The sequence below is a fragment of the Acanthaster planci genome, linkage group LG05, assembly GCF_054643075.1.
Source record: "Acanthaster planci isolate LZ-2023a linkage group LG05, COTS_SCS, whole genome shotgun sequence".
Taxonomy (NCBI): Eukaryota; Metazoa; Echinodermata; class Asteroidea; order Valvatida; family Acanthasteridae; genus Acanthaster; species Acanthaster planci.
In genome coordinates, this window is record NC_141781.1 from 12,057,309 (window position 1) to 12,201,487 (window position 144,179).

A 144,179-nucleotide genomic window follows, 5' to 3' on the forward strand; every position below is an offset into this window, starting at 1 on the left:
ACTAGAAAAACACCTGTCATGCTAGACGTTCCTCCTCCACGAACATATGCCAACAAGGGTTGTTTTTATTTACTTTTTCTTTGTTCTATAATTATTATTTCTGTCATTTTTACAGGTTCCTTTGTCGTGCACAGTCCAGTTGCCATATTCTACGTTCTGGAGAATGATAAATGTTTTATGAAGATGGGACAGAATGGGAGAGACGCCAGGTTCTACTACTTGGGCTCGTTTCTCTCAATGTACGTGATCCCCTTAGTCGTCATCCTCATGTGCTACGCTAAGATTCTTGTTATTGTGTGGCGGAAAACATCAGCAGGCACCGAAAGCGCCCAGGCCCACGAGCGGTCCATCCGCCAGAAGCGTAAGATCACACGCATGGTGTTCATCGTGGTTCTCCTGTTTGCAGTCTGCTGGGCGCCCATCCACTGCATGATACTCTGGGAGAAGTTCCAGGAGCCCTTCGATCTCAGTATGCCAACTCGAATGGCTGTGACCGTCTTACGGTTCTTTGCGTTTTGCCTGTCCTATGCCAACAGTCTAACCAACCCCTTTATATATGCTTTCACGACGGCCAGTTTTAAGAAACACTTCAAACGGGTACTGTCCTGCTCAGCCCCCAACGAATGCACGGACACAAAAAGCATGGGTCCATCCACCACATACAAGAAGATTGGCAAGTACGTCAATGAATATTCGTCCGTGAACACTTGTGATACTAAAGTGTGACTATACCAATCCCGTATCCTCTTGAGTTCTAACGCCTTTAAAAGCATCAATGTAGACAACCACGACGCATCAACGCAGGCTTTGTTTTTGGTAGGAAATATATGTACATTTACAATTTGGAATTCTATTAAGAGTGACCGATCAGTCTCTTTTTTGTTGGCACCGAGATCTCTCAGTGGTCCTAGGGCAGTAACCTCTTACAATTGGGTCTTCTTGTTAAAATGACGAAGACACTCGCAGACTGGAATGCCCATCGTCGTCGGAAATTGATTGGAAGAAATCGACCCGCTCTGCACTGGACTAGACGTACTTTTGACTTACCTCATCGAGTATGACACGGCTAATGGATTCCTTTATCGGCATTACTGTTTGCAGATTTCTGGTCGAGTCCCCAACAAGTTTCAAAACAAGACAGCCTGCTCAGGACGTGTAGCTGCGTCGACCATGGCGGCGCCACGTGAGCGCTTTGCAGATTTAAATTTGCCGCGTTCCCAAACGCTTTGACAGTACGTGATTGTGTATGTGCTTGTCCACACAATGTGTTACAATTAATCATAACATTTGCCTAAAATTCTAAAGATCACAAGTGCGATTTTACTACATTGCAGATTGTTGCATTGTCATGAGGCTTGAAATGAATTAAATGAGGTTGCAACAAATGTACGATTTTGTAGAGATAAGGATTTTCTTTTAGGCTGAGTGTTTTCCTTACATTTGAAATATTTCAAATAAGGAAAAAGATGCAGTTTGTGCAAGAGTAACACATCTTTGGACAGCTCTCAAGATGTACATCTTTATCTCTACCGCTACTGACTATTATGTGTATTCCAACAGCTATGGCGTTTTATTGTTAATGTTCATAAGCAGTGCCTGTGATTGTACCTGTTTTCTTAAACCCCAAAAAAAACAAACAAAAAACAAAAAAAAACACGGAAGAAGAAAAATCTTTCAGGCTATCAATTGTTTTTATCTGCCGAATATTTCTATTGTCTGTGTGATCTGCAGCATATTCACATTTTTTTTCTTTGCTGCAAATTGTCGTTTTAGTGAATTTGAAAGAATTTGCCTGAAAGAGAAAATGTCGGATATTATGCCTGTACCTTCGAAATCATTGGAAATCGATATCATTAATTCTGTATATAGTACATAGAATTATACGTCCCAGGCACGGGTACTTTTTGTTTTCATTTTATACTATTTTTAACCATTTTCTTTTAATGTAGATACTTACATATATTCCACATTATCTTGAAGGAACAACAGTAACTATGACAGTAGTTGTCTAAATATCTTGCGTTTGAGTGTTTACCTAGCTTCTCGTTAGTACAAATAATCAGTTTTGTAGCGTAATCTTGCAACTGTACATTTGCCATTGAGTTGTCACAAAGACACCTCAACTGAAGCAACGAAAAAGAACTCCAATTTTCCATGAACAAATAAATATCATTACAAGACTAAATTACATAATCCTTGAAAACTGCGCACATTTTGCGTTCTTGTAAAGTTCTTGGAGAATTGGACCATATTTGTTGCTGAATCAAGGCAAAATATCTATCTCAAAATAAGACCTTATTAATTTTTCTTTGCCTGATCTATAGTTTATGTATATATTTCTTTATTTTATTGATAGATCTGAAACAATGAAGTTGTTCAGGGGTTGTCAAGGAAAAAACTAAAGTTATAAAAAGTCCAACACTGAAAAAGATAAGAATGAACGCTTGTTCAAACCACACAAAATCATGAACACAAAAAGGACAATCACAACAATTCAACATATGAAAATATTCAAGACACTAGGCATAACGGAGAAAAAGCCAACAAAATGGCACTTTGAAAACAATAAACGAAAGTAGAAAATATTACACACAGGATAAAAAAAGAAAAATACTTGTACAATTAATTTTTAAAGAACTATGTTCAATTTGACGAAAGCTTTGTAAATATAAAAAAAAATGTCTTTTTTCAGCGTAAATAATTTCTCCCTCTGGTGTTTTTCATCTCAAAACGGTAACGTGATTACACATTTTAGATTAGGCCAACAAGGCATGGATAAGGATGTAGAAATAAAAACAAATCACTTAAGTGTCCTGCGTCAGTTACATTATATGATTTCAGTTACAATATATGATGGTTTATATATATATGAGTGTCCTGCGTCAGTTACATTATATGATTTCAGTTTACAATATATGATGGTTTATATATATATGAGTGTCCTGCGTCAGTTACATTATATGATTTCAGTTACAATATATGATGGTTTTCGAGACCATCGGTGGGGGGGGGACAAAATATGGAGCCAGTGAAGAAGACAACGCAATGTCTGGAGACCGATTGTTGTCTTGATCAGTCCTTGAGCTTGATTCCTACATGCCCCCATCCGGTGTAGTGAAGCTTGACTTTATTGTCAAAATCAGTCCCTATATTTGTACTAGTCATACGAGAGAGGAAGTCTCGGTTAATGACTCCATCAACTCAGCTGTAGCGGACAGGTTTCTTTGATGAAGTCTATTTGATGGGTTTAATCAGACTTAATGAAAAATGTCGGTCAGTTAAACTGCAGCTTGCCGTTAGCCGAGAGTCGAGGAAATGTAGGAATTTGATTTGACATTACCTCGAGGCTAATACCTGCATCAATATTTCGGCTTCTTGTCAAAGATGAGATGTCTGAGACACGAAGCCCATTTCCTACCGTCATATATTCCCAACGTTGCCTGCGTCCTCATTGGTGACCGACTTTGGTGACGCATTCTGTCTCGTGGTACTTCAGGGAAGAGAGAAACTTCCCACGTTCTCTTTTTTACATGACACTGACATGTCATCAGCATGGGATGATCAATATAATCTCAACTACCGTCAAGTAGGGACACTAGACATGGTAATATTCGCAATGACAGCGTTAAATATAGACAGATGACTAGGAGCAAAACCATTTGCAAATTGAGCACCACCAATTACCTTTGCATATGCCTTTAGGGAGTTAGTACTGTTTCAGGGTTAACCCGAGTCCACTTTCAGAAGAATGAAAATCGTTTAATTGTGAAGAATTATCCATAAGCAACAGCAGAATGAAAGAAAATATACACATACTGTTCAGACAGACGAAAAACTAACGGACGGATATTGTAACGCTGACTCTCATGTTTTGGGTTTCCCTTTTTTCTTTTTTAAATTAGTGAAACAGATACATGCGACTGAACTAACCGACAATAACGAAGACGATGTTTTGCCCCACTACGTTCAACAACTACTATAGTGAATATTATCCGTTGCTGTTTGTCATTTTTTGACGTTTGACCAGAAGGTTTGATCTTGGGACCTTTAAATACCCTAGGTCAACTGGCCTTCCTTTGATCATACACACAGAGTGCTAAATATCGACAGCCTCGTTTGCAGTTTCTCTTTGGAGATTTAAAGGTTGTCGATATGGCTGTTTAGGCACCTGTTTCTGGGCTGGTAATGGTTGATATATTATAAGAAATGAGGCACGGAATTTTTTTTCCACGGGGAACATTACCGTCTTAATCAGAGTGATTCATTCCGACAGGAATTTTCCTTTATCCCGGTCTGTTTCTTTCTTATTGTCTCTTTTTGTCATTGTATTGTTTTGTCAATGTCATTGTTTTTTCATTGTTTCTGAATTTTTTCAGTCTTGGGAGAAACTGTGAATACAATTTTCTGACTGGAACACAAACTGTAAAAACAGTTTGAACGCGTGGTGGGCCATTTAAAAGAAATTTATCGTTTGCTTGGTACCAGCCGATAGATTTTTGTTTTGTCTGTTCGCTTGTTTCTTGTCCTTGAAACATAGGTAGAACAGGGTCACTCCTCTAGACTTGGTGTGTATGATATTGTAATGAATCTTGAACATGAGTCGACCTTTGACCCCCAAATGCATCTAAGAAATAATGCCACTGTCCTATAGTAGCAACAAAGTATGTAGTTGACCCAGAAAAGGAATGACCAATTATCTGCGCATTTTCTTGTTGAAGTCAATATTGTGTATTACAGATGAAACTGGACATATATAATCAAGGGTGCTGGCAATGTGGAAAAAAGCCTAGATTTGTAGACACTTTTGTCTCACTGATCGTTCTTCATAATTCGGTTTTAGGTACTTATTATCCACGAATTTCAATGCATTAAGCCACCTTCCACAAAATGGGCTGGTAACTGATAATTTGGCGTTTTAAATAAAGGTTTCGTTGTCATTGTTATTGAGAATAAGAAGAAACAAGTCTGACAACTTTTAATGCTTGACGCTGTTGATTATTAGAAACCAGATAGAAATATTTTATGTTGACTATGTAATTATGTGCAGAATGCAAATGGTAATTTAATGACGCGCCAGTTATCAAGTCTAAGTGGATGAAAATGTGAATAACACACGATTGTTTAAATGATAACATTTCCCACAGTCTATGCGTTGTAACTGTGAACAGGTATTTGGAATTTGGACTCAATACAATTTAAGGATCTAAAATTAAAACGGTGGGAAAAACTGTCAAGATGGCTTTCCTATTAACTCAGCTTTTGTCTGAACGTTAGAGTCACATGTATTAGGCTGGAGATCTTACCTGTAGGAAAGGATGAACTATTCCGTTTAAGAATATCCTTTATACCAAAAGTGGTTGAAATATTTCAGTGGCACTGAATGGAATGGTTTGTACTGCGAAGGGCAATTTTCTCCCATAGTAGCAATTTCACCTAAAATCCCAAACATCCCATAAACATGCAGGTGACGCTAACAGGTTATTAGTACAAGTAGGACTATTTATGGCTTTAAATGGCACTGTGATGATGAAATATTTTTAAAAATGTGTGGCTTGTTTGGCGACTCAATTGGTTAATCCAATTGTGATATTGGGTAGGCCTACAAACTGCGTTTCTTCTAATGATGTTTATGACCGTTTTTCGAAGTCCTTTGGTTGAGATATCAACAACTACAATAATTTATCAATTACTTTACTCTTGATATAGGCATTCTGATTTCTCATCAGTTTGGTAAATGTATATGCTATGGCGCAGTTTAATCTTACCAATTTATTGTCCAGTTGTGTTTGATATAATTTTAGGTAATAAATAATTAAGGTTGTCACAGCCATGATTAAACTGAAATGGTGAACTATATTGCTAATTTTTCTTGACACCAATCCACTTTGCGAGTTTCATAATTTTCGACAGAAATTCGACACTATATTGAAACCGCACGCCCATATGAATTTACTAATGCTAGTTGATAACTCGTTCCAGTTAATGGGCAAAAGTTTACGATACGTTGATTAACCCTGATGCCACTTTTGTTTTGTTGCGTGGCGAGAAGTGAACAGAGCCCTACATATAAATAAACATGGATCGATATGTTACCAGGCTAGCAACAAAGTGGAAAAAAAATCTCGTTCAATAGAGCACCCATGGGCTCCTACAGGCAGGAAATTTTGCAAGGCAGTATCCTTTATCGGCTGAAAATCAAGTCATTTGTTTTCAATCTAAGACGATCTTGAAACTCTTCTTATAGGGAATGCAGTTTACCGAGTTTGATATTTTACATCACGTGCGGTCGCTCCCTAATCGCAAACCAAGTGCCCATCCGTCCTTTGTACTGCTTATCTCTTAAATGTAGATCGAAATTTTGCCAACCTAGTTTCCATGTTTTTCTCATTTTTAACATGGACACAATTAGTACCAATCAGAATCGATCACTGCAGCTCACAAGATAGACAAGAACAATTAGTGCACCTGTATGCCTGGGAGACAGACAGTTGTGATTGTACATCCTGGAAATTCATTTCCTCACCAGCGCTACCTGCCAGATTGGTGTTACATTATAGATACATGACAGAGAGTGGTTCGGCGCGGCTCCCCGATGGCAAAAGGGTGCATCTCCTAAAATTGATTTCTGAAAAAAAAATCCGCATAATTCCACAGAAAAAAACACTGAAGAAAAGCTAAACCCATTTGCCACAAAAATATCACTCGCAATTTTGACAATATTTTCTTGGAGGTAAAGTGATATATCTATTGTAAAATTAATCAATGTGGCAAAAGGGTGTATCTCGAGATAGCACTTGTTGTCGTATATACTTAAAAGGGCTCAGTTTATACAAAGACTCGTAATGAGGCAACAGGGTGTGTCTTGAGATGTATCATACTCACTCTAAAACTCTACTGTTAGAAAATAGTATATTTTCATACTAAACACATGTATTGCAAGAAAGTCGTCTTACTTAAAAACACACACACACTAATTTATGCAGTGTATCTAGTAAATACACACTTCTGTCTAAGAAATCAACAATGAAGAGTAAAAAAGTGTTGAACATAACACCTGCCATCTCCAGAAAGATACACTCGTATGAGCTCAGGATCTTTCCTCAATGAAACAAGCGCCCTCAGCGTCCCAGAAATTATCTTACCACAGAAATTGAAACATAGAACAAGAGAAAAAAAGACACACACCCTTTTTCCTTGAGAGGGCCGAGCATAACAACTGTATGCATATAAAGGGCATATTCGAGCAGAGTTTAGTTCAAAGTCGTGTGTATAGCACTGTAAATTTGTGGAACGATGCTGGTTTACTCACTGACAAAGGTTTTTAATCATCTTGCCGTTACTCATTTAACCAGCGGGCCCTAGACAAAACAAGTACTAGGAATGACGTGAGTGTTGTAAAAATGAGACTGAATTAAACATTTCTAAAATGTATTCATCAATATAAATTGCTTACTGGTGTATGAAAGTCGTATAGCGTGTATAAATACCAATATACCTAATAAATGTCAAGTAAAAAACCCTTTTGGAAATTGTTGTGCGTGTCACTGTAAATCTTTTGAACGTGTAATTCCCTGCAAGTTGTTTTTCCCTTACTGTATATGTATGCCAATCTGACATTGTAAGAGACATTTAGGATATTTACTGAAGCTGTAAAACTGACGTACGTGAAAAAAGACAAGAGTAATCTCAGCCCCAGCCCTCAACTGTGCACTATTTTCCTAACAGTTCCTACACCACTGTACTCGTTCAATACTAAAGATCTCACGAAATAAGTGCGAGAGTACGACAGACCTGCACGCAAAAATCCGAGGGAAGCCTTGTGACAAAACTGTCGTCTTCTTTATTTAACAACCCACCAAATTTAAGGCTAAATAAGACACGTTAAAATGCAAAGATTGTTTTGCTTACTAGTTTTTCGCTCTGCAAAAACATGAGATACACGGGTGGGCTTTTCCTCTATGTCGGGTGTTGTGAATCCAAAGGTTTAGCAAAAGTTCAGGAGGACCTTAGATATCTATCGACGAATGCCCGTTGATTCAAGTACTGCAACCCTCAATGCCCTACCCGGAAGGCACCTGATGGAAATACTGACGAATCCAGGCTTTGGATGCGTTCCATTAGGTTTCACAAGTTGATCCTAGTTTAATTTCGTCCCTACCGTCTCGCATGGTTGACACGGCACATGCGGCCATCTCCAGGTCAGGGCTGCTGGTTACAAGCTAATTGAACGCACGTAATGTAATATTTAAGAACAGTGGGCAGTGAGTTGATGGCTAGTCGTTACCTCTGGCGTTATAGTGGGCTCTTTACTCAAGAATATGTATGGTATTTATCCTTTACCGAAGTGTACTGAGCAACATTGTTTTATAGAAAGACATGAGTTTTGACACGTGAGTATGTACAGTAGTCGTTTCTATGTAAGCACATTACGAAAAGCAGCGTTTATTCGTAATTGAAATGCTTTGTCACTATGCGTAACACAAAGTCTGTCGCAGGACAGTACTAGACGTGATTTTAGGGCCCAATACAACAAACATTATAAGAAAAGTTATAAGGTTAAACTTATCAGCTTACAATTTTTGACATAATAGCGGGTAAGCTAATAATTACAGCGTCACCTGTCCTCCAGGTAACAGAAACTAGCAGATTACTAGAATGAGCAAAAGTAGCCATCTTAATAAGCCATTAATTATCGTCGAAAATGAATAAAAGGCTCATTCCAGAATAATAATTCCCAAATCATCGTTCGGTTTCTGCAAGAGGTTACATATAAAAGCAATGATTCTCTTCATGATAGTATTTTTTTAGTTCAAAGACCGAGGAAATACAAATTTTATTGTCACATTTATTTCAAATTTTCTTAAACTTTGTTTTTAATGGAAAGACCTATGTGAAAAGGTGTTTCCCAGAAAAACTTACTCCATTAAATTTACCACTGTTTACTAATTGAGGATACCTCTCCATTGTTTAAGTGTTTGATTTGCTTTGTTGTCGGCCCCATTATTTTGTTACAAATTGGTTTCAAATGTTTAAAACATCGCCGCCAACGTAGTTAAGAGATGTCTCCAAAGCTTCACCTGTTCAAAGACAGTGGCAGTTAAATGAACTTTATGGAACCCAAGCAAGAAAACAATTCGGTTTGATGCTCCGCCATTGTCGTTGTGGGATGTTTAATCTATCTGCCATCAACAATTTGGCTCAAGAAAACATTTTCAGAATGTATTAAGAGGTATTAACCGGGCCGGTCTGCCCGCAGGACGCCCACATGCACTTCCTACACGGTGCTTATGATCTCGAATGCATTGTTACTTGAGTCTGAGCTGGGGACAAGCTTCATTCCCCGTATAATGGTACCTGGTGGCAAACATGCATGGGTAATATAACTTGATGGATATGTTTAAGTCTTTCCCATTTGGCATCATTTACGTAAAGTGAACTAAGTAATACACGGTAAGAAGCCGCATGTCGGTATGGCTACTGTTGCGTTCAGTCCCCGCAAAAGAGTTGAAGTTGTCCTTTATTAAACAGTTTACATCAGTCACAAAAGCTAAAACCAACACTGAAAATGCATGGAAAACAGATCTTGTTTCCCAACACGGTGCATGCCCTGGCTCTTAAATCCGTGATAAATGACGGTCGCCACCTTTGGCCCCGTCTCGTAGTATAACAGGCATGCCTTGCATACCGGTACCAGATTTAAGAACGATGAATTTCTCACTAATGGCGGCAAAAGATAAAATGCACAGTTACAAAGACGATAGGGATTTTTCTCCCCAGGTTGGGGCGACTGGAGTAATTTGTATTCCAAGGAGCATTTTGTCGATACATTAAAACTGAGTTATCCCCCTGTATGGAGGGTCTGACGGATACTTTCAGAGTGGAAATTCAGCTCCGAAAAACACGTTAGCAATCCCCGCTCAATGTTGAATCTAGGATTCGTCCATATGTCAAGTGCTACCATACCATCTGAACGGTGTTAGCCTATAGTAAACCATTTGCGGAACTCATATACGCTCGTACTTTTAGTGTCTGTTGAATTGCTGCATAGTCTCTCCAAGTTGTAATGATTTATTTCCACTGCAGGCCTAAATAATGAATCCGTTTGTCTATTTAGTTTTGAACACATGCACTTCCTGCTTGCTGTCATTAATGCTCTTATGGGAACAGAGTAAACACTTTTCAACCAAAGAGACTGGAAACAACAGCTAGGTTGGTCGATCAATCAATCTGATTGACACGTAGCATTACGGAAATCTGTGCCTCAGGCAAATTGATATTTCTAATCTTTTCACCAAAATATGTGTTAGGCGTTAAAGCACGAGTGCCTCAAGCTGAACTTGCCCAAAGTCAAGCTTTTGCTTGCCTGGTTTGATTTCTATTAGGTTGATATGTCCTCACCACCTGGAAATTTTGACTTCTCAGCCAGCGTCAATCATTGATTTATCTCCCACGAGGGCGCCTCTGCAAACACTGCAGAAGGACAAAGAAACAAGCAAGTCACTTTTCGTGTTTGTCTTGGTTACAAATGTGGTAAGTTCAGGAAAGTGAAAAGGGCAAGATTGTTTATAGTCCAGACTACACTCAGGCCTTATGTTTCAGACGGCATACTGCACTGTATGCTGCCTTACCACTTACTTGGAACCCAATTTTTCTCTCATCAAGTTGGCAAATGACACTAAGACAGTACATAGAGTATATTACTAACCATCACGTGTCCAATATTTTATTATTTCTCCTTCGTCGGATGCATGCACGCGTTGACTTGTTGAAACATTTGGTAAGTCAGTTTTAAAATGGAGACAGAGCGTGCTTTGCTTTCCAAGGGACCGCCATGGAATTTTCGTTCTTAAATAATATCATGCAAGTGATTGAACGCTGCAGCTGTATTCCTTTACAGATTCATGCATGCTAAAAAGCGGTTTAATTACGTTGAAAATAAAAAAATAATGACATTGACAGTTGAAGATTGGAAAGCATACCAACACTTCCACGGCTATTTTTCTTCGTTACGCATAAAATTTGTCCTGAATCAGTGTACAAAGTAACTTTAATTTATTAAAATATTTCGCTGCGCTTCAAATTCCACAGATGAATCTTTCAGGATTCAAACTGTCCCACACATAAGCACGTGTTGGTAACACGTGAATTATGGTCTTAAGAAAGGCTACGGCAACCCAAAATGGCATAAGCTATGATTAATTTAATGAATTTAAAAAATTACGTTCATGTATGAGTAAACTTACCTGTTTCTTGGATCTTTACAAAACAAGATGCATATTTGTTCAGATGTCAGTGTCAACAAAACCAATATAAATAATTTTCTCATTGTAACTCAATCTGGTTCCTTTGACAAATTTGTTTTTGTTTCCAAGGTATGATATCATCACCGGTTAACAGGTTAACATTTTGTATTTAGGGAAGCACTAAGCTCCCTCTTTTGTAGTTGTGCTTCTAAAATTGCCTGGTGCAATTGCTATGGGGACAGAGGAGTTGCCGCCCATTATTACTCGGCCGAACCACACCTGGTGCCTTATTGCTAAAGACTTGCGTTTGTTAATAGAAAAGATATGCAACTATTAAAGTGAATAATTATCGTGAAGCCAAGGGCATTCTTGCAGCATGTGAAACGAGAGCTCACCATCAGACTTTCCAACAGGCACAATAAGAGAGATCCTCTTAAGGTCAGATGCAGAACGGTACAGCTCAGCTTGACGCCATTCATCGATGTCACTGCCAAGGAAGCTCGTGGATAGGAAGCACAATGTGCGGCTGGTAAGGCCTGCCAAGAGGAAGTGGTTCTTGCCTGTCAACTGCAACGTCGACCATCATTGGCAAATACTGACAAGCCTCAGAGAAAAACCAACGAACTATTTATATAGACTGTTTTATCCACGTAAAGAGAAGCAGTACATAGACATTTCCAGCAGAGGACTTCTGATATCTTCCTAATCATGTCATTGATGACTTCGATAATGGCCCTACATTTGTATACTTCTTGCTATGAAGTAGGGAATGCATGTTTACTCATTAATTGACCTCGTTTAGAGTTGTAGCGAGTAAATGACCTTTGTGACTCGCGTCAAGCCGAGTTTACTCATTTTAACTTAGTGACTGGAGTCGGGTTGAGTCATTAGGGAAAATTTTTAACTAGTCAATCCAAGTCACCACTAAAAGAACTCAATAAGGTAACTAAAAACAGAGAGAAAGTCATTTCTTAGGCATTTGTAACTTGACCTCTTTGTTTCTACATAGGGACTCACCACAAACCTTTGATGATAATAAAGTTTGAACATTTTAAACCGTCAGTGTAAGTCACTGCATTTTTTCGCAAAGAAGTTTCTTTTTAAATACCACATATAATTACATGTATGTGCCCACTGTAAAAAAAAAATCTACATTTTAACTTAGGTTAACATTAACAAAATAGACTCTTCAAATCCATACGTTACGGGTTGCCATGGAAATAGCTCATTTTGTGCTTCTTTTGCAATGAAGTATGGTCGTTTTTGAAACGAGTGGATTCGGCTTAAATAAACTGTAAAAAATTCTGTAAATTTGCAGAAAAAGACATGTCAAATGAGTTAAGCCAATTGCAGGTACTTTGTTTTTGCGTTTACAAACGTGTTCAATTTGTGTAATTTAGCAAGACAAATGTAATCCTGAAAATAGTTTCCTATTCCAAATTACAATGTGTCTGTGTTGCTATTTCTATGTGATGTTGATTATTTCATTAACAGACAGTGTTTGTTCAATAAAATGCAATGCAATATGTTTTCCTTAAAAACATTAAATCTTAAATAATTGCCTTGCCTGTATTAATGCTTTTTATTCCATCAGACACAGAAATTCTCGAAAATCGACTGTCTGTCAAATAACAGCCATGTATGTACTGCTGTTTACTTTCCATGCCAGTTCTTTCATTTAACGGCGATTTTTTTTTTAAATAACTATTTGTGATTTCATCAATCTTTGTCGGTCATTTGCTTGAAGGGAATTTAGACATTTTAACATAATGTCGGTAAAATTAAACGACACCAACACTGAACTGTTTTCAGCTTCCAAAATATAAGCTTTGTTCTCTGCAACACGGCAATTTACAGGAATGTAACTATTTTTAGAAAACGTTCCAAGCCAAAAGCATATGCCAAACATCAACTGGCTAAAGCTGAAACCAACTATAAAATAAAACTTTATATACACCTTCTGCCATGTGTGCCAGTGAAAGCCTACAATCGGGAAGTTCTGTGTTTTTTATATAATATTAGCAAATGAAAACATGCAAATCCTCTGCTCATGTATTCGAGATATAGGAATGTTTTCTGAAACACACTGTCTTAAACTAAAAACAAAATAAAAATCTGTCATGTACATCTATATTTGCTTAAATTTATGACAAAAAAATTTAATATCATGGCATACATTTTGTGTCTTGAACTCTTAAAAAATAAATCTTATGTGTACAGTTGCTCATTTTTACTGAAGAAATTAATTTATTCAACACACTTTGCGACTTCAAAGAAAAAATTAACAAATAAATCGGACATGTACCTTTGCATTTGCTGACTTAAGAAAATAATTTCTCTGCACACACTTGGTGTCAAAAATTCAAAACCAAAAATGTGCTCATGTTAACCCGCAATAATTATTTCTTTAGCACACACTTGGTTTCTGAAATAAAAAAAATAATAAAAACAAAATTATGTAACATATAACTTTGGGCATATTTACTACAGAAAATAATAAATTTTAGATTGGGTGTTTATACTCAAAAGAGAGCTCCGACATGTAACCTTTAACGTTTGGTGTCTTAAATTCAAATGAAACATGCCCTTTGCTCATATTTACTAAATGTAAATTCCCTGTATACACTTGGTGTCTTAAAACCTCAAACAAGAAATATGAAGAACCTTAATGTACGTTAAGCAATGAGTTTGTGAAGCCATATTTTTTCTGACATACCCTGATATAAAACTAAACAAATATCAACACCTGTTGTACTTTTGCTCATAATTTTTCCTTAAATTATTAATTTTTTCAAGCTCCCCCTTACCCGCTTTGTGGGTGCTTAAGATGAGCCGAAGTTAATCTCATTTAAACTGACCAGTCTGACTCAAAATGCTTCAGCCCATTGATGAATGTCAGCACTTTACTGATTGCACTTTGAAGGTTCTTCCTGTGTCCCTTCTCTCTGTGTTTTGAATACTCTTCTCAGGGTTGATCCCCAGGAGACAGCTGAAGAAGACATTGGTTACAACCCACAAAAGTGAACAATAATGTCACAAATTTGTAGCAAGGTTTAACAGGACACTGCGTGCTACAGCCTATAGAGTTATGTTAGTCTGGAAATGTCGGTTCAATGTACCTACAAAAATAGTTATTGCTGAAAAACCAAGATAAAATTACCGGTAAGTCCTCATAAATGCGGACCCCAACAGTTAGCAAGACCCAATTATTCTGGACCTAAAATTTGCACTTTCCCTCATACAAGTGCCCTTTTAGACAAAGTAAATGAGAAAGACAGATTTGCAAATACACCTTGTGGGATTTATTGCTTTTATTTATTGCTTTTGGAGAAACCTGCTGTTCTCAGAAGACACCATGAGTGCGGACTCCTGCGGATTCTCTTACTGTCCTCGGGAAAGACGTCCATGTGAGACTCAAAATTTTTAATGTGGAATTCAGTGGAGAAGTTTCACCACTTTTGTAGTAGGCCTATAGGAAACTGGATTATCTGCAACTGGTTCCAAAACATCTAGAGAGATCTAGCAGCTGTCCCTTGTACGAGTAATTGCAAAGCAGTGGCCGACAATGCACGTATTTGTCAAGCTTTTCTTAAGTGCTAATCAACAAGTCCCCAACCCTTTAAACGTGTATTACATAGAATGGCTTCCACACTGCAAACATGGCATGGTGGTACACTATTATGAATCACCCATTATTAGCACCAAAAAGTAAATTACACATACCGCCGTACAAGCTCAAGAGTATTCCATTTCGGTTGGGTGCTGCACATTGAAATTAAAGAAAGCCGCAATGAGCATACAGATTTTCAACAGACGAAAGTTCACTCCGGCTTCTGAAGTTGGACATCACCTGTAACTTGTAGGCTGTGTGCATACATGTACGTACACACGGCATGTTATGCACGGAGGATCTAAAAAACACGTATACGGCCGCCCTTTTACTTCACGCGCGCTCCCAGCATGCACGCGTACCGTAGGGTACGCGTACGCGTACCTTATTTGGTGAGACGACTTGGCAAGATAACTTGTGTCATCAAGACTGCTTTTTCGCGATGTCAACTCGGCGAGATAATTAATGTTGTCAAGTGAACTTTACAATTGTGGGAAGAAGACTTGGCGAGAAACTTTATGTATTCAATCCAACTTCCTAATTCTGGTAGGTCGACTTGAAAAGATAATCTATGTCAGTGAGTCTGCTTGTGAAATTCACTGTGTGGACTTGGCAATATAAATTATGATGCAAGTTGACTTCATAATTCTAGTAAGTCAACTTGGCAAGATAATCCACATTCGACATGGTGAATTCTGAGAGTAGACTTGATGACAAGAATTGTGTCGCAAAGTCGACTTACATGTACTAGAATTAGGAATTCGACTTGAGTATTTAACTTATCTCGCTAACTTGACAAGCAAAATCCGGAAGTAGACTTGACAACAAAAACATTTCTCCGAGACGACATACTGAGTTCTGGAAGTAGAATTGATGACATAAATTATCTCGCCAAGTCGACTTACTTGACGCATGTATAACACTCAGGATTTTGAGCGCCATCACTAAGCCAGAGTCCGAATAGTGCCATTTCTAGGCCTTATTTAAATAGGAGAAACTGTTAAAGTAGATCCGGACACGTCAACTAATTGAACAGTAAACCAACGACCAAACTCAAAGCTGGGCCATACGACTTCATAGCTGTAGGGTACAGTCTGAACAAATTTTATGACTTCGGCTATGTGCAGTAACAAAATTAATAGAAGGAGGAAATTAAGACAGGATATAAATGCATGCAAAACTTGTGAAAAGCTCTTGATTTATTCGTTGTTTGCAGACAACTTGTTGAAAAAATGTAAACAGATTCCGTAAAGAACACAGCAGGACCGTAACTCAGCTCTGCTTTAACAAATAGAACTATAAATTAACAGAGAAGTGTAAGTATTGTAAATAATCAGGACACGGAAACAGTCATAGGTTTATTGTAAATGTAAAATCAAATAACACATCCATATTCTGACAAAAACACAGGTACTTCTTGAAGTTTATGAAGATGTTGCCAAAAGAGGTTTATATTTATGTGAAACAAGGAATACTAATAAAAACAAAACAAAACAAATTGTATTGTAATTTTACATATTTTTAGACAATTTAAAAAAGCGGATTTGCATTGAAAATAGTGTAAAAAACAAAATGTTTTACAGAATGTACATTTTGAAAACGAATTTCCTGTTAATTCACTGCATTTCTGTTAAACAAAGAAGCGATTAAAAACAGACAATTGTGCACTATTCAGTTCATTTACAGTAACTTGAAATGTAAAATCATTTAACAGGCACAAAATCGCTGTAAAAAAACTTTTTTACAGTGGACATCGGTTTCGCTGGTTCTAGTCAGAGCTTTAACATGTGGTTTTGAACGTTGTTTCAAAAATGGCTGGACCCAGCGAAAGTAAAATCTAAACCGAATCCACTCGTTTCGAAAACGCTTTATGTTTTTAGAACTTGCAAAATTAACCTTTTACGCTATATTTGCCCATCAAAACGTCAACTCGCCAGAGGTCTGAAAATACTTTCGTTTTGGTTGCGATTAGGTCCAACACTGGTCTGTTCATATGTGGTGAGAAAATCTTGGGCAATTGTATTCTGTTGTGACAGCTAGTATTGCTTCAAAGGCACATATGGTCATTTAAAAAAAAAATCAGTTTTCCTCAGATTGAATCAATAATACATGCTGTCACTATTTTTTTTATTTCTGTTCTGCAATTTTCTATTTTCTGATGACTCTTAATAAATTTTACTCGAGTTGGGTGTCGTGATGAGGAACTCAAGTAAATTGGAGTCATTAACCGTTGGAAATCGAGTCGAGTCCAGTAGGCCTTGGGTAGAGCCATTGACTAGAGTCATTTGGACTCTGGTCCCGGTTGCTATGGGTTCCTACAGAACAATGGAAAATTATACGTGTTCATAAAATTCACTTTACATTTTTTCTTTCATTTTGAAACGTGATGATACTATTTTTTTTTTCGTTTATTTGCCGATTTAATGCCAGCGTTGGAAAAGAATAGGGCCTATATGTATGCCCATGTCAAACTATTTCCTTCTGTTTACAATCTCAAACATGTAGTTTAGTCAGCCTGTTAGACTCTAGGCAAAACATATTCTTGTACACAATACTTTTCTATTCCGTAATTTTATTTGAAGAGTAAATTTTCAGTTTTGACAGTGTTTTTCTGTTTTCATTTGATCGCCTCTTTGCATTCCGGCATTGTGCATTTTGTTGAGAACATGTAAATTTTGAATACTACTCATATTTTAAATATGATATTAGCCCAATATGGCCAATAAGATTTCTCTTCATGTAAACCACAATGTACACATAAATAAAACGTTCCCAACAATATTTTTTAATGATAACTAGAACTGTTTTCTATTTTGTAACAGCCAACGGGATCGGTGAGAGAACTCGATGCGGGGTTTTATGTTTTTCTTCGCAATGAGCCAGCTTTGACGTAAGCACTGATATATAATACCTTCCTGTGGAGAATGGGTCGTCACGTATCTCTTATGTGATGTTGAGACTTCCGCCGCCATGCTATACAACAGTTGAAAAATAATGCCATTAAGCCATGACACGTTTGAGAGCTTTCAAGGTATAAGTGCAAGAGTTAAATGGTCGAGGGGTGGTTTCGGCAGTTAACGTGACTATGTAATGTAAAACGATACACCTTGCAGGAAACCCTTTCCCCCCTCAAAATCAAGGTACTACATTTTCGGCGAAATACTTTACCAACGACGTTGTTTTATAATTGCCAAATGCTGACCGCTGATTCAAGAAGGGTTCACTTGCCTCTTTTGAAGGCGACATGTTGAACAGATATTGGCAGGGAAAAGGAAGGCACTCACAAGGCAAAAAACCAAAAACAAACAGAAAAAATCCAAACAAAAACCTGAGAACAAGGACAGAAATCAACAGGACCCAACCCACCTTGAACTGAAGATAACACGAGACGATACAACGACACGACACGTCTACTGGCGACACGACACGATACACAAGACAACACAAGACAGCACAGCAAGACCGACACACCACAACACAATTCAACACAACACAATACAGCTGCAACTGTCGTGAGACATTATTGCCACTTCAAATATCTGATTCATCAGACGCATAGATTCGGCAATTAAAAAAATTGTTCAGTGTCTTAAGTAGCAAACCCGAGTATGATTACCAGATTTAGCTGTCGTCGCTGCAACGGAGCAAAAACGACGAAACTTATTGATTTAGAGAACGCCTTCCAGCCCACTATATCACCCAGAGAGACGAAGAAAAAAAATATGTTCCGATATTTCAATGGTGTTTGTTTCTTCTGTTTCCCCCGTGGAAATAGGCCAAATGTTGGCCCACGAGACCTAACAGCGACGGGTTAACAGACAGCCTGCCGAGCCAAGGGCAAACCTGCGGGCCTAAAAAGATTAACTTCTGCACAATTCACTCACCTTTTTTGTGTTCTGTCCATCTACATGCTATCGACGATGTGGAAACATGCACAGGAACAGTTGATCTTCTCTTTGGTTTCTGTCTTCCGACGCCACTACTTATTAAAACGTAAGACAGACTGCTCGTTCTGGGACTCAGCAACGCCTCACTAAGTTTTTGGACATGGCATAATAGAAGGTTATTGCATTTTCTGCTTAAAATACTCTGTACACCAGCCTGTAATTACGTCCAGTGACATTGTGCTTGACGTGGTGAGTGAAAGGGCACTTTAAAATATTTCGGTGAAAGTTTATTTCTGTATTCCTGCCTGAAAGGTCGCCACTTAATGAATTTTATTACAAAGCATACAGACCCAACAAAGCACGGTATCCCAAAGGCACCTCTTGCAGAGAAGTATAGATGTGTATTCTTAAAATAGGATTCGTGAACCACTTTGCTTCCATTAGCGAGGTACAACTAAGGCGATTCAGGGATTTCTCAACGCGCGCGGCAGAGTGTGTTAAGTCGACACAGGGGTTACTAAGGTCTTAATCAATGAAGTGTGATCCAAATTCGCAAAATGAGAAGTGTTTTAGACATATAATACCTCCTACGAACACGGTCTCTGAGGAATACAAGCGGCATGGAAATATTTACTCCAAGGTTTCTATACCTCTGGGAGAAAAGTTGGCATTTAATCAAAAATAGGGATATCTCTTTTATTACTGTAGAAATATCTCCGTGAATAATATTTTATTTCCTGCTCGGGGTGCCCGATGACCACTGAGGTCAGTATGATGAATTAATTTACCGAAATGCGATTTTTCCTGTTAGGAGGTCGTTATTGTTATGTATACCTACCTACATTGGGAATAACGAAACACATAGCTGCCTACAAAAGCTGCAGTGAAGCGCAACCCACTGGGAACACAATTTGATTTGTATTTTATGGTATTCATCAGTCTGCCTGGTGTAGTTTGGCAAAAGTTGAAGGACACTGTTCCTATAACAAAAAGGAACATCATAAGCAAGAAATGAACTCTAGAAAGAAATCAAATATTCATATAATACCAAGAGCGAACCATCTTGAGAGTTTGGCAGCGGATTTGAAGTTTCACTTGCGTATGCATTATAGGGTCCATTTCACACGTTTCGGGCATGTTGTTACACAGGTCAATGATACAGGATTTCTCAACCCATGACGATGCTTCACGTTTGCAATTGAAAGTAATACGCGGAGCTAAACTTTCATATGCACCTGGTACACTTTCATGCATGATACTTTGAATCAGTGAAGGCCTTAAAGTCACTGATGGTGGCTCATCCCAACAACAAACACAGCAAAACGAATTTCCCCCTCCCCCTCAAAAAATGAAATACTAACAAAGTGGGTTAGTCTGTCTCGATCTCGGTTAATTAGTTAAGAATCACCAAGACAAAAGTTCAAAGAAACGCCTTGGTGGTTCGCTTTAGACTGACAGAGGAGAACTACTGAAAAGTGTTACCCACAGCATTTTAGACATCGCATTTCACATATCACAAAATCCAACAGTTATCACTCAGCAGGTCTAATTCACCGGGCATGTGCACAGTTAGTGTATAGGCCATCCTATGGCAGCGATCTGACATCAAATTTTAATTGCAGGTGAGACTCAGTCAGCTGCCTGCGTAATATATGGCGTGATATGCTTCTCTTCATGATTCGGCCCCAACACACGGAGGTCAATTTGCCTTTTTGTCAGCGCGGAAGCCGTGCGAAAGAGCACATTATTGCGCATTATCTATATATGTAAGACGAAACGAAACTTGATATCTTTGCTGCAGCATTAACAATAGCAATAAAAAAGGGCGGTTACACGACTTCAGTGGGCATTTTCAGAATGAGGTGTAAACTTAGCCACTTGTAATTAATCAAGAAGAGGGTGAAGTCTATTTTGAGATACCTAACCATTATTCCTGGTCATAAGGTAGTGCACACCATTATATTGGTAAAATCCTCTAAATCGGACTAAAGTATGATTTGAAATATCTTACTTGAAAGAAATTACTTAACAACCTCAAACAGTCTGTAAATGTTCCCGCCCAGGATGCTATAGTTTTCGAAAAAAAACAACAGAGTGTTAGTTCTCTTCTTTTATGATGGTCGGCCGACCATCATATAAGAGTTAATTTCTCTTCGCACTTCACTTTAGCAGACGCCAATTTCTAGTGTTTAGTGTTCGCAGATGTTGTGGGAGTCTCCATTAAAGAACGGGTAAACCTAAAAGCAGCTAAAATATACCGACAGAAATTCAAGAAAAGGAAACTATAGGAACCCGGGTGTGATGTGTGGAACAGGAAATAAACCCCTAGAGCATAATGGTATGATCCAAACATGGTGGTTGCTTCCGAGCAGCCTGGTGAAAAGGATATGCGTCAACAAAATGTAGGATTTCGACTCATGACCTCCCGCGTTTGAATTTCTTCTTTGCTTATACATGTAATTATTACTGAGTCGACTAAGTTTGGAGTTTTTAGACTTTCACTGACGTGTAAACTGACTTGAAAGTGTGGCCATTAAGCACGGCAGCACGCACATGCATCATCAATGTAGGCCTACTTGTTTCATTGTGACGGACAGGAGTCGACTGCGTTCCTGGATGAAGTTTTTTCATGATTCCGCAATGCTACATTGTCAAGGAGGCGCATTGCTCTCAGGTAAATTGGAAAATGCTCCTTTAAGGGAATGAGAACCTGTCATGCCTGTTTCCCACCATGACCCCGCGGATGTTGTTCCGCGCTTCGAACGCCCTGTAACCAATAGATTTTACGCAAGATGAATAACAAAATCTTCGATTTAAAAATTCTTAGGGGTGCACCCACATAAATAGGTCAGAAATATGTCAGCCGAGCTTATTAATAAAAGTTATGCGATCAAACTATTCTATATTAGAGGGTCCTGAGAGCCGTGGAATTTAGGAATTGAAGAAATATATGGCACTGAACCTCTGGCCCAGACTCAGGGTTTCCGATTCTGAGAAATTTGGATGCAATCAGGTCCGAAAGTGTCACTAGCCGTTTTGCAGAAGGATCCATTTTCAATTTGGCTACTTTTCCGGGCAGTGAAATGTAGAGGTGGTCGGCTTTGGGTGAGAATCTCTCAAAAACACAACGGCCACCCCAGTAAAAATTGAAAGGAAAATGAAAGTGGACATTTTGAACATTGTTTTCTGTGCAGCCTGAATACCTGTTAGAATTGTGAGTATTTTAAAAATATTTGTGAAGTACATTTATCACTGCTGTCTAATGGAAATTATTTGCTGTGGTGCACCCTTAGATCAGGCATCACCCACGGTAATGAATAGATATGACGCAAGGGTCAGGGGTCACAAGTTGAGAGCCCAGGTGTTTTCAATTTCATCAGTGGCAACTCCTCAAAAGTGAGGCTTTCCCATCTCCAGTGGGCAATACTGAATGTGTATCCCCTTTGAGAGCATGTGTCCAGGCACAAAGCACGCATTGGTCTTAGAAAGGGAAATGGCAAATCGGACGTAGGGAGAAGGGCAAATCAACTAATTATTGATGATATTCGAATTTAATGGATGTAGCCAGACGGCAAATGCAGCTTCTGAAAATGAGATGATGGGGACTAGGATGTAGTTAAAAGAAAGTCTGAGGAAACATGCCAAAAGACGTCAATAAATACGTGCAGGAACAGTGACAATGCAAAATGTACCCAGGCGCTTCAGCTGAACCACGTATGCTCAAACAACAAAATAAAAAATAAGACAACAAAATAAAACATGCTCTAAACTTGCTTGCAAACTGTAGACATAGAAATGATTGTAAGAGTTATTATAATTTACATGCTTCAAAGTGCTTTCAAAAGTGCAAAACTTCACAGATTAGAAAATTTGAATTTACTTGGAAGGATATTTTGATTAACGGGCAGAATATCCATGGGAAATACTTACCAGACACAAACCACAATAAAATTGCCCCACACATGAGAAAAGAACCTAAATACTAGGCCTAATGGTTGGAATACTTTGCACGTGCCACACAATTCAGTGACTGTTTCGCACAAAGAAGCTACCGTGTTATCTTGAGCTATACCGCATAGGCTTAAAGCAACAAATTCTAACACTTCGAGTAATTACCCAGTCCCTGTGAGTACGGTTATGAAATATTAAATAAATCAAGCAAATTATTTACAAGTCATTTAGGTGCCCAATGTATATCTAGGATTCGCGCAGGTAACGAGAATACAGGTCGATATATACATGAATTAAACTTAGTGCTGACCAAATGAATCAGACTACTTTAGAGATATGTTTGATTTAAAGCCGCCATAGCCACGTGACCAAACGTTAATAAGAATAATCTTATATATAACAGGTTTTGCCCTTACCCAACGTATATCAATAAGCACTGTATGCTCAGTGCTTGTCCGAGAGTTTGCGAAATAACCTCAAAAGCTTACTCGGGTGGGACTCGAACCCACGACCTCCTGCTTACTAGTGCAGATGTCTTGACCACTCGACCACCGAGCTTGCCGGGGTCGGCTGGCCGGTCCGAGTCAAATGAAGCAGCGGGTACCGCGAACTATTTTTCAAGATGTGATTTGATAGATAGATGAATTGTCTTGTTCCCGTGCAGGTGCAGTCCTTTAAAAACTGCTGTTGATGGACCTGTATAAATTGGTTGTCGTTGCAGATATCTCCAACGGGAATAATAGTTCGAAAAAGGTTCCTCGTGCATCATATAGTTTATTTCTATCATTTGAATCCCTCCTTTTGCAAAACTGTTATGGTGTCAACTATAAAAAGAGAGAAGTTAAAAAAAATAATTAATAAGGATGAAAAATAAAAACTAAATGTAGAATGGTCATTCCAGATATTGAATCTCTGTTTTCGTGGAAGATGGCTACGTGTTGTAGTATAATTGCTCCTTCAGAGATAAAAATAGCACTCTGTGTAGGTCTGATAAGTCACTGACAGATTTTAAATAAGATCCAAGTGTGCAAAGGCATTACACCACTCTCATTGTCATTTTGAAATGCCTGTTGCAATGACGTCATACTTTAACAGTCGAAAACATACCACATGGTTGTAATGATAAACTGAATTAATGAATGAATCGGAAGGAATTGTTTATTTAATTTTTTTTCAAACTATGCGATCTAATGAGCTAAACAGTCTGATAAAACTTGCACGTCCATTGAAGCCCTTACTTTGTTTTATTGATTACTTTGGCAGACAAACTGGAGACGATTCAAATGACCCAAACAATGATTTGTGGTTGAAAAGTCAGAGACGCTTCACACTTCCCGGTACTGAAATGTTAAATTCTTAATAATTTAATAATTTCCACGTCTTTCCGGACAGCTTAGGGTGCTGTTGTCATGGTAACTATTTGTTCAATTTCAAAACTTTGAGTCCAAAATTCGTTTATCGAACACATTTTCACTTATTGACTAACTGACATGTACTTACACAGTTAATTATCAACGAGATTAAAATTTACAACAAAATATTAAAAAGTTGTAGGGAAATAGCTTTGATGGAGAGGGCTCTGCTCAGAATGACAACCCAAGTTTGCTCATGAATAAAATTATGGAAATTTGGTCAGCACGTAAAAACCACAAGGGCTCCAAAATAAGGTTAAATTAGGTGCTTGACCACGAGTTGCATTAAAACAACTCTCCATTGGTTCTTCAACTTAGAAGCATGTTGGTCATTTACACTCCTGCTTCCGGATTTCGTCTACGCAGCAAGACAAAGTTGTCAAACAGCGGGGGCAAAACTCCACATTTTCAGGAACTCGTGACAAGGCAACTTTTCCCTTTAAGCTAGGTGAAAACACCAAGTTCCACTCGCCAGTATAAGCCGCATTTCTGTCACTTGTCCGTCCACAATCCTCTTATAAACGCCCGCGTGTAAAAGTTGAGGTTCTTCAAGGAAATTCAGGTTAAATGATACAACGAAAACAGTAACACATGCCAAGCGGAACTGAGGAGTCGCAAAGAACAAAAGGACAGCAATCTTCCGATAAATCTCATGACAGCATAAGTAGGAATAATGCTCTTGAATTATGCGCTGATGCTGAAGCCTCACGCTCAACTTACCAAGCACGCTCCCTCGACCATTTCACTGCAACAGTACCAGCAAATGTCGTCCCGGAGCTAAACAAGGACTGTACTGGATGGAGATGGAACAAATATTTCCCAAAGATGCATCTGTCCGAAAGGAAGGGAATGTTTACGCAACTATATCGGCAATGAAACAAAAACGAATACCAATATATATTGAAAAAAAGTGACTAAAAAAAGCTAATACGATTAATGGTTGGTTTCATTGCCTTCTCATCAACACATTCATGTCTCATTTAGATACCGGAGACTAGCAAGGGAGAATATACGTTTCTGAAGTTTTCTCTTCCAGGGACTGTAAATCTTGCTTAGCTGAACCACAGAGAGCTACAAACCAGAAAGTGAGCATATAATCCCTACCTCAGTAATATATCTATTCACTGAATTTACGTAGCGTTGATATGAGGATCGCTGTTTGCATGTAGAATCTTCCTAAATTTCATTGCGCGCAAAGTCGCAGATGTAAATTCACTTAAGTCTTATGTAAAACAGGGTAAGCTCCATCAATGCACAGCATTCCATAGAGGCCCTCAATTATAATCAATTATAATACAAGTAAAAATTATTATAGAAACCATTATACATAAAAAGCATAGCAAAAAAGTTTTACTCACAGTGAAGTTACATCTAACATTAATACGGGAAAGAGTGAAACTTGTAAATAAATCAAACTTAAATTACAAACGTCAATAAATAACTACACATAAAAATGAGCTCATTGGCAGACCTTTAGAACACATGGTGTTGGGATCACACAATATTATTATTCATAAGATGACATGATGTGATTAATCGGTTCAACGACATAGTTTGGCAAATAATTCATACTGTCTGTTAATTATCTGAATTTGTATTTGCCTGGATTTGCTTTTAAAAACTGACGATCGTAGGCAAGGTTTTCATGGCAGATGGAAGGTCATTCCATGACCTGGCTTTAAAGAATTTCAAGGAACATCTATCAATCTCTGCTCTTACAGCTGGCAAAGAAAATATTATTGAATCTTGTGTTGTAAGCATGATTACTAATTTCAGATCGTATTCAGATGATAAGTACTCAGGGGACATTCCATGAATGCACTTGTACATGAGAATATTTCTAAAATACTCAGCCCACTGCCGAACCTGCATCCACTTCAATTCATTATATAAATCATTAATATGTGCATCTCTAACCCTGTAGCCAAGTGCTAGTCTTACTGCCTGGTTTGGATAACCTGAATTCTATTTACATGTTTAATGACTGCTTGAGTCTAGATCTAGACTGTACAACAATCCGCTCCGAGAGGAACAAATGAGGGCGTGCTTTTTTTCTAGAAGGTACTCACCGTATAGCTGCGCGTTTATAATGGTGATCAATGGTGCGTTTGACGCAGAACACGGTGAGTGCGTGTGCATACACGCAGAACGCGTGCAAGAACCCGCTAGGAAAACTTACTTCCATCTGTCGTTCTTTTGCCGCTTGGGGGGTGCCCTTCAACTCGGGGTGGATGGTCAATGTGAGGCAGAACGAGAACATTATACAAAGTATAACGGGTGTGCTGGTCCACATACCAACTCAATCGTTTCATCACTCTAAGTCTCTGAGAGAGTTTAACAGCACTTTTATCAATAAGAGTATCCCATCTAAGATACTGGTCAAACCATACACCAAGATAGTTGAACTAAGTCACTTTCTCCCGAATTCTCCGATTCCAACATTCAGATTATCTTTGATTTTATTGAGATGTAGCAAAAGCCATGACCTTGGTTTTCGAAGCATTAAGAGTCAGTTTATTGTTTTACATCCAATCAGAGACAATTCGTAATTCTTCATTCAAGACGCGGTTAACATCAAGCTTCACTTCAAGCCAGTGAGGTGCAAGCAAGTAGGCCAGACGATATAGCTACGGATATGAATCCAATTTTGTCTGATGCTATTTACCAAGTCGAAACTTTCTCACTGTACTCTTTGAGTAGTAACCATTAAAATGGCATGGATAAAAATGTTGGCGATTCACAAGAGTTTGCTACTTGTTGGCCAATCGTAACACGCGAAATTTGTCAATCTTTTCCAAACGCGCACTGGGTCGACAAATTTCGCGCATTGTGATTGGCCAACGCGTTGCAGACTCTTTTTGGCGCACTACTGTGAAACGGCCGTATTGCGTTTGGGACTGAGAAAAATTAGTTTCACGTATATATTATATTATCGTTTTGTGGAGTTATTTCAAGAAAGAATGAAGAGGTTGATGTAATGTTCATAATTTTTGTAATCAACCAGGCCCGCACCAGCACCATTAATAGACCCTATTGTTTTTAATAATTCCTCAACATTACATCGAATTGTTTGATACGAAGAAAAGGAATGTTGTTGTCAATTGTTCATAAACGTGCTTGGCTGTTTCATGTTTCGTTGTTATAGGGGAAAATGAGATAGGATTTCGTATCCCTCTTCGCTGTTGGGCAAAGTAGCGATATTCGAGGAGCTACCTCTGATAATTACCGATCGTCTGACAACTCCAGAGATCCAAACTATGTGATGCAGCACGTGCAGGTATTGGGTCCCGGCGATCAACTTTTAATCCCCAAATCACATCTCGATTCATCGGGGACGGCTTCAACCAATTTTATTCTGCTCATACAATGGGAAATTCTTTTTGGCACGTGCAATATTCAGCATCTTGCGAGTCGACCCCAATGATCATTTCTTGTTCTACTGCAAAAACAAGTCATTGACCTAAAGATAAAGATTTGACAATTTGCTGGAGCAAATTATTAGTTTGAAGTCTTACACAACACATCTAATGACACAAACACAATCATAGACAAACAAATTAGAAAGATAAAAAGCAAAAAAATGAAGGTAAATTTCTACCATTCCTTATGCGGGAGCATGGCCGTACAGGGCTGAGTCTGCACTGCATGTGATTCATTTTCACGGCTTGTGTAAAATCAGGTTTTGCTCTGGATAAAAGCTCAGCTGGGGCGGCAGTGCTTTAAAACAAAACCCCGTGACAGTGCAAACAACGCAGTATGAACCCAGGTACAAGTTGTTTGCTTTCCCGGGCTTCACTCAGACGACAAACGCGTTTGTCGCTGCTTCCAAATTCCCCACGATTGTTTGAATAGGTCCGTCGTCATCTTGTTGACATTAAAAAACCAAAAAACAAAACACGATTGCAAGAGGGCGCTCGTTACCATTTCAGACACTATAGGTGTAATCCATTCACAGTGTAAATTCAGCGTGCACAGGGTCCAGTAACATGCATACCAACATCCCCGGGTAATCTGAAACACATTTTAAATTATTTGATGGTCCTTAGTCTTTCCCTTTCATTTCAGTCTCCTGTGCGTTAACCGATGACCTTTTGAGTTATTCCCACAAAACAAAATTACCCCCCCCCCAAAAAAAAGGGATTTTGTTTTCGAAGTCTGCCTGCAGCCTGACTGTACCACCCCTGGATCTGTTACTTCAGAACTCTAACCAGTGACTAGAATATGCTGCTGCTGTTATAATGAGATAACTTAGAAGAAATGAAACCCGAACACGGTTGGGATCCTTTTTGGTATCGAAAATGTAAGAAATGAAGGTTACAAATCAAGTATATCAGCATCGGTCCTTTAGCTCACTGTATTCAAACCTAGAAAAAATGCCTTGTTGGTTCTGCGTGGAGGGGAAATGAAAAAAAAATGTGGTGAGGGAAAAATCCAAAAGTTATGCAGTGTTGACCAAGCATTCAGGCGCACGGACTCCTGAAATTCGCAAGGAATCGCAGTTACCGGCTTCCATATAGGACTCTTCTGGGGTCTCGGGGTTCCCGGCCCACCGCACTTCCTCCCTGCCCATCCATTTAACCCTAAAAAGGATTCGAGCGACCATGCAAGGGAGGAAACGAGACAGGCCCCTAAGCCCTGGCCGCCGAGTCGGCCATACGTCTCGAACCTGTACTAAGGTGCTCACCTGGACTTCGCGGACAGTCCCAACAGAAGAGCTTACCCGTTAGGCTAAGGTACTGATCGTATTTGACGGGGTGATTTTAACGTCTCTTATAGCTACTGACTGACAGCAAGCGTTGGGAAAATGAAAAAGCTACCGCTGGGATTCGAACCCAGCGACTAGCGATCTGAAAACCGTGACCTTAACCACTTGGCCATTTCAAAGAAGCTGATTTTCGCTGTTCCTATTACGGATATAACAAAACAACCAACCTTACTCTACAGAATGCTTCTGTGTAAAGAGTGAGTGACCAAAACGCTACAAATATTGCATCACGTAGCAAAACAACACCTTATCTTATGTGGTGGATCTGATCTTTGATGTAGTTCTTCAGACACGTTGCCATGTCCTATGAATGGTGCCTCTATACAGTCAATTCCTTCTCTTTAAGGAAAGTGAGCACTTTTCCTCCCATGTTGTAATTCATTTTGAACATTGTGGACCTTAAGTTGTCGTATTTTCAGTTGTGTGAAGTTTAAATGTGAATATATCAGTGCGCTTCTTCCTATCAATACTCTCTTGCGTTGAGGCTTTCTCCCAGGGTAGCATCACAGTTGTGCCCATGAATATACTCGTAGTATGAAAATCGTGAAACAAAGTTGAAAGCAAGGTTAACTGAGACAGAAAGGTGCTCTTTGAAGATTTGCATTCAATTGATTGTCGCTATCCTTTAATCAGCTTGCCAAAATATAACTTGATGCAAGATAAATTGTCACTGAATATTCAAATTTTATAAATCACACGATCACGTCATCGTTCATGCCATTTCACATTATGAGCACAAGCCAGGGTGGGAGCAATAGGTTTTGATTTTCAAGGCCAAGACTCTGACCCACAAGCCTTACGCCCAAGACTGGACCCTGAAGGTCATGGCCCTGCAGAGTAAAGTTACTAAAATGACGTCTACAAAACATGTCACATCATATCATGACATACGTATCGTTGGATTGGCAGGTGTTCTCAAGGCCAGCCTAATTTGTTATTTTATCACAGTGATATAAAATCGTCGCTTGCCCCGATGCTATGTTGCTGTCATGCAGTACATGTTCCGTCGTTTCGTGCCGTTGCATCGTATTATCTGCCGTCCTGTGGCACCTTCGGTTCCGATTGAGCCTTGCGTAATGCTGTCTTGTTTGCACATTGTGCTATTGCGTTGTGCCGTCGCAATGCAAGTTTGCGTCGTGCCGGCGAGCCGTCGCGTCGTGCCATTGCAGCCGTCGAGTCCTTGTCCTGCTGTCGCCTCAGACTTGTGCAAAATAGACGCACTTGGCCTTACGGTACAGGCGTATCTCACAGACGTTGGCCTATTCCCACAGACTCGTTAGAAATTTCTACAGACTGTCAATAGAGGGCGCAAGAGCGTAGTCTCTATTGTCAAGTTCTGGCGGCCTGTTCTTGACACGCGTTTCTTGTTCTCGCGCTCGAACGGCGTGAACTCGACTGAAGAACACTGTTTTCGATATACCAGGCAAGATATGGGACGGAGGGGTACCCCCCCTTACCTGTCAAATCCCTATACACACTTTAAACTATTCTTACCTAACACTTCCCCCCTAGAAATCTGTAAAGAATTCTGAGATTCCGATCAAATTCCGTCCCATATCTTGCTTCAAATGGTTCTCGACACAGGATCACACACCACCTCCTCGTCAGGGTTTTACAGGAACACACGATAACCCTCGTGAGATTTTGATTTTGATCAGCTGCAAAAAGTAGAGAGATGGCTTCTAAAGCCACAGACACAGAATTATTTTCGATTGCACAGAAATGAATGTTCAAAAATGAATGTTTAAAAAAAGAATTCAGCCAATCCAAACATTACTTCTAGAATAACGCACATGGCCACCACCATGCTGCATGTTGCTTGCCACTAACTACCAGCTCCGGCGTTCGACCAGCAGACCCACGAACAACAAATCGATTTCTTCGTGAACATACGAGAACAAGCCGCGCAAACTCAGCCTATCGGGCTGGGGGCGATATTTCTGATTCCCTCTAAAAGGGAGGCTGTAAGCCAAACTTAAAAAATCTATTTGTTTAATTTTAAAGTGATAATTATCCTGTGACCGCAGAAAATACATTAAATAAATCTAAAATTCTTGATTGCTGTGTTTGAATTTTTTCAGGTTAGATTTATCGCTATAAATTCTTACTTTTTGATGTTGTAGGCAGAACAGTTTCATGCTCTCTGTCATGCATAGCACGGGGGTCACTTTCAAACAATCTGTCAATCACAGTTCGCTATTAAACAGTTAATCATGTGTTCCCTATTAAGTTCACTTGTATCCTGAGCACACAAAACACGCATTTTAATCCGACCTGCGGCACTGTTTGTACTTTGAACAGAGGGGGGTCTTGTATTTGTGGTCCAACACGGCAACACTGAACCAGTTGATCGGCTTCTGGAACAAGTAGTTTTGTGCAGCCCCAAAACGGCTGCTAGCTGTGAGGAGACAGGCTTGCAAATAATCTTTTTTGCGCTTATAGCACGCGATTCCTGCTTCAACAGCCGATGTTAGGGCACAAGAGGGCGCACTGATTAAACGCCAGTCAGGGAGTAAGAGTGTTCCTTGGCCATTGAAAGTGAACATAAAAATTGAAAGTGAACATAAAATTACTGCTCATCAAATTTCTGTCCAGGGCTTCAAAATTTGCCTGTTATGTGGCACAAAGCCCATATGCTTACCTTACCTATCCTATTTGGACCCAGTGGTTGATAAGGTTGTTGTTGTGTCTCTGTCTGTGACTACAAGCTTGGCTTTACTCCATGACTGCTACCCCATTTCTTTGTTTCTTTCTCCTTTGTTGGTTTTTATATTGTCTGTAGGTGACCAACTTCCCATCTACTATGTGGAATACAGTTATACAATTGTTATCAATTTGGCATGTCAAATTCATGTCAATCTCCAGCTTTCCAAACACACAAACTGAGACGCGTCGCCGTATACATTGCTACTTTCGACGCTTGTTGTTAGCAATTTTTTGTCGGATGACTCTACCGAGATGCCACCATCAGGGCAAACTCGTGCATGTAGCAGAAAGTTAACTACATATCACAATTTAGGATAATCCAAATTAGCTTTATAAATTAACTTTACAGTCAACAAAACCTCGACACTTTTTCAACCAATCCGCTGCAAACTTCCCAAAGTGTCTGTCACGTACGTTCACCCAGCACTGCCGGAGTATCAGTTTAGTTAACACAAAACAAAGTCCCCCCCCCCCCGAAAAGGGATTTTTTGGAAGTCTGCCTGCAGCCTGACTGTGCCACCCCTGGATCTGTTACTTCAGAACCCTAACCAATGACTAGAATACGCTACTGCTGTTACATTGAGATCACTTAGAAGAAATGAAACCCGAACACGGTTGGGATCCTTTTTGGTATCGAAAATGTAGGAAATGAAGGTTACAAATCAAGTATATCAGCATCGGTCCTTTAGCTCACTGTATTCAAACCTAGAAAAAATGCCTTGTTGGTTCTGCGTGGAGGGGAAATGAAAAAAAAATGTGGTGAGGGAAAAATCCAAAAGTTATGCAGTGTTGACCAAGCATTCAGGCGCACGGACTCCTGAAATTCGCAAGGAATCGCAGTTACCGGCTTCCATATAGGACTCTTCTGGGGTCTCGGGGTTCCCGGCCCACCGCACTTCCTTCCTGCCCATCCATTTAACCCTAAAAAGGATTCGAGCGACCATGCAAGGGAGGAAACGAGACAGGCCCCTAAGCCCTGGCCGCCGAGTCGGCCATACGTCTCGAACCTGTACTAAGGTGCTCACCTGGACTTCGCGGACAGTCCCAACAGAAGAGCTTACCCGTTAGGCTAAGGTACTGATGGTATTTGACGGGGTGATTTTAACGTCTCTTATAGCTACTGACTGACAGCAAGCGTTGGGAAAATGAAAAAGCTACCGGTGGGATTCGAACCCAGCGACTAACGATCTGAAAACCGTGATCTTAACCACTTGGCCATTTCAAAGAAGCTGATTTTCGCTGTTTCTATTACGGATATAACAAAACAACCAACCTTACTCTACAGAATGCTTCTGTGTAAAGAGTGAGTGACCAAAACGCTACATATATTGCATCACGTAGCAAAACAACACCTTATCTTATGTGGTGGATCTGATCTGTGATGTAGTTCTTCAGACACGTTGCCATGTCCTATGAATGGTGCCTCTATACAGTCAATTCCTTCTCTTTAAGGAAAGTGAGCACTTTTCCTCCCATGTTGTAATTCATTTTGAACATTGTGGACCTTAAGTTGTCGTATTTTCAGTTGTGTGAAGTGTAAATGTGAATACATCAGTGCGCTTCTTCCTATCAATACTCTCTTGCGTTGAGGCTTTCTCCCAGGGTAGCATCACAGTTTTGCCCATGAATATACTCGTAGTATGAAAATCGTGAAACAAAGTTGAAAGCAAGGTTAACTGAGACAGAAAGGTGCTCTTTGAAGATTTGCATTCAATTGATTGTCGCTATCCTTTAATCAGCTTGCCAAAATATAACTTGATGCAAGATAAATTGTCACTGAATATTCAAATTTTATAAATCACACGATCACGTCATCGTTCATGCCATTTCACATTATGAGCACAAGCCAGGGTGGGAGCAATAGGTTTTGATTTCAAGGCCAAGACTCTGACCCACAAGCCTTACGCCCAAGACTGGACCCTGAAGGGTCATGGCCTGCAGAGTAAAGTTACTAAAATGACGTCTACAAAACATGTCACATCATATCATGACATACGTATCGTTGGATTGGCAGGTGTTCTCAAGGCCAGCCTAATTTGTTATTTTATCACAGTGATATAAAATCGTCGCTTGCCCCGATGCTATGTTGCTGTCATGCAGTACATGTTCCGTCGTTTCGTGCCGTTGCATCGTATTATCTGCCGTCCTGTGGCACCTTCGGTTCCGATTGAGGCTTGCGTAATGCTGTCTTGTTTGCACATTGTGCTATTGCGTTGTGCCGTCGCAATGCAAGTTTGCGTCGTGCCGGCGAGCCGTCGCGTCGTGCCATTGCAGCCGTCGAGTCCTTGTCCTGCTGTCGCCTCAGACTTGTGCAAAATAGACGCACTTGGCCTTACGGTACAGGCGTATCTCACAGACGTTGGCCTATTCCCACAGACTCGTTAGAAATTTCTACAGACTGTCAATAGAGGGCGCAAGAGCGTAGTCTCTATTGTCAAGTTCTGGCGGCCTGTTCTTGACACGCGTTTCTTGTTCTCGCGCTCGAACGGCGTGAACACGACTGAAGAACACTGTTTTCGATATACCAGGCAAGATATGGGACGGAGGGGTACCCCCCCTTACCTGTCAAATCTCTATACACACTTTAAACTATTCTTACCTAACACTTCCCCCCTAGAAATCTGTAAAGAATTCTGAGATTCCGATCAAATTCCGTCCCATATCTGCTTCAAATGGTCTCGACACAGGATCACACACCACCTCCTCGTCAGGGTTTTACAGGAACACACGATAACCCTCGTGAGATTTTGATTTTGATCAGCTGCAAAAAGTAGAGAGATGGCTTCTAAAACCACAGACACAGAATTATTTTCGATTGCACAGAAATGAATGTTCAAAAATGAATGTTTAAAAAAAGAATTCAGCCAATCCAAACATTACTTCTAGAATAACGCACATGGCCACCACCATGCTGCATGTTGCTTGCCACTAACTACCAGCTCCGGCGTTCGACCAGCAGACCCACGAACAACAAATCGATTTCTTCGTGAACATACGAGAACAAGCCGCGCGAACTCAGCCTATCGGGCTGGGGGCGATATTTCTGATTCCCTCTAAAAGGGAGGCTGTAAGCCAAACTTAAAAAATCTATTTGTTTAATTTTAAAGTGATAATTATCCTGTGACCGCAGAAAATACATTAAATAAACCTAAAATTCTGATTGCTGTGTTTGAATTTTTTCAGGTTAGATTTATCGCTATAAATTCTTACTTTTTGATGTTGTAGGCAGAACAGTTTCATGCTCTCTGTCATGCATAGCACGGGGGTCACTTTCAAACAATCTGTCAATCACAGTTCGCTATTAAACAGTTAATCATGTGTTCCCTATTAAGTTCACTTGTATCCTGAGCACACAAAACACGCATTTTAATCCGACCTGCGGCACTGTTTGTACTTTGAACAGAGGGGGGTCTTGTATTTGTGGTCCAACACGGCAACACTGAACCAGTTGATCGGCTTCTGGAACAAGTAGTTTTGTGCAGCCCCAAAACGGCTGCTAGCTGTGAGGAGACAGGCTTGCAAATAATCTTTTTTGCGCTTATAGCACGCGATTCCTGCTTCAACAGCCGATATTAGGGCACAAGAGGGCGCACTGATTAAACGCCAGTCAGGGAGTAAGAGTGTTCCTTGGCCATTGAAAGTGAACATAAAATTACTGCTCATCAAATTTCTGTCCAGGGCTTCAAAATTTGCCTGTTATGTGGCACAAAGCCCATATGCTTACCTTACCTATCCTATTTGGACCCAGTGGTTGATAAGGTTGTTGTTGTGTCTCTGTCTGTGACTACAAGCTTGGCTTTACTCCATGACTGCTACCCCATTTCTTTGTTTCTTTCTCCTTTGTTGGTTTTTATATTGTCTGTAGGTGACCAACTTCCCATCTACTATGTGGAATACAGTTATACAATTGTCATCAATTTGGCATGTCAAATTCATGTCAATCTCCAGCTTTCCAAACACACAAACTGAGACGCGTCGCCGTATACATTGCTACTTTCGACGCTTGTTGTTAGCAATTTTTTGTCGGATGACTCTACCGAGATGCCACCATCAGGGCAAACTCGTGCATGTAGCAGAAAGTTAACTACATATCACAATTTAGGATAATCCAAATTAGCTTTATAAATTAACTTTACAGTCAACAAAACCTCGACACTTTTTCAACCAATCCGCTGCAAACTTCCCAAAGTGTCTGTCACGTACGTTCACCCAGCACTGCCGGAGTATCAGTTTAGTTAACACAAAACAAAGTCCCCCCCCCCGAAAAGGGATTTTTTGGAAGTCTGCCTGCAGCCTGACTGTGCCACCCCTGGATCTGTTACTTCAGAACCCTAACCAATGACTAGAATACGCTACTGCTGTTACATTGAGATCACTTAGAAGAAATGAAACCCGAACACGGTTGGGATCCTTTTTGGTATCGAAAATGTAGGAAATGAAGGTTACAAATCAAGTATATCAGCATCGGTCCTTTAGCTCACTGTATTCAAACCTAGAAAAAATGCCTTGTTGGTTCTGCGTGGAGGGGAAATGAAAAAAAAATGTGGTGAGGGAAAAATCCAAAAGTTATGCAGTGTTGACCAAGCATTCAGGCGCACGGACTCCTGAAATTCGCAAGGAATCGCAGTTACCGGCTTCCATATAGGACTCTTCTGGGGTCTCGGGGTTCCCGGCCCACCGCACTTCCTCCCTGCCCATCCATTTAACCCTAAAAAGGATTCGAGCGACCATGCAAGGGAGGAAACGAGACAGGCCCCTAAGCCCTGGCCGCCGAGTCGGCCATACGTCTCGAACCTGTACTAAGGTGCTCACCTGGACTTCGCGGACAGTCCCAACAGAAGAGCTTACCCGTTAGGCTAAGGTACTGATGGTATTTGACGGGGTGATTTTAACGTCTCTTATAGCTACTGACTGACAGCAAGCGTTGGGAAAATGAAAAAGCTACCGGTGGGATTCGAACCCAGCGACTAACGATCTGAAAACCGTGATCTTAACCACTTGGCCATTTCAAAGAAGCTGATTTTCGCTGTTCCTATTACGGATATAACAAAACAACCAACCTTACTCTACAGAATGCTTCTGTGTAAAGAGTGAGTGACCAAAACGCTACATATATTGCATCACGTAGCAAAACAACACCTTATCTTATGTGGTGGATCTGATCTGTGATGTAGTTCTTCAGACACGTTGCCATGTCCTATGAATGGTGCCTCTATACAGTCAATTCCTTCTCTTTAAGGAAAGTGAGCACTTTTCCTCCCATGTTGTAATTCATTTTGAACATTGTGGACCTTAAGTTGTCGTATTTTCAGTTGTGTGAAGTGTAAATGTGAATATATCAGTGCGCTTCTTCCTATCAACACTCTCTTGCGTTGAGGCTTTCTCCCAGGGTAGCATCACAGTTGTGCCCATGAATATACTCGTAGTATGAAAATCGTGAAACAAAGTTGAAAGCAAGGTTAACTGAGACAGAAAGGTGCTCTTTGAAGATTTGCATTCAATTGATTGTCGCTATCCTTTAATCAGCTTGCCAAAATATAACTTGATGCAAGATAAATTGTCACTGAATATTCAAATTTTATAAATCACACGATCACGTCATCGTTCATGCCATTTCACATTATGAGCACAAGCCAGGGTGGGAGCAATAGGTTTTGATTTTCAAGGCCAAGACTCTGACCCACAAGCCTTACGCCCAAGACTGGACCCTGAAGGTCATGGCCCTGCAGAGTAAAGTTACTAAAATGACGTCTACAAAACATGTCACATCATATCATGACATACGTATCGGAGGATTGGCAGGTGTTCTCAAGGCCAGCCTAATTTGTTATTTTATCACAGTGATATAAAATCGTCGCTTGCCCCGATGCTATGTTGCTGTCATGCAGTACATGTTCCGTCGTTTCGTGCCGTTGCATCGTATTACATGCCGTCCTGTGGCACCTTCGGTTCCGATTGAGCCTTGCGTAATGCTGTCTTGTTTGCACATTGTGCTATTGCGTTGTGCCGTCGCAATGCAAGTTTGCGTCGTGCCGGCGAGCCGTCGCGTCGTGCCATTGCAGCCGTCGAGTCCTTGTCCTGCTGTCGCCTCAGACTTGTGCAAAATAGACGCACTTGGCCTTACGGTACAGGCGTATCTCACAGACGTTGGCCTATTCCCACAGACTCGTTAGAAATTTCTACAGACTGTCAATAGAGGGCGCAAGAGCGTAGTCTCTATTGTCAAGTTCTGGCGGCCTGTTCTTGACACGCGTTTCTTGTTCTCGCGCTCGAACGGCGTGAACACGACTGAAGAACACTGTTTTCGATATACCAGGCAAGATATGGGACGGAGGGGTACCCCCCCTTACCTGTCAAATCTCTATACACACTTTAAACTATTCTTACCTAACACTTCCCCCCTAGAAATCTGTAAAGAATTCTGAGATTCCGATCAAATTCCGTCCCATATCTTGCTTCAAATGGTTCTCGACACAGAATCACACACCACCTCCTCGTCAGGGTTTTACAGGAACACACGATAACCCTCGTGAGATTTTGATTTTGATCAGCTGCAAAAAGTAGAGAGATGGCTTCTAAAACCACAGACACAGAATTATTTTCGATTGCACAGAAATGAATGTTCAAAAATGAATGTTTAAAAAAAGAATTCAGCCAATCCAAACATTACTTCTAGAATAACGCACATGGCCACCACCATGCTGCATGTTGCTTGCCACTAACTACCAGCTCCGGCGTTCGACCAGCAGACCCACGAACAACAAATCGATTTCTTCGTGAACATACGAGAACAAGCCGCGCGAACTCAGCCTATCGGGCTGGGGGCGATATTTCTGATTCCCTCTAAAAGGGAGGCTGTAAGCCAAACTTAAAAAATCTATTTGTTTAATTTTAAAGTGATAATTATCCTGTGACCGCAGAAAATACATTAAATAAATCTAAAATTCTTGATTGCTGTGTTTGAATTTTTTCAGGTTAGATTTATCGCTATAAATTCTTACTTTTTGATGTTGTAGGCAGAACAGTTTCATGCTCTCTGTCATGCATAGCACGGGGGTCACTTTCAAACAATCTGTCAATCACAGTTCGCTATTAAACAGTTAATCATGTGTTCCCTATTAAGTTCACTTGTATCCTGAGCACACAAAACACGCATTTTAATCCGACCTGCGGCACTGTTTGTACTTTGAACAGAGGGGGGTCTTGTATTTGTGGTCCAACACGGCAACACTGAACCAGTTGATCGGCTTCTGGAACAAGTAGTTTTGTGCAGCCCCAAAACGGCTGCTAGCTGTGAGGAGACAGGCTTGCAAATAATCTTTTTTGCGCTTATAGCACGCGATTCCTGCTTCAACAGCCGATGTTAGGGCACAAGAGGGCGCACTGATTAAACGCCAGTCAGGGAGTAAGAGTGTTCCTTGGCCATTGAAAGTGAACATAAAATTACTGCTCATCAAATTTCTGTCCAGGGCTTCAAAATTTGCCTGTTATGTGGCACAAAGCCCATATGCTTACCTTACCTATCCTATTTGGACCCAGTGGTTGATAAGGTTGTTGTTGTGTCTCTGTCTGTGACTACAAGCTTGGCTTTACTCCATGACTGCTACCCCATTTCTTTGTTTCTTTCTCCTTTGTTGGTTTTTATATTGTCTGTAGGTGACCAACTTCCCATCTACTATGTGGAATACAGTTATACAATTGTCATCAATTTGGCATGTCAAATTCATGTCAATCTCCATGCTTTCCAAACACACAAACTGAGACGCGTCGCCGTATACATTGCTACTTTCGACGCTTGTTGTTAGCAATTTTTTGTCGGATGACTCTACCGAGATGCCACCATCAGGGCAAACTCGTGCATGTAGCAGAAAGTTAACTACATATCACAATTTAGGATAATCCAAATTAGCTTTATAAATTAACTTTACAGTCAACAAAACCTCGACACTTTTTCAACCAATCCGCTGCAAACTTCCCAAAGTGTCTGTCACGTACGTTCACCCAGCACTGCCGGAGTATCAGTTTAGTTAACACAAAACAAAGTCCCCCCCCCCCCCGAAAAGGGATTTTTTGGAAGTCTGCCTGCAGCCTGACTGTGCCACCCCTGGATCTGTTACTTCAGAACCCTAACCAATGACTAGAATACGCTACTGCTGTTACATTGAGATCACTTAGAAGAAATGAAACCCCCAACACGGTTGGGATCCTTTTTGGTATCGAAAATGTAGGAAATGAAGGTTACAAATCAAGTATATCAGCATCGGTCCTTTAGCTCACTGTATTCAAACCTAGAAAAAATGCCTTGTTGGTTCTGCGTGGAGGGGAAATGAAAAAAAAATGTGGTGAGGGAAAAATCCAAAAGTTATGCAGTGTTGACCAAGCATTCAGGCGCACGGACTCCTGAAATTCGCAAGGAATCGCAGTTACCGGCTTCCATATAGGACTCTTCTGGGGTCTCGGGGTTCCCGGCCCACCGCACTTCCTCCCTGCCCATCCATTTAACCCTAAAAAGGATTCGAGCGACCATGCAAGGGAGGAAACGAGACAGGCCCCTAAGCCCTGGCCGCCGAGTCGGCCATACGTCTCGAACCTGTACTAAGGTGCTCACCTGGACTTCGCGGACAGTCCCAACGGAAGAGCTTACCCATTAGGCTAAGGTACTGATGGTATTTGACGGGGTGATTTTAACGTCTCTTATAGCTACTGACTGACAGCAAGCGTTGGGAAAATGAAAAAGCTACCGGTGGGATTCGAACCCAGCAACTAACGATCTGAAAACTGTGACCTTAACCACTTGCCAATTTCAAAGAAGCTGCTTTTTGCTGTTCCTATTAAGGATATAACAAAAAAACTAACCCTACTGTACAGAATGCTTCTGTGTATTAGAGTGAGTGACCAAACGCTACAAATATTGCATCACGTAGCAAAACACGTTATCTTATGTGGTGGATCTGATCTGTGATGTGGTTCTTCAGACACATTGCCATGTCCTATGAATGGTGCCTCTATACAGTAAATTCCTTCTCTTTAAGGAAAGTGAGCACTTTTCCTCCCATGTTGTAATTCATTTTGAACATTGTGGACCAGCTGTCGTATTTTCAGTTGTGTGAAGTGTTAATGTGAATACATCAGTGCGCTTCTTCCTATCAATACTATCTTGCATTGAGGCTTTCTCTGCCACGTATCAGTGTTCACCCAGCACTGCCGGAGTATCAGTTTAGTTAATACATGGGATTGCATGGGGCCGTCGCCAGTGTTCGATACGTGTGAATGCAGTCTCACTTCGAGACGCCGCACCGCGTGTTGCCAACATAGAGTGCAACATAAACTGTGGAAAATACTTCTTGTTTGGGTTTTCCTGAAGATATACCACACATATACATTTTCAATTGACGTTTGCAATGACGTGCAAAATAAAACCAAAAGTACAAATTTTTTTTAAAAAGATATTGAGATATAGATATTTCATGCAACATCGTCATTAGAAGCGCGTATTGACCCTTGACATATCATAAAAGGATTTTTATCGACCCCATTAAACCTATTAAATTTCTACTCTATTCGAGTATCAACTGGACTTTCGTTTAGGCAATGAATTGCTGTGACAGAATGAAATCACAGTGAACCTGATATTTAAGATTGTGAATCTGGCATGCAAGCTAATGACCATCAGGATGGCCTTTTGTTCAACGCTGGCTTCATATTGATGTGTTTCACATTCGTGTGAAAACCCCGGTTCCAAGAATATCATGATTGTTTATCACAAGGAGAGGAAATAAACGAATTTCCACTACTCGAAAAAGGCCACTGCATATCTGATTCTGTAAGATCACCGACTAACAAAATAATACATCAGACGTCTCGTTTTAATCACAAAAGCTCACTGGCGTTCCATTTTACAACCCTAAACAATAAGCAAAATTAAGTCGAGGAAGGAAACATAGGTGCTGCCGCCAAATAATGGAGCGACCTCCGCCGGTCGCCTATAAAGAACACCTGCTTATCTGCAACAGCGCCCTCGATGACCTTCAGCTATATCCGTATGCGTGTACATTTATCACTTTCGGCAATATCGTACTAACTGAGCTAGCAGTTGAATGTTACATTCCAGTCCTGCACTTGAAATTAAAAGTTAAAAAATGGAGCCTTAAAAAAACGAAGAGTCTGGTTTTTAACAATTTTTCAAGTTCGGTAGGACCTACACCAAGTATCCTGCCGACATTTGTATACACATCGAGCGATAAAAACTTTATCACCCTACATTAAAAAATATAAAACGGAATTTCTTTTGGACTGCATTTCTCATTTTATCTTGAAAACATCAAGCTTTTTCGAGCCGTGGTTTTTAATTTGTATTACTTCTTTTGTTTGAAGCTATTTTTCTTTTCTCATTGGGAACGACAAGACAAAACAATAAGGTCAAATGTTACACCAAGAAATCAAGACTAATATATGTGCAGCTTAAAAAATTGAGGGTCCCATTCTTGGGCAAATTTATCATGTAAAGTGCATTTTATATCCAACCTTAATGGACATGGCTTTCTCAGATGGCTACTTGCTGTCCACGTAATGGCCCTTCTGGGAGTTTGTTGTCGACAGAGCGAAACTGCTTGCGCACTCTGTCTTTTCTGTCTGCCCACAGTTGAAGCTATTTGCCTGAAAAATTACCACAAAGGGTGGTGTTCTTTGAATTCTCAATTACCCGGAAATCACCACTCAGCATTTGGATGATGATGTATTACCAAGTCAGTAAACCACTACATGAAATCTACGCCAGAACCACCTCAGGCGTTGCGGGAGCAATGTACTTGCATTGTTTTCATTTGCTCAGAGCCACTTCGTTTGGACAGTATAACTGCATAGGGTAGTGATAACAATTTTATTTGTAATGAAATACATTTTCTTTTAAGCAATTGCGTTGAATGTGTGATCCACGCCAATGTCGTTGACGGCTTGATCCTTATGCCGGTGTTTCAAACTAACACAGAAGGAGCATCACATATAATTACGCCGAATGGTGACTACTTAGAATATGAATTTGAGAAACTTCAGCCCATTCCTCACTTTTGATGTTTTCTTTTCCAGGCAAAAAAAAATCGTAGGGTTCATCACGAATGATTCAAACCTTATTTTCTTTTGAAATAGATTTGTACACCTTGACTAGTATAATGTTCTCGGATCAAGTTTTTTTTCTCATAAAAATAATAAGAGCGAAATAAATCCTAAATTACATGTGCGTCTTTCATTCCCTAAAATTTCATTGGACAGGTACTCATTTCATCTTTCACTGGGTAGTAAGATGTAAAATGTGAGCAGTGTATACCATATGAAGATCAGAAATGAAATATGCTTTTTTTCGGGGGGGGGGGTAATATCATCCCATTTCAAATTTGTTGGGATGGAGGTATGATTTTAAGGCAGCAATTTCAAATGGCACATGTTACAGTTTCAAATACTGATTGGTGGTTTTGCAATTGGTTCATGCTGTGGTTGTCCAATTTAGTTAAAGTGATGCGCAGGAACATCAAGCGAGTATTGGACGTTTGTAGTCAATCAATTACTGTGACATACCCTAGACATTCATTTTTAGTCGTGGGTAATGGGTCCAGTCCTATAATTCGTCTCTGAATTATCAAGAAAAATACAATGTTTAGCTGTTGTTTCACATTACCGCGGGCCTCCATTTTCCCGCCAACATTGTTTCGTTTTCTAATCAAATTTTCGGTAACAATCAACCACGGTAAAAACTCACTGGTCCATTGAAGTTGCATGGGGCTTCCAAAATATGCATACATTTTTCCCCTCAAGTAAATGCCTTCAATAATTTATTTGGAAAAGACATTAATAGAGATCGTCGACTTTGAAGCGCAGGAAATTATAAAACAGACCCAGCTTTATGCATAGGATTGTTTATTGTTCGTTTTAATAAACAGTCTCCCTGCTTTCCTCGTTTCAACCGGGAAAAGATGGCCCTTTGGTCCCAGTGGGGATTGAGGCAAGGACGCGGTGGATAGGATTCGGATGAATTGGCGTAACCCGAGAGAGAAAGAGCGAGAGAGAGAGAAGGAGCGGGAAGCGATCCTCTAAATTGTTTTCCTTTAGAATCAAGCCGACCAGAGACTCATGGGCGGGAAACCGAAGTCACCTTTAATGTTTCCTGGTTGCATGTGATTGCTTGTTTTTCCACGTTTTTCCCCTTGAAACCAAACCAGCCAGCTGAGTGTTCTTTGAGTAGGAATGCAGAGGCGTAAATGTATGCACTCTGGTGCTCAATTTAGAGACATAACGCCTGGGGAAACTACAAACACGTTTTCTTGAACTTAATTGCCCCAAACAAAATGCCAAACGCTGAAAGGCATTTAAGCAATTAGTTCTGTAATATTCATCGAAAATACTCTCTATTTATTGAAATACGACACTCTGCTGTAAACAAGTTGTTTGTCCAAGTTGATCATGCTGAAGGCTCGATATGCTTGCCACTTCCAACTGAGACGCGAAGATGGATTTAATTACAATTAGCATGATCGTTCTCCTAGCCAGCACAATCCAACCCAAACAACCCAACCCAACCCATCAAATCCAAGCTAAACTGAATCCAACAAAATCGATTCGAATCAAGCAAGTCCGAGTAAATCCAATTGAATTAGATCAAAACAATCCAATTCAGTCTCATCCCATCGAATTGGATCGTATCCGATCCAGCCTGGCCTTTCCAGTCCAATAAATATCATTAGAGCAAAAATATCGGTTTCACTGTTCATGTTGCTAGGTTTGACGTTTTATAAACCGATGTTAATTTTGAAAGAAGAGCAACGTGGAAGTAGACCAGAAACAGGGTAAGTCGTTCGTTCTTGAAGTGAAAGGAACCAGTTACACTTTCATATAAGAAAGTCATCTACTTGAACCGTCTCTCGACTATATGAATTGTTAATTTGACTGAACAAAAGAGTAGCCAGTTTAGCATGTCAAGAACCATTCATGTTTTGTATTTGAATATGTAGAAGTGTGAATAAAAATATGAAAAGAAAATCAATAAAATTAGGACAAACCAAAAACTTAGGCAAACAGCCTGCACAATTTCTTTCTGGGAATGCAAGTGCGTCAGTTACTTGGTGGCAGAAACTCAAATGCATGTGTTCGGTGAAGAAATTAATTTTCCCTAAAGCACCCACAGGGTTTGAATCAATTATTTATCCGTCTCTGCAAACCTGGCCACATCACCAGCAAAGCTAATTACAAACTGTTGATACAGGCCGGTTTGGTTCCGCTTAAATTGACAACTGTAAATTACCCGCAGCAAATACTGGCGTGGGGTATGCTAAGGGCAGACGCATTGATGAAGAAAATTCCCAGGGCATTAACCCACGGTAACTAGACTAGACCGCTGTAAAGAAAAAAAAATAAAAATCTTGACATTTAGCGTTGCCGCTTGTCAAATAGGTGACTTGTCTAGTTTCATGTTATCTTCCGCTATTTTGAATGACACCATATTGATTCTGAGCGCTGAGCCAGCGATTCGTTTAAGACACATCAAACATGAGGCACATCACACAATCACAGTCAGCTCAAAGAAACGCATTGAATTTAAAATTACATCATTTTAATTTCAACACTGATGCCTACATTTGGAATAGAAAAAAATCAAAGTTGCTCCGAGCAAATCTCAGTCTTCCTGCTTGTGATTCTATTCCTTACTGATTAAATCTTCTTTTTATTTTGGGAGTTCTGGACGAAAATGCCCCACAACTGCTTTATATATGGTATCAGACATCAAAGATACACTTTTTTCGACCTGCAATCTTTGATTTGCTAAGTAACCTTTCCCCAGAAATAAAGGGGATAAAAAAAACACTCCTATCAATTCTCGATGCCGAATTATTGTTCTTTTTGGTTGGACTTATTTATTCCATTCTAACGTTTATTTTAGAAGGGCTCCTGTGGGATTCGTATTTTCAAATTTGAGTACTCTCAGCCAATCAAGGACTTACAGTCTTCCACTATCCAATGCCAAAACTTGAATTTAGTAACAATTTCCAAGATGCAGATGCGCATGTTTCGCGCAGCTCATTAAGGCCATGCTTTTCTTCCAGAAGGCCTAAAGTTTTTCGACAACAAAAGGGGTAGGTTACTTTCTCGAGTCTTGAGGATAGAATAAAGCCAGAATGTTTTCCTCTGTATGAATAACTACCCAACTTATATGACTAAATCCGGTGCATATTTCCGTCATCGGAAAGGGTTAATTAATTAACGATCACTCCCCTGTTAAGCTGGACGTCAAGAGATAAGTTAGGCGCATCCCTTGATTTTAATGCAAAAATGCGATAATAATGAGAGTGGGGATATTCACAGTAGTATACCCCAAGATTTGATAGAATGTGTGTTCAAATGGGGGAACAGGCCTTTGTATGTGGGAGGACTTATTTCAAAAATAGAGAAAATTTTCGTGAAAATCAAAACATGACGAATGCGTTTAAAATTTTCGTGAACATTACCGGCACGAATGATTTGCTTCTCCGTCATTTCTATTCGCTTAAAGAGAGAGAAACTCCATTAGATATACATTATATATAAAGTAATTTTATGAATTACCCCAAAATTTGTTGGAAACGATGGACACTTTTGAAAAGTGTGCTTGCTTTTACGCCGGAAATTTCTGAGAGAGCTTAAAGTGTCATCGTCGAAGGGGATGTGGACATGAGTGAAATGCCTCAAGATGCATAGTTACGAGTTAGACAGGTTATGCAACAAGTCAGCTTTTAACAGCGCCTCCACAGGAATATTATTATCAGCTTTATTTTGACAAGACAGTCTTGTTAATCCAAGGAGCCTCATTAAACATGAATGAGTTAATTTGAAAGACATAACAAATAAAAACAATAAAGGCATAAAACGTGAATGACCGGGAAATATTGAAAATTATACACAAATATAAACCAAACAATTATTGCACAGAGTTAAAGACATGAGAAAAGGAAAAGAGAAAGAGAAAAACTCCTGAAACACAACAGAATACCAGAATACCAGAAAAAGAAAATATGACAAACACGGAACTAAGAAACATTGAATAAAAAGTATCAAATTTCAAATGGCATGACCTACAACGAACCAATCAAGCAAATATTTAGTATGAAACAGGAAAATAAACTCCAACAACTCGATTGAAATCATTACAACAATCGGTATATGCATTTTTTTCTAAATATTAAAATAAAAAAAATATTTTGAAAACAACTCCAATGGTTTTGATCATCGTTCGATACTTTTCAGTGGTCTAAAACGGGTTGCGTGACCAGGAAGAGAGCACCTGTACCTTGTTTCCCTTTCAGCCCGGATGTTGAGTGCTGTTCTGAAATCTATCTCTTTCCCAATACAGTCACATTTGATTTCTTTGCAGCAATCAAAGGTACCTCATTAGCTCGTTTTGAAATAAATCCAATTGTGAGATATCGTACACTTTAATAGTGATGGAGAGATGTAATTTTAGGGTTGTTTTCAAAGATGCCTGCCTATATAGCCGGGCATGCGTGTGCAGATATGACATGGGGAGGGAAAGGCGTCTTTTAGATTTTGCGAAACTACGCAATACATTCACAAATTGAATAATTATTCACCAGATATGGCTTTTGTTTTCGCTAGCAATTCTGTATTTATTTTTATCTATAATTTTTTTTATTCCTGTTATCAACGAAAATTAAGGTTCCTGAAAGCAGAGGCACATGACAGAGAAACTATTTTCATGCAACTGCAAGCAGTGAAGTAAAAATAAATTTTGACACCATTGATTATTTCATATAGAGGACCGTGTTAAACGGCCCGAGATGGCATGAGCAGACGTAAATTACTCCAAACCATTTGTGGATTTAGAGGAGTTACTGAAACAGATAATTGGCGTATGTTTATTGCGATGAACACATACAGGTGGGTAAGAAGTACTTCTATGTAAAATTTATTTTAATCATGACAGTAAATTATCTTTCATTTGAAGCCAAATGTTTTGACTCGACCAATAACATGCAGATTGATGTACAAAACCACCAACCAAGCTAGCTAGCCCGCAGAATTCTTATTTTTTCAAACGGTTGTAATAAATGTTGCCATCCTGTGATTGGTCTATAATATGCATATCTAAGGCATTGTTTTTGGCTACACTAGTCAAATTTAGGCTTTTAGCGGGGTTAGGGTGTTCTTTCTCGCTTGATATTCGCATCATGAGCTAAAAAGAAGCAAAAATGACACTGTGGATTCGAAGCTTGATCTTGAAAATTACGAGTCAGGACTACTTCTGACCAGTTCACAAGCTCTCTATCACGAATTGGTGATTTTAACACTGCGGTGCCTTGTTGTATTGTTTTAATGGCGCTTTCCAGCAACTGAGGCCATTTGTTACAGGCAAGAGGAAACCAGAGTACCCGGAGAAAACCGACGTGAGCGAGCATGGACTGGAAACCAAATGCACTTTAACCCTAGCCCAAGCCGAGATTCAAACCTGGGCCTCACTGGTGCAAAGCAAGGAAAGAACCGCTACGAAATCCAGCTAACCCCCTTCCTTATCCTGTAACTACTCCTTAAGTTAAGAGACACATTTATGAATAATAAATTACCGAAAAGGCACCCTCTTTCGAAGCTATCGAATCGCGTTTGGGGGAAAAACCATAGGATGCATTGCACGGCAAGCGTCCCTCTCGCTAGAACACGGACCCCCCATAGCAATTCCTGGTTGAGCTAATGCACTGGTACTTGTTTGAGTATTGAACAATGCAATGGACCATGCTTACCTCATCGTTTGCTCCACTGTTTGAATCCACTGTACATTAGCACGTCGAGTGATATAAAGTTAAACTACACAATTCATGTTAATGGAAACCCTCAAGTACATGATATTTAGCCGTTCTTCATGTGGCGGTTAGGTGTTAGAATATGGATAGGTAGTCATCATGCCAGAGTCACTCACGAATTAGGCCTTCGGGCGCAAGATTAGGTCCAGAGTGGGGGGGGGGGTATAATAGAAGTCATTTGCTGAAGTGAATCTCACTATTGCTGGAATTAAAAAAACACACGCCAGTCTAGGTTCGTTTTCATTCTATTTATTTCCACTCTCCACTGCCAGTTAAAAAAATACACAATAGAAAACACACATTGCTAAAAGTAATTCTCAAAACGTTTACAGTTACAGCCTACAAAATAAAACACTTTAAGAAGTGGATCTAAATCCGTAAATCTAAAGAACAAACAAATGAGTGACAAGACTTAAACAGGTATCCAGCACTTTTACTGTGATTTTTTGCTTCATTGTTTGATAATATCTAATCAGCAAAAAAAAAAAAAAAAAAGGAATGGGTAATAATTAAAGCAAAAGGAACACTGGCTCAACAACAAAGAACGCCGGGACATGTCCAAACAAGTATACGATGAAGTGAACGCCTCGAAGGTTCAAGGAGTGATGACAAGCCTGGTGGATTAAGACGCAGATTAGACAAGGTGGAATTTATGATAATGCCAGGTGAAGAAGGCCTCAAATGCCACTGAAGCTTGAACAGGATTCTGCCATATTTTGGCGAGTCTGGCTGCAGCGAAACATGAGAGCCTGGGGAACGTCAGCAAAACGTGCCCTGACGTCTTCAATGTCCAATATTATACGTTGAGCACACGTGCAACGAGAGCGGATTGTAACGTCAGCAAGGAGACATAACGAGTGTGCCGGCCTGTTGTGATTGCTCTTCAAAGTGTTTGTCCAACTTTTCCTTGGGAAATGCTTGAGAGGTAGTGGCCCCGCTTTCACCGCTCATGTGTTGCTGGCTTTGGTCAACAAGAGCCTAGGCTTCATAGATGTGGGTACATTTGCATTTTATTTTTTGGTATATTTGGAAAAGCACGTGGTATTAAAGATGCAGTGGCTTTTGTTACCCATTTAAAAGGATTTATCAATTAATGAAGGAAGTTCTAGGAGTAATTATTTAAGGCACATTATCTCTTTCTAAAGATATCCATCTATTTTTACCTGTCCCAAATACCATTTTGCTTTCCATAAAATGCCACAAATATTACTGAGTGCCTTAATTGGGTCGACTTTTTATGAGGGGCATTAGATTGGGTCTGGAGGTTAGGATGGACAAGTGGCTGTGACACGAGACCTGTTCACCTTAAATAACAACGGAAATAAAGCCCAACAATGTGATCTAGCATTGGAGTAGAAATTTAAGTGTCTTTACTCGAGATTGCAGATGTAACCTTAAATTGGCCTTGGACCTTTCAGGAGCGACATCAGCAAATTCGAACAAGTTCAGAGTCTTGAGAAATTTATACCTAACATAATTATTCCCGTTGACATGCAGCAAATTTCCCTGAAGAAAGAATGTCGGTTTGTCATACATCTCTTCTTCAGATGGATTTCACCTATACATATTCAACTAAGATAGTGAGTAGTCCTGTCAATTAAACAGCCTTTGATATCGGTTCCTATTCCTGCGCCGAGTAAATAGTAAACTCCCGATGATCGCGATAGCCTCCACGAAGTGTGATGTGTACTACAGCAGTCAAGGCGAAGAGAGAGACGGAGACAAGAGTCCACTGATGCCTGGTTATGTACCGAAGCATCTAATGGCACACCTTGCTAAGTCAGCTATATTAATTCGAATTTTCGATTGCCTAAGCAGAGCTCAATAACACAAAGGGGGGGGGGGTTTCCTCAGTTTCTTTAGGCAGGGGCGATAAAAGTACATACAGCTGCTGTAGAGCTTTACCATTCAGAGAACTGAACTTCCCTAACTCTGATGGAACGCACGCTACATGACAAGTCTTGTGCTCAAATCAGGACCGACTTATCTAAGATGATCGCATGACTCCTTATCAATGGCAGCACGTCAAGCTAGTTTCCTGCAGTATCCCTGAACTAAGATTACAGCACGCAGCCGGAAATAATGAAACAGGATTTCCCTCTTTTTAGATGCAGCGCACACGAATCCCAGTTTTGAGGAGCGATATCTGAGTTAAAGATCAAACTCAAAGCTGTACAGTTTCACCGTGTAACAAGAAATAAAAGTACACTTTTAAATCTGTGTTTCACTTATTCAAATGAACAATTCTGATGCGTTGTTCACGGAGGTCTTGTGGGTACGTGCATTTCCAACCTCTCAAGCCACTTTCAAACCAGGTTGGGTCATGGTGTTTACCACAATCCCGATTGTTCATACAGTTTTTGAACCTGTAATACAAAGAAAGCAGGAACCCATAATTAACTGTAAATTGATAGATGATGCCTTAGATAAGAGGGCAAACATTTTAGCTACTTACATGTATATAATTATGAGAAATAAAAAAAACTTTTTCATGCATTAAAAAGCGTCGTCGTCAGTTAGAAACATTAAGGATACAATTATAAAAAAGCGCAAGGGCAAGGCATGGTTGGTCTAAATAAACCATTTTCTAGACCCTTGTTCTTGATTCCACTAATGCTATCGAATATCGCACCACTCCAAGGTGCCTTCAGGCATTCAGTAGAGGGATCTTAACGTACTTTGGCCCGTTTCTGAAACGGCCAGCGCGTCTTTGCGTATAATGCCAGTTACGGGTTTTGCTCAATGTAAACGTGCACAGCGCGATTTGCATATTGGAGTATAAGGGAATCCGCCAAATCGGAGAGCAACTTTGAAGGCACACAGCAACATATCAATTTTAGGAAGGCTGATCGATACAATCGTTTTCCCACTTCGACTGTAGGTCAAACTTGCCCCTGGCCGACTCATCCCTTACTGACCCGCCCCATATACCATTTTGCCCCTTGCCAACTCTCCCCTTGACCGGTTTGCTCCTCATAAACTCGACCCCTGCTTGCCAAACCTTGTTGTCAAACCAGACTGATACTAACACCTGCGCTACGGTTAACCGCGGCACTAGTGTGTGAACCGGAATTGGGCCAGTTTTTGCCCGCAGGCTCAACACACGTGTGCATGGGCAGTCCTCCAAAGTTTGCGATAGACCGGGGGAAATATTTTATAATAAAAAAAACACAAGTTCACAAAAATTGGACAATTTCACGTTAAAAATCTGAAATAAATGGAATGAGATTCATGAAACATTTATTCATAGCTACACATGGCCGTTTCCGGGCAGTTGTTCTGTCCGGTGTCGAAAAAACTTTATAATGTATTTCAAAAAGAAAGTACAATTAAAAGTAGTAGGGCCTATAATATTTGGATTTAAAAACATATGTAAATCAAGCTAACACAAACTTGATGAGGACTAGCTAATGTTGCTAGGCTTGATATTGAATAAATAGCCAGGGGGTAAGTGGGCCAGAGGCAAGTCAGCCAGAGGGGAATTTGTAAGCGACTAGTTGTCTGGAATGAGTTCACCTAAACCCTGTCAAAGGGATCAGCCCATCTCAGATTTCTCTGAAGACAGTGGGGACAAGCAAATTCTGAATTCCACCCTCAGTCAAACTAGAAGCTCCTGGGATAGTTACTCCCTAGCATTAGAGTTGTTGACCGCACCACGAACTCATGGATCTGTGAGCAGGGGTGTAACTGCTGTACATTTTGCAAGGGCCCTCATTTTCTAGAAGGGGGAAACTCAATTGGTTCGATCACAGATTTAATTTCACAGACTAATTTCTAAGGGGGGGGGGATGCTCCCTCGCCCGTCTGTGTTTTGTATCTTAACTTTCATTTTGTTTAAGATTTAACTACGCTGGCTAGGTGTTCGTAAGCAGAAAATTGGAAAATTCGTTTTTTGATTCAAAAAAGGTTCAGTCTGATGTATCACCTTCGAAGTCACGTTCAAAGATCAAAATTATTTGTAACAATCCGCCCTATTGTAAGCGTATCAGACCATGTTCAGGACTCATCAGGGTTTGGGATACACAAACGATCAGGATTTCTTAGGGTATCACTGAAAGTAACCGTGACAAGTTTACGTGGTCGTGTCCAACTTAGTTAGCTACGGCTTGAAAGTATACACGTATCGATGGGTAGGGTCTTGATCCAGCATCGTATGCCTTTTTATGTGCATTCATAGTTTCTGCACTCGGAGAAGTGTTAATTTATTCATCCGACTACACATCAAAAGACACCATTAAACCAGTCTTGTGACGTCACCCTATTCATTAAAGTGTCGATTATTCTTAAGACTGTAAAGTTTTTAAGAATGTATAGTGTGGACATTCTTCAAAAGCGACTTCATACAGGGAGTAAAAGCACTTGCGACATTAAATTACAACGTCAAACACAGTAAGAAATGCTCTCAACAGCAAAGCAGATTGTTCCAGACTTTCAACACGGTAAACACTCAAATGGACGCGGTAACGTTTCTTATTGAGATAGCCGATAACCGCTACTTACGTTGCACTCTATAATGTTTTTAATGTGTCTCCTTCACTTTTACATACTTTTTGATTTTTATTTTCATTTTTACATGTCCCTTCCATTTTAGTTTTATTTCATCTTTTTTCATTTTGACTTAGATTTATATTCTAATAGTTATGTATAATTTCCATTATTTTTATAATGTTTCTTTGTGTATTTCTTTTAAAATTCACATTTAGCCACTTTACCGTCGGTTAAACCTCAGTTTTCGCTCCTTCTCTGTTATTAAACAACTTTTTAAAACATTTTTAGCAATCACAATTCATGTAAAAATTTGCAAAACACATTAATCGCTTAGAAACTTACGTATAATACTCCCAGATGAATGAGATGATATTCCAAATGCATTGTATTTTCCAAACGGAAGAATTTCCTTTGGTGAATGTACTTTCAAGGTTGTAAAACGTAATCTTCATTCAAAGAGACGGAAAACTGTAGTTCTCAAATCAGTCACTCGGGAAACTTGCTTGTTGGTGATGTAAAAGGTCCCCAGCTCCGTACAGTCATATCGATAGCCTGTGCTAACTTAAATTTAGTGTATTTCTGCAACTAGCACATAGATATAAATCCATGTGGACCGTGTGATACAATGATGGTATCGACTGCATGTCTGTGTGTAACTTCGTGCAAAGCATTTGAATGTGACAGGTGAATGAAAAAATAGTTGTGCACCCAGCTGAGGAGTTACTCAATGGCTTAATTGGGACAGAAATAAAGCTTTTTCGTCGTTTCTCCTTCACAGAAAACGTGTATATTGGCAACAGTATATTGGCAGCATGCGTTCAGGAGATGAAAATACGTGTATGATAAATGCACCATGCAGGAATTACATAACAATGGTGTATTTGGCAGAGCTGCAAGGACATTGCTCACGTCAGGCCTTAAATAATGTGCAAAAACATTTATTATTTTCCACAACTTGTACAAAGATAAATATATTTTAATCCACAACTAACAATCAAGAGAACAGTCTTAAAAATCAACGTTTACCTTTCATGAATGTCCTAATTGATACTGAATTCATTTTTGAAAGCCGTGGAAGGTTCACTTGTTTCAAAGAAAATTCAAGTAAATTGGCATTCACCATTTAATTTTGATTAAAATTCTCCAGTGATGCTGTTCTATTACTTTGAACGTCTCCCCATTCATTACAGAATTGATAAAACAGATTCCACCTTTTTAAATAAATGCAGGCTGTTCTTGCTTTACACGAATATGTATGCTAATCGATTGCTAGTGTATTCATTTAAAGAGGTACTCTTTTCGTTTTTTTAGATTTGTCAAGGGAATTCGAAGAGCCCCTTAACTATTGAGACAGCAATTCTTTCAAAGCCGAGGTTTTCAAAGTTACATATACACAAATTTAAATTGTACTTATTACATCAAAGCATTCTTCACATATCGTTTTTTCCAAGTACACAGAGATCACTCTTTAAGGATTAAATGGTTAAAGCCCCAGAACTCACGAAGTCAATAAGTTTTAAATAAAATAAACCATATCAGGGTTCGGATTATAAACTTGGGACAACTAAGTCGGTTGTCATGAAAAAAAAATAAATCACAGCAAGCCGCGGAGTTGGCTTTTCTGATCCTCAGGATATCGGCAAACTATCGCTCAGCCTTATTCCTTGACCATCTTGAACCCCGTGCCAAGTTTGCCATAAAATCGATTCGACACAGTAAGGTCGTTGATAATTCCAGCGCGGATGCCGTCATAGCAGCGCTGCTTTGGGGAGCAGAGGTACTGACACGACAGGGCACGTCGCCTTCAACTATGGTTTTAAAACAGTCCCATCTTCCATTAAAGCGTGTTTCGTGTATATAAGGAAAGGCAGACTACATTTACTTCAACCAAACCATTTTTTTAGCAGAGACTACTCACCATATACACCAGCTTTCTTATACTTATACACTGGGATTAATTAAGGAGAATGGGTTACATATGATGAAAGTATATATTTAATACCCGAACAACTAAAACTGAACGACAGTACCAAAAAAATACAAACAAACTAAAAGGCAATTAATGAAGTCAGTAACCATCATAGCTACAGCTAGTGATGCTAATACAAGGCTATAAGACAACATAGTGTAGCTGATGGCATTTCAATGATACAGCCAAATATGCAAGAAAGTAATTTTTATGCACATTCTACAGATATAGGTACTTCTGCTTTCGACCTGTTTTCAAATCGACAGATTCTCAATTTGTAAGCAGATTGGAAATCGTACAAATAATGCAAATAATTTTGGAATCTGACTGTCCTTTTCAGGTTCGTTCACCACTTCACAGGGGAATGTCAGACCTTTGATGATGACAAATATACTGGTCTCTTCTGACCGGTCCTCAGTTGTTTTGCCTCACGTTTTGGATGATATACACAAAGTCAAAATCACTGACACAAATGTAGGCTCGTCATGTAGGTAGGCTTGCCACCATGAGGCGTCTCGAAAGCCCCCGTCCCCCAATCCATGGGCACCCTTTACATTGCACATATGATTAGAGCGACCGCTTTTTATTCTATTCTCTTATTTTATTCTGGACCCCCAGGCCTAAGCAATTTCAGAGGCCTTCACGGCTAGAGGTTTTACCTGCACCGACCGCTGTCAGTTTTCTGCACCTGTGGCAGGTGGGTGGTGTGTCGAGTTACCGCGCATGTCCGCTTCTTGTCAAAACCTAAACTGACAGACAAGACAGGTTCCGTTATGATACAGGAAATTTGTTGGCGAGTTATTTTCTAACCAAGCGAGTTTCCTGGGGAGTGGAATATATTTTCTCATCAGTTATTTCAGGCTACGCGGAGATTGTTGTCAAGGTGAGATGGTGAATTGTATTTCCTTGAGCAACCCCTAACAAAAGAAGTTAAAATCGATCTAAGAGTGTCAGCTATATATACCTGGTTTTGGGCTTTTCACAACATTCATGGTCACCCCGCAATATGTCTAAAATAGCCTGAAATGGGGAGTTACAGGAAAAGTGCGGCAATGAATGGCAAGTTTTTCGATTTACCGCCGAATTGCTTATGTTGTATCTTCAGTATCCACCGGAAAAAAATGCTCATTCAAAAGGAAGATTTCGAAAAGCAATGCAGTAGAAATTAATGTGTTGTGAAGGTTTTGAGTGATAGGGAACAAAGAAAAGTTGGTTCGACAACTAACAAAATGAAACATGTTTAGTCTTTCAATCACACAGTATCACATAAAACACTTATTGGTACCCATCACCGCTTACAACGTGAAATTTGAGACAAATCCACAGATTCACTGATATTTTGCGAGTCTGTATCAGTCCACGGTACTAGTCATTTTGGCTCGTCGTTATGTTCCGTCTGTCCCGTCAGAGTGACTCAATTTCACAGCAATTCCACAACAGGTGCTAGATTAAGTGTTGATTTCCCATTACACGGCAACACATCATGCGAAGCTCCGTAGCTAGAGATAGCGGCGGTGTTAGTGTACAATCTTAATATATAACCTCAGCATTAGACAACAATAAAAAAAAAAGAAAGTTTACTCTCTACTCCCCTCAGTCAATTCGATGATGCAATGATTGTGACATACAGGCCGACACGAGGGCACTACCGCTGCGGCTACTGCTCATGACATTGTGTTGATAGGAACACCCATGAAAACGTGATTATACTGGAATATGCCAGAAAATTATATATTTATATACATATTTCAGAAAATTGTGTGGAGATCGTATTGTCGACGCCTCCTGTATCATTTTGTGCCACTCAGGTTACCTGTGATTCCCTTGGGGGCCTCAGTTTTCCAACACATAAATAAAAAAAACATAACGTACCGGTACCGTGGTAGTTTCGCTAGTGGTCATACGCTTAAATGAGCACTCCTTGACAAACCAAAATGAACTGAAACCTCACTGTAACCTGTCTTCACTATTATACCTATTTCTCATTCACTGCAGTAATATAGTGGCCGTTCTAACGAGGACTCGACTTCCCGCGCGTTGGGATTGTGGTCTGAGGGGTATGCATCTTTCTCAGTACGTACCTCGACTGCATTGATACCGATCTTACTGCGTGGTAGTTGTGTAAAATAAGTTGTCATTCAAGCAGAGACGCAGTCCAAACCTTGCGTATACATTGCTATATTCTCTGTTTCATGATAAATATTGGAGACCAAACACTGACGATCATCTATCTTGAGAGCACGAGTTCGCTGACGCAACCAAGACATGACCTGCATTAGTTCTTCAGTGGGTGGGTATGTGTTGCGATAACCAACTTCAGAGGTGAGGCAATTTAATTTGCATTATGTCCTATAGCCACGGTTCAAAATGGTGGACGCAGAATAGTGGACTGGTATTTTTTCTAGCAAAATCATTTCCACCAATCAGTATAGCTTAATGTTTGACCGTAACAGTAACGGTCTGCCCTACACGATGGAATATAACATATATTAGATACATGGTTACACCCCCAAAATGTTTTTTTTTGTATTAAGTTAGGAAGATATCGGTTCAAAACGAACACTTCATTTAAATCCGATGATGTGCTGCGGAGATGTTTTTATTTGCGTATCACACTTCATTTTTCCTGTAAAATTGAAGTTTATACAATTAATTTCACAGTAGACTCAATCAATAAATTCAAATCCTGAATTACCATACAACTGTTTTGACAAACCTCTTTCAAATCTTATTCTAGCCCTGAACTTGGCAAACCTGATACTTATTTCAGAAGACAATGGGGGTTAATTACTGGTGCAGTTTCAGAGTTTAATGAGTTTGTTTTCCAGGAAGCAACTTCAGCCACACCTTTGGAATTTACCACAAGTCAATTTGTAAGACGTAAGTTACAATTACTTTGTATAAGAAACTACTCTGAACCGTTTCAGGTCAGGATCCTATTCGTTTGTTAGTGGAATAAAAAATGAGATTTTGAAATAACAGAACCCAGTTCAATTAGGCATCCTCTTTTTCTAGGTATTTCTAATGATGCCACTGTGTCAAAGGGTATTAGTCAATTATTATTATTTGATTACAAAATTCTGATTGCTGTGGTAAATCGCATTGGGCAGAACAAATCAGCACTTATATTACGTAGTCGCAATGATCTCCCCAACACATCAACATTGAAACGAAGTCTTCAAAATAAATTAGAAATTTAGACAAGATAACACCTCATGCTTTAATTTGGTACAATAAGCAATAATTCATTTTGGCAGACAATAAATACCGGTATTGGTTTTGAGTCGTGTTTTTTTGGGGGGGGTGGGGGTCACCTTGTATATGGAGGGAACAACTAACGTTCGGCTTGTAGCGTTCGAGTCAGTCGTTAGACCTTACTTTCTAATTAGCCGCCAGCATGCGTGGCAGGTCTTAGCATTAGGTTCTTTTAGAGTGGATATCCTTACGGCATCTGTCGGCGGGTTTTGTTTAATGGAAACTTTACGTGCCAAGTACGACTAGGGACGCATTCAGTGTCATGCGACGCTGAATGTAAGGTGCAAATTCATCAGTAAATTGAGACTTTGGCTTCCAGCCATGTATCCAAACGACAGATTATGTTGGATAGGCCAAGGCAGGGAAACCACCAGAGACAGGCAGCGGATAAAATGCATTTTTCACCAACAACGATAGCACTCTACTTCTAAGGCTTTCCTCTCTCTGATATGCCTCATTCCGAGCAACCTATCGGAGGGTAATATGATATTACCAAACTCAAAAAAGATTAAATTGTTTTGGCACCTTTAAATGCAGAATGAAATATCCAAATGCCATAGATAATGCTAAAACTAATCGTGATGTTCAATCATGAAATGCCGTCTCCAGGCTTACTCCAAACTGCATGGACATACCACATCCTCCGTGGACTTGACTGACTCGGTTTAGATCCCTATTTTTACACTAATTTTTCCTTCCTTGTGTCAACAGTTATATTTATTCTTCCTGACTCAGGCCTTCCTTGATATAGGTGGCCATAGTGCGCTTTGTAAGTAGGCCTATGCATTATTACGCTTCTAATTACGAAACGGTCGCGTACGAGAGCATCAAGGCTGAACAATAAACGCCGACGATATTAAACAGCTAAAAAGTGCCCAAAAGCGTCCATTCACTCGGTGTCCATAGACTGGAAGTTCGATAGAAACAACCCACCCCTTCTGTATAGGATTATATATGTTTTCTCTGGTAACAATGATAACTACGGAAGCGTATTGCTGCCAATTATCAATACCTTTGTGTCGTTTAAACTAAACTGTTAATATCTCGTTTTCAAGCAATTTCAAGGACGACCCCTGAGAAAAATTTCACAGTAATGACACAGTGATAATATTTTATATGAACGCTTTCAAAGGCTACGTAAACAGTGCCACGTACAAACACTAGCCATGGCCACTCTGTGTTCTCTCTATGCGCAAGGTTGTGAACACAGTTAAACCCAGTGTCCCCATAAGGATTTTCTGGTGTCGACACTGACATACCAATATTTATGTTCCAACAACGTGACAGAGAAATAAACCCAGCCACGTCAAGTTAGGTTGCACTGAAGTACCAAAAATTATCAAAAACTAGCATTTTTGGTCTTTTCAACCAGATATAGCTAGGTCGTTTACACGTAATGTAGATTTACTATACAGTTTAAAGAGGATAATTAATAATTTTAACGAGACATTAGTTCCATTACACGAGAGAGTAGGTCATTTAAACAAGGCGGCTGATTTATTTAAAGAAAATAAGTCGTGCGCTTGAGATAGTGAATCATTTGAATAAGACAGTAGGTTGTTAAAAATAGTGCTAACCTATAAGCGCAAGTCAAACCTTCGAACTCCACCCTTCTCTCTCAGTTAACTTTTTCAAAATGTGTGCTTCACTATTAAAAAGGGTTTTTTTGGCTGTCTTTTGTTTTGTTATGCTAGTAATTATTTCAATAATCGGAAGCAACATTATGATGTCCTCTCAGGAAGAAATCTGCAGCGCTGGTTTATGCACAAAACTGTTGCATTTGGGGAAAAATAAGCTTCTCTAAATTTCTATTTCTTTGGTATTCATTGTATTATGAATTAATAAAATTAAGCCAGCAAGCAGCAAGCAAGCAAGCCTCGTTAAGAAACTTTAACAGGAAAACTTATTTCCTGACCAATTTCATCCTTAGATGACATCACGGCAACCGCGCCCTCAGTTGTCTCGGAGGAAATCTTGTATGCTTGAAAACAGAACTTTTTAATGCATCTCATCAAAACCAAATTTAAAATATTTTTCACACATTGAAGAGATAAAATTATACAGAAAAAGAATTTAAGAAACAAAATGTTGCAGCTACACTTTAAACAAGTGGATCATTTCCTCGACTTCTTAGTTGTTTCGGTTTTCTTGTTTTGTTTTGTTTTGTTTTTAAACACACTGGCGCTATACGTTTCCTTTAATAACAAAACTGTAAGCGCATAGATTTACCCTATATTGGACGTGACCATGCGCTTGCTGTGTTCGTTCATGAACTTATATATGCCCAGCATGGTCCAGAGTACATGGGATAGCAGAGAAATAAATAGGATGTACATGGGAAATTACGCAAGCCTTGTAGTGCCATCAAGTGCATTATTTCAAAAAGTGAAGCACATTTTAATACGTTTTAGGATATATGTTTGGTCCAACTTAGTTTTTTACAAGATTTACTTTCCCAAAATGTGTTTGTTCCAAGACATATATTTTCCAGTTCGTTATGAGATATATATTTAGAAATCTTGTTTCTATTTTTGGTAACAAATCATTTTCTCGAGATTTATTTTTGATTGAGTTATTTTTTGAAATGTGTTTTTGTATTAGTTATTAGTTAGAATGTAGTTATTATTCAGAAAAATAATTATGCAGTTATATTGTCAGATTTTATTTGTTTTTCAAATTTCTCACAAAACAAACTAAAAAAATAATAAAAATTAATGTAAAAATCTCCTACACACGAGCCTGGAAAAGTATATCTTGTTAAACGATTTGTTTCCAGAAGTAGTAAAAACACTTTTACTTATATATCTCAAAAAATATGCCTATAGTTAACAAACGAGCTTGGTAAAATATATCTTGTTAAAACGAAGTTTCAAAAATACACTTCATAATAACAATCTTCAAAAAAAATATTATTTGAAAATATATACTTGACGGCACTCACAGCTTTCGTAGAAGATGATTGTTTCGACAAGCTATACCTTAGTGGCTGGCCAAGAAGTTGAACTTATGACCATTATGAGGAAGACGCTGGGGCTAACAATCCATTTTTATTGATTCGATGAAACATTAGCAATGCCGTGTTTTATATTTTCTAAAGGCAAGAATGGCAAATTCATGAGACGACAGTGTACGTTGCCTTCGAATAAAGGTACCAAAGCCTTCAGTGGAATCGGGCTAGTGACATACCGTCATTTCTCTGAATTTCAAACGTTTTCTGTAATGGTAATAATGACTTTCAACGAAGAAGTAAAATGAGCACTGTGCCAGCAAATACCACTACACAAACCGTGCTATAGACAGCAAAGGTAAGTATTAACACCGATTAACGATATGATTACAAATTAAATTGATGTTAATTGTTAACACAACTTCCTACTCGTGATAGCTAAACGTGCAGACACCTTTATATTTCAAATATACTGCACAGCATCTGAACTCTGCTTTCTATCAGTGATTTGTATTTTGTGTTAATGTTCTCTTCGGCCCGTCTGATTTTGTTTAAAGTCATCATTACTCTAATTACACTTTATTCTGACAAGAAACATCATTTTTGAACCCTTAGGCAGGTATTGGTCCTTTGTTTAAATCAATTATCATTTGTATAAAATCGACGACATTACTTTTAGCTATTATAACATAATAACCCACCAACAATATACCCATCAAGGTATGGGACGGAGGGGTACCACCCTACATGTCCAATATCTATACACACCCTAGATTATTATTACCTAACAAATCCGCCAGATGTCTGTAAAGAATTCCTGAGATTCCGATCAAACAGTGACCAACATAAAGGTGTTTGTGTTGGGGTGCCCTTCGTCCAATATCTTCAATTGACCTAGAAGCTACGTTAAACGACACTGAGAAGTTGGGTTTGTAGCTGCCACTCTCTATTCATTCACACTGTCGCTCAGCAATGGACACCAATCGTAAAAGTAGAACACATTACATCATTCACAAAATCTGCATTGTTGGTGGCCTCTTTTTTGTTTGTCTGTCAGTCCCGCTCTTCTTTTTTTTTACAAAGTTAGAGAAAACCCTTCGGGAATTAATATTTACAAGCATGAGAGTGAACCTTTTTCCAACAAGCGATGAAGACAATAACCAGAGACTTGAACCACAAAATCAACGGTGTTATTTACACTGTGCTTATATTTAAGTCCGTATAGATTACACCAACCTTAAGTTCATATTCACAAAATATGAGAATAACAGTCAAGAACACTTCTTGGTAATTTGTTTTTAAATGAGTAACCTGAAAAGTACACATACAGTATATTACGCCAATTGATTGTGTCCAATTTCTACAGCATTACACACTGAAATACTTTCACTTCCCAATTTGTTTCATATGCTATGCCCTTGTGCTATTTAATTATACAAAATCTCACTTTTCCTCCCTTCATTTTCTTAGAGTTAGAAACAGAAAGAACAGAAAAAAACTTTCAGACAAAATCAGAAACACAAACAAGGAGCAAAATACAACGAAAGGAAACGGAGCAAACGAAACAAAACAAAAGAAACTTAAACAAACAAAAAGCTGAATCCACCAATCGTAACCAAAACATTACCCAATTTACTGTCATAATTAATTAATTTTGGACGAAATGTACTTTACCACTTTACCTTAAAAAGACACTGTATACCGGTACGTGTAGGTATAATACACATTGTCATTATCACAGAAGATAACCCATGATGCCCGGTAGTTTTACACAATAATTTACTCCACTCACGTACGTCATGCATTCGACTGATGCAATCAAAAGAACGTACGTGCATGCTTGTGAACTGAATAAGAGAAAAGACTCAAGAGTATAGACACTGACAGCTTCGAAGTTCGGCTGACTTGTCTCTGAACACTTCTTTAACAATAAAAATGCTCTGAGACTTGACTTCTGATGTCGAAAAAACTCTTCTCTAGAAAGTACTCTTACTCTTTGATCAATGACACCAGTACTACGCTCATACATATTTAAAATTATATACAATATTAGACGTGTGTTTGACCAAATTTAGCACACTCAACTAGATCCGCGCTTCATGTAGGGAAAGTAGGCATTAGTGATAGAGCGCATAAAGCGCACATTTAAAACGCCATTCATTTAAACAGAGGCAGGTTGAACTCTGAAAGATTTCGAAAATACAGGTTGACCGTGTGCAGCCTGAACACGACTGCCTGATGACTCGTAGAGTTCTACCTCAGATGAACACTTTCACTGGGTTGCAGTACCCTCTCTGGTGTTAATTTGCCAGTTTGCAAATACTTTTTTTTATTTATAAATAATGTGAGCAGATCCTGTTTGCCTAACACTGATTAGTCTTGGTGGTCCTATGTCAAGATGCAGTATATAAGCTGGCACCAGCTGCCGACAGATAGGTTCTTAAATTGACGAGTCCTCCTCTCCCGGTGGAAGTCGCTCCGTTTTAGTGGTCATACTGATGCTAATACTCGTGCGCTCTTTATACGGGCTCCTGCAACAGGTCGCAAACATTTTTCGGAAGTACTTCCTGAAACTCGTCGTTGTGAAGGCATAGACGAAGGGGTTAACACAGCTATTGGCGTACGCTATGCACACGAATGACACTTTCAAATTCTGGACAACCGTAAGGTCTTTGCTTTCATCGGAGTCGGATAGGCTGAATCTTGACCAGACGGTGAATATTTGAATTGGTGCCCAGCAGAAGGCAAACAATACCACGACGATGAACACCATGCGGGTAATTTTCCTCTTTCTTCGGAGTGCTCGCGTGTGGGCCTGCGCACTTTCAGTCCCACCCGAGGTCTTCCGCCAGATCTGAATCAGGATTTGTGTGTAGCAGAACATTATACAAATCAGTGGCACGATGTACATTCCGAGGAAGGAGAACAGACCGTAGACTTTGTCACTGACCTGGGCATTCGGGAAATCACTCTTGCACGTGCCATCCTCGGTTAGGTGAACATAGATAAATGATGCAAGGTGGATCAAGGATGAGACTGCCAAAGAAACAGAAAGAGACACGAGAAAACAGTTACAAAAGAGAATGTTTCCTTTCAGCGGCTCACTGTCTCCACATGCATGCAGCTAACTACATTACAGATTCCTCTTTTCCAGATGTTAACCGGCCGACGTTTGTTTTAATAGCAGAACTATTACTTTTCCCATGCAGTTTGCTGCACCGAGGTCGAAGAACATGTCTAAAGCGCTTGCGGAAAGTCGTGGTAGTGAAAGCATAAACGAATGGGTTGACGCAACTGTTAAGGTACGCAATGCACAAAAAGGACCCCTTCAGGTTTTCAACGAGTACTGTTGGTTCAACCGTAGTGTTAGTGAGTAGCCACGCGGTGAGGGTGTGAATGGGAGCCCAGCACAGGGCGAAAAGCATCACCACGATGAACACCATTTTAGTGACTTTGCGTTTCCTGGTGAGGGTGCGGCATTGAGCCCCCTTGGTTAACTGTGTGGTACCCGGCTGTTGCCATGTTTGAAGAAGGATTTTTGTGTAGCAAAACAGGATGACGAGGAGCGGTAAGGCGTACATCACCACAAACACGAAGACAGCATATATATTGGCACTTGTCTGTCCCTGGGGGAAGAGTCTGGAGCACTCTTCCTTCTCATTGAGTTGTATGAACACAACTGAGGGCAAGTGTATCAGCGCCGAGACTATTAAAATAAAAATAAAAGAGCAGCAACATTAAAGTGGGCTGGGTGTGACTCTGTGTACCTGAAGTTAGTACTATTATAAAAATAGATTCACATCTGTTTCGTGCTTAGCTGTGTCCACTCTTTCGATGAAGGCGTTGTATGTAATCTCTGCGAGGTTTGGTTAAAAGACGTACATTGATTGGCAAATATGATGGATCAGCAATATTCTTAAAGTTGCCAAAAATTAAACAAAGGACAATGGGACCAATACTAGTCACCGTCCAAATAATTAATTACAGGGGCCGGTCGCCTGTACTTCTGATGGGTCGTTGTGTGCGCACTCATACACGCATTTGCAGGCGTGGCATACATTTTGTGCAGAGGTCCACACGTGTGGACCTCTGCACAAAAGAAGTCCACATAATATAGGTGCAATGGCGTTGGGTGGACTCGCACACGTCCGCACAATGATTTTCCCTTTCTGAAAAACAGTTTCAGAGGCATTTTGGGGTCAAGGTTGTTAAGGTGGCAAAATGAAGAGGAACAGTCCAGGAAATCCTCATAAAAAATCCAGCTCAAAGGAGTTATCCTAGTTGGAGAAAAGGGAGCATTTTCCTCTAGATTCCTTAACCATAGGAGAACAAAGGAATGTCCACACTTTGTATGTAAAACAGCTGGTACGTGTGTTTACAGAGAATACAAACATAACATGGCTATATGGTTATGTTAGCTCCCTGAGGTAGTAGAAGATGACAAGCCAGTTTCCAAAGCAAAGTCGAGGGAATTAGTTGCAACAACTTTTGATACCTGTGGGCTAGCATGCACTATATCCACCTGAAGAAAACATTTCTCTCACTAAACCCCACTCTTAAGTCGCATTATAACTTATAGGTCATTTAAAACGCCGAATGAACCCCAAGCTGGACCAATAGAGAGCACAATTTTCCTTGTAACAGAGGCTCCTTTGGTGGGAACTACGCTTTGCTGGTTCACAAACGACTATAAAGTGTACGCGTTGATGTCGCCACGCTACCAACAAATTGAAACTCCCTACCAACATTGCTCTTATCGACCGAGGAGGAGGTGCTTCAGCTCTAGGCAGATAATGTGTCCGCGTGCTGCCATCTGAATACTTCTGCTCGACAGTTCCCCGATAGCTTCATGAAGCGCATGCGCTAGCCGGGGAGCGATTTCTTTCTTTCTTTTATTTTTTTACACGCACGCTGGGGAAATCTGACTTGAATAAAAGGTTACAACGTGGCTCTTGATTTTTTTTTCAACGAGAAGGAAAGTTGGACGCTTCAACAAAGAAAGCTTCCACGAGGCTATTATACTAGTCCCTTTTAATAAGACTGACAACAAGTTTTCCCTCAGAACAGTATACGTGGTGTTATCCCCATAAGACGTGTAATAGAAGTAACGCACCAGGGGAACAGATTGATAGCTTGTGTATTTTGACTTGTACTTAGATCCTCCTGTGTACGATTGGTAAACAGAAGAGATTCTGACAGGCAAGTGATGGTGAATATAGCATTGGGAATTCTGCTTTTGATTGTGAAAATGTATGTGGTCTGTTAAATTTGAATGTTATATCTGCACATGCCGTACCAGAGAAAAAACCAGCATCACACGTCATGAATGACTATTTAAAGTTCAGGACATGACAGCTCCGTGTTTAGTCCCACATTGACGTAATGTCTTTTCGCATCAAATGTTTCCAATCAAGTCTTATAGCGCCTAAATTAATAAATATCACAAGTAATTCTCTCGCTCATTTGTATGAGGAATGTAGGATAAACTTGATTTAATATGTAAATGGGAAATGGCTAAACGCTTGACTTCATGCATTCTTTGGAGGGCATCTTTATGCTAATTTTCTATTCCACATAAACTCGTCAGAATTCCGTCTGAAATTATTCCGCGCTACAAGTCCCTTACATTCCGTGTAAAGGATCATGCGGGAACTGGGAACCAGTCTAGATGGGATCTCTTTGGGGGGTCACATAAATGTGGTTCTTGTTACTCCACTTATTTGTTAAGCTATTGTATTCCATCAGGACTATAATAGCTCGTTATTTTTTTATTTTTTTTTATCATTCTCTATAGTAGAATTTAAAGTTCAGTACGATACAACAGCTCCTTATTTTTGGTGCTTTCAAGTCCGAGATCTCCACACAGCATTTGTTATTTTCAATTGTCGGGAGGGTGGTGCGTCTGCTTGTCTGTTGTTTCTCTTCACTCCGGTACTTGAGCAACCTAAGGCTATGTCACGCCAACAAACAAGAGACCAAATGCTAGGCATTGTATAAAAGCGACCGCACTGCTTGGGATCGATTTCGAGGAAACGTGCGGACTCGCAGGGGACACGCACGTTGAGGAGCGGGGGAAAGCAAACTGCCGACGAAAGTCGGTCACAAAGGTAATGAGGTGGAAAGACCTTAGGGAAACCATTGCCAAAAGGAACTTTCATTTACAAGGTTAGTGTTTCCTTTAAATTAGCACAGTTTTTCGTTGCTTTAATTTGTCTTCGTTCTGGGGGGATGCCAGAATTCGAAAATGGACCCAAAATTTTAAGTGTTGGACATACTGTCACGAATTCAGTGTTAATTATTCACCCCTTTAGTTGAGAATGGACATGTCCTAACGTTTAGTCGCACGATCTTGGGTTTTTTTTCTACACTGGACAGCAAAAGAAAGTTGCCACTTCTGTTAAAGGCCCCACATAAAAATACACTCAACAGAAATAAACAATGTTTGTACACAGGTATACTGCAATACCCCTTACTAATCACATGCCCAAAAGCAAGTGCACAGCAACCATTTACTGGGCCAGGGGTTCATGCTGACGATGGCTGTATCTACCAGCAGTGTTTTTACGTCGTCGGGCCGATGACTCTACGGACTTTATGTGGCATATTCGTTCGGCTGGCAGCCGCATCTATAAACGGTTTCTACGGCTGTGGTGCTGGTTTCATCACCTTTCTGGTTATGGTGCTGGTTTCACCAACTTTCCGAATTTTTGGCGGGCTCGATGCTCGTCTCGTATGAGACTTTTATAGTCTGAACTTTCGTTTCATGTCGGCAGGCCGACTTCTTCCACTCCTTTGGACCCGATGCTGTTGGTCAGATATCCCAGGACCTTCGTGTACCACTTCTGGTCAGGCAAGATGCAATGTTATTTATGATTATATATAATCATAGTAAGGTTTGCCCTTACCCAACGTATATTTATAAGCACTGTGTGCTCAGTGCTTGTCCGAGAGCTTGCGAAAAAAAAACCTCACAAGCTTACTCGGGTAGGACTCGAACCCAAGACCTCCTGCTTACTAGTGCAGATGTCTTAACCACTCGACCACCGAGCTTGCCGGGGTCGGCTGGCCGGTCCGAGTCAGGTGAAGCAGCAGGTACCGCGAACTATTATCAAGATGTATTTTTTTTTGTTATTATGATTGCATTAAGCTGATTTTGATGTGAAAATGAATGTAATCTGTGTATCGTGTTGTTTGGCATTTTGATGCTCTGTGGTCGTGAATAGTCAGAATTTCTAGACTTGCACTTTTGAAATCTGTTTTTTGTGTCTGATTTATTTTGTCTGTCAATATGCAACAATACTCATGATTGTCATGACACGTTTAAGTTCATATACCATTGCGTCGAAAACGACACAGCTTTCTGTGTTTAAAAAATCCCCCAGGTATTCTTGGTATATTTCCATAACACCTGTTGTCACCCTTAAAACGTAACCTCTCCTATTTAACTTAAAGGGCCGATATTATATCTTTTAAATCGAAACATGGGTATCCTTTTGACGGGGGAAAATCTAAGTTCTAATATTAGAATTTGGGGGGCACATAGGGGCAGCGGATGCACGATTGCATTGCGTCGTACCTAGAGCTCACCATGGAGTTTTGTTTTGTGCTTGTTTTTTAACAGTGAAAACAGTGCTTAAAAACAGTGAAGTGACCGGCTCGGTTCAAATCCGATTGGACTCGGCAACTGAAACTGAAAATTCTTCGGGGGAGGGGCTATTTTGGCGGGTGCAATTTGATGGGTGACATGAATAAATGAAGGTTTATTGATGGACTTTCCAAAGTGTGAGACTAAAGTTAAGGGTGTTGTGGAGGAAGGGAAATTAAATCATCCCCATAAACAGCCCTGCCTTTCAGGGGTGGGGCTCCCTCATCCTGAATCTACCAATCTCCTTGTGTGGTACTTGTGTGTAACCATAAATAAGAGAAATGCAGAACGAAATGGGCAAGTATCAACTGTGGATTAGACACCTCGCTGCTTCTTAGGAGAACGCTTGGTGGACCACTGCACAGTGAATTACCCATGTAATCACTTCCACCACTCACCTATCCAAATAAAAACGTTGATAATCACAGCTTTCGTCACTGTTCTCGTGTTGCGGGACCTCACGGCATGCACAATCAGATAGTAACGGTCCACTGTCATGGCTGTCAGTGTGAAACATGTGGCCTGCACAGTGACCTGTGGGAGAGAAAAACAAAGAGTTATATGGAGTTAGTTCGCGAGCATATCAAGAATAAAATATTGGACCGGGAAGTAAACATTACAACTTAAAGCAGTGTATAAAGTTTTTAATCTAGGAAAGTGTGCGTGGGAGGAAAAAAACGATATCACATGGTCTGAGGCTGTCCTGTTAATAAAGACATGAGGCCAGCTATGTATGGTCCACATACCAATTTTTAGCGCAATCCGGTCACGTGGGTGAAAAAGGTCTAAAGGCTTAACTGCATATTGTGGCTAAAATAGTTACTTCGTGACATTTGAAGGAAAAGATTTATATTGTAGATGTTAAATTGCTGCACAAGTTTCACTGCACGAAAACGGGCCTCTGTAAAAAGCGTGATTCAAACGATTCGCAATGGAACCAGAGCAGTGATTTGCATCCATCCACATTAACTTATTTTGCAAATGCATTTTAAACAAAAAAACCCTTGTTGGCCACGGGATCTGTAACTCGAGTTCTGTTTTTAATGAAAAACAACCCGCTCAAAGTGCCAGATTCATTTTCAAGCATTTGAACACTAATACAATATCATGACTATCACGTTTGTTGCACATTCGATGTTTTCTGTTTACCCAAATATGTTGATAAAGCTTTAAAAATAAAAAAAATTAAATCAAATTAAAGGTTTCATTTCCTGTTTTTTTGTAACCTTAAAGGGTATTAAATGGTATTATATGAATGACCAAACAAGACCTATAGACTCTGACACGGTTGCTCAATGCAGTTACTTTATTGAATTCAAACATTTGGATTCTGAACAATTAGCTGACTGTATGGGTCAAAACTACTACAAAACGTGCTTGGTGTAGAAAGGGTAATCGAACATCTCCCCCTCCATCCACCCAAGCGGGAATGACTTTTGTATGTCTTTGTCAAGTTCTAAATTTGTTCTTTTTGTCAAGTGGTCGACATATACTAAAGACCTGGAGGGTGTTACTTGTTCATTGTTAGCTGTACCAAAAAATCGTATTGTACAAAGGTCGACAGAATGTGCACTTTCCAGGTAGATTGTTCCATCAATGGCTATGGTTTACAGATAGGCCTAAATGTATCCAAGATAATTTGAGCACAATACCTTCATTATCAAAAATGACTATCAGCAAAGGCTAAAAAGCATACAAATAAATAATAAATAAAATCAATTCAGCCAGGCAAGCGATTGGTTATTTCTTCAACGCGCACAACTAGCGTTGTGCTAGTGGTGAGATCACGGGCGGGAGCAGAAAGGATGTCGTGCACGTCTGTGTAGGCTCCGTATCTGGGACTGCACTCTATCACGACCGCCCGGCCTGAAGGCTACATCGATGGGATTTCCGGATTTCTTTCGCTGGGCGGGTCTTGCAACAGCCTGCTTAAAAAGGTGAACAAACGCACAGTTCGGAAAAGTTCGATGCAATCAATACCCTCACATCGTTTTTTGTGTGCATTCATCAGAAGAGGTGCCCCTGCCGGAATAAAGCCTCTGAGAGCACAGGCAAAAACTTCGTCCTTGAAGGGAAACCTCTAAGGTTCAAAGACATTTTTCTCAAACCGCTTGTGTTGATGTTACATTTGAACCATTTCATTACTGTAATGACAATTAGCATGAGTTTACAGATGTGGTTAATTAACACTATTTGGCTTTGTAGAATAGAGACGCAAACGAAATATGGCATCCTTTCCAAATTAAGCTTCTGATATGCAAATGAAAAGAACAGAAGAAAAGCTATCACCGATAATTACGAAATATGCCAGCCTGATAGTTAATTATTAGCAGGAACTATATCACATTATACATACACCGAACGTTCCCTTTTTAAATCGTTAAATCAAAATGAGATTGGTGTTTGTTTTGATACATTTCTGCTCTGCTGTGGGTTTGACTCCCATGTCACTAACTAGCTAGGCTGTGTTGTTGATCACAGCGCATACCCGCCAAATCACACCTCCCGGTCCAATAAAAGCATTTTTCCCACACGGGCGGAGACGCTCGTTCCTGATACGTGTGATCCACCATCCAATTACAGTTTTGACAAAAATTGTTTAGTTTTGTGACATTCTGATGCTCATTCAGCTGGATCCAAGGAAACGTAACCGCTCATGAAAGCCGTAATAGAGCAAACGTCATGGTCCTGTCACTTGCTTCTCCCAGTAGAGGAAGGGCACAGAAGGAGTTTGAACTGCCCGGGCTGTAACATCTGGTCAATTACCGCTTTCTGGTATGTCCATAACCAGCGAGCAGCGAACGCTTGCTACGCAACATCTGTCTCATAATCACGTATGCCCTTGGTACCGTATGATCGCCGCCGCAATTTGTCGCGGGTAACCTACATCCTTAAAGCTTTGTGCACCGAGGTATACGATATTGAATATTCATTAATTTGTTGGTGCTTGGTACGATCTCATGACAAAATCAAATTTAATGCTTGCGCAGTTGCTTGCTTCACTTTGTGTGCCCTAAATCTTTATGTGCAGTAAATGCCCTACATGAACTCTTTCTTCTGGAGTTATTTTGGGAATTAATAGCCCGGTCGTTTACAAGATCTTGTGTTTTGTTTGAATCATTTTTATCATGACATTTGTACAAAAGCGTATTTTATGAGATTTCACGATCACTCTCTGCGATGAAATGGCGCATTTTGTTCCCAATGAAATAAGCTTTCCAGTAGTAGTGAACATTTTGTTGGCCATTCTTAGCCAAATTCGTACCAAGTCTTTGAACACTGACGTATTTGAGGGAGGAGAATAAAATTACAAACTTTGCATGGATAATGGAACAGTGTATCATAATTTTAAAACTTTATTTACGATGGCAAAAGTAGGTCTAATTGCAGGAATGTTTCTCTCTCTCTTTTTCCTGGTCACATCTGCAATTTGTATTTAATTGCAATCAAAAACTATGAGTTGCAATTCCTTCTATGTCCTTCCTCTATGCTTCTCCAGACCATTTTAAATTAAACGTGTGCACACAAAATGTGCTGAAAGAGCAGGCTCCTTGAGGCTTTTCCATTTTCTTCATTTCCCAGTATAATTCCTACCTTCTTTTTCTTTACCATCTGCGCTTTTGCTTTGGACGTCATAAGCATTTTTTTTTGGACAAAAGGATGTCACACGTTGGTCCCTCCCCATGAAACGTCGCTCTTGGAACCTGCCGGTTCAATACGAGCTGCGAGCGTTCGTATTTCTTCCTGAGCCAAGAGGTCCTACTTCGTAGTTTCTCATGAACGATTTGGAAAAAAGGATTATATGCGTTATAATCCAACTTAAAGTAACAATATATTTCACCTACTTTAGCCTTTGGTGAATAAACATTTCCGTATCTATATTTACACTTGAAAACTTAAAAAGAAATCCCCCTCGTTATAATGGTTGCTCCCGTGTTTCACAAGCGTGGATTTCACTGGAAACGCATTGCGCATGTAGGGAAATGACGCACAAATAAATTTGGCCATTTAAAATCAGTTTTTAGATTCACATTACTCAGAATAGAACAATATCAGTCGAGAAGGGAATTTCTATGTTATAATTTATGAATTTGACCCCAAATCCATAGTGACCTGAAGGCTGTAACGTCTAATATATGGTACTGTCATATCATATTAACCCGTCATAGTTCCCGACTATTAGCATAATAAATAAGTCAAGAGCCACACACCAAGGCTGTTTGTGTGAAATCAACGTGTCTGTGCCAACTAATTTGGTGAGAAAAGAAAAAAACATATCTCTTCAGGTTTGAAAATCAGGCTGGGCGATGATGTGAATCGAAAAAAAAATTAAATGGCCTAACGAAAAGACATCCATTTTGTCGAGTGGTATGGGCACGTTGATCGAAGCCAGTGATTGAAATGAAATGTATTATCAAACACTGCACTGGCTATGTTTTGTCCTAGCCGACTGACAAAACAAGATTATCTAAAGACTTCTTGTCAAGTCTAGCTCCGTTGACTATCTGATAGACAATTCGAGTGCAATGCCTGATAAGAATATAGGACACAGACAAACGAGTTTTCACGCCCCCATCCCCTGGGCTCGTCAACGAACTCGTTATTTGACGGCTTATAAACAAAATGCTTTTCACGAAATACCTCTCTTCGCCCGAGGCCTCAAAATACGGAATCTCTACAAGTCTCTACACATTTTCCTTCCTCTATGTTTGCATCTCCTGATCTTATCTTCACGAGAGGTCTGAGCACCAGCAGCAGTGTTACACTTTCACACCCCCTTCCTGCTTAACTCTCTTGCCAAGGATTCAAATGAATTAGACTTCCGTGCCTCGGATCTGTCGGTTTTGTTTAGGGTAAGGCTATCCCACTCGATCTTCCCGAGAATTCAAGATGCTATGATAGACGGCAAGGCGTTAAGTCCGTTCCATCCGACAATGATGCAGCAGTAGCGACTTCAAACGTCCCTGAATGTGTGCTTGCGGCTTTATGGGACATTTAATGCGTCAGTGTGTGACTTTGTATTTGTGTGCTTCATAAATTCCCACAGAAGCACGATTTACATTATTTTAAAACAAGAATTTCTTACTAAGTTAAAGTAATTAATTGACAGGGAAAATTAAAGGTTGTTGTTGCAAATAGCAATGGTTCTTTTGGTCTGCATGCTATTCTGTCACAATTTTAAGCATAGTTTCGTATTGCATTGTGTAAACATGGCGCCATGCCTATAACGCAAAGTTGGTTGATCCTGCCAAGACATTTTTTGCATTGTTAGTTCGTTAAGCTAGACCGTTGCAATCAGGTGCAAAGTCGCCATCGAAATGGTTTGCCGGACAGGAAAAGAACTGTTTCTCATATGCTTTCTGGCCCTATGTTTGAACGGGACGCCCGGATGAAGCCGACTGAAGGCCTCTTGCCACCGAGGACCTCAATGTTTGATGGTCAGATTAGCAATCTACCGTCCCCAGCCTATTAAGACTAGGGCTTTTTTAATCAGAAAAAAAACCCAAAAGGCATTCTTGACTCTCCCCTAAAAAAGAAATATCACTAGAAGTTGGAAACTTCGGAATTTGGATGCAAAAAAGTATTACTAAATTTTGTTTTGATGGAGAGAACAGCAAGAGTTTCCCCATACACATTTCCCACGTGCAAATATCTAAAAAGGAAAAGGAAATAAAAATGAAATGAAATTAAGATGAAAGGAAAAATAAAGGAAAATGAAATGAAAATAAAATGAAATGAAATGATGTGAAACGAAATAATTAAATGAAGTAAAAAATGAAATGGAGTGAATTGAGTGAAAGCGAGATGAGATGGATGATTTTTTAATTAAGTAAAACAAATCATCTTTTGTGCTGTCAAATGGAGGTTTATCTTGCAGTCACTGACCTCAAATTTTAAATTATCAAACAACTAAAACTTTTAATGAAAGCGAGCTCATATGAGAGGAAAATGATTCTTATATTATTATTGTTTCATAGTTTTAAGAGCTTGTTTTAAAGAAAACATCCTTAGCTGGACCTAAGTAATTTACCTCAGTCAAACTGTAACAAGGTATTACCGGTACTTCAGTGACAATTAATTGCGTTGAACTATTTCAGGATCCTCTTTGTTTGTTAGTGGAAACTAGAAGGTTCAAACATAACAGACCCTGTTTGGTTAGGTTTCCTAAATTTGTAGGCCTTTCCAGTGATCCTGTTATATTCTGAGCTTTAAGACTGCATTTTGATTGCCGTGGTAAATCCCATTAGACAAGACAAGAAACCAACTCGTCTAATCCTAATGTAATCAAAATTATCTCTGCACAACACATATCAAATTCTAAATTAATGAAGTCTTAATTTTTGAATTGATAACATGAAACAATGGCATCCCAAGCTTCAATTTGATAACAAAACCCCAACAATTGCTTGAAATACATATGTGGAGAAATATAAATATTAATTTTGGGTTGGTTTTTTATCCCCCGCCCCTTTGGGGGGGGTTACCTATACGTGCAGCGCCCTCTATAACTGTGGACGCTGGGTATCAGCAAATAACAGCGTTAGGGACGCAAGGGCGAAACGACATGCTCAAATGCTCATGCACGCAGCCTTCGTAGCTGTCAAATCTTGTCCTTGCATTAGTGACGCAGACATGGGCCTGGGAGGCTAACACTTCACCGGCTACCTCCTCAACTGAGTTTTGAACCGAAGCATAAACTACTACTGCGGATGAGCGACTTGCGTGGAATGCATGGGCGAGTGCGAGAGCAAGCTGAAGGCGACGACAGGGAGCTGTCTGGTTATACTCTCCACTTCAGAATTTAAGTCTGTCGCGAGGCAAACAAATCAAAGGCCATTCCGCACTGAGGCTGACATGTTCACATATTCCAGACCTTGCGGTTGAATGTAATTTTTTTTTTTTATCGGGGGCCCATGTTTAATACTCCCAATCCCTTATTGTGTGTAAAATATAAAACAACTTTTGACATTTATTTACAAGTTTGATAAGAAACCCGTCTCAGCATTTAGTGACAGCATTTCAAATTCATGATTTCAACTGATGGATAGGAAGAGGACTATCGCGTATGGATATCACGTTCAATTTGCTGCAACGGGGATCCCTTTCCTTACACAACGAGCCGGGCACTTTACATTCCCGCTTGTCTCACACACTCAACCAATTGAGTGAGAGGGAAGAGAAAGATAAAACCTTGGCCCACTTGGCCCGATCAAAATGTTCAAATTACCGTATTCGATCTTACTCAGTCGTGGTTACTGGCGATTCGCTCAGAAGACGGAGAGGTGCCCAAATATTTGCCAAGTGTTTTTGCGCAGGGCCTGTCCGGTCTGTCTTAGAACTCAAGAGCTTTGTCGAAGGCATGTACGTACGGAGTTCCCGCAGTGCATAATGTCCCCTACAGTTGAAGTTAACCCCTGCGAGAAAACTGTATTCTGTATGTTTCTCCTTTTTTAAAAGAGGGAAAGGGAACTTTTGCTTTCACCGTAAATTGATTAGATCAATTTACATTCTGTAAAACCCACGTCATTCGAACCAAACGCAGCGCTATCAGCAGTGAATTCCATGCCTCTCCATATGGAAACCAAAGTTAAGGCACCCTTCAAACATTCTCCAAGCATGAATTGAGTATCATTTTGTTAGTTTTAAAATCACATGGCGGGCTATAGACCCATGGAATGGAAGCGTACACCACCCTAAAACCCATGCACAAACAAACATCATCATCAACAAAATAAATCTTCCAGGCTTGTCTTGTGCCGTGGATGATCCCAACCGTGTACAGTTCGAACAGGGCAAAATTACAGGCACGTGTCACATATTTGTCGAGGACTTCGGTTCAAAGCCGTTTAGCAAGATTGGGGGTTTGTTGAATTGATTACATGTTTGGCGTGGGAGACGTTGATGCATAAAACACATGACTGTCATGCAGAGATGTGCCTTGATGCCAGATGTGGCGTTTCGGAATATGATATGCCGTCATCCTGTCACGTTTCACAATCTCAAGAGAGCCGAGCCAGCTCGGCACTACGGTAGAAAGGGACAACTTCGAAACGCGTTTTCGAGAATGCAATCGGCAGATGGATCACTCTGAGGGAAAAAAATCTTTGCAATACAGCATTTGGCTCAGACACGAAAGCAAGAATACTCAGCGACAACCATTCCATATTCCATTTCTTTCCCGCCCTCCCGCAGATGATTTCGTGGAGGACTAGGGTTATTCTTCATTATTGGAGGATTACCATCTGGATGTGATGTTCTGTACCCATCATCAGGGCACAGAGATTCAGTCAAAGTCGGGCAGGTCGAAAAATTGATCCACAGCCAGAAACCCTCCAAGGAAATGAGCGGCTTTTGTGATTCCCTTTGATAATACCTTGTCGGGCAATCGTGTAACTGGTAGGTTACAGAATCGGCTAAGAGGTTTTCCTCTTAAAAGAGGAGGTTTATTAAAAAAATGGAATGAATCAAGTGAAGCACAAAGGAACATCTTTCACCCCATTGTGCATCCAACTTTGAAAGCCCTACACATCTCTAGACATTTTAAAAACAATTGTAAATAAATCATATTTAATGAAAAATCACAATATTACTTTGTTACTTTGAAGTACGTAGTGAGTTTTAATACTTAATAACGGGTGTAACCAAATATATTTGGTAGGATGTAGTTTTGGTTGATATTGGAATTTTTTATTCTGTAACAGAACCTTCAGTTATGCTCCAAGGCATGGTCAATTATTGACCTACAACTTGAGATACCCGAATGTGGAGTTCGAGTTAATAACTAATTCTCATCAGCAGGTACGTTAGTTGCAAACACATTAACCAGAGTTTTTCAGTATCAGATGCATCAACCTAGAAAAAAAAGTAGAAGTTCCCGAAATCCCTCACGCATCCCAGTTAAAAGCAACTGAGCTAGGCCTATATTAGCGTCAGTTTGGAACTGACTTCCCTACTTGCCAGGAGCAAACAGCTGCTGTTCAAATCAGCTGCAGCGGCATCGTTGCAATAACCAGTTTTAACATTTTTCTTAAACTTGAGTTTTTCTTCACAGTTTCATAGAGGGAGAGCGGGGTAGAAGTGCTCGGATAATATTCCCCAAGCACAATCTCGCGACGACAAAACATGCCTAGACGTTCCTTTTCGCGTTTTCCTTGCAGGGCGATTCTTGTGCCGCGGCTTTCTAATAAAATCAGGTCGTAGCCGGCGATGACGCAGGCTTTGCAATTGCCTGAGATTATAGATGCTTTCTCTAGAATGGCTTGTTTTGTTCGACATTGTGTTGAGGAGTTTGTCTCCGGCTCGCGTGGGGATCAGCAGGCTAAACCACAATGAAAATACTGTCCAGGCAACATGTGTATATTTTGCATCGTGCCTGGCCGTCAAAATCAACACTTTTATGTCCTCTTGTCAACATCCGGGCCCTTTGGAATTCTTTATAGTTGTATACGTTTTTCCCTTCGGCTTACGCGCAGTCCTCACGAAATCACAGGATGATATTTCAATTTCGGACTGAAGCTTTGTTTTTAATTAAATGGGTAAATCTATAATCTAATTATTAGATTTTCTCCAAAGCCATTTTTGCTAAAAGAGATCTTTAACCTTCCCCTACCCCATTGACATTGCTATGAATTTAATTGTTTAATTAATACATAGGTCTCGCGTAAGGTGAAAAACATTAATTAATGCATAGGCCCTAATATCTAAGTTTCCGAAAGAAATAGCTATCTGAACTTTGGCGCAGGATTTGCGCAGCAAGGCCCATAGGCTTCAGTGAACTTCTGCACTGACGTTTGGTAATACCGGGTGCGCGAACCGTCTTACATGTTTAATGCTGACGATCAGAAGGACTTGTTCAGGTAAAACGTTCTATATAATCCATCCGTATTCCCAAAGCAGAGGTTATGGAGCGCTCGTCTTTTGTGGAGTCGGCATGCTTTTCACCCGGTCAGCAATAACAGTCGATGTCTTCAATAATTCATAAGTTTGAATGACTTTTTGCTAGAAGAAGGTGAAAACAGCACTAGGCATATAACCTTCAGGACTTACACGAGATGGTGCAGAGGATGAATATATCATTGATTTATATAGAGTGTTGATGCCGTCATAAAGTTGAGCACCAGGCAGAAGAGAAAATTACGCACTCAACATGGAAAATCTAAATACTATTCGCCCCGAGTTGAAGTGCACCCCATGCGGCAAAAGAAAGACAGCTGGTAGTAAATATTCCAAGTGGGTTCTTGCACGCGTTCCGCGTGTACGCAAAACCATCCGGTTCGTATTAACTGTGACGTCACTTCAATTTAAACCACGCCCACTGCACACGCGCACTGCACACAGGGTTACATGCATTGATCACCGTTTACATGGAACCATGGAACCGGAATTTAACGCGCACCTTCAGCGATTGTCCAATTAGAGCCTGAAAATTGTGGCACGTTTGCCTTTGTGACGAAGTCACTTACGGACTGGATACATTCTCGAATAAAGAAATATGGAAGGGCTGCGTAGAACCGTGATCAGAATAGAGTACCGAAGTGAATACGTCACGCGCACATTTAGTGGGGATTTTTTGTGACAACTGCGCTAATCGGGGTACATGGCTCCATTCAACTAACTTGAAACCTCAGCTTATCATGGTCTGCAGGCTTTCAGCTTTAGTTATTCTTTTAAGTTGACCTAAGGTCCACTGCGGAATGTTGAACTCGATAACGGGACTGATTTATGCTACTGTAAAAATATCGATCATTGTTTGCTTAGGTATAACAAGCCAGGCAAGATTATGGATTTTCTCTCATGAAACGGACATATTGCATACGCAGCTGCCCATCTCGACGGAAAGGAGTAAGACAATATAGGTTTTTAAATATAAAATTACCAATCGATTCATTTGTAAAAGGAGAAAAATATACAAGGGTTTATGGCAGCATGACTTGACGCATTTAAACGTATGTTCAACAGTTTCTTGTGTGCGGCTCGAAGTCAAAAGTAAGTGCTCTCATCGATATTCAGATCAGATATTTCTGGGAAATATATAACGGGATCAGTTTATAAAGTACTGACTAATTTCCATCATTTTTGTTAATAACTGATCGAATCAGTTGGATACCTAGTCTTAACGGAAGTGGGGACAGAAATCAACCACCTCGATTTTTTTTCGATATTGTTGAAGTGAATTTTTTAAGGAACGTTAAGGACTTGTAGGTAACTGTTGTCATTTGCAGGAAAGTCTGACATACTATTTTTGCGCAGCGCCCAGGACTCTATAATTTTTCACTTCCCATGCCTAATCTAAATGGGCTGGCAAGCGTGTGGCCTTGAACTTCATAATGACCCAAACAATTAAATCATTGTACCAATAATGGGTGTTTTTATGCATGCCAGGTTAAAAACTATCAGATATGGGACAGCTCTGACAAAGTTCGGCTCTATAATGACATGATCTACAATGATGAACCTAACGCCCACTTTACACCATTTTAACAATAATGACTATACCAGATAGATGAAAACGGGGCTCTTGTGGAACACAATATAAGCACGCAATTCTGGCCAAATATCACTAAAAAATCACGAACGGGTTGTTTTGTAAAGGACTGATCGAGAACATGTTAATGACCCTCTCCAACCCTAATACACACCATGCCATGTCACGTCACGCCATGTCACGCCACACAGAAATCGACAGTGGTTTCTCAAAAGTGCCTGTCTAAATACTTTTTGAAATTTTTATTAGTAATATTCTGCTAGCCGTTTTGGCAAAACATCAATGGCAAACTGCACGTGGTCAGTTCATCTCATTAGCCAATAGCTATTGTTGACACTGACACCAATATAGCAAAGTTGCATATTTAAAGCGTGCTCGTCTTATTTTACAGTTGATACGTTCTTGTCTTATTTTAAAGTTGATATGTGATGAGATTGCCGATCAGTTGTAACTATTATGTACTTTACATCATATATCCTTATCGATCTGTTTTTGGATGTGTTGAATAGCGTTTCTATTTACGGGAGCCCTGTACAGCTGTTGTTATAACATATTGCCAGCGGTACAATGGTCATGGTACTGACAGTAGGAAGAACAAATCGCGGTAAGCTAATGCTATGGAATTGTAAGGGCATGTTGGTAGATTTTCCTACGAATGTATTCAGAATTTTTTTAATTTGGTTAATGCTCCCAACATATGCCATGCCTCTTTAGACAAAGAACGCCAGCACCACTAATAATCATCAGCAGCTGACTTGTAATGTAGACCCATTTGTGGAATGCTTGTAGGCTGGACAAGCATGTAGTGTTGGAACAACTAAACACATGCACAACATTTCCAATACTTTTTGATGTGGTTGACATCATAAAAGTAAACCATAAAGCTCTCCTCGTTTTAATCTCTTTGGAAATAACATGCAGTGAACTGAAAAAAATGTCAAAGTAAGCAATTTTACTTCTAAAATTTTCTAATTCTCTAAAAAAAAAACTCTTCTAAAATTGTGCTTGTGTTCATCCGAAATATAAAAAATACGACTGCATCAACGAATCCATTGGTTTAAAAAGACGTCATTGAGGAATTTAATGCCAGGAAGATTTTAGGTTGGTCGTTGTGTTAGACAGGAAAGGTAATGTCAGTTCAGACCTTTATTGAGAATCAGAGCCCTCGAAGTTGTCTTACATTTTATTTAATAGAACGACACTGAATACCAGCTGCAGCTAGAAGTACCTTGGACATCAGCAGACGCTGACGTACCTCAGCAGACGCCGAGATCATGAAGAAGAAGAATCATGAAGTGCATGGCGAAACATCCTTGTGCTCAGGCTGATCAGCCATCAATTGAGGCAACTCTTAGAGCTGTCGTCCCCTTCCTTGTTTCTTTTTTGAAAATGTAATTCGCTGAAAAAGACGAGTGACTTGTTAGGGGTGAAAAAACTAAGGTATTTGCTCTGCACGAGTACAGGCTTTTGAGATTCACCCGCCGGAAGAATTTATACTCCAATAAAGAGTACAAGATGGGAAGAGAATTGGAATCAAATTTGTCGAAGCTTTCATGTCATTTCTTCTCTTTGCATGCTATTACCATACCATGGACTAAAATAGAGATATCTTAAGGAAATTTTGCAAACGCTCTTCAGCTGAATGTTTTTATGGCCCGAACTTTTTGCATTGATTCATATTCAATCCCTTCTTATCAAATTTGCCTCAGTACATTGAGAGCACTCATGTCGAAAAGGTGGCTAAAGGGTATTTCAGGAAGCTTTTACATATACCATGCTGAAAGCCTTTTAAGAAATCGAGGCACTATTTAATGCATATAGTGTGAGAGAATGCTACAAACATACGCATTTTCTCGCCTGTTTCCAATTTACTAAAAACACCGTATAATTCCCTGGATTTTAATGTGCATTCTTCATTTAGCTATTGATCTGGCACCTGCCTGAACTTGCCACGCATTTAAAACACGCCCAAGTTTAAGCTTATTCAAACAAAACCTTTTTGCTTTTAATTGTGGTCATCATTCATACACACCAAAGTCAGTGAATTAATTGAAACCTACTTCCTGCGCAACGTTTAAAAAGGAACTTTCGTCATGTATATGTAATATCATATTTATGTTTATATTTAATATCAAAGATAAGTTAATTTGTCAGAATAGCACGCTTCAATTTTACAGAATTGGTTGAAAAACGCCTGCAAGACACAATACACTGATTACGCTCACTAGGTAACGTTGCCAATACATAGAGTAGGAACCCATGATCTGAGTAACTCATCTTCTCGTACTTTTTCTGTTTTTGCAGATGACACAATCTTCTATTGTAATCCAAATTTTCAATCGTTGATTCATATTCTTAATACAGAACTTATAAAAGTTTTTTCCTGGTTCAAAGCCAACACACTGTCTCTTAATACCAGCAAGATCGTATATCAAACATCAACAAACACGGCGTCCCCTACAGCAGAGTGAGTTTTAAGCTTGTTTACCAAAATACAGCACATTTGTAGCCTGAGTACCATACCGGATTTTTCTTTTGGTAAGTGACACCTATGACAGACTTTGCTATGAGAGGACGTCATGTTTGTTGATGTTTGCTACCCACTGTATGTCATGTGACTTAGTGGGCGCAAATGGTCTATTCAATAAACGCAAACGTTTACTGGCACAATCATTGTGAAAGACTTTTTTCGGAACGAGTGTTTGCTTGGAACTCCTGATATAAAGTTACGCTTCTGCATCAAAGCTGTATACAACGTCCTAATGGGCTATCACAGTGAAGTTGATGGGTTAAGGTGGCAGCAGCAACATGACGTTTTAACATGGGCCTATTGAACTAGATTTTGGTAAGGTTGAAAGCTCGAGCAGCCACGCCCACAAAGTAAGACTTTTGTCACCGGTCATGCCTGAACCTGTACGACTATATTATGGTGGCTAATACATCTCTCGGATTCCCTCTCAATCTACATTTCATTTTGCTGCTGCAGAAGTACAAGAATACCAGTCAAAACCCAAACAGCCACGACGAGTCAGCGCATGACTGTAAATAATGAGATACAGTTCCTGATAGCAATTATGGGTTCCTGGGGTGATCAATCTTTCAAGACTCTTTACTCTGCGGTGGTTGGGGTCTAGCCAATGGGAGTCTACAGGCTTGTGATGTACGCCTGGGTTGAAGACTACATGGAATCTTTGCCAAGTTGGCCTGTTGGGAAAAAAATCTATGACCACATTTGGTGATTTGGTGTTGAACCTCAAAAGCCCTGAAGCTGTCTACATTTTCATCTAGCAAGAGATTCCATTCTGGAATCATTCTGGGGCAAAGGGAGTACTTGAAAACAATCTTTCTTTAAAGAGGTCTCATGAGTGGATACTGGCCAGACAGCCTAAGGGATTGGCGAGAACTGTTGTACCCAAACTACATTTTGCTTAATTTCAACCCATGTGACTCCTTGTAAATCATGGTGAGTCTGGCTTCGGTTTGTCTTTCTCAAGTGCGTCCCATTCCTAATTCAGAACCAACAAGGATGTGCTAGTTTCATGGCTTAAGCGCAGGCACCCACAGAATGTTAGCACATCAACGACAGAGTTGTCCGGTCCCCCCCCCTTTTAACCAGAATAACTGTTCGAGCGGCCATCGTAAAAGGGCACCTACGAATGCGCTGTTATTCTAAAGTATCCTGTATTATTATCCTGCGAAAAAAAAGGACTTTACTATCTCCTCCTTCACATGGAATCAAGCATCATTAATCATCAAGCATGGAAGACACGTTTTCGTACTCGTGAGCACACTACAACAGCACTAAACAACTCAAGGTTCTGTTGGTCACGCAACTTTCTGTCATGCATTGACAGTCTATGCCCCCCAAGGATTCGACATTTATGTGATTGCCTTGCGTCCCGAATGACATGGAGATATCGGAAATCTATGAGCCAGTCGCATGCTGTTTCAATCATAATCCTACACATGTTGTGCTCCGCTTTGCTCAGTGGAAGACCTTCGTCCGCTTTGTGACCCTCATATCGAAAGTACAACAGTGTTAAGTATGCACGTGATGCGAGGCAAGTCCGCATGTTTGTCGTCCTATTTTGAGTTCATTACTCATTAACTCCAATGGTCCGCGCCGGTTTCACTTTTTGCAAAAAATTGGGTAAATATACTGAAGTGCATTTACCCGTACAAGGCTTACGGATCTTTACAGTGTGTAAATTATGCAAATGGTGAGCTTCTTCATTATAAAGCGGCACACCCATAAATGTGAAGTAACTGAGCAACAGGATTTTTATATAAAAAGTTCTAAAACTGGTAATGAAGATGTTATTTTCACGTGGAACGATAAAGCCATGCATAGGCTAAGTGAAACTTGTTCCAGTAAAACCGTTGTAAATGTAGAAAAGCACAGAAACAGAGCCTCTTGGCTTTACTCTCTGTTCATAATGATAATGAAAACTTGTATGCTGTTATTTGTCACTCTGTACAGAAGAGGGAGTTTGGATCCTATCCCTTACATCTTTACTCAGAAATGGGCAATGGCGGTTCCAGAACCAAATTTTTGGCGGGGATGGATTTTGGAAATTTCTGTATGAACCTCAAGAGGTGTGGTCAAGCAGACTCATCTTTTTTAATGCTTTGGAAACTGACAGCAGGGCCACCATAATGGAGCATTTGGCGACCAATGATGTCTAGGACGATGTGAAATCCTTACTCGTTATCCTCATGAACATTTTGGTCAGATTTACAGCTTAAAATCCGCACTGCAGTTTCAAGGTGAATAAATGATATCATTTCCTGGTCATGAGTTCTAATAGCGCTTTGTGATATGTTGTTTGTGTCTCCAGCCAGAAGTCAAGATGCAATGTCAAGAGGACTTAATGGTATCATTTCCTAGTAATAGCATTCTGTGTCATATTTGAGATAGTTTTAACGTCGGGTTTTATTACCCTACTTTCACAAGGCATTTCCATCAGAAGGTCCTTTAGTATTCCCGTAGGTATGCGGAATTGTATTCTGGATTCCGTGTTATCCTGTCAACCTTACGTGCTTTAAGGCATGCGTTTTAATCCATTGACGTTGATGATTTTTGCTTTCAATGCGTTCGTTTTGAGTCAATCTTACGATTGACTTCTTGCTTTCATACTGATAAAATGTGCATATTTCAGTAGATAAACTCTGACGTTTAGTCGCCAAATTAAACAACGAATAAAGACTTGGGGTCCCTCAACATTAACAACAGGATCATGATTTCCATTTATCGTATTTAGTATGCAATGAAACATTATTTTTTTATGGGTGTAGCTTATCAAAGAGGCTAATTTTGTACATTCATTTATCAACGACTCAAAAGAGTTACTCCTTGTTCGGATTTCATGTAACAATGGGTTGTCTTTGGCTTCATCACCTAGACGACCTAAATCAAATCTCATAAAATTTAAGACATAGGCCTACACATATAGTTTTCATTTTGATGTAAATGGTTTCAGTCATCTTAAAAACCCCGGAATACATTTATCTCTCTGCTTGTTGGAACAGTGGGGGTATAATTATTGTTCACGTTTTATAAAACGCTGTGCAACGTTTGAAGCCGTTATCACTGTATGCATGGGAGTTATAGCGTTGAGCAATATACCCCCCACAACCTGGTTACACCAACTTAGAATGGGTTTTTTTTTCAAACGAACGTTTCAACATTTAATTTATTGACGGTGCACACATGAGACCATATGTTTCTGCTATTTAGCGGCAACAACCAGTTTTGTTTAAAGGGTTATTATGCATTGAATGTTTTTCACATGTAAAATTGGTGTTGTAAAACTCCCTATAGATCAAGTCATCCAATAAGTGGGGAAAAAATTAGGTTAGTTGGTATGGCAGCTCCGAGGTAAAATCATCCGGGTATTTTTACAGCTGTGGAAAGACATTAATATCCTGCACGAGATTGACTTAGGTAAACACACAGGGAGAAAAGAAAAAAAAATCGTATGAGAAAAAAATTCCTCCCGTTAGGATGTCCACGTCTTGCATACGTCTTGTGACCTTTCCCTCGCGCTCATAATGGATATCGCTCGGGACGCTTATCGTTTGGTGGGAGGCCCGTTCGAGTAGATGGTTGACAGCAAAACCTATGGACCGTGCGCCTGCATGCAGATTGTGATGAACGAGAAGGTGACTTAATGAAAGCAGAGCCAGAAGCAACCGACCGCCTGATGACAGTCACCATTGCTGAGAGTTGGCCAACTTCAGAAAAAAACCAAACCAAAAACAAAAAACAAACAAACAAAAAACACGCACCCCTCTCTCTTCCCACACCTCGATCACCCCCTGCCCCCTTAATAAATAATGAAAGACCAAGGAGCCCATTTGTTTCACACCTGGGGTTTTATGTGTATAAATATGTGTATAAATTTCAACTGGTCACTAGTTCGCCAAGCTCTGCTTACACAGTAACTCAACCCAGCCAATTATGGATAGGTAGTGGGGCGTGGATGTTTAATGTTGGTTTATTTAAGCGGTAAAACGAGGGCACAAAACTAAATAGAATTTAACCCCAAATAAAAAAGTGACAGATAACTGCTTACAAAAGAATAAAAGCAAAACAAGATAAACAAACACAAGAAAACACAAACACAAGCAACTTTTCCGAGACGATAGTGTCTATTGTTTGCACTCTGCACGCTTGGCATCCATATCTTCAGCGCCGGACCTTTAATCATCACCCTGCAGCTGTCGATGAAAGGATATTTGAAAAATCCTAAGGATTCATACAATAGTACTGGCTGCAATCTTACCCTGAGAAGTTCCAACCCCCTCAGGCTATTTCAACTTAATATTGGCGATGAATCCGTCTTTTGACTGTGACCTCTTTTTATCGTCTTTCATATTAGTTGCCTGTAGCTTACCTGCATCATACCGGGAAAACAGTTTCTATACATCTTCAAACTTTCTGATCCAACCTCTCCATATAATATATATACACACTATGGCCCGTTTACCGAACATTTCTTTGCGCAATGTGTAGCCGCGAGTTCATTAAGAGGGGTTACTCCATCTCTTTAACAATCATAACCCGGCGGGTCCCAGAGCCAACTGTGTTGGATATGCTGTCGCACCTAGTTATACATGCATGAAACCTGACCTACAAAGAAATACTTCACTGTAAATTGGAATGCGTTTTGGGTGATTATAAAGGTACGTCCATACACCGTTTTAGTGGCATATCATGGAGGTAAGTGTAGAGTGTACGATCATGAAAGTACGAGCACGTCTCTGATTTCACAACGTTGATACCTTATTTGATCCGCGAACAATGTCCGATTCATGTGGGTTCAGCAGGATCTCCGGACAGTTCAACAATATTTAATGATTAAGTAAAGGGTCGGGTTTCAAAGAAAAAAGTATCCCAGCCTGATCCAGTTTGGCCGAGTGTCTAGGTGTGACATCCACAAAGCTTTGGATTTCGTTTTCGTCCCACAGTGTAGGCTGCTCAGTCAAACGGAATTCTTGAAAAAGACCTGGAATAATGCAGAGCCAAGCTGTTATTTTCACGCTTTCAAAACTTTCCTGTCGCAACCATTGTAATCTGCTGGTTTGCTTGAAATGGAAAGGCTTGTCATGCATGCACATCAACGATAACCACAATTAAACTACTACAAAGGACCACTTTAACATAAATTTCCGTATCAGAGAACAAGAAATTCAAATGTAGCCTTATGGCTGCAAATCCAAATTAATTTACATAAACAAATGTACACTAAAATAAATTCAAATCACGTCTTCAAATAAATTTCACTTATCTTCTCGGTACACAGGTCGGTCTAGATATTATGAAGACATACGTGTTCAAGCTTGGCTCTGTAAAGTCATCAGCAATTTTGAAGATGTGGAAAAAAATAATGTTTTTACGCTCAACGAATCCGTTCCAAAAATATTCACAATAGCACACAATAACATGAAGACACAGAAGTTCCGTGTCTTTGAAGGTTCACAACAAGCATACGAACATGGCAGATACAGCCCAATGACATTGTCAAGGACATGTTAGAATTGGATCGAAGTAACCTGCGACAATTGCTCAATGAAGGACAGCGCATTGAAAAGTCAGGCAAGAATTATGCGACGATTTTCCGCTCCTTTGTGAAAAATTGCGCATGGATTTTTCCTTCTATCTATTCATATTTTATTTAAATAGCAAGAAACAAGAATTGTGCTCACAGAGGGACTTGTTTAGATATTGATGACTATCATTGGATTAAATTTGGGGCAAGGGAAACTGCAGTGCCTTTGTTCTGATTCGTATGCCACTGCCCCTCTGAAAGAATGATAATCAAACTGTCGTGTTTTCTTAATGTGCATGGGTATTTCAGTTCGCCTTTACACATTTGCCATACTATATAGGCCTGTGTTTGAATGGTACGAAGCAAGCAATATAATGCAGAAATGTTTTTTGCCATTATTCTTTGAAATACATTTTGCGCCAAGGCAAAGATTAAGGGTTTTTGTATTTTTATGTACGCGCCACTTTTTAGGCTACACATTATTAGTACAGGATAACTATAGTTTTCGATTTGTAGCAACAACAGGAAAACACAGAAACTTTAACACGAGCACAGTGCATGTCGTGAACATACTCTATATTGCTCGGGGAACGAAGGCTGTTATTATGTCGTATACTGGGGGCAAACTGTAGGTCTACGTGTAAGCAAAAGATGTTGCTACTTGTAAGTCTACACGCCTTCTCATCAATGAGTTGTGGCTGTAATCAGGTCACGTAATTGGCAAGACTACCCCGAATGTTCGACACGATCAATTCCCTTCCATGGTTCAAAATTCTCTAAGGATCCCGCAATAACTTTCATGAGCCCGTATCATATTGCCGGATCTCGCCGGGACGGCATTCTGTCGGAGAGTTTTTAATTACATGCTTAATTGGTGCAGAGCGTGATTGGTCTCCCATTGACCTGAAAACGACAACGAAATGGTTAACTGCAAATGCCAAAAATATACAACAGGTACAAAACTAAGGGAGGTAAATATAAATGATCGTCAGGGAGCATCTGAGGTCCCAATCACGTTGTTTCTTGTAATGAGTTCCACATGTTAGACACCAAGAGACCAAAAGAGGAGTGTATCCATTGAATTTCTTCTCAGACTGAAATGACACATTGGAACGTAATGGAAACCGGGTTATATCAAAATAAGATGTACGGTAGAACTTCAGGAGGTTAAGTGTGGGTGGTTAAAAATGTCACGGTCCCAGTACGTACAAGGTGGCCCCAAGGCAGAGTTCGTTCATGTAAGCCTAGGAACAACATACTCAGAAAAGTAGAAATGCCCCGAACGCACGATGCACTGCAAATAGCAAGTCGTAGGGTCAATGTATTCAATCTTACATTGATATTGATGTCGCATAAACAAGCGATGTAATCATGCTTATCAGTCGTCATGGGTTAATCGTGCTATTGGCTCGACTGTAAGTCTGTCCAAAACTTTAACAGTGTCCAAACTGTGGTACAATTTTATCAGGCTACAAGACAAATACAGCTATGACAATAGGATAAAGATATATCTTATACTACAACATTATTTTAATTTTCAAAAGTCCGTGTTTTTGTAACCGTATCGTTCACCAGTGTAGCCTACCCTAGCGGCCGTTAATTCGTACGGCAATATAAATTTCGCGAAATCTTCAGACAGATACGGGCACTAGCATTAGCGATGCACGAAAAAAAAATGAGAGAAGGACGAAAGCGATTGTGTTTCTGGACACGTGTGCGAGTATGTACCAAGCACTAGAGAGCAATAACAACTCTTATATCCAGGCTGGAGCACGCTGAGCAGGTTCTCTGGCGCAGTTTGTCTCTACCCTGCTTGATCTCAGCTTAAAAGGCCCCCTCTCTTAAACCATTTGTATAACCCTTGAAAGCCTTATTAGACTCTGTGGCGGCTGGGATCGTAGTCACCCGATACGCAAGATAGCCAGGGAATCTCTGGAGACGTTTTATAATCTACAGATGCATATAACGAAACATTTATTACCTACTGTCTGAAATTGATATATATAGGAGCACTCTTGATTGGAACGATTTTTCTTCAGACTTAAGGTCTGTTCATAAAATAAGGTAAGAATTTATCATGGCCATGGCTTACAAATTTTCTTCAAAAAGAAATAAATTGCAGAGTTACACGTACAGGTATAATAGAGTTCCTTGCCGAATTTCCCTACTGTTGTTATTATCTTTAAAATCCTTCATTGAATTAGATGAATCAAGGGGGGGGGGGTAAAATCAATTACAAAGGCGGTTGTCCATGAAAACCAAGGTAATTGCACTTTGATTTGTATGAAATTATTTTTCCTTAAAAATGCTTATCACATCCCACTGTAGCCTGAAATTGATTTATTGCTCTCGTGTAAACTGCATTTGTTCCAATACTAAATCTACCTTCCATTTGAAAGAACAGTAATCAATACCATAAGTCGTGGCAATCGTATGAACGAAAATTGTCATTCAATCACTCACAGGTACAAATATTTTCCCCACTGATGCAGATGTGAACACAAACGTAATTTTTTTTTTCAAATTGACAACCTGAAACCAATCGATTAAATGCAAGGTTATTGATATTCAACATAAGGAAGAAAATAACTTTTTATTGATAGGAAATGAGGAAAGGTGGTCTTTCGGGCTGGGCGTTCACTAAAACAAAGAATTTTCCACCTGCACTCCCGTTCACTCGAAGATTTTGATTTATCCCGTCTGTTTAATTGCGTTCTGTTTATATGCATGCGGCCAGTTGTATAATCAAACAAATCGTAAAAAAACCTCCATATTATTTCCCCATTACCATAAGGGGAATTCTCTACTGTTGTCAACCCCACCTATATTCAGCAGTTTTCGCGCTCTGGTTTTGCTGGGGAAATATCGATCACCACCTACTGTGCCGACTCCATAATGGAAGGGCGTGTTGCTCAAGTTGGCGGGAAGCAGTCGATCGACACGCACGCCCTGGTTGCTATAGAGCTTATAACATCCACGGGCTTACCAACTTGCAAAGACCATAATGAAGAGGATAAGTCGTATCACCGATCAATACAAAAGAATTGAAGCGATCCAATGAAGCCAAAAAAAAAAAAGCACAACGAAGCCTACAGCCAAACATGTCGTTACTTTAGGGTGAGCAAGACGACAAGTAATTCGCCAACAACGCGAGGAAGCCCATTTATCAAGTCTTCCGCAAATACATCATGAGGTCGAGTAATCAAGTGCCAACGGAAAGTAGTGGCACTTTGCTTCGGGAAAGTCTAAAAACGCAAACTCGAGCTGTGTAAAAGCGATAGTATACTGAATTGCAAATCATACCGCGGTTAAACAGCTAGTGGTTTATTCAAACCTTGCGGTTATTATCAATGTCAACGTCTGCTGTTCTTGGTTTTTTATCCTCGGCATTGTTTAGTATGTACATGTAAAAGCCCCTTGTTGAACGTCGACAAGAAAGAAAAATTGTGGTAAGTATTTTTCTCTATATGAAAAATTTATTCAGAAAATTGTTTCAGGAGATTTGTCTCGAGGCAATCTGTGTTTTAAAAGGGTTACGGGGATCCTGTGTAAGCCTGGACCAATAACGGGATCTACGGCAAAGAGCGAGTGATGTCGCACAGGGAAATGGATTAAAGCGATGGATAGCTTAATATTGTGACTGTGTATCTTTGCACAGAAACCCTGAGACGGAAACACGGAGGAGTGGTTGATACCATCCAACGGAAGAACTAATCACCAGCTTTTTCGTCTAATTTCCTTGCTAAACCGACCTGCCCTTGCCTGGACATTTCGCTCATTTGTCAGTGCCGAGAAGAGCGGATGTTTATGTTTGGCTTCAACGCAGTTGCCCGCGAATGCTCCTCCGGACAAAATGGAAAATGGACAGTCCAATTAGGAGGCCTGTCACACTACTCTGCTTGCTGTGTTGGCTTAGGGATGATTCATGGTATACCAATTTCTATTTCAAAAAAGGCTGACAGCAAAGCCAACTGATTTCATTCAACTGTTTATTTTCAAGCCAACAGCTTTGCGTCATAGTGTTACCAAATACATCGCCCAAAGGCCGTTTGGTTGCATACTGGCTGGTAAGTCCTGTTTTTAAAAAGCATGTAATTCTTTAATTTAAAAAAAAAACCAAGAGTTCACTTAAGTTGCGTGGAGGTGACCTCGTTTTGAATTACGTTTCCACTATCCTGAAGTATTGCTTACATGACTATAAAACAATTTATACAGCCGAGGTGCATAGTGCGATAGAGGGTGAAGTACTGGGGTGAAATCAACACTTGGCTTGGGGGGAACGTTGACAGGGTTTGTGTGTGATGGAGAAAAATGAAACACAGCGGGGAAAAGGTAGAGGCTGCACGGGCCATTAATGGTGACAGGACGGCGCATTTATCACGCTACCGCAGGGTAATGTGAGTGCGATTTCGTGTTGCCACTACTGTGAATCAAGATCATTAATGTGATGGTCACTCGATGTGTCTCCTTTACTGTCGTAAATCTTCTGCTGTAGTTGACAAGGGCCGGGCTGATCTCCACGCGTTGACCCTACTAGTGGCAGCATTTCTGTATGGAATTCCCTTAAAGGCGGGGCTGTCCTCACCAGCGGCTACGTGACCTGCTTGACAGTCGTTGTAGGAACTTGCCACTTGGGAAACTCTAGGGAGACACGCGAGCTCACACAAACTGAAGCCAATTTACATACTGCCGTATACAGACCCCTTTACCAACTTTTAAATCTGGGATGAAACAGAATGAAAACTTACATTTAAACCAGAACTTGATTAAGTCTGGTCTCTCCCATTCTGTATGAAGACGCTATGGACAGATGCAACTCAGTATTAATGGACAAATAGAGAGCAAGATGCCAAATAAGGCTGCTTTGAGGAGAGCCTTTCAAACAGTGAAATTGGAATTTTTTTTTCTCAATGGGAACTTTCATTTCAACGGGGCATTTCATGTTAACACGACAAATTACACAATTATTATTAGAAATATCCACGATAGCAAGAATATGCTGGCGAAAACGAGAGAAAAAAAAACACCGAAATGTCAAACTGTCCAGTATGGGATTCAACATGAAATAAACTGCCTGTCGTGCGTGGGTCGTAAAGCATTATTTGCCGTTGCTGAACGGAGCCCCCAAACGTATTCACACCCGAACGTGGGATTGGTAACTATCTTACCCTTACGTTTCGTTGCTTTTTGGAGAGAAAAGACACCATCTGTAACTGAAAAATGGCGTTTGTAGCAGTGAATAGATTTAATTTGTTCTCCAGAAATGTCATTTGCATGTACTCTGCACAGCTACTCGAAATGTATCTGAAGGCAGGCAACCAAGACAGCTGAGGAGCTGGCGTGCGTTTCTCTGGTAGAGCGTATGACAGTTAATTTAATGTGACAGACAGTCAGTATCAATATCGTCACTCACAACGACATAAAGTGGGGATCAAGAGGACACTTTTTTGAACTCATAAGCATGTCTGGAAACTCTTGCAAGCAGATGTCGTGAACTTTACTTCATTTTGAGAGGAGTATTCAGGCACTACTGTAGACACACACAGGCCGTCACGGAGTTGCCCAGATACCAAAATGTAGCTGTGCAAAAATCCATCCCACTTTCAACTCGATGCCGCATGCTGCCATTTTTCCCTAATATATCTTGGATTAGCCCAGGTAGAGTTTTTTATGTTCCTCCCCCGTGCTGAAGAAGTGGATGATACCTTCGGCATTGCCAGTGATTTATTAACGAACAGTGATTTCAGCAGGTGACCCAACAGCAAGTTGTTCGTGTTCTGATAAAAGGACAGGAGTATATATCTGCGGTTTATACCTCCTCTCCAGGCTATAAACGAGGAATAAAGTACTGTTCTGTTCCTGGATTTGATCTCTCCCACCGTACTACACACGCTGTCAATAATGAAAAGTCATTACATTGGGCCGACAGCGCATACTGCGAATGTCTTTAATAATTCACCAAGGGCTTGTTTTATGATTGGATTCTAAAAGTAGACATTTCGGAAAGGCTGCATACATGGCAAGGCCCGTCCGTAGCACACACAAGACGGACATTGATGCTTTGAGCTGAGGAGTTTTCATAAAAGAGCCTATAAAAGACCTTAACGTACACAACTGTTTTTTTTTTCAGACTATGTCATACCCAGCGGGGTGGGGTGGGGTGGGATGGGGGTGAGGGGATTAGAGTCTGTCCCAACCAAGATCTCGGCTGTTACATGCCCTGTCTGTTTGAAATGTGATATGCATGCAAAAACTGTCCATTATCAGTGCATCGTTCGAATCAATCAAATACAGCTTTGTGCTCATGGTCATTCTTACTTCACGACGTTAGGTGTACGTTGAACTGTCAATGGGACAGTCAACACTTTGGTTGACCTGCCTCAGATAAGTGGGCATTTTTCCCCAACGGAATGTCAAATTTCCATAAAAGTGTTGTCGTAGGATCGCTCGGCACGATAAATGCATTGTACAATATCGGAGAAATTTGAGGATTTCAACCCAGCTCTTTAGAGCAAGAGGTAGGCCTATTAATACTTTGTGTCAGTCTGTTTTCAGCGAAGGCAACAATCTACATGTAATACATATGATTCCCCGGCAGGCACGCTCATGAAGGTTAATTTGAAAGATAACTGTGAACATCTGCCGGTTAAATCATATTTCCAGAGAAAACTTGTCTGTAAATCGTATTACTTCTCCGTTCTTAACAAATCTATCTGCATTTCAGTTCGCGAAATATTTTTGTTGTCCAAAAACTGGAGATATGTTTTCATCATGCTAATTTGGAAATAAACACTCTTGTTGCATCAGAATAATACGCGTATTGATACGCGTAAACTTTGGAAAGGCGAGATGACGCTTGATTCGATACCGGACTCTCTCACAATTGTCACATTATTTCCCGTCGATATTCATCCTCACGACATCCTCCCCATGATGATTGATTGGATGGCGGCAAAGCAATGCAGACACGTCCAGGCACTTCCAACAGTTAGCGACAGAACAAGTGCAACACAGGAATCTCTTTATTAATGGTCCTTGGCTCAAAACACCGGTAGAAAGCAAGGCATAAAACTCCCGAAGCCGTGGAAGGGGCTGACAAAGTTCAATTCGAAAGGTGACATAAATATCTCTTATTCTTAATAAAAATGTTTCGATCGTTCGCATACATCAAGAGAGCTGTTCATATTTGGGGAAAATGGTTCCATTTTGTGTATACGGTCTTCAGATTACAAAGCAGAACCCCTCACGCGAAGCTCGTGAAAATTCACCACGACAACTGCCAGTTACTGCGGCAGTTGTTTTAGGTCAGTCATACAGAAATCGACGGGAGAGGGACAGCTTTTATCGAATTAATATAAAAGGTCCTGATGTAAGGAATCCGACACCGCAGTGAGATATATTGTAGGCGTCCAATCTGAAAGTTCCGACGGGGTCTACAATCTCGGGGCACTAAGTTTGAAGTGAAACTGACAAATCGACTGAAATTATTGTTACGTAATTCGAAATGAAGAGGGCCCAAGGATGAAAGTAGTCGCCAGTTGCGATCAAGTATGCCGCAGGCCTTCAAATTCCCCACTGATCACTGTAAACCGGCCGGCCACGGGTAGGCAAGAAGGATTGACGACCTGAGTCGCACTGTCGTGGAACGACACCGGATACGCCAGGAAAAACAGCCAGGACAGTGCCACATCGATCTCCAGCCGAGCTTTTTGGAATTGTAGGTAAATCACATTAGGGACCTGCCATAGATGCAATTGTTCTCCGGAAATACGCTATTTATAGCATCAGGGTAAAGAGCCTTGCAGTTTATTTTCCTTTCATAATGAAAAAGAGGGTTCGTAACAAAAAGAAGGTATACCACAAATAGAAAGGAATAAAATGCAGGATGCTGTCTGCCCGTCCCTGCACTTCATTTGTTTATCAGGTGCACGTTGCAAGCTGTGTTTTATTCAATTGAAAAAGTAATTTAGTTTCAACTTAAGTCCCTTAATTGCCGTATCTTGGCAAAGTGATTTCCCAGCAGGGATGCAAAGTTGAACAAAACTAAACTACTTCTAGGGCACAGGAATCTTATATCCAAATCTGGAATACTTCACGCTAAAAGACTCATGAACGTCATAGGTGGAGTAAATTTGGGTGGCAAAATCATTGCAAACAAGACAACGAATGTGGGAATATTAATTTTCTTCTTCATTTTGCAATTTCATCCCAATATCCAACCATGACTTTTCGTCTTGATTCCAATCGTGGCACGTGCTTGTGGCATCCATATCAAGCTAATAATTCTTTATTAATTTACGTGGGCGACAACAAAATGAGCGAATAAGTGAATAAACAGTGGGAAATCAACAACTTGCTTAAAAAAGTAAGATCTTCACAATCAAAACAGCCACAAAATACCATACAATGCAAAGACGTTGGCAGTATTCTTCTACCTCCGCAGTATGTCGAGATTACAAAAGTAATCTTAAAATTTCAATTAAAACTTGTCTACCCATCTTAATGATAGGGACAATGCTTTCCTAGGGGAAATGCACGGTTGCCGTGGTAACCATCGACGTCTTCCAATTATGTGGTGGCATTAAACCAAAACGCGCCTCATTGCTGATGGGATTAATCCGATCGTGGACTTCAAACGTGACCCATTAATCACTAAATATGTACAAACAAAAAGAGTCACATCCACCGTATTACACTTCTTCCGTATCTCCAAATCCGTTCAGCCTTTTGAGACCTCTAACAATATCCTCAAAACAAAATTGGGTGAACTCATAAAATTGACACAAATATTTTTCGACTTTGAAACATTGTTTTGATCTAGTTTAGCTTTAAATCAAATTCCATATGACTGAAAAATCATGCGTTCCGTCATGGTTGTTCATTAAGACCAGAGGTGGGAACTTGTCTTTCTACTCGAAAATGAGGGGTGTGTGAAAGAACCAATATTTAAGAAAGGGTAACACAACCTTTCTTTCGGGGTGAGGATTCCTTCACGAAAGAAACAAATTTGACTTGTTTTTTGAAAAAAAATCGTTCCCCCTAAACAAGCCCCGGTCACAAGTGATTACGGCTGCATGCACGGATCGACAGCGGCTTCCTAAATTCGTTGATTACTATGCATGGGAATAGAAAATGGTTAATGACACAGGCCAGCCTTGAAGATGCTGTTTCCGCCTCAGAAAAGGGCAAATTACTGTCTTATGAAAACAAACACAGTGAAGTGCGCTTGTAAGGATAATTGGGTGGAAACCCTGATTTCCTGGGAAAAAATGCTGTAGAACAACACCTGAGACCATTGTTTAACAATCAGTCAAACAACAATATTCATTTTCTCTAGGGAATGTACGGTGACGTTTGTTGTAATTTGACATTTATTACGGTATCTTCCCCAACGCAGATACAAATTGTTGGCTCCTGACACAAAGTATGTAGCTGTAGTAAATACAAATTGAAACAGTCCTGAAAAATGCCAACATAATAACATGTTAAATGTTTAATTTCATTAAAAGGATCATGGTAGCAATTAGTCAGGGGCGTAAATCCAGGGGATGTGGTATAAATTTCCCCACCTTTATAAGTGGGGCTTTGGCTCTTGAATTATTTGCCGACTTTTTTTATAGTGAAAACATAAGGAGGATTTTTAGGAGTCTTTTGGACTTCCCAACGACTAAAATGCATTTAGTAGCATCCTGTTTTGATGTAACGTTCAAAGGTTTATTATACATGTGGCATGGCAATTTTTTGTATAATACGTCATCTTCCCATCAATCATGGTACAGTTTGACGCACCGCAATCTGGAATGTCGGATGGTTTGTCTTCTCCTAAGCTACTTGCTTGTTTTGGGTACTACAAAGCAAACTGTGCTCAAAATCTGTATCAGTTCGAATCTTTGGGATCGAGGTAGGTGAGAGTAGGATTTCATTAGTGCTCAAACTTTGTGAAATGGTTAATACTGAGGCTATTTTTATTCACACTGAGATGAACAATTTTGCCATGAACAAAATCACGAAATTTTGCTCTGATTGAAATGGATTCAACTTTTGCAAATTTGCAGCGCAAACATTAACCCTTAATCTAACGTCACAAAGTCGCGTTTGTGTTCGTTTTCGCGTGAAGTATGAGCCGGCCTTAAAAACTCCAGAACAAAAATTGTGAAATATGGAAACAAATTGTCTGACACACGAAGAGCAAGTTGCTGTGGATATCCTTAGGTGCGAGTGATGTTAAACTGTCTGATTCGGCTTATCACTTTGGACGTCTTCTTGTGAATTTGACAATGCTTTTTTTTAAAGGAGTGTTTATATACTCACTGCCTGTGTATAGCTGGCCGCGCGGCACAAAAATTCGCCCAGCTTCCATGTGTTTGTCACGTAGACAACGGCAGTCGGGATAACACAAATGACCAGTATGGCGATGTCGGTCAGCGCCAGGCTGGCAACAAAACTGTTGGTGACAGTTCTCATGTCGCGGTGGCCTAAGATGATGAAGAGGACTAGGGAGTTGCCGGTTATCCCAACCGCAGCGATCAACACCATGATGATGGGGAGTATCACCCTTTGAGCCCCTTGCTGTGGCTCCTCACAGTACGTGCAGTTCAGAACTTCCAATTCCGCCATCATTTGCCAATTACTTACACTGTCGTCGAGCCAGCGTTGTACAATGTAGGCTAAAGCAATTACTATTGTAGTCGAGCTTACAAGATGGAGAGACTGACAGAAAAGAAGAAAGATTAACAGTTTTATGAAGGTTTTCCGACGTGCTAGAAGCTTTGGCGATAGGACTCGCCCAAACTACGTGCAGTTGCGCTGCCTGTCGTGGGCAGAGACTATCTACGCGGACTGAGCGTGCGACAACCAACACGTGCTCTTTTGTATATCCCCCATGTAGTGCTTTTTTTTTCTGTCAGAGTCCTTGGTCGCCTGAAGCGAAGCACAGAACGTGCAGGCAAGAGGTGCAGGCCAGCAGTACGCTTGCGCATTACCAACCCGGCTATTCAGCCGGGAGCTGTCACGTGATTCACCATCTCAAACACTGGCCAGGAAGATGTAAGAGCACTGGCGAGATAAACGGGTGGGTATTAAATGCTGGTTTGGTTATCATTACTTGTAATTAAAGTCTGTAGCTGTCACTTTGTGCTCCAAATAAAGTTGGCTCATCAAATTACACGAATCTAAAAAATGAAGCTAATTAGAGTATATTTATACCTAATTTAAGAGCTGTAAGTAAGCAGCTAAATTAAACATATTTTCAGTGGTGTGGGCTAGAAAATTAGTACACAACAGTTGAAAAGTATGAATAGATCTAAGTCGTCAAAAGTGGATGAAAATTAATTTGCAATTTGATCGTTCTTTGTTCTATGCTTTGGATTTGTTATTCCTAAGTATAGTGCAAGAGTTTGAACTCTGGTTTGACATTCAAGCGTATTCCATGCAGTGATTTATAAACACGTTTTCTTCATATCTTGACCCACAATAAATGAACACAATTCCAATGTAACTAGAATATGTAATCGTAAGAGTACACGCTTTGCAAAGTCGAATCAGACACGAAAATCAAAAAGTCCCCGCGACACTCCGAGCAAATAAACCCTTCTTGCCATCGAAAGAAATGCAGTGCAAACAAGTGCCGTACGACGTGGTAACGTGACACAAGAAATGTCGCTCTTCAAAATCCCCTGACACTGTTGGTGAAAAGGGAAGAGCTGCGTTATCGATCCGCACGATCGTAATCCGGCACGGTAATCCAAGCCCACGAAAATTAATTTCAGGGCGAAAATTCATGCTGCGCTTCGTATCGCGAGAAATTCGGCCTAGCAACCGATGCCTCATAATTGCATTAGGCAGAGGACGGTGGTCGTTCCTGCTGACGCTGAAAATTGTATTACTGGGACTTGTTGAAACTAGGCTGTGGTTGAGGACATGTAATACATATGGATGGTTCCAGAGTGCGGCAGTCAAAAACGAGGCAGCAGGTTGAGTGGTCCTCTAGATGAATGAAGCGCCAATTGGACCAGTATTAAGTCACTAACTGATCAAACACAAAGTGACTGCATGTCGTATGACCTAAGCCCAAGAAAAACCTGCTATGGCTGGGAGCAACGTTAAACGCTAGAGAAGTTGGAACTACTGTGGGGTCCAGGGTGGATTGTTCAACAATTTTGATATTGGAGGCCCTATGGGGTAGGAATCAGCCGTCACCTGACATATTCTTAAATATCGCGGCAATCCATATTTGCCTTTTGGATATTTTTCTTTCCTCCTTTCTTTAGTAGAGCTCTGCAATCACATCACTTTTGTGAAAATCGAACTCCGTTTTCATGTTTCTCCCGTTTTTCCAAGACAAGCCAGCCAATAAATCTTTCCATTGACAGGTGTTACCTTCCAATGACTTGAAAATAGAAGAAACTTTACATTACGTGCTCAAATGAATGTGTTTAAATGGAATCAAACATTTTTACAAATCGAGTATGGGACAGCTGAGTTCTTATGATATCATAGTCTGTCCCTGCATTTTGAGACAATTTGAAAAAGCCCTTTTCTTTTAGGGCTAATAGGCTATGGTACAACAACAAAGTGGCCTGCTTTATAACCATAGACGATTTGCGTGTATTCGCATGTACAAGCAAATTTATAAACTCTTGGAATCGTAAGGTCTCCAGCTGGGTGTACCTCTTTTTGTTTTTTCCCCCAAACTAATTCCCTAATACATGTACATGACTTCTCAATTGTGGATTCATCTGTCCGTGCAGTAGCAGTTGTATTGCTCGGTTCAACGTTTATAATTAAGCCTTCCACAGACAGTAAATGACAAATTATTTCAATTTTACGCAGCAGAAGCGTGGGCCTCGCATCGGGTTCTTAATTCAGATAAAAATAGCTGTAAAACAGTGATGAATACACTTCCAGAATGTGGAAAAAATAAAGATCGTATTATCAGACTCATCAATAAGGCTGTTTGTTACCCTAATTACTTGAAGTGAGAAACAAATCAAGACACGTTATAACGGTGTGCTCTTTGCACTGTGGTAACACGCAAGAGCTTCACTTAACATACAGCTGCAATGAAACCTCTTTTTGTTTTTGCTTACACCTCAAACAGATGTATGCAGCGCCATTTAATGGCTTTCTCTTAGTCTATTAGTCAAGTATTCACGACAAAGGCAAATTATTTTGAATATTATGGCAACCATAAAACCTTTTACATTGCGGTAAAATATTAAGCCAAGGGACTCGTGCAGCAATATCCTCTTCCGCTTATTCCTCATATTAATTTAATAGTAAATGGATTTTTAGTTAATACGCTCAAAGCCTAATGATAATGGTACGAATCTTTTGTAAAGTGCCCAGTCGGGTACGATCAAACTCAATCTGTCGAGGTGCCTAATCCACTTATGCCATTTGAACGGAATCACATAGTGCACTTACTGTGTTAAAAAGTCTTTCCATGCATTTTTGGCCAGCCAAATTTGTAGTTCTTTCATAAACGAAACTAATTCGATACAAAATAACTCAAAAGATTAAAGGAACGACGGGGACTGCTTTCAAGAAAAGTGCTTCCTTGACTCCCTTTCTAGCATGCCGAACACTACCCAAATAGGGAGGATTGGGGCTTTGTTTCTTGGAAAGAAATCGAATTTTGCAGGCCCATGTTACTTTAAGCCTATTTAAGATAGCAAAGTTTGAATAATTGGGCTCTCTCGTGAAATTTGGAGGATAACTGTCATATAATCAAAGCTACCTTTTTCAAAAATGGACTTCGTCAATTTGGCCATTTTTTCAAATGTTGTATTAAGGCTCAATATGGCAAATATATGTTGGCAACATGCGACCATACTGGTGCTGTGCTCGAGATGTGTTTACATAGGGAATACGTTTGTTGGACGTAACCATTTGTTGGCCCTAAGCAAAACTCTTATTAGACCTATCCGGGACTCTTATTAGTTGCTGGTTTATATTCAACTAACTAAGCAAATAAATGGAATTCATTAATACCTCAGAAAGTCTCCCTATTCAACAACGTGCAACTTGACTTATACCCGCTGAGAAGTGATAATGCCTGCTGCGAAAATTATTCGCGGCTGGATATCATACAGTTTAATCGATTCTGATTGGTCAAAAGTTTGCGTGCACGCGCCTCGCCAAGCGCACGCCAAGTCCATTTAAGACTGGCCAAGCACCATATTTATTCCCTTATTATTTCACCACTTTCTTTATAAAATATCTGATAATATTACAAATACTCATTCTAAGTTGTGGTATGATTTATTTGATGATGTCCCCCTAGTTCAATAAAGTAACTGTAATATGGTTTGAGATGAATTGGTTATTGGTCAAACACTGTAAAATAATACAGGCATTTCTAGTTTCTATTTTGCCCATTTCCGTGTTATTTATTTCTGTTTTTGCATTCGTATGATGAATGAAATAATATCAAATTGCCCTTGCCGAATCAAACGGGAGCATCTCTGAACCAACTCGGAAGCCACGAAGAGGGAGTCGCGTTGTGGGGGGGGGACTAATTCATGTCTGGCTGGCCATTCCCAAATGCTCAGGCACAGGTCTCACAGATACTTAATCCTGAAGATTAATAACAAAAAATCAACCATATAGTTTAACCTTTAATCAACCGAGATAAGACAGCAGAGAATGCCCGGCAACCCGCCCACCAGACCAATATCCATTAAAGGCTATAAGACAGACGAACCTTGTACCTTGCCATTAAAATTCTGAGGATGCGAAGCTTTTCAATAGAAAACCTTTGGCAACGACTATTCCGTTTGAATGTCGCGAGGACAAAGGTAGTTGGCTTCCGACGACAAAGGGACGCCGCGCGTTGGAATCGGTAATTACAGATGTTTTCTAGCATTGTCAGTGAAGCCTGTTGCATCATTTATTAGTCTGGTAAAAGGCAGTTGTACTGCTCGTTTTCACAATTCATCTCAGGAATTTCCCGAAGGTATGACTGCAAAATTCCAATGAAGCAGAAGTCCAATCAGCATGACAACTGCACTATCAGAGACAGCTGTACCATTGACTGACCATTCATCAATTGACTATGTTAAAGTGTATGTACATTTGGGAACCGAAGATCTAACCACTAATCAGTGGTTAGATCTTCGGTTCCCAAATGTACAATAATTGGGGGGGGGGTTTCTGGCCATGACAAATACAATATAGAACGAAGTGAGCCGATTTAAATTTAGCACCACTTTATGGAATTATTTTGTGTAGTCACTGTAACCTGGTCAATGTTTTCGAAATTGAACCCTGAACAGGAAATGAAATCAGACAACATGGGGCATATGTATGATGATCGCGTGGTATTTAGTTTTAGTACAGTAATAGCTGTCGTTATGAAGCCAAACTTGTTTAACTCTTGTATCAGTAGAATTTATAATTATACCTCACGCGAAGTCATAGATAAGACTGTTTGGGGAGAAATTCGATATTCCCCTTTTCAAACTGGCCAGATATGTATTTCATTAGTAAAGTAAATGTTCTGCATGAGGCATGTCGGTAAGTTGAGTAGATAAAAAAGCAACTTGCCTCGATGTGACTGGTAGTATATGAACAAAAAATCTCTTATATGCAAACACTGAGTTACTAACTGTCCAAGGGGACTTGTAATCCGATGCCTTAATGATTCAAAGGGATTTATTATGCGCTGGAAATGTACTACAATAGTTAGAACATTACAAGGGACGTTTGAAATAAAATTTGAACTAAATTAATAACATCTTTCAGGATGTTCTTTTATTTAAGTATACAGCAACTAAATTAAGCGTTACATTTTTTCATGCTCCTCCAAAGACGACCTAAATAGTTGCAAAGTGAATAAAATGAATGGAATTAATACACCTACTTATAATATCACATTTGAAGTTTGTAGTAATACAGCATGTGGTTTGTTAGAAATGACTTACACCGCACACTAGGGGAAAGTTTAGTGATGTGTGTTCAAGGCTTAAATGCATATACTCGTCAAAAAAAAATTAAAAAATAAAAAATTCGTCTAAAATTCAAATTTTGCTACAAAGAAAAACCAACACTTAATGCTGTTCCTGTCCTAAATGTAAATTAAAAACTAAATAAATACCTCCTTTAAGTACGTTTTTTCAACAATGAAGCTGATTTCTCTGTGTTCGCTGAGTGGTTTGCTATAATACTATCGATACCGATTTTTTTGATCGTGGAGATCTGTCTTTTTTTGTCATCTTACCAACCACTGACTGAGATGCATATTCTATTTCCGAAGCAGCAACTACGATTGGTCAGGCGATTTCCTGGCCTGTAATCAATCTTACCACGAGCGGAATTGTTTTCAATTTTCCGTTCTTCCGACAAATTTGTAAAATGCATTTTTTTTTCAGAAAAGGAATTATTGGTAGGTACTATGTATCCCCATGCAATGAGATTAATTAAGAGTAAAGAGTGGAGATGGAGATTTATTACTAGATTTAAAATCATTGAATGTGAATCTGTCGATTGTCCAACCAATTTCCGTCGCATCGAGCTACCGTCCAAACCAACCTGAAAACACATAGGTCTGGCTAAGTAGACCACAGGCATTGTGGGTGAAATAAATGGAGATCATTGTTCAGGCATATATGATAATGTAATGTTTACACACAAGAGTTCTTGTCTGCGGTGTTTACAGAAAAAAATCAAGTTCATTTATCTGTCTGCCTCAAATAGTTGCAAATATAATTGTCATATTACAGCTAAATCTCCCTCAAGAGAATATCCGAGAAAAATGTTACACTGCCAGAGTTGCCTCAGTTACCTTTAAGCCGTGCCAGTCTCCACGTGAGTACAGAATGAGTACAGAGCAGACGCATCCAGAGACTATTCGAGCGTGCGAACATTGCGCGTTCCGCTTGGTTGAGTCGTCGATGATCATGATGATGGAGTAGGCATACGTGTTCTCACGGCATCACGAGAGCCAAATGTGCCTTTGTGACCGTTGCTATTGGAAGCAGAATCGATTTTCCGTGGCAACATGGTTACAGCAAAGTGGTAGTCAAGACTGCTCTGCCCTGGGTAAAATTTCGGTATATTGCAGTTTTTGCAGTATCAGACAGCCGGTAATGAATTTTTGTACATGTAAGGGTAAACGTTGGATTTGTTCCCACAGACTACAGCCTAGATCTGAGGAATACATAGTTGTTGCAAGCCTTTTTATCCTTTTTAATGATAAAAAGGTTCATTTATAATTGAAAACACATCAGGTAGAAAAGTGCTTATTTCTCTTTTTCATTTACTCCTGGATTTTGAGTGGAAATGTTGTGTTATCTTTTGAGCCTTAGTTTCAAAGGCACAAAATAGCGACAAAAACATGCATGACTCTGTTGGTTCGGCTGTGAGTGAATTGGGCTAAATTTCAACATGGGGGTTGTTATTTATTGACAGAAAGTGGTTGACTCTGAATGCAAAGTCACAAATTTGTAACTACGTAATTCAAATAATAAATAGACTGCCATCGGGTTGATGAGTTGTAGCCATGCACCCGCCTTCAGTATTCCATCGTAACCATCGTGAGCATTTCAGTACTCGTTGCGGCAAAGCTAACCTTCCTTTCCTTTACAGATCAGACTGTGCAGATTGTGAATGGTATCTTATGAGCCTTGTACCTCCTGTATAAAGTATATGTTTGCCTGAACCTTTCTCATTATTGTGTGAGAAGATCATTTAAACTGGAGGAATTAGGGATGTTGAGGATGAAGTGCATGTATAAGAATATCGATTAGAATTGTGGTCAAATTATTGAGCCTACTTTCTAAAGAAGGCGTTTATGATTTCAAACCTGAGGTTCTCGTTACATGAGGATCTGTATCAATATTATTAGAGTCAGTAATTGTACAAATTATTATAATCTGTTTGTCATATATTCACTACGTATTATACTGCATATTTTAATAAATTGGCCTATATCAGTGACTCAAATAAAAGGCTTTATTAAGTTGCATAGGCCTATTCGAGTTTAGACAAATAAATTTATTCAAATTATAAAGAGAATAAGATTGTCGTAATAGTTGACAATACACGCCGGATTGCAACATGTTCTTGATTTGCCCAACATTCCACTCAGTAATTGGGCAGAAGTACTAATGCGCTGTATGCGGGAAAGCAGACGATCAGTAGCTTTCAAATTTAGCACATTTTTCACAGGTTTAAATTGTTCGTTTTTCGGTACAATCTTGCTCCTACAACAAACCAAAATATATGAAGCATCCAATTAAAAAGAAGAAGAAGAAGAAAATACAGAGGAAGGTAATACAACTTTGGATTCGGTAGAAAAATAATTGTTTCTTAGTTACGGGGAAAATATGCATTTGCGTTTTCACTGAGAGGCGGAAATGTCAAAAATGGCATTTTTTAATTTATATTTTCCTCATTTTGTTTTAAAACATCCAAAATGAAAAGTTTTCACGCTTCCACAAGCAAAACATCTTGTTAAAATTATTTTAATGTTTTTAGGGGTAAAAATCTTGATAACTGCATAACGAAGAGGCACACATCTGTGTTTCACCTTCACAGCTGCGAGTGCATAAAATATGCGTGCCCCTTCCTTTTGGAAAATATACCTTGAACAGAAGGGCCAGAATGTAGGAAAACGTGGATTTTGATTTTCACAGACTGACTTGTATCTTTATTAATTGAGTTCGGCTAATTAACCACTGTGTTCATTCTAATTACTTGGTTAACGGAAAAGTTTACAACTCAAAGAATCATTTCAGAGCTTCCTGTTGCATAAACTGGTTTTGATTTAGTATGTTTTGCCGTTTGAAACTAGGAAAGACTTTTCTGGCGATTATATCGAAACCAGTTTTGAAATTTGTATGTGTGGTTCATGAAAATGGTGACAATTTTACCCCTCTCCTGCCTCGTGATCTAGGTTAAAGTAAAAAATACCCAAATTTGTCCGTTCGTGTATGCTTGAGTTTGAATTTTAAACCCCCCCCCAAAAAAAACCCAAAAACAAAAAAACCAAAAACGAAACAAAACAAAAAAAAGTAAAATAAAAAACAATACAAAACAAAACTACAACCGTTGAGAGCAACACTGTCTTGTTTATCATGGTTCGTTTGACCAGTGTAATGAACACGAACTGTAACCTTTACAAGGGTTTGGCTTGTTATCAATATATCAAATGGGTACAAGATGCAAGTAAAAGCAACACATTTTATTCATATTTTGCTATATTTCGCTATGACTTGAGGGGTTCCTGCACTCTCCTGACACCTGCTGCAGGTGCCAACTCAGTTTAGTCTTGTCTCAGTGAAAGGTTAGGTCACAGATAGAGGACCCAACGATTTCACAGATTATTTTAAGCAACTAAAAAAAATGGTGCAGGAATTAGGATTTCAGTGGCAGACAGACAATGAATACTGTTTTTGTTGGGTCCGTACGGTTTTCAACCATTATCACCAGACACAGAATAAACATGACAAACATATTGGCGGGAAATTGTGTGTGCATCGCAAAAGCCGCTGAAAGTGCTTTCATTATTGATTAAGTTGCTGTGGCAACGAAGAATAAAGTCATCTCCAAACTTTGCTTACACTGTTAATAGACGAGGGGAGTAAGACAATTGAAAGACGACCTTAACAGTTCAGATTTTTTATAAGACCTGAAAAACAAACGTGACAACTGGATAAAATCAATCTTGCCTTTCACAAATACCCTACTACACATGTACCTCACTTCTGAACATTTTTACAAATTCAAATGAGCATGATGCGTCTTTAGGTTGTACGGATTTACCGTTACGTTACGCCAGTATGTCTGAAAACAAACTCCAGTATACGTGTATAAGGGTAGGTGCATTTAAAACAGTTTTAAGATTGCACTTTGAACTTCTTGGGAGGAAAATCTGCTTAAGTTAAAACTATATTGTTCTAATTACCTTTATACCAAAGAAAAACCTACTCTAAAATTCATCTTCCCACACGCATGACCATGGTAATGAACAAGATCATTATTTCAGAAAGACAAGGTCATTCTTAATAAACGAAACACACGATGAGTCAGAGTATGTCCTTACTGATAGGGTAGACTATGTGCGCTCGTGTTGGTTTCCCGAATAACCTCGGACCCGCTTAATCTTTGGGCATATCACAGAGCTGTATGATTGATATAACTCTTTAGATGTGGAATACCAAACTGTCAGTGAACTAAACAGGCGTGTGCTGCATTATGTTAAACTGGAGCAAAGTTTAATTGTTGCTTATCCACCTAAGTTTACATCGAGCCTCTCGGCACTCATAATGAAGGTCACCCTTGCTCAAAATTTTAATATTTTATGAAAATACGTATACATGTCATACGTATACGCAATATGTCTTTCTTAACGTTGGTCGTTTTTTCTGATATATTTCTTCAGAAGTTTTTGGCTAAACAATTTTCGGTTTACAATAAGTAGTCCTGAATTATTCAATTCCCATTTTCCCTTGCCTTTACACTGATCAATTACACAATGTTTCTATACTTTTGGAACAGAAAATGCATTTATCAAATACACGGGAAGGTCCCTTGTGGTGCATGTCAGAATTATATGTGCACATCGTCTTCGACTAAGGCACGCGGTGTTGCTTATTTTGGCAGGACTGTTCATTTCAGCATCGGAATCGGTATTTACTTTCTGCTCAACACAGTGATTCATCTTCCATTGTCCTCCAAAAGGCCACATCGTCTGCTATTTAGACACTGAGGAAGCCGACTAAATTAAAAAGAGCGAGAGAGAGAGAGTGCCGCACCGTAAGTCTTTCACGGTCAAGTAATGGTTTGGGGTAAATGGAAACGCGACACTCTTTCAGGCCCACGTTTGAATTTAGTGGAGTCGAATGGGGAATCTTCTCGTTTTTGCCTAGAGTAGTTTTGCCAACTTCTTGATGGAACTTATTCAGCGTTCTTAATGAAACACAGATCCGCCAAATTGATTTAGATATTTATATTAGTAGTTCGGTGTTTAACCAGGAAGTAAAGACCAAAGAACTTTGCTAGAGGCCTCCATCTGTGCCAGAGGTTTTGCTGAACTATTGTAGAGTATTGCTTGTCTTCGCGGGATAATTCTTTCGTGCAAATGTATGCTAATGGGTGAATATCTACCTACAAGAGTTCATGCAGTATATTTTAGAGCCACATGTTGGACACATCTTTTCCCCTTCAGTTTTTGAAAATTATTCGAAATCTGGATTTTGGTATTGAACCTTGTATGAAAGTGTAACAAGTGTTAAATTGTCTTTGTTTTTCCATGCAACTCACGGCGCCGTCACTCTGATGCCATTTTTAAAGAACGTTGTAAAGCTGAATAATCTTTTCAAATTGCAGGAAAAACTTTTCAAAAAAAAAAAGGTCGCTCACTGCCTTAATGTACTTAGTGACACAACAATGAAGAAAAGGTGAAATACGACAACAAAAATCCCGAAATCAAGCAATTTTGTGCACGTAATTAAACAACTTTAACGTCGAATTTTCTATCCAAAAGGACTCGTTGTTTGGTAATAAGTGTGATACGCGTTAGCATACAGCAAAAAAGGGAAAATACTAGTTGATTAAAATTAAACAAACATTAAAAAGAAGGTTCAATTACAGACGACTAAACTTTCAGAGGTTTGCATAAAATATCCCGCGGAATGAGCCTTTAAAAGAAATAGTGACGGTATAACATGGGAGCCTCAGATTTTTTTTTTAACTTAGCATTTCTGAAACCCTGGCTCACAGTATCTTTTTACACACTGCTCACACCCTCAAAGCCCGAATCCACGCTAGAAACATGACCGCATCCATTATTGTTTTGAGCTAAAACACTAGACGCCATATGGGAAAAAGACAAAGGTGTCCTCCGTGGCTTGTAATCTTCAAAGGGAAATTGTGAGGTATCACAGATTACACATTACACACATCCCCCCACATATTTTACAGACAAAGTGTGGACATCCCTTTGTTTTCCTGTGGTTAAGGAAAGTTAAGGAAAATGCTCCTTTTTCTCCAATTAGGAAAACTCCTTCGAGCTGAGTTTTTGATGATGATTTCCTGGATTGTTCCTCTTCATTTTGCCACGGATAACCTTGACCCCAAAACGTCTCTGAAACTGTTTTTCAGTGAGGGCAAGACATTGTGATGACGTGTGCGAGTCCACACAACGCCATCCCTCCTGCATTATGTGGACTTCTTTTATGCAGAGGTCCATACTATGTATGCTACGACTGCACATCCATACCCACGCAATGAAATAAAAATGAAGCGAAAGGAGATACGGAAAATGTCAACTTATCTGATTTAATAGGGACACAACAGGCTACTGTACCCTGACAGTCCATGCACCGATTCCCGGGTGTGCTGTTTTCGAAACAGTTGGCAGGAAGGGATTTTACGGGATTGTCCTTGAAAGCTTTGCTTGGAGGAAGCCATTCGGGAGAGCACACCAACTCCTTGCAGACCCTACCTTCTAAGTGTGGGCAAAATGAAGATTTGGGACATATGTCTCCTATATTTAGGTTATCTCCCGAATTGCAGATAGCTCGCATAAACGGATATTAGAATCGACTTGTTCCTTTAGAAACCTCTTGTTGCAGAGACGGACCACGGCCAATTCCATAAGGAGACGGGATTTCGACAGCATTAAGCTTTAATATTCTTAATTGATTATGCACAGATTGTTGAAATTCATTACCAAGGGAGTATATTTTAATTCTTTATTTCATTTCTTTTTAATTAACGTCATTATGTCGAAATTTGGTTGAGTGTTAGCATTTGCAACATCAAGTGTTGTATTATTACTTTCTAACTATTTGATGTTGCACAGTAGCCAATTTTGAAGTTTTGATTATCGTGCTGTGTCTGTGAGGGGCTTTTCTTTTTCAACGAGACAACTTTCCACTCCTGTGTGCAATGAGGTAAATATTTAGTGATTATCAGTCATTTAAGCAAGAGTTATACAGCTCATACAAACCCACTATCTTTCGGCCAATATATTGACGTAAACAAAGCACGAACGTCTAGAATTACGCTGGTTACAAATGGCAATTGAGGAGAAATCTACAGGAATATTACCACTAGTCTGGCTTTTTCAACTTTCCAATAGTGCATCGTCTAGGGACGATGACCGCAGTGCGTTACATCAGTCAGTAGCGAGATCAGCTATTTCCATCTCCAACATTCATTACACAGCATTGAAGATTGTGATCCGTCGCTGGCCTGTAAAACTGCAATAAGGAATCGAAAACGGAGTTGTAATCTGCTTCTTGAAAGAAGTCTAAATCTCGAGGGTCTCGACAAAAAACCGCATGGCGTCTCAAAATTAAAGTGCACTGTGTTATTGATACCGTTTCTAGATCAGCTTATTAATTAGAAAGGGTTTCTATCTGTTTGTTGTCCGTAAATTACTTACATTTGAAATATACTTGATACAGCTAATGAACGTTTCGAGTAGCAGGATGAAAAGTATTATTTGCATTTCAGACTCCCCCCTATAGTTTAACCCGTCAAAAGTGAGTCAAGTGTGTCATGTAGTTTGACCTTGTACGGCACATTGCCAAATCAGTGCCGAAAATTTAAGAGGGCAAGCACTTTAGGTTATTAATATGAAACTCTCTAGTTTCATAATTGTTAGAGTCAATGAGAGTTTAAAAAACACTCATGATTTTCTCGTTATATTGCAACTTTCTTATGCCACTTCCAGCGAAGAACTTGGACCTAATTTTTTTCCTGTCAGGAATTAAATAAAGAACATCGTTGTAATTTAATCGTGAACTAATTCCCTTCTGTAATGAAGGCCGCTCCAAGGTAATGTATTGCTATTTTTTAACGGAAATAGATTTTGCATTTTGTTTTGTCTACATTATGTAACTTGGTTTTACACGCCTTCAAACCAGCATCATGGTCTTACCCATTCTGCCCCGTATTCATTTTGCGGTATTAAACAGCTACGCAACCTATTGGACAACTACACTCAAGTGGTTTAATGATGGGAAGAAATTATTGATGAACGGTATTTTTTCATTGGAACATCAATCAAACTGTCCGTGCAAGGAAAGGTCGTCGCCCCCTTTTCCCTAGGAAAACAGAAGGTACATCGACTAATGTATAACCTCTCACTCTCCCACTGGATCTCACATTATGGAATGGTTGCCAGGGAAATATTACTAAGCTCCAAGGAGTCCTCATACAGTCCAACTGGTCAGTTTTTTGTTTTCAATTTTCGTCCGATCAACCTTGGTCCACAGACGGCAACTTCCATAGTTGCTGTGATCAGAGTTGGCAACATCATCACAACCACGACACTGCTTCCCCCCTGCCTCCGGTGCGCCCCCCCCCCTTGAAATCTATGAATAATCTCCGTTGAGCTCATGCTGCCATGCAGTTGCAGCTTATTTTCTTGTGGTGCCCCCTTAAGAAATTGTACATCCGTCGCCATCAGTAGCACACTCACCACGACAACCACGTTCACTACCATCGCCCTCAATACCAACATAGTACTGGCCTGAACCATGTCCATTCCAGCCACAATTAAAATCATGCCACCACAAACTGACCAGCCATTTTCCATATGCTGACTTTAAGCGGTATACACTGTTTTTTTGTCTGTAACATTGATTTTCCTTGCCTTAGTCTCTGCCCTATTTCCTGTCTCTCTTCATTATTGCCATCGCCATGACCGTCATGGTGCTCCTTAGCATGCTCACAGATCAACGATTCTATGGAAACTACCAACCCCGTCACCAGTGCAGTGTCACGCAAGGCATCCCTCTATGCCTTAGCAACTCTTTCCAAGATAATTGAAATGTTTGTGCTCCACATCATCATCTATCGACCTAAGCCCAGTGGCAACAGTAATTAAATAAAACATTCCCAAATCGATTGAGACAGTAGTGACCAAACAACTGCCCCAGAAAGGTTTGGAACACTAATGATGGGTTCATACACAGAGAGAAAACTAGGTTAAAAATACTAAAATAGTTAACCCTGGCTGTTCACAAAAGTAAAACATTCATATAAGACATCGTTTTTAACATAAATATTACTTATTTTACCTCAGTAAGCTTTTCTTTTTAAGCATTAGAGTTGAATCCAGATTAAAGTGAAACAGGCGTTGAAACATTTTGAAACTTTGAAATGGAAAAAAAAGAAATTGATGGTGCTTGAAAAAAAATAATAATAGGGAAATAGCATTTCGTTCTCATAACTTGTGTGACGGAGGTTTAATTTATTTCGGTCTGTCTCGCAGGCAATGCTCTGCTAGCTGAGGTTGTACAGGATAAACATCTCCATTTGATGCATTTTTCGAGTAGTTCAGTAAATACCACTGAGAGTCATCGTATGATTTCTTCCATTAAAGCGACCGGCCCCTTGATGAGCTACTCTTACGGGCACGAACAACGTGTTTAATTCCGAGGAAGTTTGTACATTGTCTCTAGCAACTAATGGTGGCACCAGCTTTACGGTCACGTATTTCACTTGCCCCATGCCGTCGCAGTGTTTCTGGTCAAATATTTAACCGGCAAATTTAATTAGTGAACCGCTGGAGAGAAATGTTTCCTGATTAATTACAACACTCTAATATCAGTCGAAATGCAGACGCTGAACCAAAGGAGAAATAACGGATTATTTATTTTTGCCTTATGTAGGTCTTCTTGCTCTTATATAAGTTGCAAATTGCTGTGGTGCTGCCAAGGAGCTTTGCCAACTAAGAAAAAGGCTAATGATGTTTTTATGTCAACTTTCATTAAAATGCATTAATGGAAGCATCAGACGGATTTCTGTGCCAGACTTTCCCGGAACTGTCAGACCGGATGTCGGACAAATTACTAAATTTTAACTCAATTCTTTTCTAAGTATTGTGACTTACACAATTGATAACATTCTTATTTACCTCTTGATTTTCCGTTGTGTCTTTGTTGTTTTATTCTACTTTACTTGTAAACATGGTAATGATGATTTCAATTTCTTCTATGAAAGCAAAGCTTCTTCATAGTCAACTAGGTCCTCAGGCTAGGTTATGTTACATTGTCAGTCAATGTAAGTATATTGATACTGAAATGACAAAATGGCCCTCCGGGAATTACTCAAGACCCAGCTGAAGTCAAGTCTCAATATTCGCTGACGATTGCCCAGTTGTAATTTAATTAGTCCACCACAAGCCGGAAAGAGATGCACCTGTACTGTTGTTCACATTGGTCCCCCGACCCATCACGATTAAACCGTGTGATTTAATTCACTTCTTGATTGGTTTGAAGGCAAATCGGCTTTTCACCTCCGAGTGCCACTATCGGTCGTAATAAAAGTACAACCGAACTCGGCCTGTATACCCAATGAGAGCACCGTTTCTCTTCTTCCCAAGTGAATTCTGCTTGTGTTGACAGAGATACAAATGGAAAAGCTGACTGATAGCCTTTCTAATTGGAATATATTCTTAATAATTATGTCACTCCTCTCTGCGGAAAAGTAAGAGAGATTGACTGATTGATTTTTAAACAGCAGAGTGCATGTTTCACTAAATGGGACCCCTTTTTGCACACCAGAAGCGGTGATTAGATTAGTTTTCTTCATTTCATCGAAGGGAAAGCGGTCGGCTAAGTGAATCATTGAAAAAAAAAAGTTACACATTTTTAGTCTTGCATCTGGTGTATTACAGTGGACATGCGAGTGACATCCATTTGACAACTGCTTCGGAGATGAATTAAATTACGTCAAACTTAAAATTATACTTTATGGTACAAGTAAATTTTAATAAATCCCTTTAATACAGAAACTATTTTGTTTTGTTTTTCGCAATAACAATAGAAATAAGAGTTTATGAAACACACCAATATTCACCTACATATAACCAAACATTCACATAAGAAAGAGAAGAAACCATTTGAATGAAATTGCTAATTACAGGAAACATTAGTGTTGGTGTTTCGATAATGTCATCTTGGTACTGTTAATGATGCAAAATACTATTTCAGTTTACAGCATTGCCGAACTAATGTAGTTTCCTTTAAGGGATGGTAATGTAATCATTCAATTTCAACCGACAACTCAAAATTTACTCACAGGTGTCCATTTCCATTAAAAGGCTTTGATTACTAAAAGCAACTCTTAACATTACTTTCCAAAACGTGAACTTGATTTTCCATTAACCCTGGCGAGCTCTGTTTATTTTCGTCCTTTTCTAACAGACACGGTAATGAGCACTTCCCGTTTTAGTTCCAGTAAGCCTAATTAGGAGCCCAGCCGGACACACACGGTAAATGTCATGATTTACGTTTCAATAACAATAACTTCACACTTTAACGAGGTAAGCTTCAACAAAGCAAGCGAGGTAAGGCAAACCGACACCAAATATTTCCAGATATTTTCCAGGATGGGGTTATTTTGGTGAAAAAATAACGAGAAAAATATCCGGTATTCTGAAGCTGTATTTCTCCCATGAAATTTCACAAAACAAATAACCATCACAAAATGGAATTTCACAAGACAAGTGCACGTTGCAAAATGTATATATTCGACATTTCCTCGCGGCGTATTGCTTTTGTGTATTAATGTCTTTGTTTTTTTTTAGAAAACAGCAGGTGGACTGGTGATAAAGAAGCTTGAAACGCATGAAAGCAATTCTTACAGAAGTCATGTTCAAGATCTCAGAGAAGTATTTCAACCTATTTCAATAATATCCCAATCAAAAATTTTCAAACAGCAAGTGCGGACCATAGTCGTATGTCCTGAGGGGGTGGAAGTATATTACCCCCACCTTTTGACCTGGAGGTAGGGCTACTGAATCTGCCTCTCCACACTTTTTTCCTGGAGAGAAAAAAAAGTTAGGTGCACTGTGAAGGGTTTTTCGGACCGCAGTGTGTTCACTGGCACTCCAGAAGGGAGAACAATTTAAAAGCTATAAATATGCCGTCTTAATGTTAAATTCATCAGAAATGTAATGCATGTCATAGATGTAGATTTGTATCATGAACATCACCCACATTGTCATACTATGTCAGCACCCCCCCTTTCAAATTTGATGGTTTGGCAAGTCATTCTCGAAAATTCCCCATTCCCATCTCCCTAATTTTTGCCACAATTTACGTCACTGGTGCAGACATTCGTTAAGTGAACAGATCTCTTTTAGGACTGGAGGATTTCAACCACGAAATATTTTATTCCACGAGACAACGCAATTAACGATCAACTTGAACTTTGCCCAACGTTAGCTGAAACGATGCATTCTTTAAAATGCTAGGGAGTATATTTTATTCGCTTAGAAAATTCTGCAGAAGGGAAAGGGAAGTCGCCTACCCCTGTGGCGACTGCAGAGAGTATTTCCTCTGATTAGACGAGGAACAGAGGCCAGACTATACAAGCAATAATGAGTACAAGGGCATTCACCGGATGGGGCGAGTTGCTCGAAGGGGATTGCGCAGTTAAAAGGTCTAAAAATACATTGAAGTATCTCATTTTTGACATGTGGCGGACAACGAAAAAATTCGTAAATCTTTGATATAACTGTATTCCATTTGTTTTTTTTTGGGGGGGGACAAGGGTATTTGTCAGGCCACACATAAACCACTGTAGGCGTTTGTACTAACGAGCAGTACAACCCTGGCGCATATTTAGCCTCAATGCTAGATCATGATTGTCTTCCTGTGTATTTGTAATGTGGTCGTCCACTTGCCATTTTTTATTTGTGATCATAATTCAAGTTGACGAGAACTCGTGATTTACGAAAAAAAAAACAATAACACAGAGAAACGCACAAACAAACATACAAACAAAACAAAACACCCCCCAAAACAACAACAAACCGAAAAAGATCACCTTTCAGTGGTATTGTTGTCGTGCGTAAAAAAAATCACCTTATTACCTTTTTTTTCTAGAAACTATGTAATGAATCATTGAGTCCATTTGAGTCGCCAGTACGTTTTCTCGGTAATGAAATGGGTAAAACCCGTTTTTTTCAGGCAAGGGAGAATTTCTGCAGGGGGGGTGGAACACTCATCAGCTACAAACTGATAAAGCATTAATAGTGAGAATTGGTCAATAGAGGTAATTTGAAATACAGTGCGCCACAAAGAGATTGGCACATAGGGACCATTTTTCAAGTCTATGGTCGGCAAAAGCACGGCTGCCTTGCCGCAAATTGCAAGTTTGAGCGTATTTCATTAGAAAACCTCAATTTTCTTTTTTAAAGATTGGGACATTTCATGCAACACACAGGGAGAAGGAAGGATTGATTAATAAAACCTGCTCTTCGAGATACAATTACGCATCTTTTCCCGAAAGTAAACCAATATCGGGAATAATTCAAGTTCTCCGCGCGCACAGCGAACACTGTCGACCATTTTCACACTGCACTGTGGATTGCCCATATTTTACTTTGATTTTTTTTTCAAGTAAGTAGTGATTTCCATCCCCTTTATTATTTCTTTCTCTTCTTTTTTGTTTTGTTTCCTTTTCTTTTCTTTTGACCTCCCCCGACCGGGGGCTCGTGATTTTATTTCTCGCTTTTCTTTTAAGTTTATATTCTGGATCATGTTTGAATCAATAAAGGTCATACGAGACCTATATTTCTTTCATCATGTTCCAAACATTTTTAGATTTAATCCCTTTTGAAGAGGAAAAATGTGCGCCCTGCCTATACAAATTGAATACAAAGAAAGGCATACTTAGACAAACAAATAAAAAATTAAGGTTAAGGAAAATTTAATGACAATGATTAATAATGGTATCTTGAGAGGAGCTGCAAAGGAGTCTGTTTGTCATACTTACGCAATTTATTGTGAGATGTTGGTTTTTGAGAGGCCTTATTGACTAGCGTATTTAATAGCACTTGTTCACTTTACTCTCACACGCTGCTTTTCGGCTCCGTAATTCTGTGATTCAGAAGGGTATGTCAGATTCATGCAGTCGGGCTGTAACCTAGCCACTCCTGTTGGAGGAAATGGAGGTTTGCGTGCAAATGTCAGCGTTGATCGTCGATGATCTGCGTTGCTGAGATCAAATTTTTATTTACCGGAATGAAGGTTGGCACATCAGTCAACCTAATTGGCCTTCAGGGGAATGATTACAGAAAAACAAATAGAAAGACACATGGTTTGGAACCTTCGATATGCAGTGGCACAGAATTACAGCTTGGGTGTGGCAGGGTGTGTTTCATGTTTTTTATTTTAGGTATCTCATCAAATCCCGTCTGGTCCCGTATCATCCCCTTTTTTACGATTTTACGAGCTCTCTGGATGCTTCTTAGTCATTCAATTCATATTCCTAATATCACGCATGACAAAGTTGCAAGGCCAAAAATTAACAAAGCTTCCAAACTGACAGTTGAATATTGCTTTAATTAAAGTAGTGGATTTTCATTGTTGTTTGCCTGAAAATTGTTTAATTGGAAACAGTCGTCATCGATTAATTGCTACGTGCGTGTAAAATGAAGCAAACAAAGGAAGATAAACAGTAACAAGCAACTGTAGGAAATTGAAGATAAAAATTGGCACAAGCACCAAACCCAGTACACTACAAGAACGATGAACTCCGTCGAAATGACCAAGCATAGGTCATGGCTGACTGCAGAGGCCATTCACCGTGAGTATGGGCCTTTACTGCCCTGGAAATTACTGTACAGAAGCTGCGTATAAGTGCTTTCACTGACGGCTATCCCAGCTAACTCTCGTTATGTGAATGATGGCCAGGACATAGGCACCAATGCAGCACATAATTGGCCCGGGTTTCTTGACTTCATGTCGATGACCAGAAGGTCATATAAGGTTGGGTTGAATATAACATGTTAGGTAAGGTAGCATACCATACATATTAATTTCCTTTTTTCTTACCGATTGGCCAGGGACTGCCGTTGAATTTTCTCACAAAATCATCAGTTGAACTTGACGTGTAATCACTAGATAGCATAATATACATTTGATCCAGCTACAGGAAAAATTGGCAAAAAATTAACATATTTCTTGTAAAAGGGTACAAACGTGTGTTTTTTTTCTTTTTTTTTTTAGTGTTTTATTTTTTACAATCGGCCTTTCTACCACAATCTTTTTCAACACTTGATTGCAGTGTGCGTAGAATTTCGACAGTTTCTGTGAAACCTAGTCCACTTTCGTACACCTTGTATAAAATTTAAGCGATTTCTACATGAAAATAAATTTTTCTATCCATTTTAAGAAATTTGTATCAGCGGCCTTCTTTTCCAAGGAGAAATCTAAGGCATCTTTTTAAAAAAGAGGATTTTCACACAGTATACTACCAAATTCCCTAAATTTATGAACATCGCGAATGACTCATCGTAAAATACATAAAAATACAGAATAAAATCACAGGGATTTAAAAAAATGAAATTGAAAGGACGATCGGGAAGTTGGGAATCATGCTTCATAATACTCATCTTTACTGTTTACATTACTGATAGGAATTTGTTTATTGTATAGTTTATACATTGAAAACGCAATAAAGTTGTAAAAAATAAATGTAAATGCATTTTGGAACCGGTGCCATAATTCATTTTTATATTTCAGTATATTTTTCAATAAGATGATACGTGTCACGACGTTCAATGTTATGATAAGGTGGACAGTAACTGTTTCTGTGGCAATAACGGAACAGGTATGACCGTGAAAGCAATTTCTTTTCTCTTTAATCGAAGGTTCTAAATATCAGTCTTGATTTCATTGAAATTATTTTGAGTGAATTGAAATTAATTTTGGTAGAAATCCTTTAGAGTTTGATAAGCGGTTCCACGCAAATGCAAGATGTTTGGTTTCAGAAATGTAAACATTTCATCAAAAGAGGTAAGGGAGATGCACTAATTGTCCCAAAATGACCCATTGCCTAACAATGGAAAAGGACCTCAACCAACTGGCTTTAAAAATATTCTTGGATTTTCGTTAAAGCAATATGTAAGCTTCCATAACCAGTACAGCAATGTTTGTGGGGAAATGAAACTAAAGCGATTCCTATCAAAGAGAAATGATGAAAAATCATCAATGATACCAAAAATGTCCGATTTCGGAAATAGTTACAGCATAAGACACTTAATGTTCCTATCTAATGAGCCGTATTGGAAGTATGCTAATGGGATTTTCGTTCTACCACTAGCAACGTCCACATTCTCGGACCAAATGCTAAAGGATATTTGATTATCAATGAGGAGTACTGTTTCACTTAAGCTTTGAAAGGGGAATATTACTGTATATGTATTTAGATAATCTTACAAAGCAAAATGCATGGACAAAAATCCCAGTGTCGCATTTAAGCGGAGTTAACCCGAGCCTACACTGAAGCACAAAATTGAAGCACAAAGGACATTGTCAATTAATACTGACCTCGATTCAAACTATTGAGTAGCATACAAACTGTCAGCACTTAATGTTTGTTTACTACACTCAGTATGATTGATACCTTGAATTTCCCGCACAAGAAAGAAGGGGGTGGATCATGTTTTCAGGTGTTAGGGATATTGGAAGATTGGTCAATGAATGGTATGATTTCAATTTGATATATAGCCCAGGTGCAGACAACCTTGTAATTCTTCAATATCGAGGTATTCTTACTTGATGTATTTGTTTGCTACTCGACTGTAATCACTGTGGGTACACGAAATACTGTTTTTTAATATATTTAGGTGACATGGCAAATTTGAGGCTGCTGTTAAACTGAATAAATTAATCAATATCCATAAAATACCATAATACCATAATTACCTAAAAGCTTAAGTTAGGAATATAATTAAGTAGTATTGACTGTTTGGTGTTAGTCAACCTCCAGAAGAACAAATTCATAGGGTTATTATAAATAGGTCTTGGCAGATTCTGGCCATATCATGGGGCTGTTTTGCATAATATACTTAACATTTGAAGAACATTTTTGTTCTTTTTTGTGCTACCTCTTTCAGCTAAACATGCTTAAGCAAAGTTTGAAATAAAGTCTCTAAACAATGATTAGCTTGTAAAAGGCAGCCAGAGTTTATCTAAACATTGCCCGAACATATTTCTCGTGTTTGCTTTTTATTAAGCGAAGTTCACGTCATTATAAAGTGTATTACATTCTCTTACATGAGAGCCCTTCATCGAAAAAAATTAATGTCTTGCTACCCAGGACAGACAGCCTCACCCCATAATTTACTTACGAAAAAAAATGAAATAGCAAAGCTTCATAAGCCTCTCCAAAAAAAGCACAGGAGAAACGGAAACGCGCCAGGTGGTGATTTGGTAGAGATCACCAACGCGGCAATCAACTTAGGCATGAAGGAATAAACACGACAGGCATACGTACGGTGAGCACTCCCTTCTCACTCTGATGTCACTACTGAGTTGTCAAGCGGAAATCTTGCAGACAGCGATGTGAAACAACCATTATTGCGACTGCAGTTGTGTTTGATTCCAGTAAGAGAGTATCTAATCCATTTATCCGGTTGGCAGTTTTTGTTTTCGCTCGGTCCGGACAAATTACTTACGCTGATTATGTCAGACAGTCTCTCTAAATCCATTAAAATTAAATACAGAAACATTTGCTTGAAACCTCGGTTTTAACAGAAAGATGTTCCACACGGGTTCTCTCTTGGACAATGCAGTGAGTTGTATTGGGACTATTTTCTACTTGAACTGAAAGTGAACCCTTATAAACAGACAAGCAGTGAAATATCTAATAATAACTACATCTTTCATATTGTGAACAGTATTTCATACAAGGCATGGAAATCAACCTATGCATATTTGTGTTCGTTTGGGGCTAGTATTTATGCGATCATCTTTTCAAGCATAGCAAATGAAGCCACTCGTATATCCTCCGAGCCCGGAAGTCTTTTTTGGTTCGATGTAGGACAACGAATAATATACTTATCATTATGAATGAAACGCCATTTTGAGGCTTATAAGCAAAACATGTAACTAAAAAACCTCCTGTCAGTATCTTTATCACTTGACCTGGTTACAACAACCAACCCAAAACAATCTGGACAGAAGGTTTCATTCCCCCGTTTCCCAGATACATGTTGAAGTATGCTACTGCTGTGCAACAATGACAAAACTCTTGTTAGTGACAGTCTTTTTCAACATGGTAAGTGGATATATAGTCCGCCTTTTGTAAGCTGTGTAAAGATGACAGGTGGTGGAGAAATTCCCAGCAGTCCTATCGAAAGTGTCACCTATCAAAGGCTGGCTAAGTGAGTTCATAATTGTACCACTGCTCGGACTTGCTAGTGTTTAATTTTCTAGTAGAAATAAAGTGCGGTGACCTTCTTTTGGAATACATTTGATACACTTTTTTTAAGTAAATAAGTAAACAAACCAGCTAAAAATATTATTCCCGCAATAAAAATTGATGCATCGATAAATAATGAGTCCGCAATGGGTAAAGTTAGAGGGGTAATCCGGCATGAAAAATCCTCTATTCCAACTTATCTTTCATCCTCTATTTTAGAAAAAGGACGAATCGTTTCAATCATTGCAGTCTCTAAATTTGAACAAAAGATCCTGACGAAGTAAGAGGCGGCCAGATTTCGAATATTTTCTCTTCATCTTTATCAAAACAGGATATCACTGATATTTTCTAACATAAAACATGTCCAAAGGAAGCCAGGTCAGTCTACTCACAGTTAGCCTGGGCAGCAGCACAAAACTAGTACGATCTAGGTTAAACCCACCATATTGATTACATCGTTTTTAGAGACGACAATCCCCCAATGCCTACGCGGCAATTTGGCCGAATTGATTTCAGGATATTTTTACCCGGCATTCCACATGGACGTGCAACCCGTCTGCATCAGGCCTGACCAGCACTTGACGGGCATTTGGAACTGAATATCAGAGGGCATCAAGTTTCCACTACGCCAATTTTAAGGGCAGGATCTACTCCGTCGACAAGCCTGTCCTATCAAGTCAGAAACTACTTGCTCTCTCTAGGGAGAAGAATCCTCTAGTTGTCTCTGTCATGTGTAACTACTCGCAGATCTCCTTTGGATTTCATTCTGACTACTTCAAGAGAGTTATTGCACTTTCTGTTCTCCCAAGCAGTGTGTTTTGCCACTGTGGATGTTTGTGCATGGATCGAGAGTTTGTTGTTGCCAAACAAGCGACAAATACACAGGTCAATAGGTGTGACAGTGCCTCGAGTATTTTGATACTGTATAACTATAAGCCTAGTTCAACGGGCAGAAACGGAAACTGGTAGAAAATAAAAAGGAAACACGACTTAATTGCTATTTCGTTGCAAAACAGTTCAAAACGTCTCCCATTACGACTTCTGAGTCGGCCTTGGCATAAAGACTGATCTCACAATACAATTGCCTGGGCACAGCCTATGAAGTATTGTCTAATCCAAAACAATATCGGACGCGGGACAAACGACTTTTGATCTATTTATAATCAAAAGCATAACTCAACACACAAAATTCCATGGGCTTGTCTAAGGGGCGTGACTATAGCTTGAAATCAGCGATAGGTCTATTACTGTCCGCGCAATGAAGGTACCCGAGCGCGTTGAATGTCCCTTCAACATATCGTAGCTGTCGGCTGTCGCTTGCCAAACTCAACGCGTGTCTCATGTCTCACAAAGCAAGCGTGAGTGTGGTGCTTGCAGTCCAACCATAGTAACGGCGTCTCCTCGGAAATGTGTATATAGTGTAGAATCCAATGGACAGTTATATGAGTTACAGGTTGTTACACATGGAAATTACCCCCCCCCCCAAAAAAAAAAAAAACAAAATTCAGTACGCCTTAGCAAAGAAACAATTGCCCAAAATGGTACAAAGTAAGTAACCGGCATAAACAAGACGGGGGGAACTATGATTTCAATTCAGGTAAATTAATGTGCGTACATTCTGGTAAACTGAAACCCAAAGTAGCTATCATAGTGAGAATGAGACTCAAAGTGAATAAATATGACACACATTTATAATAATAAAGAAAGTCGGGAGACTTTTACAAAAATATGAAGATCCGGTGAACATAATAAGAAGGTAGGAGGCTGGATAGCTCTGTAAGCCGAAGAGGGCGGAACAACCAGTAGTCAGGCCTCGGGGCGTATATCACAACTTGGGTCATGTTGGTCCGCCGGAACAGATAAGGTATTGCGCCTATGCCTGGCAGGTTGTGTCGTAGAAGAGCTTGCACATTGATTTCCTTGAACAAGTGCATGCCCAGGATGTAGTGAGGATCTGGAACATCCGCACCCAATTAGACCGCCCTGTGAACGGCCCGCCGGCCCGCGGCGGTATGGCTGGTGGAGAGGTCGGCATGGGAGGGCCCACCTAATTTATAGTGGACTGGTACACAAATGCCCCTTCTTGTTAACTTCTTTGTGGAAGATATAGTTATTAGGGAATTTTGGCCAGACCTAGGAACGAGGAATGTAGATCTCTGACTGTAATACGGGTAATTTTATGTCCCTGTTCCATGCACCTGTTCCATCGATTTGCGGCATTTCTCTCACATCCAAACAGAAAAATACACAGAGTGCAATGCATCTCCATTTCAAACCGTGAACTAATCTCCACACAGGAGATCTCAAGGTTTTGACAGTAAGTTGTCATCAGGAAAGTTTGACAGATGCTGATATTTACATGTGTAACTTGAAGCAGAAAGTTAAGCTGAATTTGTATGAGACGGATACAAGTTGCTGAAATAGGGGCCTGTCGTTGATAAAAGTATAGGTGTAGATTTTCAGAGGGGAATGGAAGGTATTCTTAGCTAATCATCCATCCCAGGTCAAATTGATAAGCGTTCGTAGTTTTTAACAGTGAAATACTTGGGCATGGGGGAATATCAATAGGGACTCATCCTCACAGTTCATGGAGGAAATCCCAACCAGTAACAGTGTACAACAATGGACCATTTCACTCGTAAATTCAGGATTTTTCATAAAACTCATATTCGTAGATTCACAATTAATGGGCATAAATGGCCACGAGGACAAAAAGCATGGGCGGCCCTTTGAAAATATGCAGGGATATAAACCTCAAAGTAATTTCCTCTCAAAATTTCCTTTTTGGCTATAATTTCCTTTAAAAACAATTTGTCATGGAAATTGATTGCTGGTCTAAAGGGATTATTATAAAGTACGAGGTTAATTGAAGATTAGAGCGTTGATTTCATACCCTGGGCATACCCTGAGGTGCAAGGAGATAACTAGTGCTCCTTTCTTTGTGTGCACTGTACATGACTTTTTTTTATTCAGTATACTTTGCACCAGTACTGGAGGATTCGATGCAAACTGTAATGTCATTCTGCAGTGTTTGTTTTTAACCAATTAGTTTTTCAGCAAAGTCTCCTTGGCGATCATCACGCCTCTGCCAGCGATGCTACACAGCATGAATCTCTGGCTGCTCTAGGTTTCACTCTGGTCTTTAATAATTCAATAACCCTACCCCCTAGGGTGTATGTAAAATCGTATTAAAAATATCGGAGGATTTGGAACTGTTAGGGCTATCGACAGATAGGAAGTAATGATCATGTTGATCTTTATTCTCAGCCGACGGTTTCTTCGACGGTTTCTTTGGGAACATCTCATCCGACAGTGCTATATCAGTAGAGTATGCTGGGTGCTGAATAGGTTTGGAAGCCACAACCACGCACAGGAGCCATGACACAACTGACTTGTGAGAAGGGGCATTGTCCTAAATAGTACAAGACACCTTTTGTCAAACTTGGACGTTTTGTTGCTTCTTCTATTTGATGAGCATGTATCACTCCTCATTTATGGTCGGCACTTTGATAGTCAACACAATCCCCATTGCATCCAGCATACCAATTTTGTCAACGCTCGCGTGTGCTTCTTAAGGCGATTTTCCATTGTTAAGGCCATATTTCATTGTTTCCTTCAAAATCAAAGCTTGCCAAGAAGACTGATTCTAGAGGAAGTTTAGTCCCATAATCATCTTCATAACAAGTATGGTTTTAAACAATAAATTTTGTCCGTTACCTTTTTGAGTAACTGCAATTGATGGACTGAACGTTTGAGCTAATAGCCTAAAGCTTTGGACCAGATTAAGGACTAAAATGAACGTTTATTGCTTTACGGACAAGGTAAGTGCGACGCTGCAACCACATAATCGTATTGATGGTTGACGCCAGGACTGCAGTACTTGACCAACAACCGACCTGACTACCCACCATCCTTATGAAACAAGGCTTGACAGAAAATGCCAGTAATCAGAACGTAAAAATGATATATTTTCGTATTACGTGTTATGGGTGCTAGTAAGTAAGGTTCAAGTCAATAACGAGAAGAGAGCGTTTTTTTTTTCACCTTGAATAAAACGAACTTCCTGACTACAACTTTGGGTAGTAAATTAAAATATCTATTTATCTTTTCTAACGAACGCAGACTAGGAAAAAAATGCTCTTTGGAATTCGAACCACACACATTCTCTATACCTAACGCTTTTCATCAACCACATCACCATAAACCAGCCTTATTGAACTCCCTTTTCCCTCAAGTGCCCTTCCTTTTAATCCAGAGGTATGGAAATCTTTAGCTAATATGTTGTTACACCCTGACTGTGAAATCAAACAATATCAGTTCAAATCCCTTTCCCACCACCGACTAACATAATAATGCTAATCTTGAACTGATAAATATTTATTACACTATTTAAGCCTGGTTTCCATATTGACGTAAGAAATGCAGAGAGCCACTCAATCAAGAAGCAAACTGCAACACAGACATATGGAAGCACGTCAAACGAAAGTATCGCCGATAACCCAGACATAACGCAAACCAGCCCGAGACGGATCGGCAAAGTTGAGCCGGGTTCAATTTTGCTGACTGTCTAAGCTGAGAGTAGGCCTTACAAACATACACGGTGGCATGACGGGCGTACAGCGATGCTTCTCGCGCTTAGTACCACTAATTTTGTCCATCTTCTCCTTATTACTAGCATCTGCAGCCCCAATCGTCAATGAAATAGCTGACCATTAACAAATTACATCAAATTGGAGTATCAATTGGCTTCAAGAGGCAAGGTTGCCACATAAAAACGCATTTTCCGAAAATTTCCCAAGTTTCGGACGCCATTTTGTTTGGATGACGTCGCGCAGCGTCTGTGCCCCAAATGTCTGGGTCTTGGTTTGATTTGATTTATTCACTATTTCTACAAAATGTTATTACAAAAAAATGAAAGAAGAGCAAACTCAAAGATTCCCAAAAGTTGAAATTGTTGGGATAATTAAAAAAAATCTACTTATTTCAATTGCATCTTGTGGACGGTCTGTGTTACAACTGACCATACGGAAACCAGGCTTTACATCGTCGTGGACCCATGTTTCCATTAGATGTTATTAAAAGACTGCTCAATGGGTGAAAAATCAAAAGAAACAATTTGTTTTTCCATCAAGCTTTTTTTTGGGGGGGTCTTCTTTGTGGCATTTTTGTACCAGGAAATAGAGAATAGTTAATACTAGAATGAGGTGTGAGTCAATATTATCTTATCTAATGAACTGCAACAATTAGTTAAAGTGGCCAGCAGGTCTTCGCCTATTATTTTAAAAGAAACTGCAAATTTTCAAAACATTATGCTGACACATAACAAATATTTAAACAAGTTGCACATAATTATACAGTAAAATGTCCATCAACCCAACACTTTGCCACGGCAATGACTTCTGACAAAGGAGTTTTATTGCAAAGACTTCTATGCAAGTTAAGAGAGCTGCAAGAAGTAAGTAACACGGGCATATTGAAAAGCAACAGCCAAAAGAGCAAACTAATTAACGTGTTGACACAAATTCATAGCCGGTATTATAACATTTCTCAGTGACATCTTACAACAACCTTTTGATTGAGTTTTCGAATAAGGTTGCACCAAGTCTCTTAGCCTATTCTCCCTTTTTTATAACTAATCCAACTCCTCCTCTATAGACATAGGAAGGTTTTAAGTGTTGGCCTGTACCACGAGTTCAAGCTTCAAAGACCAATTGAAAATGAAATCTGCGCTTCAAATAGCTCCTGCCTTGATTTGTTGTCTATGATAAAGCTTTGAAATGTTCTATGTGACTCTAAACAAGGTGCATTTTAGTCGTCAGTAAAGGCTCCAACCTAAAATCCAACGGAGAGGCAAACGAAGTCAAGCAGCAGAATCATCTTGTAACCGTCTTTTAATTGTGACCCAAAGGGCCAAAGGAGTTCACATTACTGGATGCAGCAGAGTAGCCCTTGAGCGTCGTCCCACATCTGTCTTTTTTTTTTAAGGTGCAAACAGTGGTCTTGGGGTTGTTACCCCCTTCCTTTACCACATGCACGCTTTATCTGTAACTTCGGTTCTGTCTCATCTGTGTCTTGTTGATTATGCATCAACAGGTAGCAAGCGACTTTTACAAGCTCACAATCGTGATGCAATATTCTTCAAACGTCATTTTCTTCTCTGTATTCAAGGTTTCACTGTACCCTGCATGCTCAAACTCACAATAACAATGGTGTCCTGCAACCAAGACTACAAACACACTGGCATATAATAGATGATGAGGAAGTTAAAATTACATCTCTTACGATTGATTTTGAAGCAGTTTTTAACATAAAGGTCTTTCTGTCGTAACGTCCAGTCTGACAACATCACATTAAGGTCATCATATCACTTTTCAATCCATCAGAGCAAATTGCGCCACACATATCAGCCGAAAGGATAGCTCACGATCGATTTTGTACTGATCCTCAAAGATTTACTGTATATGTAGCGATATAAAATTTGAATTATTTGCAATTTGACACATGGTCATCATGACGTCAACCTTGGGATCATGGTTAATGGTTATACCAACTCTCAAAGTTCATGCATTGAAAAAAAGGCCCAAATTATTTGTGTCTGGAAGAAGCAAGAGGAAGGACAGGAGGAGGAAGATAAAGGTGGGATCGCACAGTTTCAAACAATTAAGTTAAGGTGATTAAGTTAAGCCATTCACCCAAAAGTACATTGTATATTACCGTAGAAAATGTACCAGGGGCAGCTCCCATTTCTATTGGGGATACATACTCATGTTTGGGTAATGGTATTATCCATGTATTGCCTTTCATAAACGTTTGCCTTGGAACTGTGTGAAAAAGATTTATCCAGATTTTATTAGGGTTTAGGTAAATTCTATGTTCGTCTTCCCACATACCTTATGAATCTACAAGGATTCAGGAGCGTACGTTTGTGTCGATTATTCGACCTGTAGTATCATAAATTTAGTTGACAGATTATTTCCCGTCGACTGTTTACTTTGGTCGATCTGTTAACCTGCATTAACCGAAGTACATGTATAAAGGAATGCAAGAAACATTTACATGTGAATGCCTTGAGGCGATTAGAAATGGTATATTGAACACATGTACCCTTCGGGGAAAGGAATTCATCTCCGGCTCAAGTTGCTGATCCTAATCCTATAATTGGAGGCTTCTCTTTTGTAGAGCATAGCTGGCCTTGAATAATGAATAGAGAGAAGGGAACACCCGAGAGTCTGTCATGGCACGCTATCAGATAACAAACAAAACGGTGTTTTTGCTGTTAGCAAAACACCGAGAACTCACCTTGTCCCAGCGAGGGAGGTAATGTCCTCCCGGCCAGTCAACCGATCATGTTTGCTACTTGAATTTGGCATTCTGCGCCTTGAGGGGGAGTACGTGAGCGCAAAACTTTTTTCTCCCCCGGCGAACTCAACTTTGTTTATTTTTATAAACTGCAGGCGCTGACATTCTGCACTCTGCGACATGCATTTTGCTTCAGTTGATTAAAGCAGACGACGAGAAAATCTCAGACCAAATGGTGTCTCCCTCTACTTATTTCACTTCGTCATTGACCTCCCCCCCTCCGTTCTCTGTCTGTTTTTCTTACTTCCTGAAAAACGAACATACAATATAAACCTATATCTAAATATACTTGTTCTGACATGCTGTATATACTATAGTCCCCTGTGGCACAATAGTGCGGAGGTATGAGCTACTTCGGAGGGTCAACTGACGCTAAGGCCCCTGGGACAAGTCTTTGCTGCACCACTATGACTAATTTTATTTGTGTGTGTGTTTATTATTTTTAGTGTACAAAAAGAATATCAATTCTTAAGATGAAGAGCGAACTTCCATTTTATGGTACAGTCCGTCAATGAGAAATTTTTTAAAGTCAAAGTTTAGGTATTTCATGAACAGTTTTCCAACTTTTGTTAACAGTATACGTTGCATCAAAAACAGGCCAAGGAATACAAGTGTCTTACATCCGCAGCTATAATGTTATCTTGATTGAGTCATAGATTTATGTTCACTTGTCGGCATTTAGTAGCAGACACAAAAGATTCATATGCTTAATATGAAAGACATACATCTCAAACCATGAAGGTAGGAAACAACACATGTAAAAACGATCTTACACATGGCAAATGGGTACAGTCAGAAAGGTCACTTTGCAAGCTCCACCTGACAGGTTGCGTCTAATGGACAACGTTAATACCTGCCTAACATCTGTCAGGTGTTTTCCTGTCTCGTCTTCGGCATTTACATGAGTAAAATGTATGACCTGATTGCACCAATTATATTAGATGCTTAAGCCCTTACTCGTCTCTTTTCATTTCACCGACTAACTTGGTACAGTTCTACTTTGATCATTCCATCCATTATATTTCATAATGTCAGGTGACTTATTTGCCAGATTGTTTGTTTCATCACCAGAAAGAGAAAAATTTCCACTGGACAAAATTTCTAGCAACAGTTAAAGGCGAATATTATTTGATGGAACTGTGCAGCGCAGAAAGTTAATGCAGGAACTACCTGTTTTGCATAATCAGTGTTGTATCCAGGCTTTGGGGGGCGGTGGTGGTGGGGCATGACGATTTTTGTCTAAAAGCAATTGCCAGTCCCACTTTCATTAGTAAAATAATTTCCAATCCACAACAGAAAGGCAGTAGTAATGTTTCCCAAACATGTCTCGAGGGGAACCTCTCCAAACCTTCATGTATGTTTCCTTCCTCAAATTAATATGTATTAATTGGTGCCATACAGTGAACGCCAGAAAGTTTTTGTGATGGAAACGACGTCTCCATGTCAGACTACGGCATTCACAAGTATCAAACACCAGCTACGGCTCTTCACTCCTGCTTCTTTTATTCAAAGTTCGAAGCCGTAGTCGCAGGAGACGGGATCAGAACATGGCTATCCCTGTCATACAACACCCCATACAATCCCATTAAACTAAATTGATACACCGGCAGCGCTAGGTGGACATAGGCCTACGTGCTTGTTGGATATCCCTCTTGTGGGAGAAGGTTATGGGCCAGTGAGGTATCTAACATGGAACACAGCGGAGTGGCTGAGGCAGGGGCTGGGGCGCACAACCCAATAAAAGGTCGTCCCCCCGTCGTCCCCCACTTGCATATCCTGATGTGATCACGATTATGCACATGTATAATCCAGCATCCAGTCAGCCCCCCCCCTTCCCGCGTTTAGAATCCTGGCCACGCCGCTGATGGAACAGCACCTAAGCGAACGCCATAACCTGTAACATAATGTATCTCTGGAGAGGCATCTCAGTACCTGCCATGAATTATAATAAGCACTTTTTGCGGCGAATGTCTTTGTTGTATTTCCACGGTGGTTGTTCCGATGCTCTTGCGCTAAGTGATTAACTGGCATGTAATGGCTAACGTTTTACAACGCTGAGCGACAGGCGATCCGCCCGATGCACATTTTCCACATTGGTGATTACTTATTGCGTAATACACTGCTACTTTAGAATGTTGTTTGAACCCCTTATCCCAGACATATAAAGCTATTCCACAGAACTCAGGAAAATTCCTTTTTTCGTCTTCCTTCATAAAAGCCTCGTCAAGTCCCTCCACTGTGTGCTTACTTCTTGAAACCGCATTAAGCCCGTGTCTGACTAGGCTGCGACTGCGACAAATTACAAAAGAGTTTCCGAAAATAATGTTTCTCAGGGTTCTCAACTTCCTTGCTTGAGTCGCCGGGTCTCCGTTACGGATAGCGGCAATTTTGAGCATGTTGAAAATGTTGATGCGACAGCTTTTTTCCCCCTCCAAATAGTTACAGGGTCGTCGCGGGTATTTCGAACCCGTCTCGAACAATTTAGTCCGTGAGTCAGAAAGTGCGAGAAATATGAGACAACTTTATGAGGGTTTGGCGATCTATGAAACAAAGATGTGACTGGTTGACGGCAAAAATAAAGAATATCAAATTCCAGGCGTGAGGGTAAAATATTCGCAATTTTGTCGTACAAATGGCGCGCAAATGTCGTGCTACAGTCGCACGACATGTATGGAACTCCAGGCGAAATCTTGCCAAAATTTTGGCGGGAGCTCGCACAACTTAACCATGGAGGAAGGACACAGAAGGAGTTTGCACTGCCCGGGTCTTAACATCTGACCAATTACCGCTTTCTGGCATGCCTGGTATGTCCATCGCCAGAGCGCAGCGCATGCTTGCTACGCACCACCTGGTCGCAACCATAAGCCCCCTTTGTACCCCATGATCATCGCCGCTATTTTTCGTAGGTAATCTGCATCCCTAAAAGGTTGTGTACTGCAGTATAGGAAGTTGAATATTCACGCCATCGTTGGCACTTGAAATGATCTGACTACAACATCCAATTTAGTACTTGCGCAGTTGCTTTTTATTAGGCTTTATACCCGAAGTGTTCATTTGCAGTTGTTGCCCTTATCAAACGCTTTCTTTTGGACTTCTTTTGGGAATAAATAGCCAAGCTATTTGTAAGATTTTGACTTTTATTTGAATCATTTTTTATTACGGAATTTACACAAAAAGGTATTTTATGGGATCTCATGATCACTCTCTGTGATGAAACAGCGCATTTTGTTTTTCGTGAACCTAACTGTCCTGTGGTGTGCAACATGTTGTTGATCAGTCTCAGCCAAACTTGTAAAAAAAAATTTGAAAAGTGATGTTTTGGAGTGACAAAATAAAATTACAAACATATGCATGGATAATAGAAAAAGGGCATCAAAAACCTTTAAAAACATATTCCTGACGGCAAAAGTAAATCTAATGTTAGATATGTTTTCTTTCTGTTTCCTGGTCACTGCAATAGGCTGTAGTTAATTCCAAAGAAAACACCACAAATATTTTTACAATATTACTGGCCCCAACTCCTGTTTGCTTTTTAGTATAATTGATTTTACTGTATACCTCACAAAGGCGTTAGTGACGTCGAATACAACACTGACAAACAAGACATCACTCCACATGTTACGGGCGAGATTTAAAGAACAAATCGAAACTAAACAGTATGTTTAAGAATACAAACACATAACCCAGCCGAATACCACCAGAAGCCAGGTTTGAGATTGAAATGTTACAACAATAGTAGCCGCACTTATCAATTTAAGAGCGTTTTGCCATATCTTCACAGTAGTCCCGAGAGATAGTACAATTAGGCTTGTAAGTCTGCTGAAAGATGTGCCACTGCTATTGTGGTAAAAAAAAATACTGACGCACATATGATAGATGAAGCTTGGCTGTTCAGTTGAAATCTTTGTTTTGATATTCGTGCTGGCTGTATTGAACTCCGTTCTCGTCCCAACCCAGTGTTAAACTTATAAGGGATATAGTTAACGTCATGTAAAGTTTTGAATCATTTTAAGACATAGAAGTAAGTAACAGTCAACGTCTAATAACATTTTACCCAGAACTGTTTCAAGAATGGAGCTGAGTGCCTTGCACCTTGCGAATTATGTAATGACGCTCTCGAGGGAGAAGGCATGTGCTTGTACCTAATGAACGACGAAGGGCTGATCTGGTTCCCTAGTTCGAAAAAGGAACGCAGGAAGTTCCTAGTAATTACAGGCCTGTCTTTCGCACACTGTTTGTGTGTAAACAGCTGAAAGAAGGAAAAAACAGAATACTAACAAACTTCACAATGACATTATTCTCGATGAAAATTAGCAAGGTTTAAGGCCAAACGTTCTTAAGTACGGTAGTTAATTAATAGATGCTATTCAAGATAGAGGTAACAGCTTGGACGCTTGGTATAGTAATGCCGATACTACATTCTTTTACAAGGTAAATCTCTTGACAGAATTTATTGTCACATTCTGCTTAAAAATATCTTACTTTGTAATAGTTACTCAAACAATCATTGGATTATAAATTGTAAAGAGAGTAGAGTGCACTTTAGCCGAAATCGTCTTGGTCCTGTGTAAAATGTGGCTTACCCAAGGGTACCTGTCTCGGACAAAAATTGCATCTTACAAACTATTCACTCCACTTTTTTCTCATGTGCTGATAACTGTGTTTTATTTCAGCCCATTATCCCGAATAGAGCCTGAAGGTTGATCGCTGATGGCGTGCTCCCAGAACCATTGGATAAAAACAATAACGTTCAATAATGACCTGACTTAAAAGAGAAATATTCTCCCAAACATTGACCTCTCACTTACGAAAATCCAAAATACATCCAGAACAGTGCAACTCAGTGGTCTCGTACCCAGATGAACAATTACGGAATCACAGATTATGGTAGTCTTTTGGTTAAATCCAAAATAAAAACAGACCAAAATTTCTTAACGATTTTGAAATTTATGGGGAACTAAACTTAAAGCAATAACATGTTTTTGCGAAAGATTATCATGTATTATCTAACCTTTGCTGACAAGAACTACGTCACATCAACTCAACGGAATCTGGAACCCATCGACTGCAGGTAGGTAAACCATTGCAAAGTTGTACAATTTCGTTTCCACGTATAAGCACGGGGAATGAAAACTCACGTGCATGAGACAAGGAGACCTAGGAACGATACTGCCGGAAGCAAAAGGTCGTTAATGAAATTCGTTTTTTACCTATCTCCAGGTGACTTTTCCTCAATATTACTTGAGGAGGACAAGGGGAAAATTTCGACATGAGTGTTTCTTGGGGTGGTTTCAGTTAAAATCTTTCTTACAAAAATTATAAGGATTTGATAGGACGGCCCATGTAAAATCCAAATAGGCGGACCATGCGAGGTTTCCGGAAGCTCGCTGTGTGACCTTTTACCTTCAGGCTCTATAGTGACATTGCGATTTTATAATTTGACTTAAATTTCGTCCTGTAAATGGTGAGATCATTAGAAGGTAAATTTAACATTGACAAGTGTAAAGTTTGGAATAAATCATTAAAGCACCATTCTCGCCAGTATTTGTAGATATTGGAAATAATATGTTATGGACCACTAACTTTGAGAGATATTTCGGAGTCATGGTAAAGAAACAATTAAACTAAAGTGACCACTGTCGTAAAATTTAAACCACGTCCGTAGGAACGTTAAGAATGGTTTTACTCTGATAATGTTGTGAAAAAAGTTATTTTTTTTCATTTCAAACTAGTGGAAAATTATATTCTTTGGTTAGGCTTATATGTTTTAAGTTTCTAAAGGGCTTCATGAACATAAAGTAGTTTCCTCCAGCTTTTGAGAATTTGGCGAAATGATAATAGCCAAAATGTACCATTTTGTTTGCCTCACTGATTGTTTTAACCCTAAAAGAGCTGCGGGCGGAAGTCCCTGCTTGATATTTTCCAGCTTCGTTGTTCTTATCCCAATTTTTCGTTTTTCTTGTTTTTGTTGTGCAGTCGTATCGTTGTTTATTGTTATTATTTTTGGGGGGCTTTAGTTGTATAGCTTTTCTCATTGCAATGCTTCCTTTTAGCCTGGGAATCTTTTGAATGTTTTCATTTTATGTACTCCATTACTTTTGTTTAACGTTTCATTGTGTTAATGTCTCATTACACAGATACATATGTTATCCTTATTTTATACACCGCAAAGATTTCATTTTATTTTATCTGGGAAGTAGTATGCTATGGACTGTACAGTCTTTCCTACAACCCCTGACATTGTCAGAAATTTATTACTAACAAAAAGTTAAAACAAATATGTACGAATAACTCGAGTCAATTATCATCTGGATCATAGCTTAAAGGTGGGTAGGGATTTCTGAAATGGTAGTTTGCCGGTAGGCGAGCAGAAATTCCCATTACAGTCTACAAGGACGCAGCTAATGACACGCGCTTGTGTTGCCATGGTAAAAACAAGGTGAGCTGAGGGTGTTATCCGGCGTTAGCCGGTGTTTGCAGCGGATGACTTGGTCTGAAATTGAGTCCAGATACGGTTACACGTTAACAAGAGCAAAACACACAGGTGTGGAGGATTTTTTCCTGTGGGAAGGGGTTTGGTATCGCTAATGGGAATTGTGGCATCGCCCCCACAACTCAAAAATTATTCTGGATTTTTGTCAAAACACCTTCATGACCGAAATCAGTTATGAAAACGGAGGGAAAAGCAGTATAAGATTTAGAAGGGATCCTGCACTTTACGTGAGATACATCTTAATTCAGTTTCTAGACGAGAAAAACAAGCAGTCGGTACAAAACCAAATAGACTTTCTGACAGTTGTTGCACTTTTATATATTTACATAGATTTACCAGGGCCTATTGCCGACAGCTGAATATTGTTTTAGGAAGTGGAGTAATTGTGTGGATTTTTTTTGGGGGGGGGTTTCAATTTCAACATTGCGTGTATAACGAATTAATAAATAAAAAGACTTGGTGTTGACAAGGAGTGTCCCATTTCCGAAAACTTAAAATCTGGACAATTCGTATTACAATTATTACAAAGGCAAACTAAAAAAAAAAGAGTTGTTATGCCGTTGTTGTTTTAATCAGGAACTAGGTATACCTGATTGCAATCAGCAACAAGCTCATCGTCGATATCTCAGCACAGGCAAACCTACTGAACATTCCCAAAGTGCTTCGAGTTTTATAATTATCCTTGATGTCAGACAATGAAATTTATCGCACACGCCGTGCCGCGCATGCAGGGCGTGAAGCACTTTCGTCAGGTTGAGTTACATGGTTGCTTTGAAGACGGAGCACGATACTAGCCTGGCGGAGTAACACCTGCAGGGGATGATGATGTAGCGTCGTGCCTATTTTATGAACATGTGTAAGGGATTTTTGCCGTTGTGGCGATGTGCCGTCTGACTACCTGAAAGCTGCTGGGTAGTACTGGTATCCCGCCAAATCTGCTGATTTGAAAGCCCAAACGACGTGTGTATACTTATTGTTTAAATGCTCCTCGAACAAAATTAAGCTTCCGTATTTATCCGGTTCAAAATAATACATTGAAAAGGGAGTGGTGTAAAAGTGTATTTGCCTGTTGTTATGTTACTTATTACAATAGTTTCTGGGAAAATTGGCATGAAGAGGAATGCTAGATGCCATTTAATAATCGTGGTGGAATTCAACTAAGTTGAAATTATTTTTTTTACCGACTTTAACAGCGGCAGTGCTGAACATAATACTATATGTCCGTATTTGCGTTCGTATTCTCATGTGAACTGGTAATAGTAGCTTAATTATTACATTTGAAGGCCTGACGGCGCCTAATATGATCTTCCCAGTTGGAGTATTTCAAATCCGTATGGTGGGTGGCTTTTAATCAAAGCGGTTGCTCATAATTTCTTCAGACATTTTATGATTTGCCAAAATTCGTTAAATGTGTTTCAAGACATTCTTTAAGAAATGTAGTAGCTGTCTTGTTCTCTGTGCATTCAATCCACAATTTTAGACATGACATTGGAAATAGGAAAAAGCCCTGTTTAAGCGAGACGTCAAAGCAGGCAAGTGTGCATTGCTTATGAAAATAAATCGAGCCGTATACCAACAAAGTTGAGCACTAGACCAAACAGATCACTGCACTTTATTTGTTTGGGGACTCCTTAAACTTTGTCCCATCTGCTTGTAGCTGGAGGATCTACGCTCTTTCTGCACGAATGAGCTCCCGCACGGAATCGTAGAGCCGTTGTCCGATCAAGCATGTCGCCGCGGGAGCCGGTGTTTTCTTCCTGAACACGTCCTCTCAGTCTCAGGAAGGCAGGACACGTACCGCGGATTAAGGTGAGTGGCGGAGTCAAGATTTGGAGGCATGGAAAACGGTTTGGGCAAGCACCCTTCGGACCCATTATGGGATCCAGATTTAACTCGCGTCGGCCCATTAGCGCTCGCTGAAGTGTGGGCATGTTTTCGGTTGGATCAACGGCGTGACCGTCCTGATATACGCGAGCGAAAAGACAATTTGATTTCTGCAACGAGTAGAATTACAACGAGTGACATAGAAAGGGAAACACAAAATACCTGCTTGATGGGAATGAAGAGACTGTCACTTTATGTTTGGATCTTGAAATTCTATTTTTCAAATATAATTTTCAAATTGCAACTAATTATTTCCTTGACATAGCCCGGCGTTTCTATATGCTTATCTAAAACTGTCCTGGTTTCAAGAATCGCAAACGTTAAGAGTATCAGAAATGTCAGTCTCTTGAAGCATATTTATTCTGCCCCGAAGAACTCGGTTAGGCCTATGCCTATGATCGATTTTATAAAACTCAGGCTGTGTCCAAATTACTTGGCTGTCACCTGAAATTACGCACGAGTTTATGGTAGCGGCCACAGAGAGTACCCTTAGAGTCGTGTGTAATTTCAAGCCATAGCCTAGTAATTCGCACGCGGCCCTATGCATGTGGAGGCACTCTTTTTCATTACAAGTGAGGTCCCCGGCTCTTTTAGGTTTAACCTCTTCACACTAAATCCTTGAACTTCTGGGTTGTTGCACTTCCCCAGATAGCGTGAAGATTTTCTGCCGATCTACAGCGCTGTGTTGTGGTGTATCCATGGGCGTATTAACTTTCAACTAGGCGGATTACGATATCAACGCATATTATGCGGTGAACAGAGAGGCGAGTGGCCAGGCTTATCAGCGGATGTGTTCGTGCTGCACAACACACCAAATCTCTGCTCACTTTCACCGATGGAGGGATTCGACAACGATGGGCATTTCCAAAGTTAGTGATAAGATAATAACGTGAGTGCTTATCACCCTGGCGATATGCAATCTTAATTGAGCCGTGCTATGGGGGAAATGAATCGAGCATGGCCAATGCCGTGAAGTCGCCTTAGCACGCTATCGCAAGTTTAAAAAAAATAAATAAATAAATAAATAAAAAATAAGATCCTAGTCCAGATACCACAAAGAAAATTCTGTCGCAATTAACAAGGAACTGATTAAAGGAGTATGTGTCACGAACTGAATGTGAAGTCAATCTAACACAAAACTTCCTTGCGCGATGCTGACATTCAGGTTATAGAATGCTTTACTGAAAATAACGGCGTATTCCTCGTTTTTCATGTCAACGCAGAGATGACAGATTCCTTTCCTCTCATAACAATTTTACTTCCTTAGCATATTTAACCGCTACATGTTATTAACTAGAACTTTCATGTGTTCGGATAGTGGTTCATCAATCGACGGGTTGGTCGGTTCCCATAACCTAATACGTTCACCGGTGTCATTATTTGAATTCTGTTGGTTGATTTTTCTATGTTTAAGAAGGTTGTTTCTATGTTTAAGAGGCGTAGTAGTACTAAAGGGACCATTCACTGGATTGTTGTTTTCTAAATACAACTATATAAGACATATTCCCTGAAACGGTATTGTACATCTAAAAGCTTGCAATTTTTACCGGGGGGTGGATGGGTGTGCAATAATGAATGGCTACCGTCGAATTAAAAGCGCTTCCTGAATATGCACAGTGAGATTTATGGTAAAAAAAAAGCCTAAGTCATCTTAGGATGGAAACCATGGAAACCATACTGATGTTCGATTTTGAGAGGAAGAGAATTAAGTGCTGACAGGTCAGACAAGCTTTTTTATTTCAGGTCTTAGATTTTCAAAATCTCTGCAAACATGCAAAAGCCAACATGCATTTCAAAACCTGGAATCTAAACACCCGTTCGGTTATTCGCCTCCCACTGTACAAACTGTAAGGTGGTTAAAATGTAGAGGGTTACAGAAACTGAAGTCTAGGCACGAACTCTAAAATTCAATCCCGCACACAGAATGAACTTTCGCCTGGGCGGAAGTTAAGGCTCTTCTGTTGAATGCTCGGAGCGTCTCTGGTAAGGGCTGGTTACGTGACTTGACAAGCCTTGTCACGGCTGGCCACTGGGCAACCGCACTGTCGTCAATACGGCCTCGGGCAGCTTTTGAGATGTAATGACTAGATAATGATAGCGCCAGCATCCCCTCAGGTAAGAAATGCCCTCATTGATATACCCAAAACTTGAAATTATTAGGCCGCGTGAGCCCGGGCGGGATTGAAATTCATCATGTTAGAGCCCGAGGTCATACGGTTTACCAAGGCCTAACAAGGCCTGGGTGGTGGGAAAATTGTAATGCCTTGCCCACAGCGAAATTTCTTTTCTTGGGCATTAATAACTGAAACACAGCAAGGACATACAGAGCCCTCCCATCCCATATGCGGTGAGATTAGACCCGTGCGGCGGGGGTGATGCAAATGTGGATGACTTGAATTCCGAATAGTCTGTGTCCTGGTTATCCATAATGAACGTCCAACAATTTTCTACTTTTCCTCCTAGTTATTGTATTTTTGTGTCCTGGTCCCCCCCCCACAGCTCACGCATTTTTGTCTTGAAAGTTGTGGCCGTAATATTCATCATTACAGTCTACACCCCAGCTTCTTGTAGAGTTGTTTTTTCCAATCTTTGCATTTCCCCAACTGTATTGTATATTGTCATTGTACGACATACTCTGTAGTCAATTGTGAAGCTGATTTCAACACACATGGGAAAAACCATGGTATTAAACTGAGAACAAAGAACTTAAAGTTTCAAGCTTCGTCAGAAAAAAAAAATTGACGAAGTCTGACATTTCTTGGCCACATAAAGAGGCCCAACATAGATACTTTTTATTACCTTAACCGTGTCAAATCCATAAGGACTTTGTAGTATTTCAATGTTGTAGGGCTAAAAAAAATATCAAGTATCTGGCCATTTACCTGTTCACAAAGTGCAAATTAATGAATAAGGGAGGTTTTACTTTCACCCGTACACTTTTTCAAATTCCGTCAGCCATAGCCCACAACGCAAAGCAAATAATGCGACGGAAAGTCACGAAAACAGACATCGTCAACTGTGTGAGAACAGTTCAGTTTTGAAACACCGATCGCAACCACTGCTGTAGCATACCTCTCACTGTCAGGTGAGTTCTGTGTCTGTCTTGGCTGTCAGGGTATGGGCATATAGATTTGCAGGGACGCAGCCATTAGTTTTCAGATAGTCCGCACCACAAATTAGGAGACACATTAGAGCCTGCATTACTCTAAGGTGCTGGGAGACTATTGTTGGCTGAAGCTAAGTGAAAGTATTAAGTGACAGGAGTGCTACTGCATTGCCCATCATAGATGTATTGGTACAAAGTGAACAAGCGGCGAGTAGACCGCAACTAACGTCTAAGCTTACCACTGCTACAGCGCGCGCATGCATTTCCTGAACCCTTTTTCGGGGGTGGTTGTTCATGTGGTTGTTCCTGTGTGAAGGAGCCCTAATTTTTTACCCTTTGGATTGTGCAGCTCTGTACCTACGTACGTTTTTCTACATATTCTGATTTTAGTGCCTTTCTTTATTGGCACTGCAACTCATCACAAATAAGAAATGGAGGGAGTGATGACTGATAAAAGGCCAATTTTAATGGTGGTTGTATGTACTTGAGTTCCAGCGTCCGTATTAATTCCAGGCATAGCTACAATCGGATTGGATTTTGTGAGAGAAGGGAAAGGAAACAAAAAGGTGTGGTTGAATTTCCCAGTGACAATGAGTCCTCCAACAAAAAGGTTGCTTGATTTGATGAGAGGTCATACGTCATATTTTGGTTATTCGGACGAAGTGACAAACACTTTAATTCTCAGGTAATTAACTACAACAAAAATATTGCATTTCCAGCCTGAATCCTCTTTATAAATGGCATACTAATGCGAAAATACGAAATCTCTCTCTCTGAAGTACATGTCAAAGAGTAAGATCCACATCTACGCTTTCCATTAATTATTCTTTACACGCAACAAAGGTTACACAGCTTATACGGTCAGCGTCACAGTGAGACAACTTTTGTTTTCAAGTCCAGCGGTGGCTAGTGGGCTGTATTGCCAACGTTATGGATTTTTGGATTCCACGCAGTCTAGTAAACATCGATTTACCGAACTGTAAGTACGGACACGCCTGGTGGCTAACGAAAGTCATGCCTGAAGCACACGCACACGAAACAGTATTGCTGCCGCGGGTCCTCAAAGCTGAACATCGGAATGAGAAATTGTTTTCCTTTTTTTTCTTTTTATCATGTTAACTTCTTCCCCTGCGACAAGCAACTGTGATAAGACGGAGATGATAACCCAATAATGTTAATAATAATATTAATAAGGTATTAATCAGTGGCTTGTGTTTCTTTTAATCCTTCATGTTTAAAACAGTCTGGGTAATTTGGGTAAATTTTAGCACCTTTCCCGGAAATTTGCTTTTGCCTTCATTTGAAGATGTATGAAACGCGGATGTCCTTCCTCACGTTTCTTAAGATCGAATGTACACGACTCATAAGTTTTCTTTTTAAGTATAGATTGATTTCGTTTGTTTCAGTCAAGCATTGGCGAACAATATGCATCTTTCGACGCCAAGCCTCTGTTGAGTCTAGCAGAAATAGCCGTAGAGTAGAATATTAGCTTACGATTTTTTCAAGTTATCTTTGGGACTTCAGTGTCGTGATTAAGAACGGAAACAGTGTTGGATTATAAATGCTTGCTTTAATATCTATTGGCTGTCTCTTGAATGGGAAATGTGTGCGTTTGTTTAAACATTTTCTGGCGCCATTCGATCATACCAGTCTGTTTTGTACAATTAGTGCGGATGAGGCACCCCCGTCAGCCCTCTTTTGTATGGATTAAACAGAAGTTTACACTATATTGCACTGTTATGTTTTCTTGCTGATTTTTTTTTATTTATAACAAGAACATAAAACAGATTGAATAGTACAATCACACACACACACGCCAGGCTTCCCTTAATGTTGGGTCTCATTGCGCGCCCAGTGTGTTAAAGCTTTAAGATACCTAGATTTACCAAGGAGTGTGGGACTTAGAGAGAGGATATAACTGTTATCTCGTGTCCCAAGGATTTTTGGGCAGGATTGAAGCCCCATTACCTTTAACGTACAGGAAAGTTACAAGGTGCTCTATTTTATCAGAATGTACGGTATCTAGTTGCTCGTGTAAAGGACTAGTGGTGGACAGTCACTCCAGGGACTTAATACTGTGCAGGTGTTCTTGGTGTAAAAGTACCTCTTGTGTGACAACCTTCTGAGAAGGATCTATATCCATCCACTTGTACCTCCATCCACCGACTCAGGACACTCCATCTCCAAGCCTTGCTGTAATTTGCTACTTGGAGTCCGTGACTGCTCGATTTATCTTGATCATTTTGTGTCCACGGGTGCTGTCGGAGTACATTGCGTTTTGTTTTTATCTTCATTTGCCCCTGGGTATGTCCCGTTTACCTAGATCCAAAACATAAATGTGAAGCGAAAGGAAACGCTCTCAAGTAGTGTAATGCTATATAAATCAATAAGTTTTCACGGCACTTGAGAGTTGGACGCCGGTTGTGCGTTGGAGAAGGACTTACAAGTATTCATGAGTGCATTACCTTGCAAAGCATTAAATCTTGCACTTTTAAATTTAACATTGCTCTTTCACATTGTCATATTTAAATGTATTTATGTTTTTATATAGAGTGGTTCTATTCCTCCAGGTTTGTCTGGAAAAATTGCTATAATAAAGATCCTACCTCTCTCGGTAACATCTTGGCCTTAAAAAACTGACGTTGCTCCTTAAAAGATGTCACAAACCTTGTCTTCTTCCCGTTAGAAGATCCATTACCTTGCCCTTTTAGTGCATGTTCCATGAGATATGATATTTATTGCAGTATTTTTGGCCCACCGGTTGTCTATAATTTCATTTGTAGTGGATTGTGTCTGCAATTTAAAACTTCAAATCACGCCCCCCCTCAAAATAAAACAAAAACAAAACCAAACAAAAAAAATACAAGAGTAACAAAAGTGTCCCTTAGCTATGTTTTCACTTCATCCCCTAC

General features: G+C 39.8%; 2 protein-coding genes and 1 long non-coding RNA gene across 8 annotated transcripts in view; 1 reads left to right on the forward strand and 2 right to left on the reverse strand.

Annotated features, from left to right (window-relative positions):
* LOC110981226 (G protein-coupled receptor 54-like) overlaps nt 1-7,529 on the forward strand; it is a 131,015-nt gene extending 123,486 nt beyond the window's left edge. For 4 of the 5 annotated variants that reach the window (XM_087137498.1, XM_022238637.2, XM_087137499.1 and 1 more), the window contains 2 exons: nt 116-677; nt 1,102-7,529. In XM_087137498.1, coding sequence (XP_086993624.1) covers nt 116-677; nt 1,102-1,159 — 620 coding nt within the window. In that variant the 3' untranslated portion in view covers nt 1,160-7,529. The remainder of the gene's footprint in view (nt 1-115; nt 678-1,101) is intronic. The other variant, XR_015425510.1, reaches the window with a different exon arrangement.
* An 8,510-nt stretch (nt 7,530-16,039) lies between these two features.
* Nucleotides 16,040-19,168, reverse strand: LOC147799079 (uncharacterized). The gene is made up of 3 exons (XR_015425511.1): nt 18,738-19,168; nt 17,765-17,826; nt 16,040-17,168 (listed from the first exon to the last, which is right to left on the reverse strand). It is a non-coding gene; the product is annotated as an uncharacterized LOC147799079 (long non-coding RNA).
* Nucleotides 19,169-57,450: 38,282 nt separating this feature from the next.
* LOC110981802 (G protein-coupled receptor 54-like) lies at nt 57,451-99,143 on the reverse strand. 2 transcript variants are annotated; one of them, XM_022239734.2, is made up of 3 exons: nt 98,561-99,128; nt 69,112-69,247; nt 57,451-64,104 (listed from the first exon to the last, which is right to left on the reverse strand). In XM_022239734.2, exons 1-3 carry the CDS (start codon nt 98,867-98,869, stop codon nt 63,509-63,511), a joined length of 1,041 nt encoding a protein of 346 aa, XP_022095426.1. In that variant the 5' UTR covers nt 98,870-99,128; the 3' UTR covers nt 57,451-63,508. The 2 variants fall into 2 exon arrangements, with proteins under 2 accessions (XP_022095426.1, XP_086992767.1); XM_087136641.1 differs by lacking the exon at nt 57,451-64,104 and adding an exon at nt 64,113-64,774 and having other exon boundaries at nt 98,561-99,143.
* Nucleotides 99,144-144,179: the final 45,036 nt, after the last annotated feature.

Excerpts from the sequence above, each read along its gene's own strand:
- LOC110981802 (XM_022239734.2), bottom strand. The coding sequence starts at position 98,869 with ATGATGGCGGAATTGGAAGTTCTGAACTGCACGTACTGTGAGGAGCCA. Across the intron at positions 69,248-98,560 it reads CGGCCAGCTATACACAGGCA|GTCACTGTGCAGGCCACATG; the intron begins GTGAGTATATAA and ends TCTCTCCCACAG. Across the intron at positions 64,105-69,111 it reads CAACGTTTTTATTTGGATAG|TCTCATCCTTGATCCACCTT; the intron begins GTGAGTGGTGGA and ends TTTCTTTGGCAG.